This window comes from Erigeron canadensis, chromosome 6 (genome assembly GCF_010389155.1).
Source record: "Erigeron canadensis isolate Cc75 chromosome 6, C_canadensis_v1, whole genome shotgun sequence".
Lineage (NCBI taxonomy): Eukaryota > Viridiplantae > Streptophyta > Magnoliopsida > Asterales > Asteraceae > Erigeron > Erigeron canadensis.
The window spans coordinates 36,825,012-36,934,507 of NC_057766.1; the positions used below are offsets into that span (position 1 = coordinate 36,825,012).

The window sequence follows — 109,496 nt, forward strand, 5'->3', positions numbered from 1 at the left end:
GCAATATTTATTAAATATGAAACTAATGTAAATAGACAACCTTTTAGGACGTACTTACAGGTGGAGTTGATACAACTGTTGTCACCCTAGTGTGGGCAATGTCAAAAATTGTTAGAAGTAGCAGAGTGATGCAAAAGTTGCAATGCGAAATCAGAAATTGTGCAGGAAAAATTCAAAAGGTAAATGAACTGGATATCACAAAAATGACATACTTGAAGATGGTGGTAAAGGAAACACTAAGATTGCACACGCCTGCTCCACTGTTGATCCCTCACGAAAGCTTAAGCCATTGCCAAATTGGTGGTTATGACGTCTTTCCTGGGACGACTGTATTAATCAATGGGTGGGGGATGGGAAGAGATCCAAGCATCTGGGGAGAGAATGCTGCCGAGTTCTACCCAGAGAGGTTTGAACATATTGACGTTGATTTTGGAGGGGGGAATTTTGAGATGGTTCCGTTTGGAGTGGGACGTAGGTCGTGCCCAGCGATGAACAATGCTCTGGCAACGGTGGAGTTCATGATAGCAAATCTTCTTTATTGGTTTGATTGGGAAGTTCCTAGCGGAATGAAGAACCAAGACTTGAACATGGACGAGGCGGGTTCCCTTGTTGTTCGCAAGAAATTACCACTTCATCTTGTGCCCAAAATCAAGCATAATTAATAGGAAAGCCTATATGTATTGAAATATCCACTCTATGTTTACCTCGTTTTCTCAATACTTTGAATAAAACTACTTTCTCTAGGTGAATCAAACTATGAAATAACTATCAGATAAATTGAACTGATTTTTATCTATGGATCGAATTACTTGGGAGCTCAAAGTAATAAGACAGGTTAAATTACATTTGAGGTAGGTGGTCTTTCAGTTAGCTTTTTGACCCTAGAGTTTCTTACCAGGTTCAAGTTCTATTTTAGGGGTTTTTTTTCTTCTATTCAATCCTAAGTATTCGTGTAAAACAAGAATAGGAGAATAATATATATTTTGTCATTAATTTTGGGTTTTGCCTCTTAAATCATAATAAACTCAAAGAATAAGTGTGTATTCCGCACTTCCAAACTACTGAAGTTTAATTATTTATAAAAACTTGGTCAATTAAGTTACGGAGTAACACAATTACATTAGAATATCAAACTATATGTATCAATATTTGAAAGTCAAGTTGAATGTGCCAATATTTGAAACGGCAAACATTAGTGTTTCTTTTGGTTTGAGGAATAAAAGAAAAAATAAATAAAAATGCTATAACACCACTATTTTATCACCGCTATAGCACATATATCGGTAGCCTAGCGTCGATTGAATAGCGGACCGCTCTTTACTGTTATGATAGCCACTATTTTGTTTGTGGACCGCTATAGCACCATAGTTAATACATAGGTCTAAACTTTAATACTTTGTTCATTTCATTTTAAATGCTCAATAGAGACTTATCAAGTCAACTGCTTTCAACTTTGAGTATAAATATATTTGTAAGTATTATATAACAGTTGATGAAATTTATATTAATGAAAATTATACTCGTATCTAAAACTAATTTTGTTTATATATATATATATATATAGTGAAAAGTTATTTTGAGAACCTTTTTTTTGCGAGAACTTTTGAGAATTTTTCAAATCAAGCCCAACCGATGATTGTTCTTTACATGAAAATTGTTTTTTGACTGTTTTCTGAATAACTTATGTGTAATTTTGAAGTTTATAATTGTGTGGAGGCACAGATTGTCATCCGTTATACAATTATGTGGAGATTTGGATTCTTGATCACATGTGCACGAATATTGCTATGATCACATGTATGCAAGTCGATTACATGTAATCATAGCAATATTCGTGCACATGTGATCAAGAATCCAAATCTCTACATAATTGTATAACGGATGATAATCTATGCCTCCACACAATTAAAAACTTTAAAATTACACATAAGTTATTTAGAAAAAATCAAAAAACAATTTTCATGTAAAGAATAATCATCGGTTGAGTTTGATTTGAAAAGTTTTCAAAGGTTATCACAAAAAAAAGGTTATCAAAATAACTTTTCATATATATATATATATATATATATATATTATATGAAGCGTTATATAATATAAACAAAAAATTTACGGTTAAATTTAACATGAAAGTATGAGACTTGATAAGTCAAAATTAGATATTAATATGGAACAAATGGAGTATTGATCGACGTCGTTGGACTGATCAAAAGTATAAACTAAATACCTATAACTCGTATGGGTAAGTCGAGTATCGTATCAGGGAATCATGGGAGAGTGTTAAATAATTTACAAATTTAATTAAACTAGACATAAATGTAAAATCGATTGATTGATTAAAACTGAAATTAGTTGTGAACTTAATACAATAATTCAATAAAATGAAACCAAATCATTCTCATGCTTCCAATTATGTTTTCAAATATGTAATCTAACTTATATTAGTTGGAAATCACATAGACATGATTCGTTATAACGTTTGGATTGAATGAACTAAAGAACTAAATTAATCGGTTGTGATGATTCACGATAACGAAAAACCGGGGAATTGACACAACTAGATTTTCAATTCACTAAAGTAAAATTACAAGTTCATGAGAGATTCATTCAATAATCAATTATTACTTAACAATTTAAGATCAAGTGAAAGATGAATTTCATTCAAGATCATAAACAAGTAATCATTTAAACAATCCAAACAACATAAGATGTTAAAAGACTAATGAGAAATTAAACATCTAATCCAACATGAATATGAGAAAGGTTGAACATAAATGGCTTACATAATTGTTCATATTAGAAGGATCAAAAGAAAACCTAATCTAACATCTTCATCAATGATTCTTCTATGTAGGCTAAGATCTCCATGGAATTGTGAATTGATGATGAAATTGGGGTGTTGGGAAGGTTAGGAATTGCTTCTTGTGTGTGAAAATATGAATGGTTAACTTCCAAATTCGTGTGGGATAATGATATAAACCGAAAAGTAATTAAATCACAGAAATTCGGAATCTTGTTCAGCAACTGGCGTAACCTACGGTGACCCTTGGCGTAAGATATGCTTCCTTGTTTCTTCACTTTTGAGTTTTAAACAAAATGCTGAAATCTTTAAGTCTGGGCCACCGTAAGCTATGGTGGCATCCGGCGTACCTTACAATGCTTTGTTTTGTTCAGTTTTTCTTTACGCCACTCTGAAGCCACATTACGCTCAGGATATTGAACCAGCGTAAGCTACGCTGAACTCCAGCGTAAGCTACGCCTCTCTAGAAATGGAGTTTTCCAGTTTTGATTCTTTGACTTGCTTTCTGATCCGATTAGTTCCATTTCATCACCTAATGACCTGAAACATTTAACAAATATAAACATGTCCTAATTGTCTATTAACAAGCATAAAACATGCCATTTGCACATATTAAGATCAAGTATAAATTTCATTCCATTTGCACATATTAAGATCAAGTATAAATAAAAGGCAGAAAGATGTCATAAACTACAAAACATAAAAGTAGCACGATCCTAAAACTATAACAACTATATATATCAAAATTACAATTGTTAAATTTATAACAATTGAAAGAGAAACCATGATATATATCCAAACACCACAATCCCATAATTACTTAAAGACAATCGCCTGGTAAAAATCATAAAAACGGTTGAATTATTATCAATGGCATAATGTTATATCCATTATCAATGACAATAATGTTATTTCCTACTATTCCTTTTTATCATATTTTGACTATGTTTGACACAAGCTTTTCAAAAGCTTTTCAGGAGCTTTATCTTTTAATTTTAAACTAAAAGCTCATAAAATGTTAAAAGCTTTGTTTGGATTTAACTAGCTTTAGCTTTTATTTGAGAGAAAAAACTACAAAATAAAACGCTACTTTTATCAAATATACCCTTTGTATTTCAATCAAATCACCTGAGAAAATGACACATGAAGTATAATTGTAAATGAAGTAATTAAAATAATCAAGACTTCCTGAACAGAAAAAAAAGTGTTTCAAATATGTACGTATGTCCCAATTCTATTGGTGAATGTTGCCACTTTTATAGCTTACGATTGATACATATAAGATTTTGCTTCGATCTTTATCTAAAATAATTGATCGATAGTTGCAAAATGACAATTTGATAAGTTTTTAAATTGATAATGTAACTCTACACTTCAGTAAGATGTGTATATATCTGATATAGAAAATTAATATGATACATTCATATAAGATTTTGCTTCAATTTTCATGTATATGACGATATTTGCTTAAACTAACGAAAAATGTAGATGTGACTGATTCAATAGGTCTAGAAACATGCATGAAAATCAGGATTTGACACACATAACATGTGCCAAGGTCTATAACATAAAATTAATTTTTTTAATTTATAAAAAACTTATTTATAAAAGTAGCTAATTTGGGTTGTGTTGTGTAGCTGGAAGAGAATCTTTTTTCTAATAAAAGGGCAGGTTGAATTGGGTTGTAACTTGTAAGTGTGAATATATATAGCCTAATCCAGTAATTTGTTGTAGTAAGCATTTTACAGATTAATTTCTTAATTAGAAGAAATCATACATGTTTATTTAATATATGCAGGGGATGCCTGTGTTTCCCTACATGTGAAAAAAAAATGTTAGAAGGCTGTACTGAAATTCATAACTTAAAAAGAAGCATACAAATACATATATGTTTCGATCAGCGCACATGATTTCCTTTTTGTTTTTATTATATGCTCTTCTATATATGAACCACTTGGTCTTAAATCAAATGACCAGCTGGGGCTTTCTTTGAGGAACTGACGGAGGAGGGTGTTGGCTTAGAGATCTGGAATCGAATCTTGATTCCCTATAGTTTCGGACATTTACCTTTTGAGCGTATGGGCCTATGTGTTATCACTCACGTTCTACAGAAATGTACCCTTTCTAACTTCTAGTATACTGCCCGCCTTAGATGTCATTACTGATGTTCAGATCATTAATATCTAACATTTTCCGCTCAAAAAATCATAAACTAAGAAAAGATACGTAGATATATAATAATAAAAAAAGACAGTAGCTCCCTAAATCTACTCTTTGAGCTAATCATTTTCTAATTATCACTTCATTTCCCATGTTGAGAAGAAATCCCAAACATATTGTTTTAGATTTACGGGCGTGGAGCCCACTTTTTGTCGTGGCTAATTTCGTATTAAAATTTTTTTTTTGCTCATATAGGGACGACATGGCTAATTTCGTGGCCAAAATTTTTTGCTCCGACATTTATGCCTTTTGGCCACAACCAGTGGCGATCTTGATAATTCAAACACCCTGATTGAGCAAACAAAATATGCCCCTAACTTCTACTAAATTCAAGTATATAAACTTTTTTTTAATAAATTATAACTAGCATTGTAACGAAAAATTATACGGAGTATATGCATAATAAAATTATAATTGTAGAATTACATACCATAGTAGTTACTTATTTACCCGATGATTTGTGAACTCTCCTAGCATTCTTCATAACAAAATGGTTGATTAGCTATTCACAGTTTATGTTATTTAAGATTTTGTTTTAGATAACTATCATGAAGTCTTTTCTTAAGACCATTGTTGATCGTAAATAAGATTTTAATAACTCCAACTTAAAAAAACTTCTGATTAATTAGCATATTATACATGCATTATAATATATATATATATATAAATTTCAAAAATTTATGCCTCTTTAAAATTATGGCCCAGTCAGGAATCGGGTTTGCACACCCGTGGCCGAATCCTATTTATCTTGTAGTGAATGTATTATATATACCGCTATAAAAAAAAAGACAATATATAGTTCACTAATTATCATTTCCCAATTAAGCCATTCTCTTCTACTAATTACATCTACTTAGACAATTCAATGGCTTCAATCTACATTTCATGTCCGGGTATTGGATTTGCACGTCCTCGATCCCATGAAACAGGCAGGAGAAATATACAAGGGATCCGAAAACAACTGTATTCAACAAACCCAACAACCATGGCCGTAACTACTGATGATACATCCGTTTTGAGACGATCTGCAAACTACCCCCCTTCGTTGTGGTCGTATGATTTTCTGCAGTCACTGACTAACAACTACTATTTGGTAAGATGCCATTGCTCTTTCTGTAACATATTTTATAAAGTGGTGTCCTTGTGTTAAGTTAAAGGTAATTAATATTTAACTCTCTTTTGTGCATATATATATAGAGCGAAAAATATGAGACAAAATTAGATGGTTTAAAGGAACTAGTGAAGACAATGATATCGGAATGCAATGTGATGGAGGACACCTTGAGTACACTTGAATTAGTAGATGATTTGCAGAGACTTGGGATATCTTATCACTTCAAAGATGAAATAAGAAATGTATTGAAATCGGTGTACATGTGTTATTTTGATGGTCATGTTAACTACTGGAACAAATTAGATTTGAACCTCAAAGCTCTTGGCTTTAGACTCTTAAGACAACATGGCTATCGTATCCCTCAAGGTACGTACGGTAGTAGCACTTTAATTTATTACAACCTTTTATCGATTGTCTAGCTTGTTACGCATACGATTAATTGTATGTTTTTATGTTCTGAAGAAATATTTGAGGACATCAAGGATGAGACGGGAAACATCAAAGTCCATGTAGGCGATGACATTGTTGGGGTTCTCAACCTGTACGAGGCTTCTTTTTTTGCGGTAGTTGATGAAAATATATTGGATGAAATAAGAGAGTTCACAATCCAATGTCTCGAAAAGAAGTTAGAGCAGGATGACATCATCAATATTGGTAAACAAAGCAGTATGTCGATGTTGATAAGTCATGCCTTGGAACTTCCGTTGCTATGGAGGCCTCAAAGATTTGAACCAATATGGTTTATAGAAGCATACAAAAGAAGAAATGACATGAACCCATCCTTGTTGGAGCTTGCTGAATTGGACTTCAATATAGTGCAAGGGATTCACAGAGAAGATCTTAAGTACTCATCAAGGTATATATATATATATATTGTTTATATATGCTTATACTGCCTTCTAGCATTAATAACTGCATATATTACTAGTATAATCAAATACAACATTTTTATGTAGGTGGTGGGATAGTTTAGGGTGGCATAAGAAGTTCAGCTTTGCTAGGGACAGGTTGGTGGAGAGTTTCATGTGGGCTGTTGGTGCAAGTTACCAACCATCATTTAGTGTTCTAAGGAGAAACATCACCAAGCTTATTTCCCTAATAAACGTCATTGATGATGTTTATGATGTCTATGGTACTCTGGACGAACTCAAACAATTCACTGACGCTGTGAGAAGGTATACTAGCTAGGTGCTACCTAGCCAATTATGATGTTAATTTGCAAAATGATCAGTAGGAATATCATATATCTAATGATAGACGCTTGTTTAGATGGGATACCAATGCCATTGAAGAACTTCCGGATTACATGAAGATATGCTTCCTTGGATTCTATAATACCATCAATGAGATGGCATACAACACCTTATTGGCCAACCAAGAAATCCTTGTTTTACCATATGTCAAAAAAGTGGTGATGCATCTATACTTCATTACAAGAAAAATATTGATTAGTGACCATTTTGCTTAGTGACAACTAAAATTTAGACATAATAACCTTCTTTAGTTACCATTAAGAAAAAGTGGTCATTAAATTTGGTCACTAAGCAAAATCAGTGGCAAAAAATAACATTTTTTTTCTCTATACAAGATTAGGACGGACCTTTAGTGTCGAAAAGTGACAACTTAAAATTTGGTAACTAACCACAATAGTAGCCAAATTTTGATTGTTAGTGACAAAAATTTGATCACTAAACAAAATTATTGACCAAATATTTTTCGTCACTAATCAACATTTTTCTTGTTTTCTTTCGTGCAAAATAGGTTTTACTATAAGTTACTTTACTTTCTAAGCTTCCTTTTTGTCGGGATCAATGAAGGTTAATTAAACTTGTACATTGAAATTGCAGTGGGCAGATTATTGTGACGCGATCCTTTTGGAAGCACAATGGTTTCATAGTGGATATACCCCATCTCTCGACGAGTACTTGAAAAACTCATGTGTTACTATCTCTGTTCCGGCAATACTCTCAAATATATACCATATCACTTCAAGTGATCTTACAGGAGAGGCCTTGCAGAACATAGTGCACTGCTCGTCCATGATTCTACGTCTTGCTGATGATTTGGGAACATCCACGGTACGTCTATATATATAGATACTTTATCTTTATTTTTTTTTATTTTTTTCGTTTGGAGTGCTTAACGAGCTAGCCAATTGATGATAATATAACTTAGTAATCAATATGATCTTGTTTATTTGCTTAATTAAATTAGGCGGAGCTTGAGAGAGGTGATGTTCCGAAATCAATCCAATGCTACATGCATGAAACCGGTGCTTCTGAAGAAAAAGCCAGGGAGCATATAAAGAAGTTAATCATACAAACATGGAAAAAGTTAAATCAAGAAACAATGTCTGCTGCTGCTAAGTATGATCCGTCAGCTTCCGAAATATTTGTAGAATGTGCAACAAACCTTGGTAGGATGGGGCAGTTCACATACAAAGATACGGATGTATTTGGCACGCCAGATGATTTGTATAAATCTCATCAAATTTCTTTGCTTTTTACTCCTAAATCTTAGAGGCCGGATTAGCTAATATCAGAATGTCTACTTTGGTTCATATATTAATTGCGTGGTTGTATTTTCCAATTATTGTATCTAGCTATCTCTCTCCTACCATTATCACTTTGATCATATGTACGTACGTATTTTGTAATCTTCTTCCATGATGAATGATTTTCCAATCTTTCTTGTTTGTGCTTTTTTTGTGCTCCATCAATTTCAGATCATTATTAATAAATTATTGATTATTAATTACTCGTAGAAGAAATTATCAGAACTTGTCAACGTACAAATATATTACCCGGACCGGATACGACCCCTTAAATGGGCCTATCTATCTTGCTTGGGGCTGGTCTCGACCTGTTCGACTCAGAATAGAACTGACGCCCCTCGTCTAGCCGTCCAGTCGTCCCTGACTTTGAAATAAGAATCACATATCAAACTTTAATTTTAAGCTTGAGAAAATGATTTGAATGATAAAAAAGTTATTATATTTAATTAAGCTTAATGCAATATCATTTGCTAAATTACTAATTTCTCACGCTAGCTAATTAAGCCATATATTCTTTTTCCGAGCCCTGGCATAATTATGCATGAAAAGTGATGGTCCACGAATGCACAACTTATGTTTTAGTTAAGTAGACAAGAAAGGAAGTAAGCAAGTAAATAGTAAGAACAATGTAAAGTTCAATTGTAATATATCAATGCAAGGATAATCATATGTATCATTGATTAAACGATAAATACATAGTTGATCTTACACTTGTCTTACAAGAATACAAAAGAACAAAGATAATTGTTAAGTCTAGACACACAAGAAACACTTAAGCAATTATAAGTGACACACACTTTTGAGGTGGCAAAACGCACCCAATACAATGTGGTTGTGTTGTTTTATATAGAGGAAGACTTGGGGCAACACAGCCTGCTTTGATTGTGATTTGATGGTGGTTGTCGACTTCCTATTGGCTCATGGTACTTGAATCATGTGCCCATTGTCTTCTATACCAAATCGGGTAAGAGAGAGAGAGAACCCTTGCTTTAGTCCCAACATGTACATTTACCATTCAGGGTAAATTACAGTTGGTTAACCACCACGTGACCTTTTTGTCTTCATGTAGTTTGAATATTTCCCGCCAAGACAAACTTAGGTCAGCATGCATCCCGCTGAAGACGTCTCTTCATCTGCTGATGACTTGTTAGAGACTTGCTGATGACGTGTGTCAGTTTTCAAGTCTCCTTCAGCGAATCCCAGACTTAACAAAAAGGATAGGGAAAACAACGTACGTACGTGTAGGAGCCAGTGTCGTCCATTCTGGACATTGGCGTAGCCATAATTCACGTTGGAGGAGAACACGTATATGAATTTTTTTAATCTTATTGTACGTTTTCCAATTTGATTAATTGCGATGGAAAGATGAAATGTAATTGGAAAGCAATGACCTTGTATAATCATGAATTTATGTTTTTTACGTTTGTATACATGAACTAACACACTCATAAATTCACATTCTGGTGTTTAAATCATGTCTAATTGTCCTTTATAAAGTAGAGTTAAGTAGTTGTGAATATAGCCTTATCTCCCTCTATTTGTATTTATCTTTTTTTTCCCCTATCAAACCCATGAAAATGACACATGAAGAATAATTGTAAATAACGTTGATAAAATAATCAAAAACTTCCTGAAGAGGAAAAAAAGTGATCTAAATATGTATGTCCCAATATTATCTTTAAGATTCTGTTCGTGAATCTTGCCATTTTTTTGACGTGTGAGTGATACATATAAGATTTTGCTTCGATCTTTATCTAAAATAATTAATAAAAATAAATTAATTAATGCAAGAAGACAAGTTGAGATATATATATTTTTTAACACCTCATGATTATCCAGACTTTTATTTAATTTTTAAAAATTATGGAAATTTGTAATGTTTTCGCATGTGTCAAATTATATTAAATTAAAGGTATGTAAAATTTTATCCAAACTAACTAAAATGTGTGAAACTTTAAGAATCAATAATTTTAGGACTAGACTTTCATATGTAGTTTATCACAATTTTTTTTTTAACCTATGCATAATTATATGTTATAATAATTATATGTTATTGAATAACATAGACTCATATTCATAATAGGTTTGTTTTGGCTTCATTGTATATGCCATATACAATGATTCAATAGGCTATGGCATATACAATGATTCATTGAAGACCAATAGGCTATGACATATACAATGAAGCCCAAACAAACTTACTGTGAATATGTGTCTATAACACATAAATGTGTATAAGTTAACACTTTTGTCCACATTAATTATAACGAGCATGGTATCCGCGTTAGTGGTGAAACGGCGATGACAGTGGTGGCGGCATCTATTGGTGTAGGTAAAAGTATTTGATTTAAAGGGGTTAGTAAAGATATTTTATAATATAAATGACTAATGGTGTAATTTAATATTAAGAGTTGATGGTGATTTAATTATTAAGGGTATTTTGGTCAATTCGCATGTCCCATTTATGTAAACTTTCAACATAGGGGTTATAATTTTTATATAGTAATATAGAAGTATAGATATGTTGTGTAAACAAAAGTGATGTGAAAATTAAATACTAAGTCTACATCTAAAAGTTAGTTTATGAAAAGTCCACATTAACCATAATATGTAAGTATACGTTAACTATAATATGTAGAATCGCCGATTTCCACGACCAAATCTGGGGAAAAGTCGAATTTTTCATGGACCTCTCACAGATATTGGTCGACTTTAAAAGGCATTGGAAACATTTTCCCATGACCAATTTATAATTCTCACGACTTTAATATTAATAAAACAAAAGTGGTGTGACCTTTCATATTTATTTTTTTCACCACCTTTGTCCATTTTAATTTAGTTTTATACACCTAAGAACATAACAAACTTTTATAAATTGTTCACGCTAATTAAAAATGTAAATAGTTACGGTATGATTATTTGTAGTGTAAGGGTATCCTACCAAAATTTTTAATTTTGATTTTACTAATATACTCGTATTATATAGACATTTTTTTTTTTTTAACATACTATGTATCTTAATATTTCTAGTATAGATGTTCAGGAGTATTATTTGATAAATAATTTAATTCTTCTATAATATGTAACTATGTAAGGAGAGTGTGCGTAAATAAACTACTCGTAGTTCATGTTCGGTTCACTATAAATTGGAACGAATTGACCATTAATACTTTCATCCCCAAAACACAAATTAAGTTAATTAGGTCTAATTAATTTTCAAGAAAAATCCATAAACATGGATATTTTCACAATGCCTTCATGGTTATTTCTTTCAGCCATCCTGATATTGTTCCTTTTCAACATATTTCTATATGCTTTAACATCCATTAAGTCATCTATGAAGCTTAACCTTCCCCCAAGCCCTTTGAAGCTTCCGATAATCGGAAACTTACACCAACTACTTAGCAAACATCGTCATCAAGCCTTATGGCAACTCTCCCATAAATTCGGTCCCGTTATGCTTCTTCATTTCGGTGCCAAACCATACATCATAATATCATCGTCTGTCATGGCCGAAGAAGTCCTCAAGACGAAAGATCTCTTGTTTTGTACTCGGCCGTACTTCAAATCCACTAAAACACTAACTTACAACTATCTGGACATTGCCTTTTCGCCATACGATAATCATTGTAAGGAGATGCGGAAAGTATTTGTATCCGAATTATTGGGTCCTAAGAGAGCTGGATTATTTAATAATGTGACCGAGATGGAGATCGACGATCTTGTTCGTTCTTTATCCTTAAATTCACCTGGTACCGCGATCAACCTAGAGGAGAAGTTGTTAGCTCTTGTTTTTGGAATTGTGTGTAAGATTGCATTTGGTAAGAGCTACAAAAAAGAGTCATCTGGGGGTGTGGCATTAAAAAAGATGCTTGAAGAGGCTAAACATATGTTAGGTGGGTCCATTGGTGATCATTTCCCAATAATTGGGCCAATAGTCGACAAATTAAGCGGATGGAACCATAGGTTGGAGAAGTGTTTCTCAAATCTTGATCGCTATGCCCAAACGATTCTTGAAGAACACCTTGAAACAGGGGAATCGGAAATAAATGAACATGAAAAAGACTTTGTCCATGCATTGATCGACCTATCAACAAACACGAACACCGGTGAATCCCCCCTGACTAAAGACGACATGAAAGCCCTTATTATGGTAAAATCGTTATTATTATCTAATGTAATTTTGCTAACAACAACGCTAAGGCGTACTGTCAATAATATGCTCAAAAACATGGTACTTTACCTATAAAAAGCTTACTCTTAAAGTTTCTGACGAAAATTGAAAAAAACTAAATAAAAAAAATAGTTTTTTAAATAAAGAGAAAAGTATATAACTTGTCTTCAGCTACTATTGTAGGAAAAAAAAACTTTATTTTGGTTCATTATATGTAAGTTTGTCTCAAAACTGAACGAATGGTGTAAGAAATCGGCCGGATACTAACGTGACACCATCAAACATCTGATACGTGGCCCAATGAGAGACCACCACATCACCATTTAGCAGATTATTTACACGATTCGTTCAATTATATACAACGAACCAAAACAAAATTTATTTTCTGCAATAGTAGCTGATCAAAGACAAGTTACATGCACACACATATTTTTTTCCCTTAAATAAATGAAGGATTGCAAGATGTACAGCTGAATACATTTTGGAACATAGATCTGTAGACATTATTAACACTTAATCTGAATGAACTTGTAGGATGTACTTACAGGAGGAACGGACACGATTGTTGGGACGATGGTGTGGGCAATGGCCGAGATCGCTAGAAATCCTAGAGTCATGAACAAGCTACAAAAAGAGATACGAAGTTGCATTGGAATGAAACAAAAGGTCCGCACATCTGACATTACCAAGATGACATACTTGAAAATGGTTGTGAAGGAGACTCTAAGATTGCACCCAACTGCACCATTGTTGATCCCACGAGAATGCTTACAGCGTTGTAAACTTGGAGGTTACGACGTGTTGCCTGGAACGAGAGTCTTGGTCAACGCGTGGGGGATAGGCCGAGATCCTATAACCTGGGGAGATAACTCGTCCGAGTTCTATCCAGAGAGATTTAATGTTAATCTGGAAGGTGATTTTAGAGGTAGTAATTTTGATATGGTGCCCTTTGGAGGGGGGCGGAGAAGTTGCCCAGCGGTTAATCAAGCTACTACAATCACAGAGCTTACAATAGCAAACCTTTTTTACTGGTTTGATTGGGAAGTTCCTAATGGACTGAGAAATGAACAACTGGACATGGAAGAAGAGGGTTCCCTTGTTGTATTAAGAAGAAATGGTCTGTCTCTTGTTCCAAGGAACCACAATTGGCAACAATAATTTATCGATTTCAATAAAATTTACCCGTGTTCTACTATATTTTTTTAACTACAATATGTAATGAAGTAAAAGTCAAGTCGGAATATGAAGTTACTAAACTATGTATGAATATGGTTTCGCATATAGATTTTAAAAAAAAAGGTTATCTTGGATATAATTTAATACAGGGAATGGGAGCATGGGTCATTAATCTATCTATAGTTTATATAAAGATGTAACTATAGTCATATATGTCATGAAACCTGCTGTGATTAATTTATCATAATAAAAGTATAAAGCGTTTTAAGTAGGTTGAACCAAAAAGGGACATATTCAACCCAAAAAATGTGTTTCCCCTTATGCTCATTGATTAAGCACCAGCTAGCTAGATCCCTTTTTGGATAATTAAGATGGTTTTTTGGATGCAATAGAACTGGGTGTAACCGAAACTAACAAGGCGAACCAGGTGGACCGGTGTGAACCCAGGTCAAACAGTCCATTTTTCCTTAATACCCAAAATGGTGTTAATGAAAAAAATAATTACCAAAATGGTGTATTTTTAAAAATATTTATTAAAATAGTGTTTTTTTAAAAAAATATTTCCTAAAATGGTGTTTTATAACTTTTGTATCATTTGTGTATACACTAAATTGTACTTATTTCGTCAACTCTAAGATCATTAAAACTTAATAAAAGTTTGAAACTTTTATTTAACCCTTTTAGTAATATTACTTTAAGACTTATTATATTTTAGAACAAGAATGAAAAATGAAAAATAATCTGAAACCTCATAAGTCCATAAGCACACCCGACTACTTCTTTAATGACTTACATTTATTACTTCCTAGCTTTCCTTTTCTTGTTATAAGAACAACCATCACCCTCAAACTAACACTTTACATTTGATTTCTCAAACTTCAACTAGTTTGTTTATTTATTAATATTTTCATGAAGATGAAATTGATACAATATAATGAATTAAAATATAACTAAAATTATATGTTCAGTTGTTCACTTTTGCTCTAATATATGAACTTATGAAGTACTCGTAGTTGTTATGACTAAGCATGCTAGAATGATTATAAGCTGTCACGGTTATATATATCGTTGGAAGTCGGTTTAGGGGGTGATTAAGCAATGAGATCAAATTTATCACATGACAATATTTCATTTGTAAGGCTACTATTATAATTAAATTTCAACGAGATGGCGAGATGGTAGGGGTGATATGTCATAGAGTGTGATAGCCAAATGTCTTAGCTCTACGGTCTCCGCCCTCGGATTTAAAAGTTCGTCGAAAGTATATCGAAAGTTGTAGGACATTGATATATGATACATCATGCATTATCATGTGTACATTATGTTGAAATTATAAGTTGAAAGTGAAACCTTATTTACTTTATAATATACTACAGATATTGAATGTTATGTTTTGTAGCTAAACAATTTAACAATACTTCCATTTTGATTTTCCATACCCTGCTTAGAATAATATTATATTTATATAAATGTTTTAAACCCCAAATACTAACGGCATAAGTAAATTTATATTCATACGACTTTATTAAGATTGTTTATAATTTTCTAATTTTATTTAAAATATTAGCATATAAATTTTAATATGTTACATAGATAGATATAGTTAATTTGGTTTCAAGCTTTTAAGTTTTAGTGATCTAATGAAAAAAATAAAACAAATACAATTTAGTTTATAGGCAAAATGATACAAAAGTTATAAAAACACCATTTTAGTAAATAATTTTTATAAAAACACCATTTTTTTTGTAAATATTTTTAAGAGTATACCATTTTAGTAATTATTTTTTACATGTACACTATTTTGGGTATTAAGTCTTTTTGTTAATTGACCCCTTTTTTTATCAACTAATAAAAATGTCTTAAAAGGAAAGAAAGAAATGATTCACAATCACAAAATTGAGTTATATATTCCTTAGGTTTTTATCTATATCTATACTTCCTCTATATATAATGACTTTTTCACTTTTAGTTTTTAAGCATTTTTTTCAGTATTCTCATAATACTCCATATACCTCATTCTCTCTAATCAACTAATCATTACACGTTATCATCGACTTTCAATTCTATCACCCTCCTCCGCAGCCCTCTTTCTCCACTACCTTTCTCGATCTCCACCATCGTCTTCTTTTTATATTATTCTCACCTTCTAACCACCGCAACGCACAAATACTATGTTCATTTACAAAAATATCTAATAGCCGCTACTAGCAGAAATTCCTGCCAAACAAACTACTAGCCGACTTAAAATGTTAGTAATTTTAAATTATTAATAGTTTGACATTTTATTCATTTTTTATTTATCTTACACAATATGCAATATGTAACACCAATCGTGTTCTTTATTGATACATAAAACCTATAGTGGGTTTGAGTTGTCATCCCGAAAAAAAGCCTTTTTAGTTGTAGTTGGGTCGATGATAGACGATTACGGTGGCGGTAGCGGTGACGGATGAGGATGTGTATATGTGATAGGTAAAAATGTGTTGTTGGCTTTGTTAATTTAAAACTATGAACGTCGTAATTATATTTTGATGAATAATTGTTTACTGTCATTCGAGTTAAGGTAAGTATGATATAAAACTATGACCGTTAAGAGTACATGAAATAACATATATACTTCTAGTAGCATCTAACTTATATACTACTAAAACAAGTTTGTAAAATAAATTATTCCTTATCCTTCAGTTATTTTACACGTATAATACTGTTTGAAAGTATTAACGGTACTAAAAGGATATAGATTATACCCATATACAATGTCAACTTCATCAAAAGTTATATATGATCGAGATATTTTGAGACCACCTTTTATTTTAGGACCAACTAGGACCATTGATTTTTGTACATCATCATTATCTACTACGATATACAATATTTTTTTGTAAAAACACTAAGACTTTCCGGCGACGGGCTCACCAGAAAATCATGTGTAAGTTAACTTACACATGATTTTTCTGTGGGTCCGTCGTTGGAAAGTCTTAGTGTTTTTACAAAAAAGTCTTGTATATCGTAGTAGATGATGATGGTGGTGTGTAAGTTACGAAAATCAATGGTCTTTTTTGGACTTTTTTTAGTTGGTCTCAAATTATCTTTCCCATATATATATATATATATATATATATATTAAAACAATAGTTATCCTAGCATTTTAAAGTCTTCTACAATTTAAAGCTATTTTTAAAAATTGCCACATAGGTATTTATCCTATGTGACATCTCTATATTTTTTTACAATATATAAATCTACAAATGTATATAAATATTAAAACAATAGTTATCCTAACATCTTAAAGCCTTAAAGCTATTTTTAAAAATTGCCACAGGTATTTATCTTATGTGGCATCTCTATATTTTTTTACAATATATAAATCTACAAAATTATATTATCTAAAACTATTAAATTAAATAAAAATAAAATCTATATATAAACAAAATCTTACAAAAATAAAAGTAAAAAATCACATTCTATATCATAATAGAAATCGTATGAATTTAAAATCTATTTTTAAAATTGGAAAATATTTGGTTTTCAAATTATTTATTTCTTAATTTTACTAATTAATATAACCAATATTATATATCACATTGTAATATAGTTTTTTATCCTTTTCGTGGTGGTAATTCTACGTTTTATAAAAACTATTATCAATTACTAGGTGAATTCAACATAATTTGAATCACAGGTTTGTTCTTTGTAATCTAATTATAATTTGAATTTGGTTTCCAACTATACCTAATTATAGCTTTTCAACTTTTATGAATTTTATTATTTGATGAAGTAAGTTTTATGAAACTATTTTTTTTTTAAAGAGTGTGATGAAATTCTAATAAGTCACATATCACTTTGCAAAAAATAAAAGATTGTTATGATTTTACATTATATTTACATTTTAACTTCATTTTATGTTCATTAGTATTGCATGAAGTATAATATGTGATAGTTAATATGAATATTTGATAAAGTATGTTTTTATATAAATGCAAAGATTTTCATAAATAATAAGATTTATATTTTGAATTTATCTATTTCAATAAATGTAAAAATTTCCATTTAATGATAATATAGATTTATATGTACATGCTTAAATAATGTATAGTTGTTAAAAGTTATTATAAATATTCATATAACTAAAACAACATTTTTAAATAACCGCACATCGTGCGGGTAAAAGAGCTAGTATATATATATATATATATTTACCTAATTACTTGAAAAGTATTGAAACTTGTACAAAATAACTTTATTATTATTGTTCAATCAAAAAATGCATCCTCTAACTTAATATTTCCACCGTATTTACCCTTAATATTTCCACCTCATTTATTAATATCCAACCCCACTAATACCAAATCACTTCAACTCCACTCCCAACACGTTGGCCCTCCTATTTCTCTAAAAGCAAAAAAACAAAAACCCATACAATAAACAAATTACAAAAAAAATAAAAAGTAAAAAAAAACAGATAGCCCAAGAAAAGAAAGGAGTCAAACTAGGGATGCAATTGGGAGTGAAACCGGGATACAATTGGGAGTCAAACTATGGATGCAATTGAGAATCAGACTGGTAATGTTGGGGTTGTGAGTCAAACTAGAGATGCAATTGGTTGTCAAACTGGTAATGTTGGGGTTTTCAACGTCATAATCAAAATGTACCATCTAATTCAACATCCAGGATGGATTGTATGTAGATAGGGTGGTGGGTCCAACATTGAAGAGTGGTAACTTTGTCATTGGATCTTGTACTGCAACATTGCAATCTGGTATGGCGGGTGGTTAGTGTTAGGTGTAATTTCTTGGGTTGAAAGGTAATAAAATTGTTTTATTTACATAATGTAATTCTTTTGTCAGGACATCCTTCTACCATCCTTTTACTTGTATGACCTTATGACCTATCTCCCTCAATGACTTATCACCCCCACTAGCTTTGGTTTATGAATATCATATCCTTAAGGGCGAAGCCCGCTTCGAATCATAATTTTTATTCAACCTACACATGTGTAAGTTATGTGTAAGTACCAAAAAGAAACCAAAAATTAAAAAGTCGTCAAAAGTATATCAAATTGGATCTCTAATGGAACAGGACAAAATTTTAAGACTACCCATGTTTTTTGTTTCGTCTAACGATTTATGGTTTGTGATTTAAAACATTTTGAATGATTTGGATGAATTTCCATATTTAATTGAAGAGAGAGAAAGAATGTGTGGTCAATAATTATTTTTGAGTTTTTTTTTATTAGTTCTCAAAATAACTCATCCCTAATATTATAGATTGATTTTCGATTTTGCTTACAAACACTTCTTAATTTGAAGAAAAAGAATATGGCATTAGCTTAGGTTTATTTCATGGTGGGGTGGGTGGCGTTTGCTTTTTAAGTAACAAATAATAAGTCTTGTAAATTGTTATATAACAAATTTATTCAAGGTGGCAATTGTTTTCTAAGTAACCTAGACCCAGAAAAAACATTTTTGTCAAGTTTATTCTCACAGAGGATTTTTTTTTATTGAACCCAAAAAAACCATTTTGTACATGTTTTAACTAGATTATTTTTCCACGTAATATGCGCGATGAACGTATAGAAAAGACATGTTAAAGTATAACTGAAGCGTGCATGGTTTTATAATATTTTTTCACCTTGTTTTTTTTCCATCTTTTATTTTTAATAAAAAGAAATTTGAAAAAGAAATTAAAAAAAAAACATACATGTTTAGTTATATACATTATACATGTGTAAATTGAATACCTTACATATTTGTAAGATATATACACACATGAAAATAAACAAATGAAATTTATACATGTGTAAGGAATTTATTGGCTTGTAGCTTGTAATTTTTATTGACATGGATGATTTATACGGGTGAAACCTCAGTCGCAAGACAATTAATTAATGAAGGGATTTGGGTCTGGTAACCTCATGTTCGAATCTTGGAGGAGACAAGGGTTACCTCTTTTAGTCTTGTGCCTTCGGGCGGATTAGTGTGAGGTTTTCCTCTCATCAAGTATTCACTATTGGCATTTTTACTACGAAAGAGCTCTCTAACGCGGGCCCAGTTAAATCAACGTATGCTAGACCTTTCGCTGTCGAATCGCGACACAAAATTTCAAGCGAAATTCATTTTTTTTAATAAAGTATGATCTGGACGAAGTATATCATAGTAAATACTTGTTAGTGATATATCTTTTGCTATAATTTTTTTTTTCTATAATACTTCTCCTACTATTCTTATATACAATGAATTATTTATTCATATGGACTATAATTAATGTGATATTTATCATATGTATTTTGATATTTATTTACGTATAATTGATCTGAAAAATAATGTTGTATAATCATTTATTAATTAAAATAATTTATTAAATGAATTAATTTTTAAATTTATTAAATATCTACCAAAAAGTACTACAAGTAAAACTTATCTCTTAATTTAAAATCACATATATAATAAATTAATTAAAGTACCACATATAATATGTAACTTTTATATATGGTATTAATTAATATTTAAAAACATATGTTGATTTTAAATAAGGTACATGATGTCATCCATTTGATCTAAGGTCACAATTCAATATATTTTTTTTCATATAAGGGTTTAGGCTTTTTCAAAAAATATTTACATGCCCTCTTTTATAATTATTGGTAGATGGTAGATACTTCCAAGCAATTAGCCTTTTTATTTTATACAAACAAACCCACATAGAGATTACAATGGACTGGGTTAAGATAGTTATGGACTTGTTTATAAAATTGGATATCAACCCCATCGGTCTACATTTACCATAAACTATCTCCTTCATCGGTTTTTTCACGACGATCGGTAGGGATGAGATTGGTCCTGAACCCGGTCCGAACTGGCCCAGACCGAGAAAGACCGAAGACCAAATATACTAAAACTCAAAACCAAGGCCCGACCCGATTGGCTTCCGTTCCGGTGGGTCCCGGGTTATTCTGGTTTGGTCTTGGGTTATAACCATTGGGCCTGATTTTACACTAATATATATAAGAACAAATTATACAATAATCAAATATTAAAACAAACATATAATACAAGAACAATATACACTTGGCTAAAAATAACAATATACATTCGAACAGTATATATATATATATATATATATATATATTACATACACACATGGTAAGAGAGAAGAAGTAGAAGATAAAATATAACAATATACCGTTGATGACAAATTATTGTAGTAGGATTTTCAAAAAAGAATAAAGAAGATGGTTATTTAGAGTTGGAACTTGGGAGCAATAGGTTTTTTTTTTCTTTAGGCGTGCATACATGTGTGATTAAAAGAGAAAGAATGAACGTTTGGTTTTCCAACAAAATATACAATCTATTTTTTCTTTTATAATTAGAAACCGGTCTAGGTTCATATTTTTTTAATTAGTCTCCAAGTCCATATTAATGAAAAACCCGACTTGGCTGCCCAATAACCCAGTTAAGGCCGAAAGATTGAAGAGGCAAATGTCGGGTCACTTCTGAGTTTCGGGTTTTTTTTAAGTTTAAACCGAACTGATCTGAGAACAGAAAATCTCCATATACTTAACCCCAATACCGGACCAATTGGCATCTGGGCCGGGCTAGATTTGGTCGAGCTTGGGCCGGTTTTCGGGTTTCATGGCCAAAATCTCATCCTTTTAACTATTGGGGATCCCCATTTTGTTATTATATGCAAACACAAATAATCAGGCACACTCAATTAAGATTTGAAGATCTTGCCTTTATATATAAATAATTAACAAAACAGAATGAAAACAATTTTGTATGTATAAACTGGTCAATTGGATAACTATTTTAACATTTTTCTTGATAAGCTCACGTGTTTAAATTAAGCTCATGACAACTATTTTTATTGATAAGCTTTTCCAATTAGCCCTTGACATAAACGAGATTTTGAAGCATTTGGCAACATCCTACTCGAATCTAGTATTCAAAAATATACCAACTAAAATATGTAAAAGTGAAAAAGCAAATATGTTATCTATAATATGACTCGATTAAAGAATTTGTCTTGCACACATTAAATTATTCCAGATGTTTCAATTAACAGAACTTATATTATCTTATTATCATGAAACTAACAGTAATATTTGTGTAGTCATGCATCGCACGCCCAGCCGTAAATTTAAGCAGAAGCAAAAGTTCTCCTAGGGTAATTTCAGGCCAAAATTATGACCTACCATAAATTCACAGCAGGTGACCATATTTTTATCCCCAAAGTAAATTAAAAATATTGAGACTTTTGTTTGGTTTAATGAATTTTGTAACACTTAGACTATTAGGAGTCGAGGCATTTCCTGAGTTCCCACCATACACTACTAGGTTGACAAGGCTTTTTAAGAAAAAACAAAGGGCTACTCCCCCTGATAGTCATAGTTAATTAATACATATGTAGTAGCCTAATTATGTCAAATGGTATACGTATTTGTGTACAACCATGTAATAAAATGGTCGAACATTTAAGGCGTCACAATTTGGTATAGTAAAGTAGATTAGTATATATATAACCAAGTCATTCTTTTGTTAAGTCATCCTTTTGTTCTGCATAATTTACAATAATGGCTTCAATTTTCATTGCAAGTTCAAGTCTTTGCTTTACTACCCCTTATCATTGTACAAGGAGAAGAAATATGGCATGGTTTCAAAATCCGTCATATTCAAGACAAGTAACAAAAATGGCAGCTGTAACTTCAGATGCACCCATTGTTAGACGATCAGCAAACTATCCCCCTTCCGAATGGTCATACGATTTTCTACAGTCACTGGCTGGAAACTATGTGGTTCGTTATTCTTAATTTCGCTAATTAACCTCACTTCACCTATTAGCTCGTTATATCATTTGTTAATAACTTTCTCTACCCTGAATATTGGTTGACTTCACAGAAAATTACATAGGTGTAATTATTTGTTTTCATATATATAGGCTCAAAATACCAAAAGAACATCAGACACCCTAAAAGAAAAAGTGAGGTCAATGATTTCTGTAGACACCGCAGTGAAGAAGCCCTTGAGTGCACTTGAATTAATCGATGATTTGCAAAGGCTTGGAGTATCTTATCATTTCAAGGATGAAATAAGCAGGGTGTTGAACACGATATACACTTGCCACTATGAAGCCCATGAAAAGTGGGAAAAAATGGATCTTAACCTTAGAGCTCTTGGCTTTAGACTCTTGAGACAACATGGCTATCATATACCTCAAGGTTGTTGTTGTTAATTAGTTATTGCTGGATTTTTTACTTTCTTTCCAGAAATTAACTTATACAAATTTGTGAAACTAAACAATGAAATACTATTTTGTGAAGAGATATTCAAGGACATCATGGATGAGGCTGGAAATATCAAGTCACATATACGTGAGGACACTGTGGCAATGCTTAACTTGTATGAAGCTTCATTTTATGCTATAGATGATGAAGATATGTTAGACGAAGCAAGGAAGTTCACAACCAAATGTCTCGAAGAGGCAGTAGAGATGTACGGCGACGTTGCTAATCAAAGTCCGTTGTTGTTGTTGGTCAGTCATGCCTTGGAGCTTCCATTGCTTTGGAGGGTCCCAAGGTTTGAGTCAATCTGGTTTATAGAAGCATATAAGGGGAGAAATGACAAGATACCATTTTTGTCTGTACTTTCTGAACTGGATTACAACATTGTGCAAGGAATTCACCAAGAAGATCTCAAGTCCTTATCAAGGTGTGTTCTTTATGTCTTATTTAGAACAACATAGTATTATGTCTTTTATGGAAATTAATCATTTGTCTAAATTAAATACGGAGTAATACTGAATAAAATATCAGTAGTGTGGACATACAACTATACTAATGAATACATAGCCATCAAGTTGAGACCAAATTTATTTTTATCTCTCTAGCTAGCTAGCTACCTTATTATTCTGATAATTAAAGTCACACACACACACACATAGGGTAAGGTTAATCTGAGAACTATTCACATATGAACATATGTAATTTCAAGTGTGTATATATATATGGTGTAGGTGGTGGGTTGGTCTACAATGGGACAGGAAGCTCACCTTTGCTCGAGACCGGATGGTGGAGAGTTTTATGTGGGCAGTTGGTGGAAACCACGAACCATCATTTGATCTTCTAAGGAGTCACGTCACAAAGAGTATTTCCATGGTAAACGTCATAGACGATATTTATGATGTGTATGGTACACTAGAGGAACTCGAGCAGTTCACTCAAGTTGTGAGAAGGTTGGTGCTATTTATATAGTTTTGGATGGAGTAGGAAAACTTACTTACTAGACATAGATCCAGTTTTAATTTTATTTTTTTGTAACGTTTCTAATATGAAGTTCCAATAAATGGATTATTATTAGTTGGGACATAAATGCAGCTGAAGGACTTCCTGATTACATGAAGACATGTTTTCTAGGATTCTACAACACCATCAATGAGATGGCATACAACACCTTGACAAACAAAGACTCTTTTGTTATACCTTCTGTGAAACAAGCGGTACGACGACATATGATCTACTTTCCCAAGTTTTGTCCAATTGATAAAATTTCGATAACCATATATGATTACGATTTTTCTTGATTCAAAAGAAAAAACTTGAATTTTTAATTTTTACATTGCAGTGGACAGAATACTGTGAGGCAAACCTCAGAGAGGCACAATGGTATAACAGTGGATACACCCCAACACTTGAAGAGTACTTGAACAACTCGCGAATTACTGTTGCGGTTCCCGTAATAGTCTTAGGTGCTTATTTCTTGGATTCAAATAAAATTGTTGGAGAGGCCTTGCAGAATGTAATATGCTGGTCGGCTATTGTTCTACGCCTTGCTGATGACCTGGGTACCTCATCGGTAAGGAGAAGTTATCTCCATTAATTGTTCATATGATTTGTGCACATATATATATATATAACAAAAAAAATATAAACATTATGTATCGTTTATGTTATAACTAGGCGGAGCGTGAAAGAGGTGATGTTCCAAAAGCAGTCGAGTGTTACATGCATGAAACTGGTGTTTCGGAAAAAGAAGCCAGGACACATATAAAGAAGTTGATCATAGAGGCTTATAAGAAGATAAACAGAGAAAGAATGGCTTGCAAATCTCCATCTATGCAGGTATTTATGGAATGTGCATCAAATCTTGGTCGAATGGGGCAATTTACATACGAGCGTGGGGATATATTTGGCACGCCAGATGATTTATATAAACGTCACCAAGTTTCATTACTTTTTGAACCTAAACCTTAGGGGATCATTGTGTTGATCGGTTATCTATATGTTTTTAAACTTGTAATTAACCAAAGAATAAATGATTAAAGTTTCATCATTTATTCGCTTTATTAAGATGTGTTTGGACCTATCTAGGGATATGCACGGGTCAAAACCCGGCCCGAACCGGCATAACCCGTGACCCGAAATTGCAAGAAAAACGGAACCGAAACCCGGCCCGTTAACCTCCCGGGCGGGTCGGTTCGGGTTCGGGTTTTAGCGGGTCGGGTCCGGTTAAACCGGGTAGACCCGTTTTTTCCACCTAAAATTATATAAATAGCACACCAATCAAATTATATATATAGAATCATAGAGGAGAAGGTTTACAAAGAAGCCAAAATGAAGTAGCAGCAGAAGCATGTATCATATCAGTATGTTACATATCGAACAGAGCAATTGATAGAGTGTGATGTTGACTGTAGATGAGCCGCCGGTCGTGTTGCCATGGTGACGAGGTAGTGTTTGTGCTAGTGCTTTGATTCGTGCATCTCTTTTCTTTTCAAGATATAATGAATAATGAGAAAAGGTGTAAGTATATATATTTTATATCTATATGTAAAAGATGGGGTAGTGTAAATCAGATAACTTTCAAAAAGAAAGTGTAAATCAGATACTATTAAAAAATTGTTGTATGGTCATGTCATGTCTATCCAGTGTCCCCACTCACCACTTCTTTAGTTTATTATTTATTTAATTTTATTTAATACAAAATATATAATAAATTACGTATGGAATTTCAAAGCTTGTGTGTGTACACTTTTCAAGACAAAATTGACCACTTCCAATACATGTGCTTTATTGAGTTTTTCACCATTTACCCTCCACCTCCAAAACTCCATTGTTACAGATTATATACGAACGCATATACATACATAATATGAAGTTAACCCACATATATATATATATATATAATTATGAAGTATGTCATGGTTTTGACGGGTTAAACCGGCAACCCGCGGTTTTTGACCCGGACCCACTAAACCACTAATATACTGAACCGTGACCCGACCCGTCTGGTGTCCGGGCTGGTCGGTTCGGATCGAGTACGGGCGGTTTTGTTGCGGGTCACGGGTTTACGGGTTGTTTGCTCACCCCTAGACCTATCTATACTTCTATACTTATTATAGCCCATATTGAAAATTTATAAAAATGGGACATGCAAATTGACCAAAATACCCTTAATTAATTAAATCACCATCAATCCTTAATATTAAATTACATTATTAGTCCATATATTATAAAATATCTCGACTAACCCCCTTTAAATCAAATACCTTACCTACACCAATTGATGCCGCAACCACCGTCACCATCCGTCGCCGCCATCACACAATCGTCATCGCCAGCTCGCCGCCGCATTGCGCGGGTACCATGCATTTGTTTTGAAATCAAGTAATTATACATCTGGTGTTAAATGATATGATATATCGTATGATTATTGTTCTGCTTATTTTTATCTATCAATACTATAACACTACAACACGATAAATGTACATTCTGGTTTCATATCGTTAAAACAGAATATATGGGATAGTGATCACAACAATGTGACTAAATCATGAGCACCCTTTAAATCGATGTGTTGAGCAATGGTTTGGTCATAACAAGGAGAGTGGTCTTTGGAATCACCTGCAACATAGTATCTCATGGGGAACCAATGAGCTCAGTTACAACTCTACAACCTGATGTGGGGAAAACTTTCTACAACGTAAAAATGTAAAATCATACTGAACTAGTTGAGTAACTATAAACAATGGGGATAACAAGTATGCATGCTTCTAGCATGAATTTGTGAAGGGGGATGATTTTGTATTTAGACATGTGATTCACAGGGAGGGAAGATTGTGAGGGAGAATGGAGAAGGATATATGCTTCTAGCAGCATATTTGTTTTTCCCATAAACAATATCGTACAATAGTCAATAGCTATGGAAATTTGAAACATATGTTCACCAACGGATGTTTGACTTCCCACTAAATAAGTATTTAATATTACGAGCATAGTGCCCGTGCGTTGCGGCAACTAGAAGGTGATAGAAAATACAAAAGGAAGGCGGTGGTGGAGATTGAGGGAGGCGGTGAAGGAGGGCAGCGTCGGAGGGTGATAAAAAATCGATGAGAGTGTGTAATGATTAAAGAGAATGGGGAAATGAGGGTATATGAGGGTTTTATGTTTAAGTAGAGGTACTTTGGGAAGAAAAAAAGTGTTGAATTTTAAGACATCCAATACTCGTTATAAGGGAGTATAGAAATTTAATTTGCCTCAATGATTCATGCAAGCTCAGATCTTAATGAGTCACAACTTTAATCATTCAGTATTTACAGATTCATTCAGTTTTTAACAAAAAGCAACTAACTGTGCTTAAAGCATGACAACAAACCCATAAGATCAAACATTCTCCTGGAGATATTCAGCAGCTTATTCATCCCTTGAAACAGATTCTAGTCCAGCTGAAGGGTTATCAGCAAAATACTCCTGATGCTTAACATTTACGCCATACTGCAGACCATAGCCATCATCTTATTATTAGTAAGAAATGAAAGTTCTAGATGGAAGAAAATGTAAATTGCATATAAGTTTCAAGTATCACTACTGTCCCTATAAGGCTATAACAATGCCAAGTGAAGATAATACCAAATACTCCGTAAATATTAACAATTACCTCTTGAAGAGCCTTGGAGAGATCTTCCATGTTCATAATCAGGCGCTTTTCCTGAAACCACCAAAAGTTACCACAATACAAAACTAATAATGATAATATTGAGCACTTCACAATGTATTATCAACAAGTACCCTTTGCTGCTTGTCTTTTTTGTCCCTAACAATAGTTGCCTGTCTAGCCTTGCAATGCCTACAATAAAAAATAGAAAGTTAAACGGCTATGCATATGTAAATAGTAACAAACATGCAAGGAGACTAAAAACAAGATTTTTCATTTCCAAGTTAGTGTTATATTTATTAGTCACTTTAAATTATGTAATATTATAGTAGATTAGTAGTTATATTCAGGTAACTTAGGTAGACTAGGAAGTAAAGGAAAGTTGCTGTAGGTTGGTTATCATATGTAAATATGTAACGTGTATAATTCGGTTCTTCATAAGCTTGAATGTCAACTTTATAATTGTATCAGACTTGTATAACATAACTAGGACTCCCCCACTATATATAGAGGGGGTGGGATAGCCGATTAAATGTATCCCAAACCATTCGAATATACTTGTTATATAAAGTAGCATTCGGCCAATTCCTCGTCTTTCTTTGTTGTTTTTCGTGTTCTTGTGAGGGTTACTTAAGCTGGTTTTAGCTTCAAGGATACTTTAGGCTGGTAATCCACAACTGTTTTTCATGTGTTTCGAGGGTTATTTGCTGCTGTATATTGAAGGCAGTAAAGGGCTGTTTGGGAGGGCGTTGTTTGCAGTAAAATCGCAGCAGCAAAGGTGTGTGTGCAGTCTCATACGGCTGGGTTAAAACCGCCTTATGTGTGCATATTACTTGCTGGTTATTCACAGCAATAAGAGCCATAGCTTTGTATCCAAAAGGGTTGCCAATAGCTTTTGGGGGTGCAAATTCAACAAGAGATTATTCCGCATTCTCACAGGATCACAATCATTTAACAGTAAGCATCTCCAAAGATGTGCAGTTTGAAAAGAATATGTCTAGTAGTATTAAAATGATAGACATGATCCTAATAGCATTCTTCGCACACCCCAACCACAAGTTAAATCACGAGCAACTTGATACTAACCAAGGGTATCAATATAAGCTTTCATTCTAAAACGACATTTTATATCATTCCTATTTCGTACTGTCAAATACATATAGGTTAAAGACAATAGATAAAAAAACATCTGACTGGTAAAAAAACTTACTGAAGAGCATCAGTTGCAACATCCGAAACAAACTTCTGAGCAGCAACAGCTACCAGCCTGGTTCTGAAACGAGATGAGAATCAATGATGTTATCAGATCCAGGAGAGAAGTCAGTAATGTATACTTCTGTTGAGCTGAAAGCTCAAACCAAGTCTAAACACTTAGCCATGTCAGCAGTTTTGGCCCAAGTATATTATATATTTCTATCACTACAAAAAGGGGGGAAATGTAGACGAATGAACTATGGCTTGCTTAATTCAGGGGAGATGAAATCGACACAGTATCAAATCATTACTTACCCATTTACCAATATACACCTAATTCACTTTACTCAAAAAAAAAACAGTTGCATAAACCATGCACGATACTTTTCCTTGTATAACAAATTTCTCATTTCCTATGTATGAAACTGTACCACACATAAATGTCTCCAGAAAAAGAGATCTATAATCTACTAAACACTGTCTGCCCAATGCAAACATCACAGTCAGCCAAATACAGTTGCAAAAAATAAGAGCCGGAAGTTTACTCCTAAAATGAGTTAGCTTGGGAAGATTTTCTAAGCTCTGAATAGATTAGAACGGGCAAAACCTATACTTCTTTCAAATATCCACAGGTCAAACTAGTACAGAGACTGTTTCGTAATTTTGGAGGGTGGCGGTTGAGGAATTTTTTACCACCGGCTATACAAGAAATTTTATCCACCAGAAGACCTCTATACAGGTCACCTGAACGCACCACCGCTTGCACACCACCAACGGCGGAACCACAGAAAAAAAGGACAAAAAAAGTAGACAAAAAGCTGCCACCATGTATTCACCAGTGCAATTTTTCCTGTTGACATTACCAACGTATTAATCCTCACCGGCAGGTCATTTGTTTCCCAACCACCGCTTTGTGCTTGAAAATAGATTCTAGGGGACAAGAGAGTTGTATTAGGGTGATTATAGTCTTCAAGCAAGCACATGGATTTCCAGAACCATTAGGTGAATTAATTTTTGTTATCTTTTTAAATTTCACTTACGTTTTTTCTGACAATTTATAATAATTTGGAAATTGTATTTAGTCTACTCAAATATAAATTGAAAATTAACAGCTTAACCCGACCCAGCGCAACTTGGTTTTAACCCGCTGCATTGCTCATGACCAGGTTTAAACAGCCATCACATAACTTGAGAGAACCATGGATGCTATCAAGACACTTTAAAACTTTTTGCAATCAAAAGTATATGACAAGAAGTTAATGTCATCGTGGATTAGTGTAGCAAAAAGACAGGGAAAGAACATATAAACCCTTGTAAAGCAGAAACCTTTACCTAACCAAGTGAATTGACTAACATAAAAGACCTTAAATCCAACAAAAGCACGCATGTCAAACATTAGAAACAAGAACATGATTAGCAAGAACCTACATTCGAACATCTGGGCATTGAAATCCACTCTTGGCTAAGTAATGTTCCACCAGTTCATCAGGAATCTGTACCAGGTGAATAAAAGGGGTTCACTATTCTTAGCCCGAGTATGTAAACAGAAAGAAATGGACGGTGAGTTTCGTAAACCCTTACAGTAGGAGTGTAGTCCGTTAACGAAGCAAGAAAATCCGAGAGAGCATTTTCGTCATCATGTCTAACTTCATTTCCCTGCTGCTGCTGCTGGTTATGATTCATATTCTCGTCTGCGCAATGTTATTAAGTCGTAAGGGTTCGTTCCTAATACTTAAGGCACCTCTAAAAAGTAATTAGCACATCGACAAGCACACACACATTTCCATGGTGGAGTATTTCCTTACTGCTAAGTAGAACATAACTCTACAATCTGAATTAGGATGCAAGTATCTATCTTTTTAACTGGATATTTAGTTATTATTAATATTCAATTCGGGATTTAAAAATGTAAATTAAATTAAATTAAACAGACTAATGATTGCAATATAGGGTCTACTTAGGGTTTCGTATGTTAGGATTTCATAGATCAGGTTTCAAATAAGAGCGAAATTAAAAGGTTATTAAAAAGTTCGATAAATATAATTTTCAAGTAATATATGTGTAAAGAGAATAGTGATGGTTACCGGATAATTACGCCGTGGTCGAAACAGATGTTGAACAGAGAATTGAGAGTCGTAAATACTATTCCGAAAGAGGGAATTATTACCCTTACAACAAGACTTCAATTATATAGTTAGAAATGGTACACCGTACATAAGATTAACTAATATATTACGAGTAAAATTTTTAACCTCATGTTTAAGGATAAAAAGTAAAATTTTTAACCTCATGTTTAAGAATAAAAAAATTACACAAAATAATGATTTTATAGTTACACCCACGGTCCTTTTTATCTTCTAAAGTTTCTTTATTATCCCCATTAAATCACATTTACATCATTTATTTAAAACACTCGCTGCTGCTACCACCACACCGTCATCATTGTCACCGCCTCGTATTGCACGGTATCATATATTCAATGTTTAAATACACCTCGTATTTAAAAAGAGCGCTAGTAGTATAACTGATGTATACATAACATCGACTTTTTTAAGTTTTGACTTAGAGTCTGTCTTTTTATCTTTGTGACTTTGTCTTCCTGACTTCACAGTTATCCATCATTTAGTTGTTAAAACTTAAAACTATATACCAATTCCGTTAATGTGTATTGATATCATATTCTACCTACAATAGTAGAATACCTCGAATTAAGTGATAGCTAACCGTTACATTCAAAATTTACCGACTAATAGATTAACCAAAACACTATTATAAGGCAACAACGCCTTTGTGGCATATTAATAATGTTTCGTTCACCATTCAAAATTAAGATTAAGATAAGATATAAAAAACTATTTTAAGTAGAACACTCACAACCAAGATAGTCGAATTTCATGTTAGTGATTGCGCAAAGTTAGTTATCCATTGCTATCAAACCTAGAGCCCACAACATTCTCTGCCATCTAATGTAAATTCTAATACGATATATAGCTATGAGCACTTTCAAAATAGCATGGGTTGCAAGCCTTGGTAATGGAAATTAAAACACATTGAAATAAAGAAGGTGGCGTGGCAATGGCATGGCATGGTATGGTATGTTTTCATAAATATGTAGGACATGTGTTTAAATTTGTAACAGATTGGGTACTAAAATGGCATGTTATCCCTTTTCAAGTGATTGGTATGAAGCCATGAACCAAATCCATAACATTGAGATTTTGAAACAGAAACCAAAAATACTTTTGAGTTTTGACACATCACAAAGGCATTGCCCCACAACCAAATTAGTGTTTGGCTTATGGAGGGGTTTATGTGATGATAATGTACGTCTTTCTAAGGCACTTCTAACTTTTAAAACACTTCTAGGCTCCTCTTGACACATGATTATTCTATGTTTTTTTGTTTCTACATTAATACATACAATAGCCTATATAAGTATATATGTATGTAATTATTATTAGTGAGTGTGGGTTGTCATATATCTAACTTAGATGAAAAACTTCTCACATAATGTATTTTAATATTTTTTGTATAATTAATAAATGATGGGGGCCCATGAATTTTATGGGATAAAAAAATAAGATGTGAAAGGTTTTTCACCCAACTTGGATGCGAGACAACTCCCACCTTTACTTTTCCTTTATAATTATAATAACTTGTATAATGTAATTATATTGTTAATGTAGTAATTTTAATACCAAATAATAAGCTAGCTAGAAACTATAAAATGGAAGGTGTCATTATGTTCTATTAACCATAACGTTATGCAATTTACCTCTCTTATTATAATCGCATGACTGGTCCACGAGAGCCATTAGATGGTCAATTACCCGTTTCCTATATGTTTTGGCCCCAAAGAGTATACCGGACCTCTAACTTCAATCACACATATCAATTTGCATTTTCAATCCTTCATTTTAAACCAATTTTATATCCTATCACTTACTCCGTACTTCTTTACTATGAAATAACTCTAAACGATACCCAACATATTAGATCAGATATAGATATAAGTGAGGTAGAATGTATACAGTCGTATATTAACAAAAGTAAAATAAAATTAAAAAAACTGGAAAAAAAAAAAAAACTAACTACGTTTAATGGTCACTAACATGCATATAAACATACAGTATGTTTTTTTCATATAAAAGTTCACATTTTAAATTTTATAATAAAAAGTATTTTAATACAGCTCATAGCAATTAATATATATATATATAGGAAGGGTTATTTGAGAACTCATAAATAAAAAAGAACGCGAGAACAATTCTGGACCACTCATTTTCTTATATTTTCTCTCTCTTCCATTAAATAAGAAAATTCACCCAAATTATTTAAAATGTTTTATTTCACAAACCATAAATCGTTAGACGAAACAAAAAGCATGGGTAGTCTTAAAATTTCGTCCTCTTTCATTAAAGATCCAATTCGATATAATTTTGACGACTTTTTAATTTTCGTTTTTTTTCCCCATCGCGTTCATCCTACACATGTGTAGGTTCATCCTACACATGTGTAAGATCATTGTTTTCACATGTAAATTAGTAAATGAACATATGTACACAACAATGAAGGTCAAGGGCGGAGCCCGTCAATCCATGGCAGAGCCATGGTAGCCAAGGACGGAGCCCGTCAGTCCATGGCGGAGGAATAGAGGCTAAGGGCGGAGCCCGTTAGGTAGATCACCCCTCACTGGTCACCCCCTATGACCTATCACCCTCTATGACCTATCACCCTATGACCTATCACCCTCTATGACCTATCACCCCCACCAGCTTTGGATTATGAATATCCTAAAGGGCGAAGCCCGCTCCGAATCATAATTTTTGTTCAACCTACACATTTGTAAGTTATGTGTAAGTACCAAAAAGAAAATGAAAATTAAAAAGTCGTCAAAAGTATATTGAATTGGATCTCTAACGAAAGATGACAAAAATTTAAGACTACTCATATTTTTTTGTTTCGTCTAACGATTTACGGTTTGTGAGTTAGAACATTTTGAATTATTTGGGTGAATTTTATTATTTAATTGAAGAGAGAGAAAGAGAAAAAAGAACTCAAGAACCATTCTGGATCACACATTTTTTCTCTTTCTCTCTCTTCAACTAAATAATAAAATTCACCCAAATCATTCAAAATGTTCTAACTCACAAACCGTAAATCGTTAGACGAAACACAAAAATATGAGTAGTCTTAAATTTTTGTCATCTTTCGTTAGAGATCCAATTCAATATACTTTTGACGACTTTTTAATTTTCATTTTATTTTTGGTACTTACACATAACTTACAAATGTGTAGGTTGAACAAAAATTATGATTCGAAGCGGGCTTCGCCCTTAAGGATATTCATAATCCAAAGCTGGTACGGGTGATAAGTCATTGAGGGTGATAGCTCATAGTGTGATAGGTCATAGAGGATGATAGGTCATAGGAGGTGACCGGTGATAGGTAATCTACCTAACGGGCTGCGCCCTTGGCTACCATGGCTCCGCCATGGATTGACGGGCTCCGTCTTTAACCTTCATTGTTGTGTATATATGTTCATTACTAATTTACATGTGAAAACAATGATACTGCACATGTATAGGTACACAAGTACATTTTTTGTTTCACAATTATTATAAGATTTATATAGCTTGAGACTACCCGTCCAATGAACGTGTCTGAGCAGTATGATTATTATATATATATAAACTTCCAAATATATCTTGAGGGGTTTATTTATGAATCGTAAGTATTATCATCAAATGTCACACTGACCAAATTGAGTGACATTGGTATAGGTATACAATGGAGGTTAAATGGAACGGTCCATCCTGAAATAAAGGCATATGGTGAAGAATTTGTGAAGTGGTGACAATAAAAGCATACACATTAATGAATACACATACATAGTTACATACATTACATACAGTTAAAAAAAACTTAAAATATCAGCCAAAAGTCTCACAGACACACCGACCCCCTTCACCTCTGTTTCTCATTCAAAACATTCCAACTATACATATATATACTCCGTATATATATATTTATAAATAAATACAGTAATACCCTTTATTTAACTCCTGCAGTTTACTACATACAAAACAAGTTTGTCTTGTTCTTTAGGTCTCACACTTCAAATGTGTGTGTCTGGCACAAAAATCCGTATATTTCTAACTCAAAAGTTTCAAGTGAAACCAAGAAGCAAGACACTATGATGGCTAATGATACATACACAACAAAATGGAAGTGGGTCCCTATCTTTTTTTTTTCATCTAAAGTATCTATATTATTATGTGTCAATTAAGCAAAATGTGATGTGGGTTTTTGTTTTCAGTGAGAAAGGAATGGAAACAAATGAAGGTTTGAGGACTTTAGAGTGTTTAAGAGGCAGATTGCTTGCTGAAAGAGCAGCTTCTAAGGCTGCAAATGATGAATCTGAACAAATTGGCAAAAAGGTTTGTTTTTTTCAATCTTTGTTATACTAATTAAGTGGGTGTTGTTCAAATTTGCTAATTAGTATTATGCTCTGCTTACATAGACAGATAGTCCCTAATGTAAGACCAATGTTTTGTTTTATTTTTTTAACTGGTTAGTATTTGTACGTGTTTAGATTAGTCTTGATTTGGGTTTTATGAATCTTGAAAAATGTAGGTGTTAGAGCTTGAAAAGCAGTTGAAAATGGAGGTTAAATCAAGAAACAAAGCTGAAAAAAGGCTAAACTTTTTAATGAAAAAGCTTGAGTCTTTGAACATATCTTATGTTAATGCTAATTCAGCTGATGATTATGAATCTTGTTCAAGTGTTTCTGAAAAAGGTGAAATTTCATCTGTTTCATCATCTTGTATATCTTCTCAACATCAAATGGAATTGCAATTCCAAAAGGCCCATCTCAAAAACAGTGGTGAAAAAATAAATTGCCATGAGGCAATTGCTCAGAATTCCAATGAGAATGTGATTTTTCCAACAAGTCAAAAAGATGGTGATAAAGATGATTTAGAGAAAGCTGATTACAATGGGTATGTTTCTTGAATTTAGAATTTGATTGAAAACACATTATCACTCGGATATAGTCAATGTGTTAGCACATTTAGTTTAATGTTAAATATATTTAAATTTTATGCTATGATTACTAACTATTTTGAATTATTTATTTTCCTTTTATTTTCAAAAATCAGATGAAGGTTTGTTCCTTTCATTCTGATTATCAATTACGAGTCCTTTTTTTTTAATTTTTATGTATTTTCAATGAATTTGGATCTAAAGTGCCAAAGACAAATCATATGTGTCATAGTTCAATCAAGTTTACATAATAGTGAGGGGGAGAGGAGTGGTCACGGCATGGATGGTGGCATGCCCATGCCGCTGGCTGCACACCGCCGCCATCCCTCCGGCATGAGGACGGCATGGTGGTGAACGGCATTAAAGACCGGCGAGTCATGGCACATTTGAACGTTGGAGAGGAGCGGAGTGGGGGGTGGGGTCCAGCAAATTTGACCGTTGAACACTATTAAAAAAAAAAAAATTCTCTTACATCTTTATCTATAAATACACATCATTTTTAACCAAAAAATCACCAAACAAAAAACATATCTTCACATTTTCACCAAAACAAACACCACATTACTAAAAAAATGGATTCTTCTTCCTCATCTTCTTCATTTTGTGTTCCCTCGGAGTTAGACGAATCGTCTACGGGGAGTACTTTTGAGTTCTTTAACCAAGTGTATGCCGAGCTTGAAGATACCGGCACCTCTACCGACACTCGTAGGTATATCGATCGAGACCGTGAAGAAGCTCACGCCATACTAATGCGTGACTACTTCGTTGAAGACTCAAAGTTTGATGAACCATTTTTTCGTCATCGTTTTCGCATGAGCAAGAGGTTGTTTTTGAAGATTGTTGGTGATATTGAAGCCAACTTTAGTTACTTACAAGAGGGGTACGACGCACGGGGTAAAAAAAGTTGCACCGCTCTTCAAAAGTGCACATCGGCGATCAAGCAAATGTCTACGGGTGAACCTTCAGACGCGTATGACGAGTATTTATGTATGGCTGCTAGAACTTCACGCGAGAGCATGGAGTACTTTTGTGATGCGGTCGTCAATTTGTATCAAAAGGAGTTCTTACGTAGGCCTACATCTCATGACTTGGCTCTCATCACACAAGCTCATGAAAAAAGACACCACATTCCAGGAATGCTTGGTAGTCTTGATTGTACACACATCGAATGGAGGATGTGCCCTAAACACTTAAAGGGGCAATACACGAGGGGTGATCACAAGGTACCTACTATTATGATTGAGTGTGTTGCTTCTTATGACTTGTGGATTTGGCATTCGTTTTTCGGTCCCGCTGGATCGAACAACGATGTCAATGTTTTGCAGCAGTCGTCGTTGTTTCAAAACGAGCGTAATGGATCCGCGCCAGACAGTTCATTTAGCGTAAATGGACATGAGTACAAGCGCGGTTACTACCTTACCGATGGAATCTATCCTAGGTGGGCTGCGTTTGTTAAAGCTTATCCTCATCCAGTGGAACAAGATGAAAAGAAATTTAAAAGACTACAAGAGGCTGCAAGAAAGGATGTTGAGCGAGCCTTTGGTGTTCTCAAGGGAAAATGGAAGATCTTGGAACGTCCCCTCCGGCTATGAACAAAGGAGAAGATCAAAAAAGTCGTCGCTGCGTGTACTATACTTCACAACATGATCATCAAAGACAACGGGCGGGCGATATCACCGGTTCATATTATGGATCCACCGGTGCCAAGAGTTTATAACCCGGAAGCAAACCGGGAGTTAATGGACGAGAACGTGCATCATCGGCTCCGATACGATCTCACGGCGCATGTATCGGCTTTAGACTTATCATTTCTTGACGATCCAGCGATGCAGCCACCATCAGTTGCGAGTTTGATATAGTTGTCTTCATTTTAGAAATTTAGAATTTAAATTTATGTTTATGTAATGTTTAGTTTAATTTGAATGAAATATTTGAAGTTTTTATTAAAAAAGAAAGTGTTTGATTAAATTAAATGAAAAGGAAAAAAAAATTTTGGGAGGGATGGGAAAGTCATGAATGTCATTAAAAATAGTTGGGAGGGATGAAAAGGAAAATTGAGTTGGAGGTATTTGATTGGTGGAATTTGGGAAGGATGAGAATTTGAACCACATGACTCCTCTTCCCCTAATAATACTGTATTATGTAATGATTCTAAAATATTTTTACCTTTACCTGTAAGACAATGTCAATCATAATATAAAAAAATGTTATAATATGGCATAGTTCAGAAGTTCATTTGTCCACAGTAAAGTTTCTGTTTTATCTGTACTTCTATATTACTGTATAAAAAATTATAATCCATGTTGAAAGTTTACAAAAATAAGACATGTGAATTGATCAAAATATACTTTATGAATTAAATCACCATCAACCCTATAATATTAAATTACTCTATTAGTTCATTATATTATAAAATATTTCTACTGACCTTTTAAATCAAATATTCTTACCTACACCAGTAGATGTCGTCACCACCATCATCTTCAACTCGCTGCTGCAATGTGCGGCTAACATATTCGTAGAATGTCATGTATTTATGGACATCGACTTTCCAACATATTAAAAGTGTGTATATTCAAATGTGTGCCATATCTTTTACTTTTCTACTAGATTACTTTATTTGTCCAATAAAAACTCCATTTGACTTTGAAGGACAAGATGATTATTTTGTTACTCTAAAATTATTAACACATATACCAGAGTGTTTAATAATTGAATTGCAAAGTCTTTCTAAACTAGTCTTAAGTAACTGTAAAAGAAACTATTGAGAATGAACTAAAAAGTGGTTTAAAATACACATAATTGATAGTTTCTACATGGTTCTACGTTTTATGTACTATAGGTGTTTGTTGCAAAAGCTTTGATTTATGTTCTTCTCATAATCTAATATTTTGCTGGTTAGGTCAAATTCTCTTGTTACAAAAGACAACATTGGTCACGAAGGAAGCGATCAAGAGGCGGATGATAATGTCGATAATTCGATGGCATTGGTTGAAATCAAAGAGGACACGATCACGACACCAAGGAACGAAGAAGATCACAATGATAGCATTGACAACTCCATGGTGTTAGTTGTGGTCGATTCTATGGTACCAAAAGAAGAGAAACATGATGTTCCTATTTGTAATGGCAATGTGAAAGATGTTCTTGATGCTTTAAGGTATGCTAGAGAAAGTCTTCAAGCTTCAATTGAGATGAGAAGACACATGAATTCAAACATTTCTCAAACTAGACTCAATGGAATCTCTTGTTGAAGTACGTTATATACATAGTTATAAAATCTACTAGTGATTAATTTTAAACTTATACTATTGTTTTTAATATTTGAGAAATAAATTGAAAACATTTATATCTCCCTGTACTTAAATGAATAGGCATGTCACAAGGGACACATGAGTTGTGGTACCAATCTTTTCCCTTCCATACCTGCCTTCGTTAATGTTGTAAATTGTGCAGGTGACACGTGTACTATTTTCGTTTTTCTACAATTCACTGTTCACTAATATGAATTAGAAATTAACCAATCGATCTTTGCTTAAGTGAGACCGACTTTTCTGTTAACCTTAGAAAAATTAATTATATTAACAAGATTTTTTTTCAAATGAACCAAGATGACCAATGCACTAAATAAACATTTTAAAAAATGTATAAAAATTCAAAAACCAGCAAAGACGATCAAAAGTTCAAAACAACAAACATTTTAATTAAAGACTCATATTGTCCGAATAACAAAAAAGTTATTTATTGAATACCGATTACAAAATTTTCTAATATTTGACTTTTACCTAATTAGCTGTAAGAATAAATTGGCCAAACTTGAAGTGGATACATCATACATGTGACTTCCCATTTTGGTCCATGAATAAAGCCAGCATTAAATTAATTTACCAAAAAATATTTACAGTATATAGTTACCTTTATTATTTAATAATAAATCTGACATCAAAGATATACTCTTTGCATGTATGACTTTACCTATATACCAATTATAGCAAACGTCGGTTGCTTAGAAGAAAGAAAGAAAATAAGAAAAATGTGACAAGACATGCATGCAAAAACTAGCATACGGTATGAGATATCCGTTATAATGCTACATCAAGATTCAAGACCAGCAGCATATTAAATATTCGTTTTTCATTTTATTTTTTTTTAAAGATAAATTACGCATAACTTTATGTCGTGATTCGACAACGAGGGGTCTAGTATACGTTGTCTTTGTCGGGTCCACGCTAAAGAGCTCAATCGAAGTAAAACTGTCTATTAAAAATACTCAATGGGGAAAACCCGCTATTAATCCGTACGAAAGCACAACAATTAATAGAGGTAAGTCTTGTCCCTTTCGAACCTGAGACCTATAAGTCACCAAGGAAATACTAAACCACTACACAACTCATTATTAGAGCATACTACACATAGTTCACTTACTTTTGTTTAGTTTATGCAAGGGTGGAAAGGAAAGAGAAAAATTATAAAATACATTCTTAAAATTTTTTTTAAGTGTGAAGAGGATAAAAGAGAGTGTAGTTTTTTGTTTTAAGTTTTCCTCTCATTTTTGAGGTGATTAGAAAAAAAAACTTCTCTTCCCTTTCTTTTCCTTTCCACACTTAAGTTAACTAAACAATAGAGTGATATTTTGAGGATCCTCTTATAACATTTTTTTTCCACCTTTTAATGTACAACAATGTATACGTTTGTTGCATAAAAAAATGTAATTAGAAAAAGGAAGTGACAATAGATACCCAGATTTTTCACCTTTTAACGTACAATAATGTACATGTACAATAATGTATACGGGACTTTGATCAGTGTCAACCCAACACCACTGAAGACTCCGCTGTTATCATCATGCCGCAACTGGATTGTGCAGGTCTCACAACCTCCACGAACATGGGTGCATGTCTCGATCGGTTATCCCAGAGTTTGTTCTCCAAGTACCCTTAACAAATGAAACTTAAGTGTTGTCATATAGGCTCATGATTTTTAGCTTGTGTCAAGGTTAGTGGTTCATGTCATCAGAAGGCTGCCCCTCTCAAATCGGGCCAACTGAGTTGTCAGATCCATCCCATTGTTACTTTCAATTTTCAGATTCTATCAAAAACTCAAAAATCTGATCAAACTTGAATCAAGATTTCAGCACGTCTAACATCAGCTCCAACAGACAATAGCACATTGCCTTACCATCAAGAATAATGCCAGAACTGGAATAAGCACAAGATCATAATAATAAGTCTTAAACAACCTTGTTCATTCCATGATAATTCATAAGTTTTACACCCACCTTCCTATCTACTATTCAGCTTTTCCATTACATAACAAAAAAACAAAAACATAAGGTCCTCTCAGAATAATGCTAGTAGCCCCAACAAAACTAACAACAATCTCCTGCCAGCATGTCACCTATAACTGCTAAACTACAAATAAAAGGATTCAACACAACCTAGCAAATTTTCAGATAACTTCTCTAAGATCAGTTTGTTCTAACTTTATAGTAGAATATCAAATAAAACAAAGTTGACCTCAATATAAGTGATTCTTGAATCATAGAAAAATTCCATTCTAACATCAAATGACCATGATTTTTGGTGTAAATAAGATGCAGCCCAGTTATAAAATTATCATTACCTGAAGACGCGCCAATACATAGAACAGCAAACGATACCTCAATATATAAAATCACATTATCTCAAGATATGTAACCATTTCACCAAATAAATCATGGACATAATGATGCTAGACGGACAATTACGATAGCTTTTTTATATATTAGGATAAAGCTTTTTTGACTCGACTGTACCGAAATTTATAACTAAAATAAAGTAGAAAAACTAAACGGGTGTGAGCATAGCATGGATGATGATGCAAACTAGAAATGAAATGCAACCTAAATACTGCAGGTTCTGGCTTAGTCATATTCTGCTAATCTGCTATCATCTAGCACCATTTTGACTATTTCATAACTAGAATAATAACTTATATTTTGGGTCACATTAGAGAGATTGCTATTAATTAAGTCAGGGCACACCAGCTTTACCATTACTTACTGCACCTAATATGAGAGGAAGCACAAACTACAAAGTCAACAAAACTTCTAGTCAGGAGGACGAATATTATGGGTATCTTTACGAGTTGTTTGAGTATCAAAAGATCAATAGCTTCAACCTGCCAAATAAAAGCGTAGTTAAAGCCTATTACCATTCTTAAACTAATAGTAGATTGCAAGTAAATAACTGAGGTCTTACGAAAAAGCAAAAAACAAGGTGCAGGCCCTCAAGCCTGGCCACCTGCTTTTCCAGCAATCGTTGCCTTCGGTTCAAGTTTTCCATTCACATTAGGTGTTCCTGAAAATCTGCATAGGCACCTCAGGTTACTTGTTTAAACTAAGAATAACATCTCAAGTGTACATTTAAAACTCAAAAAAGAAACTGCAGAAACAACCAATGTTGACGAAGTACATACCTGAGTGCCCTTGCTTTCTTTTTCTCCTCTTCAGCAGGATTAGCACTAGCACTTGAAGCCGATCCGAACCTGGAAAGTCTTGCCTTCTTTTTCTCAGCTTCCTCTGCTGGCGTTGATTTCGTGATACCAAATCTGAGCAAAAAAGTATAAAGTTATCAGTTAACTGATGAAACAGTTATACAAAAAGAAAAATCCCTTTATTTATGATGCAGTGACAAGCTGTATGCGATAACCTACCTCTCTGCTCTAGCCTTCCTTTTCAACTCCTCAGCTTTCTTTGTGGCATCTGATCCTAGTGAGCCAGGTGTGGTACCAAACCTGATGTGCAACAGATAATAGCTTGATAAATTCAGATGATCTGACAACAAAGACACACTATAGCTGACACTAAAATAGTGTGCCAACAAAGAATGGAGATAATCACAAGATTAAGCCTTACAAAAAAGAGAATCACAAGATTACTTAGTGGATTATAATTTTATATACACTAATACATAACATCAGTAACAAGATAGACCCTGGCACCCTGCAGTTTCATTAAGAAACATAACAATATCTACAGTGCACATAAACACAGGGCCAAAAAATAAATGTGTACCAGGAACCTAGTATAATGTTTGGGTGGTGATCTGTACACCACCTAATTTTAACCGAACACCACCAAACATGCTTTACAGTATTGTATAGTACAACACACTAAAGCATATTTGGTGATGTTTCCCTAAGTTATAGCTATAAGTGGAAACCCTAGGGCCTTGTCAACATGATGTAGTATATTCAAGACTCTTCACAGTATTTTAACTTTTAACACTGCAACAAAACATAGTTCTATCTAACTCTTGTGCCACATGACCCGTTCCCAGAAGATGTAACAGGAATAATAAAAAAAAAATACTTTGACAATACGTACACCATAAATTTATCTGTACACCAAAAATGGATGCTTCACATGTTACAATACCATAAGGAAAAACCTGGTGGTCTATGCATATATAAAGTGGTGGTGTTCATATCATCTCCCACGACAAATAGATAAAATTTGGGTTAATATAGAATCAATTATGGATTATGATACTACAATATCAATATACCTTCACTCTTTCCAAACTACTCTTGTACCCAAGTGAAGATATAAAAAAATTGTTACAAGGCTAGCATTCTGTTCAGTGGAAGTGAGGTGATGATTCATGACTTTCTTCTCTCTTGTTTTTTGGAAATAAATACATAAACAGTTCGACCCTATTTGATTGTGCTCACATTTAGGTTTAAATAATATCATTGATGTTCTAAGAAAATGTAGCTGATATGAATAAGGTAGAGCTTGGAAATGAGGTAACTTTCCGTGATTTATTTACTGTATCAGATAAAGAAAATAAAGGTTGCATAAAAACGCAAGACACTATGACTTATGTGATAGTGTCATCTGCATAAGATATTGCATAACTTAAATTTAAAGAGATCTATAACTTTTTTCTTAACTGCTTTAGAAAACAGCGTGGAAAAATAACATGTACTTGTTAAAGGCTTTCTTCTAAAAAGAAGTTCTAAATTCTAATATTGCGTATTGGATACTATAAGTCTATAATACATATGATTGTAAACGAGAGTACGAGACATGACACGAGTTCTAATAGTAAATACATCTTAGCATTTCAACAATCCTATTAAGCGTCTATCAAAATTGCGAGACCCACTATAACCAGGGGTGACGGCCTTTTACCGGAAAAAAAATCGCGGGACCTAAATTCATGTAACAATCAAGAGCACAGCCTAAACTCAACCAAAAAATAGCTTATATATCACTATAAACAATACCTTCCTATTATAAACACTAATCGCAGTAAACCTAGCTCAGATATCTTTTATTATAACAATCACAAACAATTCATATTTATATTATTCAAATATATAGAATCCTAAACCCTAGCTTCGCATATAATATATTATCCATATAAAAATGTATACATATACATAAATATTGTAAGAAGATATAGACCTTTCAGCACGAGAATTGCGTTTTTCTTCTTCAGAAAGCTGAACAGGCATACCGAACCGCTCAGCACGGCGAATCTTCCTCTGAATAATAGAGTCACCGTCTACTTTATTACTGTTATTAGTCGCTGCCGGATCTTCACTTTTCAGATTTGTGTCGCCGTCTTTGACGTCGGTGGATAGAACCGGTGGTTTCTCGGTCGAAACGACGTTTGTTGTTGTAGTTGTTGTCAAGTCTACAGTCTTCGTAGGATGGTCGTCAGTCTGAGTCGCCGTCGCATTGGATGCCGCTGCTGCCGTCGCCATTAAGTTTCAGAGTGATTGAATTTTAAGGGTGTTTCAGAGAGAAAGGTAATGAGTGATGATTTTACGTGCCCTAATTTTGTGCTAACTGGTTTGGTGTTGTATTCTTATCTTGAGGGTGTTTATTTAACATGCTGAAAACTTAAGGTACCAAAATGTAATTTTAAAAGGTCTATTGGTTTCGGATTGAGATCTTCTGAATTTTATAGGTAAAGTTAAGGAATTTTGACCATTAGATTAAAATCAATAGTTAAGATTAAAAAATTAATAGTTAATCTTAACTTTTGATTTTAATCTAAAGATCAATATTCTCCTAACTTTACATATAAAATTACTCTAACTTTAAAAAATAAGCATTAGTGGTTAACATCTCAATTTTAGTTAGTCCACTTTAACAACATCCCTAATGAGGAAATTATCAAAAGCTTTTTTATAATAAAAAGAAAAGTCTATAAAAAGTATTTTAGTTTTTATCATTGAGTTAGATAAATTTTTTTTTCAAAAACCTTAAACTATTATAGAAAATTAAAGGTGTTTTTTATCAATATTAAATTGCAATTTAATAGTTTTTTAAGTTTTTAAAGACTTTTACCGTTGGAATTAAAGGTTTTTCAAAAAAATTTTTGTAAAAAACTTTTAATCAAAAGGTTAACCATTGTGATGCCCTAAGATCAAATCCTAATTACGTTTTAAAAGGTTTGTTTTCATGGTTTTAACAGGCATAATGTAGCTAAGGTTTCTTTACCAAATTTACATTTAACACGATTATCGATACATTTTAACAAGTCGAAAACTAAAGGAAGGGTTTTGCTAAACCAAGCCTTTAGGACTTTCGTTAGTATGCATTTAATAGTTGTATACTTACCATAAAATTCAGGGTGTGAGCTTTAATATGGAAAGGTACAAACTTTTTATGAACAACATTTTCTTCAAGTTTAAGTATATAACCTTTATGGCTTTATTATTATAGATCTAAGATTTATGATCTTATCAATTAATTTGACATGTCATAAACTTACGAACGTATCGACTATTGAGCTATTCACTCTACATGAACATTATAAAGTTTGTGAATTAATGAAGAGGCTCATAAAACATGAACATTTGTAAATCTGGAGAGTGGTGATACGAGTATTAGTTACACCTCACATCTTTATATCTTATTTATATCAAGATTTGATACTATTAGAACACTCTTAATGCCCCCGTTCTTGACTCATTCTTCGCTTGTCCTTCTTCGAAGGACGAGTGCACACTACTAGGTGACTTGTCTTTGACTTGTCCTTCCTCTCACTTGTTCGTCCTCTCAGGGACAGAACTCGTCCTTAAATTTATTTTTTTTTCTTTTTCTTTGGTTAGATAGAAGTGGAAAATGAAATAACTAGTGGATTCTACACTATTCTTGACATTGGAGGTACTGACAGGATCTACTTCTTGAAGGAATCATGGGCGCTGTGAGAGCTTTTATTGTTATTGGTATTGTTTATAAATATGATCATTTCTGAATTATGAAACTATCATAAATAATATATTATTTTATTATGTAAACTTCGTTTATTAATCATTTTAAACTTTGTATAATCTTATAACTTGGTAATGTGAATTCATCAAAATTACAGGCATTGAAGTAAAATAGACATATACTATTTACTCTATAAATATAGATGTTCTTTTATAGATCTGTACAATAAGATGATGAGTAATAATATGGTAAAAAGATGATGGTAGACACTAGACACATCATAAAAAAACAGCTATAAGATTATCAGATACTAAATCCATAAGTTAACAACTATAAACAAGATACACAAGTACATCTACACATAAAGAGCCAAAACCTCATATAAGCCACGATTGAGAATCCGTGGCTAACGCTAACCATGAATAAGATTGTGATCCGAGTAGTTCTAACTTGTACCTACTCTACCTTGACCTGTGTTCAAGTAAACAAAGTTTATAAGTTTTAAAAAGAGAAGCGTAAAGTAGTGCAACTACCATGTTCTAACTTTTAAAAAGACATGCGTAAAGTAATTGAAGAGTGAATTTTTTGTTGACCGTGAAGGCCTCAACTAATACACATAGCATGGTGATTTCTTAAATATTCATACAGCACCCGCTTACCCAGTGTAAGACTTAAACTCAAAACCTTTAAGCTATACACAACCCAACCTAGGTTACTTTTAGTTATTATTAACTTAACAAATGTCAGAAGTGTTCGTTGGAAGCATATTTAGTAGAGGTGACAATTTCAACATTTGGATGCTTCTTACCCCTAATGGATGAAACTGGGAAATATAAAGTATCTAAAAAGAAGACAGGTCCAATGGGATTAAAGATTCAAAAGTCTCCCAAAGTGCATCTTTGCTGCACAAAAGCTTCTAAACCACTTTGTAAAAAATAGACTAATATAGTGATAATCTTGTTTTTGTATCCATATTTAACGCATGAACAAGTTGATAAAAAGAAAAACAGATAAAAAGGTTTTTGCGGGTCAAGTTGTCAACCCAACCTAACCAGCACTAAGAAGGATCTGCTACCCAACCCACCCATAGCGTCAATTTGATCCCCTCAAAGTTATTTAGTTTAAGGATGCATTTGAACTTATACCTCAGCATAGGTGATAACTTAGAGAGATCAGGACCAAAAGACGGCACCAAGGCCATGAAAGTCAGAAAAACCTTTTCGTATAATTTTTCTCAGATCCACTGACACTGCCACTCCCACTGCCACTTCCACTTCCACCATTCTGTCTCTTGTCATTGTCACGTCTTGATCTAGGAGGAGTAGAAGGTGACCAGTGAGGATTTTGAATTGGATGGATTTCGGGGTCATATTTCTGTGAAGCAAGGTAGCTCAAGGCTGTGACCACATCAGCAATAACCGGACGCATGTTAGGTTGTTCCTGCACACACATGGCTGCAACAGCAAGAGCCTGATACAAACCTCTAGCTGGATACTGCCCTTGAAGTGCTGGATCGGCAATCTGGCAGAACTTCCTCCTATCTTTGAACAAAGGTCTTGCCTGTTACCATGTAATTACATTTAGATCATGTGCTTTAAATACATATACAGTCAACAATGTAGCATAAATGAGTGAAAATGACTTACCCATGTAACCAAATTCTGCTCTCCACCAGTTGTAGAATTATCAATGGCTTTCCTACCAGTTATGATTTCCAAAAGCACAACCCCGAAGCTATAGACATCTGATTTTAGAGTCAATTGTCCAGTCATGGCATACTCTGGGGCACAATAACCATAGGTACCCATGACCCGTGTAGAAACATGTGTGTTATCCCCAACAGGCCCGAGTTTGGCTAACCCAAAATCAGAGAGTTTTGGATGATATGATTCGCCAAGCAATATGTTGGAGCATTTTAAATCACGGTATATTACAGGTGGACTTGCTTTGTCATGTAGATACTCCAGCCCTTTAGCAGCTCCAGCAGCAATTTTCATTCTGGTATTCCAATCAAGTGGTTTCTTACCAGGTGAGGGGTCTGCAAGACATGGATATGTATTTAATTCCCAACAAATTAATAATAACAAACTATTGTGGTACAAAATAAAAAGAGGAAAATGACCAATTGCATAAGGGTCATTAAGGAAAGACATGTACCATGAAGATGGTCATCGAGAGATCCCAAAGCCATGTATTCGTAAACGAGTAGCCTTTGATCTCCATCAGCACAATAGCCAATCAAGTTAACAAGATTTGGGTGGTGAAGTAAACCCAACATCAATACTTCCACTAAAAATTCTCGGTTTCCTTGAAGTCCATTGCGGTCCAGTTGCTTAATGGCTACAATCTAAACCAATGGCCAAGTATAACTAATTATTCACAATTCCAACTTTTAAGGGGATGCTTGGTTCAAGTAGAGGAATGGTAAAGGGAAAGACAATGATAATACTAAGGAATGCAATGAACATTATCTTTGTCATTGATGTTGCTTGGTTCACTTCATGAAAATATTATTCTAATTTATAAATTCTTTAATTTTAATAATAAATATTAGTTTTAGTAATATAAACTTTTTTAAAAATTTTATGTTATTATGTAATATATATTTTTCAATAATAATTAGTTGAAATATTATTATTATTATTATTGATTTAATTAAAATTCACTGATAAATCATCTCAATTGTTTCATGAAAGATATTGATTTTCACAAGATGGAATCATGTGATTTTGTTTGTAGCCAGCAACGCTTGAAAGAAGAATTAATAAACTACTCGAAGGTTAACTTAAAGATAGAGACAAAAAATAATAAATATGGCAGTTATCCTATAATGATTCCTATAACCCCCAAATTAGTGGATAATGCTTCATTACCCCATACTCTATAATGATTAACTACATTATATTTAAACAAGCACTTTCAAAGATTATCATTATAATTCCTTACCCCTTAAAACCTCCAACCAAGCACCCCTTTAATGTTTTCTCAGATATAAAAGAAATTTGGATTTTGTTACTTAATGTTTGGCAATTATTCAGATTATAGTGCTCGGTATAATGTTCAATGTATCTATTACTCCCTAGTCCTACACAAGACTTACTTTTTTTAGAACTGCTTTGAAGGAACGTTGTATTGGAAGTGTTAGAAATCTTTAGTTAGTTTCTTCACTAAAAAGCTCATGCATAAACAAACTGAACTAACCTGATTCGAACTATCAAGTCGCCCTTTATATACTCTGCCAAAACCTCCCTCTCCAAGAAGACAATCACCTCTAAAATTTTTAGTTGCAGCTGCCATTTCACGAAATGTGAATGTTTGGGCCGCAAGATGGTTTGATCCTCCATCTTTGGTCCCTTCCTTGGCTTTAAATAACGGATTTGACCTAATACTTTCTAAAATATGCATATATGTATGCAACAGCAACAACAATAAAAAAAAAAAGCAAATTTAGTTACACTCAAAAAATCCATATTAGAAATGAAGCTACTCGTTTCATCATAATAGCACACGGAGTCACTGGTTAATCAAAGGAACATTAGAAGCAGGTTAAGAGGCTGCAATACAATTTAGACTATCAAAATGATATACTTAGTAAGGAAACATCCAAAAGGTTGCACTTGAAAACAAAAAGGTTTGGTTTATTGGTAGTTTACTAAAAGTTGGTCTCTCATTAAGCATTCATTCACACATTTCCAATCCCGCTAGATGCTAGCATAACATATAGAGTCCTTTATGGAAGACCTAAAACTTACCAGACAAATGACATGCTTCTGAAGAAAAAAGAAGACGTGAATTGATTAACAAAATATAATGCACATATAAATCAAGAAGATAAACAATCCACCCCTATACAATTCAGAGTAACGATTGAATTCGCATCTAATATATTGGGCAAAAAGCATTAAGATAAACAGACACAGGAATACCAGGATTGGACAGCGATGACTATCCATGGGCAAGAACCAACTAATCCATGGCGTATGAAACCATATGTTTGCCAGAATTAATATAAACCTGTATCTTATAACGAAATTGATGGATGCTCATACACAAATAAAGAGCTAATAATCCACCTCAGCATATATTGAGAAATTCAAGTGACCTACTTACCTCAGCTTAAACAGATTTTGGTGGGATCAAATGGCATAGGCCGTTTTTGTTAAAAACCCGTTTTGGCATTGAATTTAAGATAACCTGATACAAAATTAGTTGTAGGAAATATGGAAGCCGTAATCGATACTAGGGATAAGAAGCTTAACCACCCAGTTTTTCGTATACTCATGTGCCTGAATTAATCTTTTGACTGTTAACGATGATGATATAGAGATAGGTGCTGCCGTGCTGGTATTAGGCTCTCGGAACTTTAGAAATTACTAAAAGGAATTTAAGTATGTGAAAGAATTTAAGCAGGCTCATGAGGACAATATTGCGCTTATGAATGCTGGAATGCATGTTCATCTTGAAAAAACAAATCAAGATTGAATCATTTTGTGATGCAAAAATTGTGTACAGAGGTGTTGCTCTTGTTTCATTATCAGCAATAAAAACAAATGACTATGTAAATATGTAATCGATGATGTATGGAATAACGAATAAGGAACTCTTGCAGGATAGTTTGGAAATTTTGAGGCAGGAGGTTGTGATCTCAGAAGGTGCACCTGGTGGCATGGTGGAGTTTCGTAAATCTTTGACTTTAGGTTTCTTATTCAAATTCTTTTTTGTTGTATTACATGCAACCGTAACTACCATATCTATAAACATAAAGCCTCATATACTATTACGTGGTCCTATACATATAAACCCCCCAAAGTTTTCATCCATTGTGCACGGCTCGAACTCAGCCTACTTATCCCAGGTCTGGGCATCATCACCAATACCGGCCTGAGGTCATAAATCCATTTTTCCCCCCAAAAGTGAACTATATACTAACACAGTCCAAATATGTACATCACAACTTATTAGTCAACTGTACATGCCAAGTGTACTAAGAAATGACCTTCATTTCCGATATGCTTCAGCTACATTAGTAGTTTTATAAACCTTCAGCCCCATGTTCTCAACTCAGTTTAGTGACTCAATTAAACTAAGGCTCATGGGGCTGAAGGTTTATAAAACTACAAATGTAGTTGAAGCGTATTGGAAATAGGGAATCCAAGTCACACTATAACAATATATAGTGGCAGGTTTTTCTGGTTATCAATTATTTGCGTCTAAAAATAACAGCCTTTATGAAAAAATATAGCAAAAGCTACTCAAAAAAAAATTCAGTTGCATTATATCATTATTTGATCAAATACACAATTGTATTACTACAAAAGTAGCAGAATGAAATCTAACATAAAAATGCACACATCTAAAATAGCAATATAAAATTCAAGATTAGATCACCTAGACAATTTATATCTGAAGAAAAGAAAAGAAAAAGACAGAGATATAAAAATATGTATATTAATAAAAATAGATAAGAAACAAAAAAGAAACAAAAATAAAAAAAATAAAAAAATGAAGGAAGGAAGGAAGGAAGGAAAATAGGACCTGAAGAAGTAGAGTGAATTGGATCAAGAGAGTGATTCTTCTTTCTTCGCTTTTTCTTCTTTGAAGATGACGATGAAGATGATGATGATGTTCCAGAACACGGAAACCACCCCATTCTCTCTCTCTCTCTTCTTCTCCGACAGTTGTAAAACAGTCAACGCCCTTTATATATACAGTAGTTGATTTATATCTAGATTATAGATATAGATTTTATTGGTACAGCCCAAATTAACAAACTTTGATTATGGTTATTGACCTATTGTAGTTTTTCTATGCTTCAGTTATGATTTATTAAACCATAATTAATTAATTGTTTTAGGGAGTGTTTGGTATTGACAATTACAAAACAAATAAACATATTTTGCGTTTGAAAAAACATTTAAAATTGCGTTTTCATATCAAATATTCATAATCATTTTTTCATATAAACACTTTTTTAGATTATCTATGTTTTACAAACATAATAATTAGATTACCACTTTATAACGTAATTCCAAATACCTTAAAAAGTAAATAATTTAAAAATGGTCAAGAAAATAACTAAAATCAACAGAAAAAAAAACACTTAACACACAGTAAATATTTTTATGAAATTAGTAAACAATTTTTTCAAAATACTACTGTAATGTATGTATAATAATTTATATCTTTTAATTTATAGAAGCAGATGCTTTTAAGTGTATAAAGTTGCTAGTTACTAAAATAGTAACACTTGGTGGAAGTGGAACCAAAAAGTTGTAAGGTGTAACCAACTAATTATCAACATGATTATTTATAATACTAAGTATTGTAGTTAGAAAAAATTTATCGAAGTTATTATTAAGTTTTGACGTTAAACGTAACCATATAATCTTATCATCAAAAGGAAATTGTATCATGAATTATGACTGATCATAAGTAATATCTAGGCACAAAATTAATCATTTTCTGTATGATTCATATATATATTTTATATAAAATTATAAAATGTTTTACAATGAAACTTTTGAAATAATGTACATTTACGATATATGGTGTAACATACACGACCTTTATGCGAGTCACTAACATATATTGTAACTTTGGTTAGATCACGATTCACGAGTTTGCTAAAGTACACTTGCTTTAGATAAATGTGTGTTACAATATAAAGTTTTGTTTAACTAGTAAGAAGTAATACTACTTAATACTCCGTATTAATTATGATGGTTAATGTTAAGTCCAATATAAACTTAAGCCCGTGTTATGTTAATTACTACGGGGTATTTGCTTTTAAAAAAACTGCAAAGGTAACTTCTTAATTTTTTTTATAATTATTATTTTTGTATAAAATTGTTTTATTTTTTAATGTACAAAACAAAATCACTTGATACAGTACTTTATTACTCGTAAATCTTATCAAAATTGGCTTGTAAAACCGTTTACCTAATGTAATCTTATCAAAATTGGCTTGTTAATTACTATTTGCTTTATAAAACTGCAAAGGTAATCAAAAAGTAACCTGGTTACTGGTTCTTCTATTTTTACTTTGCATATTAATATTAATTATGTGTCGGCCTTCATTCATTTTTGTATTTATATCTTAGAAAATTAACTGGAAAGAAAATGAGAGAAAAGAATCGTCAAGTTTCGGTTAAGTAACAGTCAAATTAGTCAATCAAAGGGAATCAGTTGACCAAGGAAAATGATTTATGTGGTAGTGTGACATTTAGCTCACATTTGTCGGCACCTCCATATCATTATCAAAAATTAAAGAAAGAAAGAATAAAACTGTTTGAGTTTTGCTTTACGTGGGTTTTAAGCCTTAATATTTCAACGGTGTATGGATAATATTAAGATCTAGGCAGACTTTACCTTTAATTAAAGAGAGAAACTGCTTTCATTTTCAACCTAAATGGTAGAAAAGACCATCCAACCTTTGCATAGGATACGGATTGAACTCATAACATTTGTCTCCAAAAGCCAAGATATTTACCACTGATCATTCTATTAATATTTTAATTATGGATTTTTTAGTTTCTATTTTAAGAAAAAGAAAATGTTAAAAGAAAATGAAGTTAACAGATTGTTTTTTATTAAAATATTTCTTTTCAAAGATAGGATGATTTAAAAGTAAATTACACAATTGCCATTTATATTTTTTTTTCCTTTTATTTTATTTTTGTATCATTTTATTTAATCATTTCATTTAAATTTAAGATTTTTTTTAATGACAACGTTGTCATTAACATGCATAAAACAATTTGTACCTTTCATATTAAAATTTCACTTTCTAAATCTTATAGAAAAAGTACAATTAGTTATGCACGTTAATTAATGAGAGGGCATTAACAAAACCCTTAAACTTAACTTTGAGAACATAGTGTAAATATATATATATACTAGATCATTATCCCGCGTAATACGCGGGATGAGTATATCCAACTAATGACATTTTAATGTGTTATAATGTACTATATAAATACATAACTATCACTAATTAATGTATCAGATATTTATATGATTATCTATGAACCAATAACTCTTTAGGTCATCCCCAATGCTAAGTACGTCCTTAGGCGTCCTTGAGTTGTCACATCATATCCTTATACATCCTTATAAATCATTTAGATCCTATAATTTTATCTCCAGCCATACAAACATCCTTATGTATTCTTTTACCCCAACTAAAAAAAATATATGTATATTAGGTAAAGACAAGTAATAGCATGCCCTTAGGTTATGACATCCCTAAAAAAAAAATCCTTAGTTTTGGACAAACTTTAACAACAAAGGATATCTAAGGACACCTAAGGTCACCCAAAGACACCCTATTGGAGATAGCCTTACATATATATGATACTAAAAATTTAATTACATTCTTTATTGAAAAGATGTAAAAGTAGATGTGTATTGTTACTCCATTCTCGCATTGAAAGCGATTGTAAAATATTTCAACCAAGTGAAATAAAAAACAAATATGTGGAGTTAAATGTGACGAATTAATAGTTAGTGTAGTAAAAGTTGTGTGATAAATTTAATATGAAAATACAAACCTAAAACTATAGAAATTTAAAACTTTACACTTCTTAATGTGGATAAATTTTACACACTTTTAAGTATGTAAACTATTATAGTTTATCATACCTATAAACTATTATAGTTTATCATACCTATAGCAATACACTTAAAAGTGTGAATTTTTAATTTAATATAGTTTTGCACACTTATCAGTGTAAAAAAACTTAAATAATTTCTTTACGCCAACTAATGACGTGAAAAATTGTTAATTTTTTGTAATATATACACAATAAGTGTCTAGTCATATAAATACATGCAATGACCATAAATTTAATAAAATGTAAGAGACAATCTTTATATTACAGATGCTTGTAAAAGGTTGACCAATTACTTATAAATCTACTTATTGGTATTAATCTATAATCTTTTATCATTTATTAAAAATGTACATGTTTATAAATTTTTTAAGATTCAAAATATTTTTTTAATCCCTACTTACTAATCTATTACATCTATCTATTAAGCCGATGTTTTTTTTCTTTCAAGTGATGGAACTTAAACTCTTAAAAGAAATACTATAAACTTTAAGAAATTAACATAGTCGTTATGTATTTTTCTTTTGTCTATTTCTTATCTATAATAATACTACAGTTAATAGGCTAAAATAAACATCAAGATCCAATTAAATTATAATTTCTAAACACATCATTTTTTTTGTTATTTTTTTAAGGTTTTACCTTGGTTAATTTGATTTTTTTATAAACTTCCAAATAAGTCATACTTACAAATATAAAAAGTAAGATTCAAACCCTAATGTAATATCTAATTACCAATGGGTCACCGTATACATCAAAAATTTGACATATACTTGTACAACAATAGCATGTTATGTTCTTTTATATGTATGTCAAAATCTAATATTAGATAAATAAAATAAGAAATCATAAGCTAATTATCTAAAGGTATTCAAATTACTTAAGATAAGATAATTATTTATTTTTTTAAAATATAGTAAGAAGAATTATCACATTTAAGCACCCAAAGAAACAATAAATATATAAATGAATGACTACCTAAGTTTCCTTTAGCTAGCTACATTCAATTAATCGGCAGCTTATATAGTACATTCATTACAGTTTCATATCAAATTAATGTTAAATGGTTTATATGGTATGTAATTTAGGATTTAATAAGTTAGTGCATTAAGGGAATAAATTTTAAAAAGTAGGTGATGTAAGCATAATAATCCAAGGGATATAATTCAATCTTGATTTTCATCTAAGGGTTATAATTTTTTTAAAAATTAATGAATTTAGGAGGTTGTTTTATAATTATTAGAAGATATATAACCTTGCAATTTATATATAGTATATACCAATAAACTAAAACAGGATTGAGGTATAACATGTGAAATCATATTTGATCGCCACATGTCCTTTTTGACTTAATAAAATTGTTATTACTTTATTAATCTATATATATATCCAGTTTCCTATTTAATATCGAACACAATTTACTATATGTATATCTATGAATAAACTTTGATAGAATAGTTATGTTAGCCTATATCTATAAACTTCCTATTAACTTTCCTACGTAGTTTTTTGACCAAGTTTTATATTTTTTTGCTTTTGGCATCGACAAACAAAACTACGGTAGATTAACAAAGTAAAACTCATATATTTTATTCATTTATTTTAGGTTTTAATACTTGAAAAGATTAACATTCTATTAACATTGTTCGAAGTATATTGTAATTGTAAATTACTAAAAAGACAATCACATATTGGTTGTTGTTTCTTCTTTCCTTCAAATTTAGTGATCAACAAAACTATGATTTTCCATCTCATATTTAATTTTATTTATCTACCAATATACTAAATCAAGATTAAAGGGTGATTTAAATGACACATAGTGTAATTTTTTATCGGCACATGTCTTTTTATTTAATCTATTTAATAACTAAAATATTTTCTTGAGTTTTAGATATGTAATAATCTTTAGTTAATATAATTATGATATAATATTTTTAAAATATATTTATATAAGTCCTAATCAAATTATGTTTCTCATTGTTATTGATTTAATTAAATCTAACAAAATATCCAACTTAAATATTATGATAATGTAATTATATGTATGGATACCATACCAATGGGGTGAAACTTTAGTGGTACCGCCCCCTGACAAAGAGTCTTAGGCAGCTAAAAGGCGTGTGTTCGAATTCTTGCTAAGCAAATTCCCTCCCACCTATTTCTCTGAGGAGTCATCGGGCTGTAGTCTATGCAGTAGTGACTCAGGGTACCTATTCGGTACATGCGACCAGAGGGTTCTAAGATTTTTTTTTTTTTACAGCTTATATCGCATTATTCCACCATACTATCGTATGGGCATTAATCCTAGTTAGTGTATATAATTAACCCCTCACTTTCTTTTTTTTTTTTTTTTTTTTCTTTTTTGGTCTTTAAATTTTCAAACTCACACTTCTCCGTTAAAAATTTACCATTCCATATGTTGTGAGACATATTTCCACCATGAAAGAACTTTCCTACACGCCAAAAACATACATTTAAGTAACACAACACGCTTCAAACTAACACCGACACCGTCAAACCGGCGACACACGAACCTGCTAGTTATCAATGAATAGTTACCGAGTAATTATGAATCTGCATTCATTAGCATATCTCCCTAACTATCTCATCTTCATGAAACTTGGATTGAGAAATTTTGCGAAAGTGAAATCTTGCGTAACATTGAAAATACGCAAAGAGATGAATGAAACAAGGTGTTGATTTACTAGACAATTTGTGACAGCTAAATCAACCCAATGACCCATGCCTTAAAATCATCTACCCAAAAACTACAAGAGCTGCTCAGTGAATCTAAAAGGCCACTGATTCTCGGAGAAATTTTCTTCGGGTACACGAAACTAACGTCTATGTCTGTATATCTTATCTGAAGGTTGATAAAATCTCCAGTACGTTTAGCAATTAGTTTGCTTTCTTGATCGGCATTTCATGGTTATGTTTACCTTCATAGGTTGTGATGAAAACACCTGGATCATCTGATGCTCTTTCGACATGTTTCCTCACATTGCACTTAACTCCCGTGCATCTGTAGTAACTTCTGCAGTTAATTAAACACAACATTTTGTTATAGCTAATATCCAAGGATCATATATGCATACACATATGCATTCTTAATTATATATAAACCGCAACATTTTGTAAATTCGACTATAATTAATTAGTAGCCTCTTTTGACCATTAATTAAGTTTTAGAATTTGACCTGGGATAAGGATTTCCTTTCACAACTTTCTGCCCATACTTTCTCCAATGAAAACCGTCTGAGATTGCCTCTGAATCAGTCCCATCATGAACTACAACACGAGGCTCTTGTAAGCCTTCACCACATGTTTCATTGAGCCGACTCAAACTTTTCCTGCAAGATGAACAAAACCAACAATTAATCAGCCTTGATCTCAAATCAAAACATGACAATTTAAGCCTAGAACAACATATAGCACACCTTCTTTTACTTGAGGGTACATCATCTGCAGTCTCCCTTATAGCCGTCATGCCATCTTGAGCCCGAGCATCACCACAGAAAGAGTCAAGATTTGAGATACCGGCATCAAATGCTTCACTTGAAACGTGATTACAAGATTCTTTTAACTTGATGAAATTGTTCAAATGTGAAGATGATCCAATAACATTATCATCATTGGGCTGAATGTTTGGCAATTGGGGGTTTGAATCTTGACTAGTACCATCAAAAGCATGACGCCTAGGAAGCCGAGGCTTTAAATGATTATGCTCACCCTTATACACGATTTCAGCTATCTCCCCATCTAATGTTCTTTCCACTTTCTTTTTCACTAGGCAATTCGAGTGGGTGCATTTGTAGTAACTTCTTGGGTATTCACTTCCTTTCACTTGTTTTTGTCCGTATTTCCTCCAATTATATCCGTCATAAGAAGGCCGATCACTGTTATTTGTGTATAACTGCAGTCTTTTGTCATTGCCAGACTTGGCAGCTATCACTTTCGGAGGATCAATTGCTCTCACCATCTCTGATTGAGACGGGAGATCCTGAGCTGGTGCTTGTTCGTTCCTTGCGTTAATCGTTCCCTAAGACATTACAAAACGCGATAACTTTATACTTCCTCTGCCCCATTTTAAATGTCTTAATTTGACTTTTTGAGTCTTTTTCTTTCAACTTTGACCGCATATATATTTGTTTGTGTTATATAACACTTGATATAAAATGTATGAATGGAATGAGCTTTAAATGTATTTTTGATTGATACAATTTTCGTTAAGTATTATATACCACACACACAAAAAATTAAGGTCAAAGTTGAAGGAAAAAGACTCACTATAAGTACTTTAGTTTTCTTTCTAGCGACTATGTCGTTTGAGAATCTAGGCGACATTCTAGAGAAAAAAAAAAATCGGGACAGCAAAATCCATGTAATTATGAAGGAAATGTGTTGATTCAAAATACTGACCATGTTTGCCAACAGACTCACAGTTGTTCTTGATACTGTCTTTGCAAGAGGTTTATATAGCAAAGAAGACGTGTTGGTTGATTTCAGGATCTTATCAGCTAATAAATGAGAGGCTTGAGTTGCGCCTAACTCATCTGCCTGCAATGAGCTTAATAAGTTGTCAAAAAGCTATAACATAGTATCCATTTACCATATATCGCATCTTTTGTGTTAGAATGACTGTGGCCTTACCCTGTATTGGGTTTGACTGAAAACAGAAAGAAAATGAAAGACAGACCTGAGAAGAATCAACAAACATCTCAACAGGTGGAGGAGAGCTGATTTTGAGAGGCTGCTTGAACCTCACAGTCTTTGGTCTGATAGCATTGACTGATGAATAAGCCGAGACGTTTACGGCCACATCCGGAACTATCTCAGCTGAAAATGATCTGAAGTTGGAAACAGTAGGCCTTGAAGCAACTGGTTTTGATATTACTGGCCTTATTAATTCAGCCTCCTCTTCAACATCCATTTTTTTACTTTTGTGCGTGTGGAAAAATCAAAGTTACTTTTTCTCGTAGTTAATAAAACTTTTAAGGTTTGGAAATCTACAGAGAATGAAGATATGTTTTGTTTTTGTTGTCGTGAGGTTTTGGACTGAAGAAAGAGAGACCGGTTGTTGTAGTTTTTTTTTTTGGCAGTTGTTGTGAATGGAAGTGCGTGCTCAACTAACCGTCGTTGCAGCTAACTGTCTTCGTGTTTCTACTTTTATTTTTTAGTTACGAATGGATGTGAACATATTATTGATGTTAATGTTAATCCGTACACTTTTTTTTCCTTTTCAAAATCGATCAAATATATTTTAAGATATGTTTTGATGATGTATTACCAAAAAAAAATGATGTATGAATCAATGTTTCATTAGTAGGAACTAGGAAGTGATATTCGCATAACTCTTAATTTTTTTACACAAACATATTTTGCTACAATATACTGTGTGGTAAATATATTACTCGTAATTTATATGGTATGAATATCGCTTTTCATTAATCCATTATTAGTACATAATCTACGTCATGTGTGTACAATAATTATTCAAGTTTTGTATTAATTACTTATAGCGCCTTTTTGCTTTGAATTTTAGTGAATGAGTTGGAAGAATAATTTAATATACTATCAGATAAATTGGGTTATTTCAGTCGTTATCGATTTGGACGTTTCTAAGTGATATCACTCAAGCCTTCAAGGTGAAATAAAATACTAATGGGATTGATCTATTAATATACCCTGCTTGTATAATTTATATATAATTCACCAGAGTACTTTATACCCTACCGTTTGAACGTCAGATCCATAAAGTTGGATTGAAAAGGTCATTTCATATGATAAATATTTCAATCATCAAAGATCACAATTACAGTAATTAAGAACCTTCCACAAAGTTAAGGATAAGTGTATCGAATACTAAAATTTACAGAAGTTAAGATAGCTAAATTGAGAAACGAGTAGACTATAAAAATCAACCATGTGTTTTTTTCATTTTTGCATGAATCATCACTCTCTGTGGTTATTACCAAGAAACGTTCTTGTTATGTGGCCATGCTTTTTAGCCGTTAACCTTTAGCACGTTTAAGTCACGTGAAGATATTTTTGTCAATTTAACCCTACCTCGATCCCAATTTAACCCTTTCGGTAGGGATGATCTTCGCAAAATTAGAATAACATAGAACACAGGAACGAGTATTGTAATTTACTCAAAGAAAATGCACTCCTATAACATTATGCCAAAAGTCAATTATATCAACTTTTTAATCAATGAATGTGACCGACATTTTCCCAACCACCCCATCGTGGCATACCTATAGGCGAGACGTTTTTAGAATGTGAAGCGGGGAGATGATTCAAACATGTGGCTAACGTGTTTTTAATATGTCAAAGAAATTCATACGTTTTTTCAGAAATAAAAACAAATCAAATAACGTAAAATATATATATATATATATATATTAGCCACCAATTCTTTTCAAAGGGATAATCAACGTTAAATGTAAAACTGGAAATTTGTAGGTCCAAAGTAGAAACCTTCAATAGTGAAAAAAATAAAAATGAAATGACAGACATTTTTGACTCGGTCTTCATGAATTAGCCTCCTCAACGGTCAGGCACCCCAATTACGCAAAGAAAATACCAAATGGTCATACTCTGTACAGATATTTAGTTATTGGATCGAAATAAGGGTGTGACGCCAAATTCATTAACAGATAAGGCAGTTAAAAAAACAAGGTTTAAAACTTTCAACCTGAGAGATTTAAGTATTTGATCACGTTGAGAATGGACAGTATATGCAACCATGTAAGTGATTGACACTTGACAGTAATGTAATACCAAAACATTGCATTAAGTCGTATAAATAGCTAGAATTTGGCCAATAAGTCCGCAAACCAGAGTATAAAGTTTTAAATATGTTATTGCAAAGTTTATAGCAAATGAATTATCGTTTCATAAGTATTTAAAATGTTCTTCACATCACACAGACGATATAAACACTAATCAACCTAAGACCTCCTGTAAAGAGACTAGCACATACAGCTCATGTTCATGCTAAACTAGCTATCTCCAGCATTGACTGAACTGTCGCGACTTTTGCCCTTCACAAATTGTCCTCGAACACGTGGTCTTTGTTCTGCCAGTTTCTTTCTGTTTTGATATCGCACCTGTGAAAGAAAGATAAACAAGGAGTGTCTCTTTCATGTTCGTAGATTTCTAGTGACCTTAAGAACAAACATGCCAATGCTTTGGTATCACTAGAAATCTTGTAGGTGTATAAAGATTGATAATTCCGTGAAAAGGTAGTAACAATTCTAGGTGATCTAGTAAAGTTGTGCTTCTATCGCATTAATCACAAAATAACATATGATACAATAGTACCAATACTATGCTCATTCCATCTAAACATTAATGGAATGAAATGGTTATTATCAAAAAAGCTGCTCAGATAGAAATGTGTCAAACAAATCAGAAGTCATCCAAAGCGTAGCTTTGATGCAAAAATCCTCCTAAATTATTTAATTTAAAAACTAAATTACCATTTAAGTAATATAGTTTTCAGACTTTCAGTCATTGTATTTACATTTATAATACCACTTAAAGCTTTGGAAGGACCTGAGCATATCAACCAAAAGCTACCCATATTGACCTGTTACCCAACCCACCCAGTCCACCCAATTTGTCACTTCTGTATTTCAGAAAGAAAAATAAGTCAATAAGAAAATCAAGAAATACATGTTAGCATCATAGTACGGAAAGTGAAAGTAACCTTCTTTTGGAAGCATCGCACTTCTCTCTTCTGCCGGAACTTGGTCAAGGCTGCTTCTCTCAGTGCAGATTTGGTGAGATCTGCGTTACCACTGCAACTAGCCTTACCACTACCACTACAGCTTTCCTCAGCTATACCAACATTACTTTCTACATTTGTAACTTCGTAATTCAAAGCTGTATTGCTCCCATTCTGCACATTGCTTCCATGCTTGCTGCCTGATCCATTTCTGTTCAAGCTATAATTTTCAATGTTTCCTTCAACAGGCCCACCCTTGATATTTGACGACCCACAATGTGAAGCACCTGCAGCCAGCTTGTTTAAACCGATATCATCTGGATTGGACAATGGCTGCTCTGTATCTATGTTATGGTAATGATGAACATGGTGATGATGATGAATGTGTTGAATGTGGAGCTCTTGATGTGGAACGTCAGCAGGAGCAATGCCATCAGCCTTCTTTGGTATGACTTGCTGAAAGAATGATTCAATATTAGCTTTTGTAAATATAAATACATGGTGAGAGCAAACTTCTAAGTTTATGACATCTCTTTGCATTAAAGGGTAGGAACTAGAGGATGTAACATGGGCCACTTGCATGAGCTGGGTAACTGTTATAACAGGTTTCATTCATATGACCAAAAGCACATTTTCCTAAACTTGACATCTATCATTAGCGTGCCAAGTCTGTTTACAAAACTTAAATTACTACAATAATTCTCTAACTTAAAGAAAAAGATGATCTTAAAGGTTTTAGGCACTAAGAAGAAACTTCAAGTGACATGTGTGACGTTCCACTGCTTCGACCCATTTGACAGTTTTCTACTTTGCTGTTATTTTATTTTACCCATTAGAGATAATATATAGCCAAATTGACCCCGTAATTAGCAATTTGGCAAAAAATTGAAATTGCCACTTCAAGTTGGCATAATACACAACTTTGTCATTACCAACCTCACTTGAGCCTTGATAAATCAGATATCCATCTGAACGAGCGTTACGCTTGGATTCTTTCATCACAATGTTAGATTCATTATCAGGTACGAAGCAACTAGCAGTGATTCCAGGTGTACCCTTTACAGCATTTGAGTTTGTTTTGTACCTGCGGGGTATTCATCACTTGATTAGTTTCTAAATATTCAAATAATAGCAATTTATAAAAATCAGGGCAGAAAAGTGTTGCCCTTCACTATGTTTCATACCTAGTGAAGGCTGAAAGCTCTGAATGTCTCAAAAAATTGCAGCCATTCTGAACTTCTCTCCCATCATTTTCGGCTGCGCGGGGCCTTTTTAAGCCAACCTCGCCAACCATAACTCCATTAGAGTCGTCAATAATCTTAATCTTTGCATCCTTCATTGTTTCGGGTTCTCCTTGACCCTCAATTTCCCTATTTTCCATGCAAGGGTCCAGCATTTTAATACTTTTAGTTTTTTGTATATTCAATGGGGACTCCCTTTGGACATCTGAAACCTCTATCTCCTTACATTTGACATTAGAAGTTAGGTCAAATACTTGATCAGTAACCTCATTTGGAAACTCAATCTGCATATCTGAGTTTTTAGATCTGCCTCTTGCAATCTCTTTAGCCATTCCACCATTATCTAAGACTCAAGATACTTTACATAAATAGATGAAAAAAAGCGAAAGAAAAGTTTCAAATAACATGTGTATCTACATACCTGTAGAAAAATGTCTTTCCTCATCATAGAAGTCCTTCGTTGGGCGGATAACAAGGCCACAAGTGCTGTCAGGATGCTCAACTATTTGAATGCATGGAGATGCTGGGCTCTCGGGATTGACACCTTGTTTTGTCCAAGAACTCTGCATACCATGGCTAAATCAGAATTTTCTGTCTTTCAATTTATTGTTGTTAGAAGACATCACTCATCACACAATTTTTCACACATTTGCGTGCAACGGGGCTCAAACTCACAATTTCTTGGTTATTGGGCTTCCTCAGATACCGCTAGGCCAAATGTCTTTGACACCCAACTCACCCCAAAATATAAATATAATCATGGTAATAATGTCAAATAAATACGTCATATGGCATAAAGTAGTCATTCCGGATAAGAAACACATATAGCTCTTTACGTATTCAAAACGTTGATGTGGACTGTGTGAAAAAACTAGGGTTCCATTCGGAGACGTATTTGTGAACATATACGAAAGCTTTGAGTTTTTAATTATTCAAATGATGTGCTCATACCTGAGTGCCACTACCATCATCGCTACCACCATCAGTGCTCCCACTGTCATCCACATCTTTTCCGTCACTGTTATCATACCTTAACTTACTTTTCGAATTAACGGATTTCTGGGCCTGTGTGCCACTTTCGCTCCCACTACCGCTAGACTGATAAAAGCAGAATATCAATTATGCAGGATAAATAGAGAAGTAAATAACTCATTACGAAATAGAGACTAATATATGACTTACACTGTGACACCTCCTCCAGACGTGTTGCCAAAGGTTTTTAAGCTCATTTTTCCGAATTGGTTTTACTAAGAAGTCTACAGCACCTTTTGATAAACATTTAAATACTAAACCCATTGAATCATGAGAAGACATCACTGCACACAATCTCATCAGACATGGTGGTTAATAGTGTCAATTTGGTAAGCTTTTGCAAGATGGCTACATTTGGTGCTAATTTGTTCATATAGACAAATACTGTAAGGCACTTACTAATCACAGGAACATTCTTGCGTGTCTTGTGGTTCATAATCTTGCACAAAAGGCCAACTCCTGAAAGACAAGGCATGACTACTTCGGTTAAAACAATGTCAATTTGATTGGATAAATTTTCCAAAATCTTCCATGCATGAAACCCGTTAGCTGCTTCAATAACTGACAGAAAACAAAAGAGCAGGAAAAATAAAAAGTATTAGATGTTAGCTACAATCTATCCTGATTATAAAGCAATAATATTGGGCATGTTTGCAGGTATTCAACCAATAGAACAATTAAGCAAGTACAGACTTGTATAGCTGTATTGATGAGAGTACATGACCTCAAAAGCTTACACTTGATAAAGGCAAGTCAACATAACAATCGGAAATTAAAAAGTATATTATATATTGGCTATGACAGGCATTGGTGGAGCAGTGAAACTTATATGTAGCTAAACAAGGGCTCGTAAAAACAACTAACAGTTGTTACTCATTATTTTTATATACAATCTATACAAAAAAAATATTAGTATAGCTGACTGGTTTCTAGCATAAGATAATATTTTCAAGTTCGAATTCATGTCTGTAATAATCATGCACATGAGGTGCCTACTTTCGATCTTTTTTATCGGTTCCTAACTGATGCAGGTATCACTTCTCCAGCTACTTCAGCATTATAGCAACATACGGCTGTCTCAAAGTCTACTCTAGAACTTAAATTTACAATCAAAGGAATGTTACATATCTAAAACCTTAACGTATAAAGTAAAGGTACTACTAAAACTGCCTTACATATAAAGTAAAGTTATTTTGTCGGAAACACAAACAGGCCATGGTCATATAATCATATAAAGTCAAGAAAGGGGGGAAGCTAGAAAAGTTTTAACTAGTGCATACATTTTACAGTCATACCTACTTCCATTACACCCCAAAGTTGAGATGCAAAGTTGGACACCGACTCGAAACCATGGACAAAAACCAATAAATAAACATGATAACCACAGGATGTGAGAAGCGTGTCAAGCTAAAAATGGGAACGATGTATATCTATATATTAAGCAGAACATATACATCAATGCTCTGACTAACCTTCATAATTACAGTTGCGAAGCAAAGCAGTGACAATATGACGTGTACAATCATCATTTTCAACCAACAAGACTTTAATGGATCTAACATGCAGAAACTTCTCCCAGTGGACTAGCGACCCCTGTGGCAGTTGCGGAGGTGCTTGAGGAGGAGCATTCCCATGCAATGCCACCTGGTTGAATCCATTTTGCTCTTTTGAATCTACTTTACTAGATCTCAACTCATTATCTTCTTGTAAACCGGGTCCATTACCAACAAATCCATTCACATCTCTTTGACACTCAGATTTTACACGATCGTCCACCTGTTGAACTCCCTTACTCCCTCCTCCGCTAGTGGTCATCGAAACACTTCCTGCTAACAGTATTAAAATACATCAACATAAGAAACATTGAAAAGCCATCTTAATAATTGTCCAACCTTCTTAATGCAATTATATAAGCGGGAAACACATTGCAGCCGCATCACATCAAACGTATCCAATCTCTTCAAATCTCAAATACAAAACCTTCCGCCCTAAAAGCATAAGCCAATATCCAAACAACAAAAATCAATGTAAAACCACCATGAACACGTGTTAGGGATGTTAGCAAGTCAACCAATGAACAAGCTACCTGGGCCGTTAATATTGACTCAAGTTTGATATTTTTCAAGCTCAAGTTGCACTCGAAGAAAAGTTACATCTCAATTACTTTCCCCAACCCAATTTTAAAATCAATATTCTGGCTTTAAATTTAAATATTTCAAAAAACGAGGCTAGTAAAAATGAACTTTACAAGCTTTTGACCTCTTAATTCTTAGCTCAAGCTCGAGCTACGAGATGAGTTTCTCGATTTCAGGCTCGTAAATGAACCGCTCGAGCTTGAAAACTAGCTATCAAAATTACAAATAACCAAACAAACATCAAGTTCAAACTCGAAAACTACGAAATATCACAGTTCAAAATTATAAAAAGTAACTCAAGCTCGAGTGGAGTTCAATCCGATCCAAAATACCCTGCTATTCGACTCAGTTGGGCTTGTTAACACCCCTAACAACTTTATATATATATATATATATAAATCAATATATATACCTGCACAACTCAGTTCCTGGACTCACTATTAATACCTGTTAAAATACACAAATTAAAGCTAATGTTTAACTAAAAACATACAGTAATAATAAATAAAATTACACAATTAATAACGCCAAAAACTGAACATAATCCATATGAATATTTCATAATAAAAACCATCAATACATTTAAAAATCGGACATGTAATTAAACTATACTAACTAATTGTTTAATATACTTCTATAATCATCTCAAATTAATGACAAAATTAACTTCAACACTGAAAGCAAAAAACAAAAAAAAAAAAATTTAACAAAAAATTAATCTAAATTAATACGTTTAAGATAAGAAATTACCGTGATTATTTTACGTAATGGAATCTAATCGCAAGGAATCTGTAATTAGATGAAACAATGTTAAGATAATACTGAATAAAATTAGAGAAATGATTAATTAGCGTTTGGAAATAAAAACAATAAAAACCAGAGGAAATGAGATTGACTGGTTTAGAAAAGAGAGGGACTGATATTGAACTGTTGGAGAAGATTTTTTAATTTTAAGAAATCCTACGTGTCAGATCACGTGGAAGAAGTTTTGGCTGACATGATGACACGTAATACATTGTGCAGAGTATGTGATGATGTGGATGTGACGTGGATGGTGATGTGGACAAAATCTAAATCCGAAAATGGAGCGGTGTAAATGGATTCGGACCAAATCAATTAAAGGGTGGGTAGTGGAGAGACACGTAAGTGTTTGTTGGGCACAAAAAATATCTTCTTTGGGTTGGAAAGTTTGGGATAATTGTGTAGATTATACCCTTAATTTTGAATTTTTGTCACAATAATGCCTATCTTGATCCTTGCGGGTTTGTCGTATTAAATAATAAAAAACTAAAAGATCGCGTATGAAAAAAAGTAAAAATAAAGTAATTACACTAATAAAATAATCGACACCTCAACACCCCCATCATATAAGTCGGTGACCAAATGATACTTTTATCACATATCTCATGTTCAAAATAAACTAATCACACTATTAAAATAAACTATATTCGTTTATTTTATAAGAATGTTAATTGGATCGTTTTTTATCTTAAACTTTGATATGTTTTTAATCAAATGGGTAAATATGGGTAAACTTTTAATTTTATGACGTGTAATAAAAAACCGTGGCCCTATATATATAGTTAAAGTTAATGTACTTTAATCGTTAGCTTCTTGCTTTTACTGGCAGTTAAAAAAAATTATGTAAATATAATTTTTGCAACCATGAAAATAACAATCAAGATGTCTACATCATTATCACATACAACAATGACATTGTATAGCGGTATAGTCCATTCAATTGAATAAGTGTACATGCATGAGTTTAAGATCACATACGAAAAATTTAATGAATTGGAGGCTTAATTTATCGTCGTACACTCGTACCTATTAAAATTTTATGGAGGGTAAAATATTTTTCCATCGTTTTATTTCCATATGTTTTAATTACCCCGAAACCCGTCTTCTACCCGTTAAAGTTACGACTCATCTCAAAAGTTTTTTTTAAATGTTAAATTAATCATGTTGTTAACAATATTACTTTTATAACAGCTTATGTTGTTTTTTAAATCCCAAAATCTATAACTATATGACTACATTATTAAAAAGTTGACTAGTGTCAAACTTAAACTATTAGTAACAGTTTACGTTGTTATTTCAAACCCAAAATTTAACTACGAGTATATGACTACATTATTAAAAAATTGACTAGTGTCAAACTTAAACTATATAGGATGAAAAAGCACTACATCACCTTTTTACCTTACTATTCATATATTTATACAATTTCTATTCAATCTAATCATTTTAACAGTTAAAATAGGATACTGAAAAAATAACAACTATGATTTGTATATACCTATATATTAGGCAATCTAAAAGAGGCCATATCCTCTCCTTGTCCTTCAAAAGATTAGTTTTGAATATGATTTACTCAATTAAAGGAAATTTTGAACTCTAATAATTAATGTTTTTATTACATTAAAAAAAAAAAGTTATTCATCATCATGTATTGTGTAGACAATATATTTTAATGACTTATGATGAACAATTATATGAAAATTAATGTATGGTTCAGAAACCCATCTATACAAAAATCAAATCCCAACATATCATAGTCTTAAACATTATAAGGAACATTAGATAGTTATGTACCTGCAAATTTGCAATAACCTTTTTTTCTTAAAATTTTATACAATAACCATATCTTATAAGTTTTAACCTTATATTATAACGTAGCATGTGGTTTTTACCATTTGTATTATTATTAACGAGCATGGTACCCGCGCAATGCGGCGACGATAATGTATAAGACGATCTAGTGGTGGCGGTGTCAAGTGGTGTAGGTTGATGTAATTGTGATAGTGAAAAGTTTTAGAAGATAAAGGCTTAAAGTGTCAAGTATTAAAATAAAGGGTTTATGGTGTAAATTAATTCATTAAGGGCAAAGTTGGTAATTTATAAAACTCTTTCCATAGTGGGTTTTTATTAAAGGGCAATTTGATAATTTCGCATATGACATATGAGTAACTATTTCTATTTTGAGGGGTGCATAATCTTTAATAAAGAGTATAGATATTAATAATAATGATTTTTTCTTTCCCTAAAAGAATTGGAACTACAAAATATGAAACAAAAATAGACAACTTATAAATAATCTACGTCGACATAAACGTAAGCCGTTCTAGCTCAGTTGGTAGAGCGCGTGGCTTTTAACCACGTGGTCGTGGGTTCGAGTCCCACGGATGGCGAAAATATATTTTTCTAATTTTGTTTCTAATTCAGAACTGCTTAAAGTTACTCTTAAGTTAACATTTAACAATGTATGATTGACTGCTGGGCTCTGTTCCCCGATCAATTTCCTTTGCTATTTAGTTTAGAAAAAGATAAAAAGTGTAAGGTCAAGGACAGATTTAGTCCAGTTACCAAAACATTTTGGTGGGGGAAACTGGAAGCGTAATCTGGCTTCGGCAGAGGAATGGGGGGATATCAGATATGGTCAGAGTTATGGGGGGTTTGGCGATCAAGAATGACTCTGATAGATGGCTGTGGATGGGCGGGAAAGACAGAGTTCTCGGTTAAAAGTGTCAAAGAATTCCTTTGAAGTGGGGAGGACTATAGTGATCGGTTCGTGTTCAAATGACCTAAATGGGTAACCAGGAAGTGCAACATCTTCATGTGGCGTGTACCAACTATGGATGCGCTAAAGATCAGGAAATGTGCCTTCAACAATCTGGAATGCGTCCTATGTGATGGCAGGGAGGAAACAATTGAACACATTCTATGTTAATGTGATGTAGCAATGTCAATCTGGTACAAGGTTAGCATATGGTGTAAGGTGCGTCCACTTTTCTTCTTCTCTACCAAAGATCTTTTCGAGATTGAGAAGCACGTTGGCTTAGGAAAGAAAGTAAGAAAGATTTTTAAGGGCATTATTTTTGTTTCGTGCTGGTTATTGTGGAATACAAGAAACGAGAAAAGATTTGAAGACAAGACCGTTTGCATTGAGAAGGTGTTCCAAGACATTAAAGCCACGAGTTACTTGTGGTTCAAGAACAGAGACAAGTCTGTTTCCTTGAGTTGGCAAGAGTGGAATAGTTTTACTTTTAATATCTCAATGTAAATATATAGGCGTGATTTGTATTATACCGGCCGATTCACCTAGTTTTTGGGGTGTGTCGGTGATTTATTGTGAATAAAAGTTAATTTTCAAAAAAAAAAAAAAATTGTATATGTATAGAACTGCTCCTTTCTGTAAAAGTCTAAAAGACAATGGAATTGGCATTAATACATGAAGTTATCTTTCTATATTTATAGACTGTTTAATTGATACATTCCACAAATATCTCTGATCTATAATTTCTAGTAATCTCTACAGCATAAATTGAATCTTGTACTCCAACAAGGCAGCAGCTATCATCGAATCTTTGAGACAGCCTGATGGTTCCTTGTCATGTCTTATTTATGAAGAATAGCAAGAATCCGAAACTTTGCAAATAACGATAATGGTTTATAGACAGAAGATAAGGTCAGACTATGCCACTGCTAAATTTTTATGATCGTATTCGTTAAGCCTGAGGGCTTCCAGCAACTTTGGCCATGTTTCTGGGATTCCTCCAGGGAGATCAAACTCCATTAACTTCCCTTGCTTTCTGTAATAATCTTCTACAGGTTGACTCTGCGCATCCAAACACACATAAATATCGTTCTATCATACCCATCGTTTGTATACTTGTATTTGAAATAATCAGATAATATGTTTAATTGCATTGCAAGCCATTTTGAGCCTTTTCTGCTTTATTTAAGTATAATGTTTACGGACATTTTCCTTTCTAGAAGAAAAAAAGACATCGGTACTTTGTTTCAATAAAGAGTATAGAGACATTCAACAACGATGTCATAATCAACCCGACCCATACAATAACATAAGCAGTTTAATCCAACAAACCAACCCACCCATTTTGCCACCTCTAGTGTTTAGATATTCCACTTTGACAAATCCGTAAAAGTTTATACCATTTCCTTATAGACACGAAGTCTCTCTAAGATAACAGGTTTGGTGTCGTCTGCGCGAGTAGTGAGCTTTGATTCGCAGTGCGGAGGTGGAAGAAGTGGAGGCATTTTCATTTCAGGAAGCCCATTCTCAGCATTTACATGAATAGAGGCCACATTGAAACCTTTACCACATTCACTACATATCCTTCTTCCCAAACATTTCTCAATCAATACATCTTCCCTTAACTTAAGATTCACCACCAAATCGATTTCCGTCACCTCATCAAGAATTTCCTGTATGAAAATACATTTGTTTATAACAGATTCTTTAAACAATATATAGCATAGTTGCAAAATGAGTATCATAAGAAATTAAGATATACCGACAACTTACAGCTTGTCTTATGGTTCGTGGAAAACCATCAAGGATGAATCCTGATTCACCTCTTGATTCTCCTTCTTCGAGTCTCTTTGACAGCAAATTGAATATGATTTCATCTGAAACCAACTTCCCTTGATTTACTACTTCATCGACCTGGAGAATGTATAGAAATCTTTGAATCCGGGCAAATTATATAAAACTTGAAAGCTCATGTAACAAAATTTCAATAACTAAATCTTAAAACAAGTATTAATTCACACATTTTGTGGGACTCGAAACCACAACCTTTTGTTTGATGGGCCAATAAACATACATACATGATACACAATATTGGATGGATAATTATTTAATATTGAGAGAAAAAAAGATAAAATAAAGAATTAACCTGAGGGGTAAGAGGTCCAGAAGAAGACAAGTGATGACGAAGGAGATCACCGGTGGCGATGTGAGGGATACCAAGAAGCTTAGAAAGGCGGGAAGCGTAGGTTCCCTTTCCAACGCCGGGACAGCCAAGAAACACCCACTGGAAATTCCTATTATTAGGATCATCGTCTTTTGTCACTGCCAGGTGTGGAGAGTGTATCTTGGAAACAGAGCCGGCGTTGTTGTTTGTAGAAAGTGATCTGATTGTTGTTACAAATGATGATGACGAGAATTGGGGTTTGAAGATGCGGGGTACGACCGCCATTAATTGGACGACAGACAGACAGACAGAAATTGAGGAAGGGAAGGAGGGAGTCAGTCGTCGGCAGGCACACACGCACGCAAGTCTTAAACAAATATTCGTATGGAAAACTTCATTTATTTTTTCCGATTTACACCATATACTTTTGTTCGTATTAATACTAAACACTCGCACGGGCTATAGTTATTTTAAAAGGTTAAGACATAAATATTATAAATTAATTTTATTAAGGATATTCAGGCATTAAATAGACTTATATATGAAAAATGATATCGATAAGACAATTTTTTGAACACACTATAGAAATTACTAAAACATTTTTGTGGTAGATTAATTAAAATATGTGATTTGAATATCACTTCCTATTGGTTATATTAATATAAAAAAATATTTTAGATACCTAAAAGATAAAAGTTGAAAAAGAAGAAGATGAATTGAGTAATGATCTTTATACAATAATAATATAAGAAAAAGAAAGAAAGAATATATTTATAAAAAAGTTGATATATAATGAGAATATCATATTTAACACATGTTTTTAAAGTTAACTGCTTGAATGATTGATATATTGATCACAATATTGAAAAGATAGTCCACGTTATTAAATCATATGGGTATTTATGGTATAGGAACAAGATAATGTATAGTTTTAATGATTCAAGTTGTTTCAATTTTATTAATGTATAGTTTTATAAGTTGGGAAGATTGATATAGATATTTTTTAATGCAATACAAGAAATTATGTGATTTATGTCTTATCGTTTCTTTTTTGTCACCTTTAGTTAATTAAAGGTATGCACTTGTGAATAATGTTAAACTTTTTCTTCCGATATATCTTGTAATTTAGAAGGTTTTTTCGACCTACAATTTTTAAAATATAAAAAGTGAGCAGTGAATTCAAGTAAGAAAGTAAAAGTTCAAAATCTGATTAAAAAAAAACACCTTTCATAGAAAATATTGGTTTGGACGTTAGTTATCAGAATCATTTCTGTTTGCAACTCGAGAGTTCAAATTTAAGAGACGGCTGCCCGTTTGAATGAATTTCCTAGTATTAAAACCTATTACCAACTAACTAACCATTAAATAAAAGCATCTAATTTTGATTAGTGCATCTCACTTTTAGTTCATTTCGAGTTAGAAAACTAATCATTAAACTCATTTTAAAACAAGCATTTCTATTAAATATCTTAGTTTAAACTTACTTTAAGAAAACTTCACATCGAATAATCTGAGAGATGAATGCATTTTATTAAGGAAAAGAAAGAAAGCAAAAGCTACCGAAATAATAAAAGGGCATCTCCAATGAGAAAAAATTTTTAAAAGCTTTTTATTTTGGCAACTAACGAATCTATTAATTAAAAAATAGAAAAAGTTATCCACTCCAATGCAAAAGCTTTTTCTAAAGCTTTTTTGTGTGTGAATTGAAAAAAAGCTTTTCATCAAAAGGTTAGCATCTTCAACCTTTTGATAAAAAAAAATCTTTGTACCCAATGATATCAAGCTTTGCAAAGACTTTTTTTTCCTTAAAAAAAAAACTTTTCATCCAATTTAATTGGATGTGCTCTAGTAGGTCGAAGTATCTAGCTTATAGACGCAAGGCAACGTGTAATAATATTTGCCACCAAAAGCTCAACCAACTTTCTAACGGCTACAATCAACTCTCATTTCCGTTCTTCCGGTGCCAACAAATAATTCAGACAGCCAAAAATGGCGATTTCGATAATATCTCCCATCAATCGGACCTACTTTTCTCCCGCCAGTAATTCCCCCCAAATTTCTACTAGTAGTAGCAGTTATAATCTCAGCCTTTCTTCTTCCTCTACCAACAAAACCGTCCTCACTTCCTCGTCACATGTCCGCCGCAGTGTCTCAAGTTCCGCCGGTATGTTCTATCAATCACAATCATATTCACATATTTACCTAAAGATGATGTTTTAAATTATGATATCTGATTAGGAACTTCTCAAGCTTCTGTTGAAATTAATAATTTGTTGGAGAGAGTGGAAGTGCTTGATGTGGATGGGAATTCGATATTGATTTCTGACTTATGGAAGGATCGGAAAGCTGTTGTTGCATTCGCTCGTCATTTTGGGTATTTTGGAGACAGACACATTCAATGTTGACCTTTCATATGCTTTTCAAGTTAACATTTTGGATATTGAACTGTAGGTGTGTCCTTTGTCGCAAACGGGCTGATATGCTTGCTGCTAAAAAGGTACAGTATATACTTTTCTAGGTGGGTTGGTATTGTAGAACAGCATTTATATTAAACAAATACTCCAGAAAGATCGAGCCCGTGACCCATGACCCTATCACAGCTGTGTATCAAACAGATGTCCATAAACTGTCACATGTTCTCAGTTATCTTCTCATTTTTTTCTATAAGTCTATAACGGTTTAATTTGAAAGAATTAAACCCTGCTATGAATCTGGAATATTGAACAATGTATGAAAAATCAAAAGGCAACATCGTTAGACTGTTTAGGAAGTTAGACAAAATATCAGATTGTGTTAACTCTGCTGTTGTCAGTTTCTACTTTGAGAATTTGAGTATCAATTTTGTTGGGCGTTGTATCAGGATCGAATGGATGCTTCAGGTGTGGCTCTTGTCCTGATTGGACCGGGAAACGTTGATCAGGTATAGATTATCATCTTAATTTTCTATAGATATAATCCAATGTCTATAAGAACAGGAACTTGCATGATAAATAATAGAGTTAATTACTGAAATGGTACCTAATGTTTGCGTCATATTACTGGTTTCATACCTTTCCTTTCGAAATTACGCTGATCATACCCAACGTATGCAAATTTCCACTCGGACCATACTGAAGGCTAACGCCGTCACGTGTCCGTTAAAAACTCCCCCATGTGACTTGCACATAAGGGGTAAAGATGTAATTTCACGTTTCTTAATTATTAAATAGTACATAACACTTGCACGATATTTCTGATTTCATACCTAATGTTTTTTTTAATTACTTAAATGGTACCTAATGTTTAGTTGTTAAGTTTTTTTATTTTTTATTTTTTTTTCTTTTGAAAGGTGAATTCCGTTTTAAGTCAATGTCTTAAAAACTGGTATTTTAGTCATACTGGTGTGGAAATTTTTTTGGTATTAGCGGTATTACTGAAAATACTGGCCGGTACGACTATTTTTTAATTTGTTTTATTATTCTTTTATGAAAATTTTCCAAAACTTGTTACAATTTAACGAAAATAGTCAAAATACACTTATAATCCAGTAAAAAATAATACCAAATAAGTTTTTCATAACAAAATATAAGTTTAAAGTTCACAAATAACCAAAAATAGCATTAAAGTATCATAAAAATAATTTTATAAAAAATTCAAATTTTCTTTTTCGAAAATATTGGAAATACCGCAACGGTAATACTAAAAATATCCAGGAATACCAGAAATATCGGCCGGTATTTACCGGTTTTTAAAACATTGCTTTAAGCTTCGTATCGTAGTAAATATTGACCAGTATTTCTGGTATTACTGGAATATTCCGGTATTACCATTGCGGTATTTCCAGTATTTTCAAAAAAGAAAATTTGAATTTTTCTAAAAATTGTTTTTATGATACTTTATTGCTATTTTTGGTTATTGGTGAGCTTTAAACTTATATTTTGTTATGAAAAATCTATTTTGTATTATTTTTTACTGGATTATTAGTACATTTTGACTATTTTCGTTAAATATAAACAAGTTTTGGAAAATTTTCATTAAAAAAAAATAAAACAAATTAAAAAATAGTCGTACCGGCCAGTATTTTCGGTAATACCGATAAGACCAAAAAATTTTCCACACCATTATGACTAAAATACCAGTTTTTAACACATTGGTTTAAAATGGAATTCACCCTTTAAAAGAAAAAAAAAATTAATAACTAAACATTAGATATCATTTAAGTAATTAAGAAAAACATTAGGTATGAAATCAGCAATATCGTGCAAACGTTAGGTACCATTTAAGTAATTAATAAATGCGATATTACATATTTACCCCTCACGTGCAAGTCACGTGAGAGGGTTTTTAACGGCCACGTGACAGCGTTAACCTCCGGTATGGTCCGAGTGGAAATTTGCATACGTTGGGTATGATCAGCGTAATTTCGAAAGGAAGGGTATGAAACCAGTAATATGGCGCAAACGTTAGGTACCATTTCAGTAATTAACTCTAATGACACGATTTAATGACAATTCCAATGAGATACATGTTACTAACAGACATTCATGTCTTATTTTCGTTACATTGTTTTGTTGATTGTCATTTGCTTTATTTATAGGGATTGCTTCTGCTTGTTTTACTATTTGCAGGCTAGGGCATTCTCTGAGCAAACAAAGTTCAAAGGAGGTATGTTTTCGTCTTATGAATAATGAGCCTGTTGTAGAGAAAAACCCTCATAAGTTGGACAAGGTAACAAGATTAACCAGTTAGTGTTTTAATCATCCAACTCTGTGCATTATATAAGGGTTTTAACTTTTAACATAATTAAAAAAGGAGGTTTTTGTGATCAGAATTTCAAGGAATTTAGTACCTTCAGCAAAACCTAAAGCAGGATAACATCTCTCTATTGCTGTGTGTCACAGAAGTATATGCAGATCCTAGTTATGCATCATACAAGGCACTGAACTTCGTTTCAGGAGTTACAACTACATTCACACCTGGGGTATGTTTTGCTTATGTTGACCACTCATCAAGTTTTTCCAGTTTAAAATTTTCATCTTTGTGAATTGTGTGAGATATATGCAGGCAGCTTTGAAGATTATAGAAGCGTATATGAAAGGGTATCGACAGGATTGGGAGCTTTCTTTTGAAAAAGATACCCGTACTAAAGGTGGCTGGTATGTATCTTATTATCACTAATCATTCACAAAAGAGGCCTGCATACTGGGTTTTCAGAGCTAACAGACTTTTCTAAAACTCAAAAAACCGTTACAAGTGATTTTAACATCTACCAAAAAAAATATATAATAATCTATTTTGGCACTTTTTTCCTTACTTTTTCAGTTTGTCCATCTGAATTGCAGCAATGGAACCTATATGTATATTAATAAAAGCTTTATAGTTTTTGACCTAAAAGTTTAGAAAAATTCACCAGAAAACCAGAGTGTTGCTAGTCATGATGTGATGGGAGTAGAGTCAGTAGACCCTGAGCTTAACAAGCATCAGCGGTTTTGGACAAAAAGTGTCAAGTATGATGATGTCTTTTTGCATAGTTTAAGTTTACAACAAAGTATCATTAGATACTACCTACCTTAAACTTTAGTGAGAAAAAACGAACGTTGCAATGAATCTGTACATTATAACAGGCAACAAGGGGGAATTATGGTTGCAGGCCCAGGGATAAGCAACATCTCATACATTCACAAGGTGAGTCTCCCCATGCTCTGCAGTTTTTGGTCTCTAGTTCTTGAAGCTATTTTCATGTTTCTTGACATAATATTTTTGTGTTTCTATGACTGAAACAGGACAAAGAAGCAGGAGATGATCCCGAAGTAGAAGAGGTACTAACTGCGTGTTGCTCATGAGGCTACTTACATATTCTCTGATACTAGAGGATATGAAGTGATTTTGGGAAGCCCCATGGCACAAAGATTATTACTGTGCGCATAGGAAATGGCATTCAGTTTCATCCTATATGAGCATCCACTTTTTCAAACAATTGAGTTGCATAAAGGGAACTGCTACAGTTTTATGATGGGTCATGTGTAAAAACTAGAAATTTAGATAAATCATGAAGATATACATGCAAAGAAAGTATAATTGGTAGGGATTTTTTTTGTGCCAGAAACAACTTACTCTTAGAATATTGATGTTTTTTTTTTGTTTTCTCTTATCTCGGGGGAAATACAATCGGGAGGGGCTAATACTCGATATCCAAGTAGGCTTATAAAAAAAAATCGTGATATGAGCAAATTGATTTTCAAGGGAAAACTACAGTACTGTTGGATGATAACAAAATAGAAGTGATTTATATTTATTATTCATCAGATGATAACAACGCAGAAAATCATACATGATGATCTAGAAAGAATCAGTCATTCAATTACACATGTAAGTTGATAAAAATATAGAAGTGATTTTTATTTATATTCATTAGAGTGAATGATAGAGTAGTGCTACAAGCCTACAACTTATTGCAATATCATCAATGTTGAAAGAAAATGCGAAAACCTATCTACAAAATGTCAATTGTTGGTACAAAAGTATTAAATACTTGCCTTCTATTTACTGACTTCCTCTGTTACCATTGGTACACGGACTTTCTTGTCACCTTCACCCTCTGCAAAACCACTGGCCTTCTAGTGGGTGATGCTGGTGGTGATCTCATTCTTTTTAGGTCCTAATGAGAAAACCTTGAGGCCTAGGGTATCATGTAGAAGTTTAATTATAGTCTCTTTTACAGCAAATTGACTTTTATCTGCAGCTGCACCAACTTCTTGGACACCCAAGATTATAAACATGTCATCACTTATCAACTCTCCTGAAACAAAAAATGTTTTGGTATTAAAAATCATAGTCTAATGTCTATATGTGTATGAAGTAGAGAATTTAACTGTTACCTAGACGGTAGTTCTCTTTATCATCCGTTAAACTGCAAGGACGACAATTTGTGCTTCAACCTGTTAACAAGTTGTGTTGAATATTAATTATCTGCACTTCAGTTTATACAAAAACCAAGAACTTAATTCATAATTAGCATATTCCAGTATATCTATAATTAGTAATTACCTTACCTTAGTGTGGCCTCAAAGATCAACAGCTATTAAGTTGTAATGAGTTCTTTTTAATAACAGATTGCAAAAGTATAATACTATGTCAATGGAGTACAAATAACTTTTAAATAAAATTACTCTTTGGACAATTATCAAGGTTCCCCTGTTAGCTACAAAAGTTACTCGTCAGGGATAAACAATACTCCAAATTGACTCTTTCCTAATAGAATGGATCATAAATGGTACATCTAACCTCACTATGGCTCTTACATGTAGAGCATTCTTTACATCCCCGGAGCCTCCATAAACACCAATCAAAGTTGACCAGTTATATGATTAGGGCTAAGGCCAACTGTCTCCATTTCATCCATTAACGATTGTGCAAAAGAATTAATCAATGCCACAAGCCTTCGTGAGTACCAACTACATTATATGTCGAAATCGTAGGTTTGAAAGGCACTTTCATAGGAGCTAGCGAGCTTTCTTGTATCAAATTTTGTCTATTGCCTTTCCAGGACTGAATTAGACGGAAAGTCTTAACACAGCATAAAGGAGAATATTGCAACACTGTGCATTTGGCATGTAACCAGCCAAAAACATCTCTTCAAATAATACATATGCTTGATCCACCAGACCTGCTTTCACCATGCATTTATTAATGATGTCATGATGACCATGTAAAAGTATTTGCAGTAACACCAGCTTCAAGCATTCTCTCTTTCATTCCCAATGCCATCTGCCACATTCTTGCGTCGGAGAATACCTGAGATAGTGAGATTTATGGATAATATAGAAACAACACATATCACAATGCTTCTACAAGAGTGGTTTAGGGCTTGGGCCAAATCAAGTCTAGAAGCTAGGCAGCACGTCTTTAGAAGGATATTATATGATGCTATATCCAGAGCAACACCTCATTCAGTAGAGGTGAGATGAATTAATAAAAAAGTATTTTAACAATGTAGATGCAGGCATTGTTTTTAAAAGTCATGCCTTTAATTGGAAGAAACAAAGAATATTTTTAAATAAGTAATGCCACGGATAAGACAAGATAGATTTAAACAATTAGAATTGCGCAAGTGAGCAGGGAAGAGAATATTAATTGCATATGCTCGTAGATATTCATTGTGTAGGTCAAGTCAAAGGCATTTACATTCTTAAGTCCGTTGAATACATACAGATTAGGGATGTTTTACTGAGCACTTAACTCCTACACCAAAACAAACAAACAAATATGATCAAGCAAGAACATTTTAGAAACATAAGCAACAGAAACACTACAGAAATCAAAGATAATATTTCCAATGTAAAGCCCTACTAAATTAGGAAATTGTACCTCCTATAATAGTACTCGTTAATAGAAGCTTATCAATCAAGTGTACTCAAACCACATGCTTGGTAGTAAGCAGAAACTTTTACATCCCTCAACTCAACCATAGCTAAGTGGAACAGCATTCATTAAAATCATATATAGTCAACAAATAATCCTCGATCTTTATCTATAATTTAAATTCTCAGAATTTCAAGGAAACTATCACTGTACCTTATAAATAAACCTAGATTGCATATGGTCACGACAAACACCACATACATCAATGATCGTGGGGTAAGCATACATATTCACACAGCCAAAATTATGTTTGGAAACTTCTAAAACTATCAGTGAAGATGCCATATCTCCTCTATCCAATTTCAAGAATCGTATTCAAGTACGTGAAGCAGGGAGAAGAACAGAAAAAACATATTCAATAAAGTTTGAAATAAACTGTAATTATCAAAAGTAGGAAGGTTCATAAAGTATCTACCATCTAGCTCAATGAATTACGTGGTAGGTGCCTCTGATTTAGCCAGCAAGGCAGACTAACTTTAATGATACACCAGCTTTTCCTCAGTTAATGTAAAGAAAGAAAACCAACCTAATGGCGGCATCTGGATTACTTTTGGTGATACAGCTTGGTTCCACAATCCACTCTATCTTCAATATATAAACAAAACCCTGAACCACATTGACAGGTAGAAGAGAAATGAGTTACATATCACAAACCTACTAATGTTGTTAACCAATTATTCGTACAATAAGTTTGGTAGTCGAATGTCACCACTATCTACAATAAGATTACACCTCTTTAATAAAAACAACCAATAGGAATGCTTACTTTAAGTCTACAACAGTTCAACTCTGAGTAACTTAATCACATAGTCGCTATCAAGATTCTACAATAATTACACCTAATGAAATCTTAAAAAGAAATAACCTGATAACCTGATATATTTGTGTTTTGTTCTTAATAGAAAATATAACTGGAACCAATATTAAAGGGTCAAGTGATCTAAAATGGATCCAACTTGTTCTACATATTATTGCAGGTATTCAACTTCCAAGCGGTCTATCATGTGTGTCGAACTTCCTATCCATTGTTACCATATATATCGACTACTACCTCATAATGTGACAAGCTGAATACATGTTGAAGCATTTTATTGACACACTTAAACTTCAAACATTCATACAAGACAAAAGGTAAACATATACCAGAAAGCATTTCCGTGAAATCAACAACCTCATCCACACCACTACCACCACCACATCTCAAAACTTTGTTACATTCCTGGCCAATTGCCTCAACTAAATTTGGCTCCGCCACCAACACATCCACCACTTTACAAACCCCTAACTTGCAAACAAAGGATCTTCCTTTCAGCTTCCTCCTAGGCTTGCCAGCCCTCTTCTCAACTCCCTAAACTTCACCACCAACACCAGCTTCCTTCTTCCTTCCAATTCTCGGTCCTACAAGCTTATGAGGCAAAGCTTCAGTCAGTCTCGTTCTTTACAACAGCTTCAAACGGTCAAAAAAAGTATCATACACTGACCTTTACTCCGAGTTATTTGGTCTAGCACTCCTCTTCTTCTCGGTCTGATGTTTTTTTTTTCTTTTCAAAAAACACCAATTTTCACCCTCTGTTAATAGAATCCTTCTGTTTTCAGTCAATTCTTTTTTCGGTCTTCTGTTGCCAATACTTCCTTCTCCTGCCTCGGTCTCTAATTCTCTGCCTCGGTCTGCTTCTCCACTCTTGCTTCTTGCTCCTCAAACTGTGATAAATACATGACAGTCCCTTCAAATAAAAACCGGTTATGCGTTTGCCTTGCAACCAAGGGCCACACCCTTTCTTGCCACCGACTCTCAAAACGGAAGCCTTTCTTAACTTGCTCTGATACCAAATGTAGAATTCAGGGCCCTACTTTCGGGTTTCAATCACCACACAATAAACATATACGTGAAGTAGCAGAGAGCAAAATGAAGAAATAAACTTTCACTATTAACAATGAGAATAGGTACCGTATTTTATCAAAAAGGGGTAAAACATTTTTTAGAGCGTTGATTATTTAAATCATTGATTTCAACAAGTACAGAGCGGAATACAAATACATAGATCAGGCAGATGATGTGTTTACAAACTCATAGCTCTTGATGTAATCTCCGATTCTCCATCCGAGGCATGCTTGTTGAGTTCACTTGCTTCTTCCACTGGATTTGTTGAATTTAGATTATTGAGGTATCTTTCTAGTGCATCATTTCCATAAAGAATCTTTGCACCAGTTCCCGGCTTGTCTACTGATCCTATGGCCTCTTCATCAACCACCACTGCATCAACTGAATCAGCTCCTTTTTGTGGAGGGTTTGGAACCTCAAACATCGAATCCACAAGAACATTTTCTAATATCGCTCTTAGACCCCGTGCACCAGTGTTCTTGGCAATGGCTTTCTTTGCAATCAATCTTAGTGCGGTATCAGTGAAATGTAGCCTCACATTATTCATCGCAAACATCCTTCTGTACTGCTTTCCAAGAGCATTTTTGGGCTCAGTTAGAACCTGAAGGAGTTGGCCCTCATCTAGAGCAGATGAACTCACTAGAACAGGAAATCTGCCAATAAACTCGGGTATCAAGCCATACGCAACAAGATCTGCACTTTCTACAGATTCTAACAGTGAAGATGTAACCACGGAGTTAGTTAATCCACCACCTCTCATATTAGCCCTCACTGGTGCACAAAACCCAATAGACGAATCTTGACGTCTCTCAGAAATGGTTTTCTCCAGATCAACAAAGGCACCGCCACATATAAACAGGATATCCTTTGTATTCACCAGAATAGCATCACCTTGAGGTTGCTTCCGAGATCGATTATCAGGAACGCTCACAACAGTTCCTTCAAGCATTTTAAGCAAGGCTTGTTGAACACCCTCTCCAGATACATCTCTGCCCGTGTTTAGACTTTCAGCCCTTTTAGTTATCTTATCAACTTCATCTATGTACACAATCCCTTGTTGAGCGGCTTCAACGTTGAAGTCAGCAGCCACAAGAAGCTTATACAAAATCGACTCCACATCTTCTCCAACATAACCTGCCTGTGTCAATGTAGTAGCATCAGCAATGACAAAAGGCACATTCACAACTCGAGCTAAGGTCTTTGCAAGTAACGTCTTCCCTGAGCCCGTTGGACCCATTAACAAAACATTGCTCTTGTCTAGTTCTACGTGATCAACATCGTCATTTTCACTTCCAAGACAACCTGAACTGGTATCCGAGTTTCTATGCATAGAGGAATGATAGATTCGCTTGTAGTGGTTGTAAACAGCAACCGAAAGCACCTTTTTAGCATGGTCTTGGCCAATAACAAACTGATCAAGACCTCTACATATCTCTTTAGGAGTGGGCAAACAAATTCCTAAATTCGAACCACCCGACCAACTACTACTCTTCTTAATATCTTGATCATCATCATCATCTACAACAGTATCCCCCACAGAACCGCCATAAGACCGTAACTTTTCCCACATTTTAACCCCCCCTTTGACAGCATTAGCATTATTATAATTAGTACTATTATTATTATCATCAACTTTAACCCGACCAATTTCGATAAAACTACCTTGAAGGATAGGGTCTAACTTAAAAGGCCTAAAATAGTAAGCAGTTCTACAATTAGGACACATATTAAGAGCATGATAAATACCGATATCGGAGGTTATCGATAAGGGGCGGTTTGTAAAAAGTAAGGTCATGAGATGATTACATCTAGGGCAATTAACCTGGGCTTTTATATGATCATATTTGTCTGAACTTCCTTCCCATTTCTGACGAAACCCTAAAAACCCTAACCTTTTTAAAGCCTTTGATGATTGATGAACATGAAACTGTGACGTAAGCAGGTAATTATTTGAAGCTGCTGCTGATGATGATGAAATTGATCTGACAGAAGAAGATAATAATAAAAGTATGTTGTTGCTCTTGTAAGTAAGAATCTTAGATTTCCACCTTAACATTCTCTTCTCTGTTTTACCGTTCCTTTCACTGTGTGTGTGAGAGTGTGTGTGTTTTTTTTTGTTTATATTTCTTTTTGTTTTTTGTTTAGCAGGTACGAACGAATGCAAGCAGGAAAGAAAGCGTGAATAAACACTGATAAAGCAAGGGGATGAATGCTGGACTGTTGGGTTAACCGAAACGGGTCAAGTCGGGTCATGGTATCCAAAAGACGGGTGGGTAATGGAGCTAAGATCGTGGGTGGGTGGGTTCTATTAATCAACTATCGTATTCACATATCTATATATGTATTTAACAAAAGATAATGTTTTGATTTTGATGAGTGATAATGAAATTCTCAAGTCTTGTGTTAAAAACCGACTAAAAGGGAATACGCACAAAGCGGTGGCGGTGGAAGTGGCGGTACGGTGGTGGTGCTGAAGACTAGTGGAAGTGGCGGTACAATGATGGTGGTGAAGACTAGCGGAAGCGGGAGGGCGGGTGGTGGAGGCGATAGTGGTGACGAGTAGCATATGTTATTCATATAAGGGTAATTGACTATTTGATGAAAAAATTTGATAATTTTAAGGGTCAAGGATTTTGTAAATTAAGAATAGTTTTGACACATTTGTCTTATTCGTGTTAAAAGGGAGGCAGAGGATATGCATTATAAAGAAATAAAGATAATTTGTCGGAGAGGTAGAAAGTCTTTGATATGAATAGGAATTCAATATTGATTTATGATTTATGGAAGGATCAGAAAGTTGTTAGTTGTTAATTTTATCCGCTTGTCACTTTAGTTATATTTATTTGATTTATTATGTTGACAAACACAATCAATGTTGAAGTTTACTATGTTTTTTTTATGTTTTGCATATTTAACTATAGGTGTATATTTTGTCACAAACGAGCTGATATTCTTGCTGCTAGAAAGGTATATATGTATCTACACACATGGACCAGTTATTGTAAAACAACATTCATGTTAAAACAAATAACCTTTAAAAAAATGATTGTTGTAGAATTTAAAGTTTAGGAGGGTCTTTGAAGACCTTGAGTCAATGGCTTTTTTGACACATAAAATATTGTGTCGAATCAGGTTTACACAACTTGAACATAGTTGTTTACCCAATAAATAACTAACACGTGAACAATCCAAAAAAAATTATTATTACTGTATTATTTTCTCATTAGTCACCATTCTTTTTTTCAAAAGAGTTCCTCTATATTTTTCAAGAAGAGTCTTTAAAATTTATACACTATACTTTTTAAATATTTTATTTACACATAATATGGAACTGCCAATGCCCAAAAGATCGAGTGTGTGACATATGAGGCGAAAGGGAGTAAGACTCGGTGTGCTTGTGGTTTGGACGAAACCAAAATTGAACAACATTTTCCTCGCTTGTGGTTTGGACTTGGTTTGGGGAGTTCGCTTTCACAAACCGAACGTGACCATACACACATTTGACCATTAAATGCCTTAATAATTTATATTAAATAGTGGTGTGGGTTGATGTATCATGACATCGTGTAACAAATAATGAGTTTTTGATTTGATAGGTTGAAATGACTTAACAATATGTTATTGATGGTTGACGTGGTTTGGTGTATCATGACGGTACACGGCATCACTTTAAGGATACACAGATGTCCAAGACTGTCTCGACTAACAACTACTTTATTTGAAAGAATTAACCTTGCTTTGAGTCTGGAATTTGAATATCAGGAAGGCAACATTTTTCCGATGTTTCTAAAGTGGGACAAATATCGATTGTGTTAACTCTGCTGTTGAAGTTTAGCTGGTCATCCTACTTTACAAATTTGAGTATCAATGTTGTTGGACGTTGTATCAGGATCGAATGGATGCTTCAGGTCAGGTGTGGCTCTTGTGTTGATTGGGCCGGGCAGTGTTGATAACAAGATAGAAGTGATTTTTATTTATATTCATTAGAGTGAATGATAGAGTAGTTTTACAACTTACAAGTATATTATTGCAATATCATCAGTGTTGAAAGAAGATGAAAAAAATCTATCTACACAATGTCAATTGTTGGTATAAAATACTTGCCTTCTATTTGCATTTGACTTTCTTTGTAACCATTGGTACAAGGACCTTCTTGTCACCTTCAGCCTCTGCAAAACTACTGGTCTTCTAGTGGGTGATGTTGGTGGTGATCTCATTCTTTTTAGGGTTTCATCTAAGTCGGGACGTGGATTGAAGGGATTCTCCACATTGATTCTTATATCAGTTGGGATTTTAGGTCCTAATGAGAGAACCTCAAGGCTAAGAGTATCTTGCAGAAGTTTAATTATAGTCTCTTTTACATCAAATTGATTTTTATCTGCAGCTGCACCAACTTCCTGGACACCCAAGATTATGAACATGTCATCACTTATCAATTCTCCTGCAACAAAAAATATTTTGGTATTAAAAATCATAGTCCAATGTCTATACGTGTATGAAGTAGAGAATTTAACTGTTACCTGGACGGTAGTTTTCTTTTATCATCCGTAAAACTGCTAGGACAACAATTCGTGCTTCAACCTGTTAATAAATTGTGTTGAATATAAAATAATCTGCATCACTTAGGATTATAACTAGTTATAATTAGCATATTCCAGTATATCTATAATTAGTTAATTACCTTAGTGAGGCCTCGAAGATCAACAGCTATTGACTGGGCTTCTGCATTCCCCTTTTGCAAATGTGATGCAACTTTCTCAAGAAGCAAACCGTGAGGTTCCCCTATATCTCTTTTGTTACTAGAGTTTAGCTGTCCTTGCGGCAGATGGTTGTCTTGTATTATCCCTTCACACCATTCCTCTATCAGTTCCTTGAGATAGTAATCATTGGGTTTGAACCTAAACAATCATTAAACTATTTCAGTAGAGCAACACAAAGAATGGCTCAAAATGGGCCATCTAATCACCCCCCAGGGATTTGACATTTGCATATTGTATGTTATTTGAATCAACACATACCCTGATTTACGCATGTCCTGATATATAGATAGGCATTGTTGCACTTCTATTAGGGAACCATATCTGGTACGCGCTCTGAGAAGTGTGTTGTATGTCACCTGAATTTCAAATGGAGTGTAGATTGATTTAACATCTTGTTTTAATATAACCGGTGTAATAATTCCATAATATTTCCAGCAGGTTCTGTTCCTTAGAGTTATGTTTGGTTCAGAATTCTTACCATATTTGGTTGTATTTGATATCTCTTCATCTCCGCGAATAATGAAAATGCCAGATTCAATTCCCTTCGTTTTACACAAACCTGTAGATGAAAGCATTAGTAGTTAGATGAATGATGTAAGCATTCCTTTAACAAACATGATCATAGAAGTTGCTACTTTTTCACATAACCAAAGGCCTATAAAGTAAGAAAGAATTAAACCTTGATAGCTGCTGTGTATGCAACAACATCAGGTGGGACACCAGACTCGCGCATGGTTTTCAAAACCTGCACTGGAGGAACAATAGTTATTAGAGGTAATATAAAGTATTCCTGCCTATAATATTGATTCAAGTTGATAAAGCATGTTCTTTTCATTCCAAGATAACTTGAACCTGGAGGTGGCAGTTAAAGGGTTGGAGAAACAGGTCAAAACAGGTACCTGTTGTAATGAGTTGTTTTGATAACAGATACCAAAAGTATTATATTTAGTTAATTTAAAACACTATATCCAAAGGCGGTATTAAATGGGGGGAAAGGGGGGCCAATGCCCCATTTAGATATTGTCATGTATTTTTAAATTTTTTTTTTCTAAAAAAATTTCTAGGAATTTAACATTTTACCCCCTATTAGATTTATTTTTTATGGATTTTTTATTTTGCCCCCTCTATGATTTTTTCCTGATACCATATATCAATGGGAAACATATAATATTAAAATATAATATGCTTCAGGTTGTAAGTTTTGAAAACACACTTAGGTCGATTTTCAAGATTCCCCTGTTTAGTTACAAAAATTACTCTTCAGGGATAAACCATAACCCAAATCGACTCTTTCCTAACAAATGGGTCATAAATTCATAATTGGTACATCTAATTTCACTATGGCTCTTACCTGTACGGCATTCCTCACATCTCCGGAGCCTCCATAAACACCAATCAGAGTTGACCAGCTTATATGATTAGGGGTAAGGCCAACTGTCTCCATCTCATCCATTAACGATTTTGCAAGGAAGTGATCAGTGCCACAAGCCTTCATGAGTACATTATATGTCGAAATGGTAGGTTTGAAAGGAACTTGCATAGGAACTTGTGTGCTTTCTTGTGTCAAATCTAGTCTATTGCCAATCTGGAATGAATTGCCTTTCCAGGACTGAAATAGACGGAAGGCTCTGTCGTATTGGAAAGCCTTAACACAGGCATAAAGGAGAATATTGCAACACTGTGCATTTGGCATGCAACCAGCCAGAAGCATCTCTTCAAATAATACAAATGCTTGATCCACCAGACCTGCTTTCGCACATGCATTTATTAATGATGACCATGTTACAGTATTTGGAGTAACACCGGCTTCAAGCATTTTGTCTTTCATTCCCAATGCCATCTGCCACATTCTTGCGTCGGAGAATACCTGAGATTTATGGAAAAACAAAACATATCACAATGCTTATACAAGAGCAATTTAGGTCTCGGGATCACCATATATCTCTTAATGTTAACGCTGAATTTTGACTCTTTTTTGGGGACACTGTAGTATGTGAATTGGAATACAACATTGGGAATTTGGTAGTAACTTAGGGTGAAAAAAGGGACCATGATGTATTGGGTAACTTGTTCGATTCAAAAGGGTTAGTTCAATTATGGGTCAGAATGATCTGAACTTTTAATTATATTTGTAAAAAGGTGATTTAAGTGGCTTTTTGCAAGCAGCTCGACCAGTTTAACCTGCTCAACTCTTTCGGCCTGTTTCTTTTAGTAAACCCAAATTGAGCAGTTTGTATGTAAATGAGTTAGAGATTAAAAATAACCCAATTTGACACATTACTACGTTAGTGGGTCAAAATTGCCGTCTGCTCGCCTCTGGTGATAATATTCTCATTTCAAGTAAAGCAAAGATTAATGGGGTACCTTAACCATTGTACTATATGTAAACAGTAAACACATCTGACTTCAGTGATGTTAAAGATTAAAAATAACCCACTTTGGCCCATTTCTACGTTAATGGGTCGAAATTGCCCTCTGCCCACCTCTGGTGATAATATTCTCGTTTGAAGTAAAGCAAAGGTTAATGGGGTACCTTAACCATTGTACTATATGTAAACACATCCAACTTCAGTGATCCTCTTGCTTCCAAATACTCTACCTCCCTGTAAATTTCCTGGGCCAAATCAAGTCTAGTAGCTAGGCAGCATGTCTTTAGAAGGATATTATATGATGCTATATCCGGAGCAACACCTAGATCCTGTAGAGGCGAGATGAGTAGATACAGTCTATAAAACCTTGTAGGTTATTCTATTTTGATTGTAATAAATAGGATTACAAGAGGCTATATTTATAGAGTATCCTAAATCAATACATGGAAACTAATACTATGGAAAGTAGATATATGGAAACTAATATATGTCTAATAGTACTAATACAGTCATTGCTTCTAAAAGTCGTACCTTATATCGGACGAAACAAAGGATATTCTAAAAAAGTAATGCCAATAAAAGACAAGAAAACTAAAAGAATAAGAATTGTACATGGGAGCAAGGAAGAGAATATTACTTGCATATGCTCGTAGATATTCATCGTGTAAGTAAAGTCGAAGGCATTTACATTCATAAGACTGTTGAATACATACAGATTTGGGTTGATTTTCTGAGCACTTAATCCCTACACCATTACAAGCAAACGAATATGATCAAGCAAGAACACTTCAGATAAAAAAATAAACGAAACAGTACAGAAATGAAAGATAATATTTTTAAATTAGGAAAATGTATCTCCTATAGCAGTACTCATTAACAGAAGCCTGGCAATTAAGTGTGTACTTAAACCACATGCTTGGTAGTAAGCGGAAACTTATACATGCCTCAACTCAACCAAAGCTAAGTGGAACAGCATCCATTAAAATCATGAATAGTCAATGCATAATCTTTGACCTTCATGGCTTTATCTATAACTTACATACTCAGGATTACAAGGAAACTATCACCATACCTCATAAATAGACCTAGATCGCAAATGGTCACGACAAAGACCACATACATCAATGATCGTGCGGTAAGCATACATATTCACACAACCCAAATTATGTTTGGAAGCTTCAAATACTGTCAGTGCAGATGCCATATCTCCTCTCTTTCCAAATTCAAGAATCATTGTACAGAAAATTTCATCAGAATGGTTACAAAGACCTGCATACCTGCAAAACAAACAAATTGACATTGAAGAATCGTGAAGATGAAGAACAGAACAAAGGGATTTTCAACAAATTCTGGAATAAAGTCTCTAAAGCCTGCTATAACTAATAGAGAATAAAAACACTGTAATTCTCAAAAGTAGGAAGGTTCACCAATGGGTTAAAACCCCAGTGGTACTGTACCCCTAAAAATGGGGGCTTGGGGGCTATGCGGCCCGGGTTTGAATCTCGTCCCAAACCAAGTCTTCAGGGGTTTTCACCGGGGCATGCGTATATGCGGTAAACGCGCTGGGTACCAATAGGTACATGGCTCCAGAGGGTGGCCACCCACTTACCCTTTTAAAAGTAGGAAGGTTCATAAAGTATCTACTATCTAGTTCAATAAAGATTAATTACGGAGTGGTTTCATCTGAAATAGCCAACAAGACAGACTAACTTTAATGGCACACAAAAAAGAAAGCATACCTAATGGATGCAGCTGGATTACTTTTGGTGACACAGCTTCTAATAACCTCAATTGGTTCCACTATATCTTCAATAGATAAACGAAACCCTGAACCACATCGACAGGTAGTAGAGAAATGAGTTACATACAACAACAAAAACCTACTAATGTTATAAACAAATTTTTTGTGCAATAAGTTTGGCAGTCGAATGGCACCATTCTCTACGGTAAAATTACACCGCTTTGACAAACAGCGGTAATAGGAATGCTTACTTTAAGTCTACAACAGTTCAACTCTGGAGTAAATCGCATAATTCTCTATCAAGATTTTACAATACGACACCTAACGAAATCCTAAAAAGAGATAACTTAATAACCTGACATATTTGCATTTAAAGGGTCAAGTGATCTAAGATGGATCCAGCTTGTGCTACATTACTATTGTAGGTATTCAAAATCCAAACGGTCTAGTATGTGTTTCGAACTTTCTATTCATTGCTATCACATGTATTTGTTTGATTACTACCTAATAATGCGGCAAGCCAAATACACTTTGGAGCATTTTAAATTGACATATTTAAACTTCAAAAATTCATACAAGACAAAAGGTAAAAATACAAATTAACTTTAGATACAAAAAATATGTATATATATATACCAGAAAGCATTTCCATGAAATCAACAACGTCATCCACACCACCACATTTCAAACCGTTCCTACATTGCCGACCAATCGCCTCAACAAAATTTCGCTCCGCCACCAACGCATCCACCACTTTACAAACCCCTAACCTACGAAAACCATTCAAAACAGCGAAAACCTTCCGTAAACCGTCATCGGTTTCAATAACTCTCAAAATCCCTTTCGAAACAAGTTCCAGATTCAGCAAAGCCACAAATTCTTCAACCACGTTACTGCCATTGCTAGTAACTGTTTCAACAATCATGAAAAAATCGTCAAACCGTGCGTCTTGAGCTAGCTTAGAAGCTAAATCGGCGTAGTAGGTGGTTCGATTGTGGCTATTGCGGTGTGGCTTTCCCCATTGGAAGGTTGAGACTAGTGGTGGACGGTGAGAGTGGTGGATACTAGAAGAGGATGGTTTAGGGGGGTGTTTGGGATTAGGGTTAGTGAGAGTGTGTTTGGATACTGATGAGCTAAGTATGATAAGTTTGGTGCATGTAGTGGTTGTTGTTATGGTTTTCATTTCCCGGATAACCGGCGGTTTATGGTGGTGGTGCTGGTTTTGGAAAGTGGAATGTCTAAGATTGTATTTGAAAGGCTGTTGGAAAACGGATAAAATAATAATAATAATAATAATACTCGTAATAATATAACTGGATAAGTATCTCACTTTTTCTTATTATCTCTACTATATTTTAAAAAAATAATAATAATAAAAATAAAAATAAAAACTATGATGGTTTAACTATTGAATATTTTTCAGGACTTACTGGTCTAGTGAAAGTTATTTTGCCCATGGTTTACATTTATTTCAAATTAGAAGTATGGGTCAAAACCCGGCCTGACCATGTAAATCTGAAACCCAACAGTGTAACAAAATACCGGACCATTATCCTATCAAGAGGGCCACTTTAGGTCCGGTTCGGTTTTTGGGTGCAGATCTTGGGTTTAAAGGAGTGCAACAAAAACAAACCTGTGACCAAGCCTGTTATCTTATTGGTCAGGTCGGGGTCAGACGGACCTGGGCCGGGTCTCATGTTTTTGAATCATATGCTCATACCTAGAGCTGATTACTATATATATCGTTCTCTAACTTCAGATACACCATTTACAAACACTTTTAATACAGGTCATAAAAGTGTGGTTTGAATGATTGTTAACTTTTATGTAGTGCCATTTGATGACACTTAAACAAGCTCTGCGTCATATATCTGAGTACGTAGTAGAATTGTAGGCTTGTAGCTAGAGGTTGCAAAGCCAAAACAAGTTACGAGTATTTAAGTACGTGACCCTAAATCATGTATCAACTGTTGTATAGATATAGTTAGCAATGTGAAGATGTAATGCATTTGATACACTTTTAATTGTTTTCGACAATTTTTTGACACGTTCTATCCATCCTTTTTAGTTAATCGTTTAGCTTACATAAACGATTAAAATGTCGCCGATCGTAAAACACATACCAATATGTCACAACCAGTGAAAGAGAAGATTAGTTACATATATATTGCATGAACTTGCAACTTTAGACATTCCAGTAGTAATTTCCATGATACTATTACTAATAGACATGAATTATTACGCATATATAGTAATAGACATGAATTATGTACAACACCAGTCGATCACCAGACCTTTCTCCTATGAAACTAGATCCGAGTGTCTTTACTTGAGGGGAAAAAGAATGGTGTAAACAAGAAGAAAGGTTACAATGACAATTGCACCCCCAAGAGTGAAACTCGGGCTGGTCCATAAACTTAAGTTTGATCTTTCTGCCCTTTTGATGGGATCTACCTCTTCGGATAATGGAAAGTTGGATCTTCTAGGGTTCCAGCTTACATACTTATTTGGGGTAAACTGTGAAAACAGGCTCTTTTTCCCTTGCTTCTTGAAACTTGACCATGCCTTGTCCCAATCTGTCGAAAACTTATCTGTACCGAATATAAAGAAAACACATATTGAACACATGTCAATGAAATAGAAGGTTTGTCTTTACGAGTTACGACTGACACAAACAATAACTAACGACCAAGAACAGGTCACAAGAAATAGGTAGGATATATACATAACAACATGTGATGAATCGGATATTTGAACTCTGACATGACACATATTTATGTCCTCAGATGATAAGAGAATTTGTGAACATATATCAAATAAAATTAAATGCTGGCTAAACTAAAATGTATCCGTTATTGAAGGTATATAGGCGGTAAATTTGGATCCCTATGACTTAAACTCTTAACAGTCAGCCAAAAGAAGGCTAGTAAATTCTGAATATATAGATGAACAATATATAAACTGATCATGATAAGCACTGCAGAATAAACTAAAACTCATCTGACACCCTATCATAATATCCTCAGGCCTCGCTACTAAATTTGTGAATGAAGGCAACAGGTTGTAAGAATATAAGTAAAAAATAGTAAAACTTATCTCTTCTAAGTAAAGCCATATATCCTAATGATGTGAGGTCATGAACTCAAATTCAATAAAATGCAATCACAAAATCGCTACGATACTGAGGCATGGTGTCCCCTGCTTTTTTTAAAGATTAGAATCACTACAATCATCACCCATAATGTTTTCCTTACTACCAAAGTCACCATAAATCTCTTGTTAACAAGCAATAGTTTATATATCAGCATTGGGCTCAATGATGTACAACCATCACTAGTGGAAAGTAAAGTAGTATTGTTTCCACACAAAAGCTCCTAAGTGCAAATCCTGCATTAGGCAGATAAATTGGGGGTAGCCACTACACAGAAATAGCTAGAATCGGCCACGGGCAATGAAAACTCGATTATGCAGTTAAATCCGAGTAAAAATGTGGGTTGCGGTAAAGAAGGACCTTCTCCAAGGCCGGAGTTGAGTAATCTAGGAATACTATTTATACCAAACTCCATGTGTCTTTGTATGAACGCCTAAACAACACTAGTTATCATCAATGTATGTAAAACACTCTCACTCATTCATATATGCAATCAATTAATTACGAGTAAATGTTTTGAATGTATCTATATATAAATGTATACCTTTGTTGTTGTTCTTGTTGTTACGATCATCACCGTTTTGTGGAGAAGGTGGCTTTGGATCTCTGGTAGAACAGTAGTAACTGTGTTTTTGATTCCGCCATGATGACGTTATCATGCTCATCCCTCGAATATCCATTTTTCCCCCCAGATTCTCAATTTTCAACCACACAACGCCCCCAACCTTCTTTTTTTTATTAGTATTATTATTTCATTATTAATATTTTATATCATAGTTTTATTTCATTTTGTAATTTCTTTCAAATTTTTTCTACACTTTTTGTAATGGGCTAACTAGTTTTGAGCCCGGTTTTGTTATTTGGAAACCCCATAACTAAGAAAGCGTATCAATGCTTTCGAGTTCGATAATCAAAGCATTGTAGTTGACACGACTAGAAGTCTAGAATACATATAAAAGACAAAGAGTAATGATAAATCCATTCTCTTAAAAATATGCAGCAAGGTTGGATCAAATGGTTAAGACGCTTGCCTCTGGAAACAGAGATCATGGGTTCTATCCTCATCCCTTGCAAGACCAGAGGTCCTTTTTTATCTTTAGATAGAACCTGGAAGCAACCTCTCTACACCGTCGTGGTAGGGGTAAGGCTGTCTACATCTTAACCTCCCTCATACACCGTCGAGATATTGGGACCCAAAATCATGGAAGACGGCATTGGGTGTTACTTACCATTCTCTTAAAAATCCTCTTAAGTATGTAATGATGACACTTGGTAGGATCAAATGATGAGATTAAGAGAGAACGAATGGATTACACTTTTTCATATTTTAAAGTTTTTAAGAAAATTATTAGGTTAAGAATGATATTTCTCATAAAAATATAGTTACTAATTAAACTTGATTGGAAAATTATAAAACTGAGAGGGGAAATGAAAATTATATACATTATTAGAGTAATAGCATGTGAATAGTAAAAGGTCGGCGAGTTACTATTCGTCCACGTCATAACTCACAACCCGTATCACTATTCGGATTATGCCACATCACATCTCATTCGGGTTTTTTTTTATTACGAGTTACTTCTTGGTTTTCTTCACACATATTTTCTTTTGTTTCATCCAACCTTTTGTGGTCACAAACCGTACTACTATTCGCATTTTGTTATATTACATCTCGCTTGAATTCTCAACTATTTAAGACAAATTAATTTTATATTAAGCGGATTATGGTCCAACGCAATTACAGTAGAATAACGTAATCGTTTCAATAATGCAATTGAGGCTCCGCAACTCGGAGGCCTGAAATTGGCTAGTTTTAATTTAAAAAGAAAGGGAAACAATACAAAATTTTAGAAGTAATTAAACTTTAGGGTTAAATGCAAATTTCGTCCCTGTGGTTATTCGAAAATGAGTCTTTCATCCCTCTGTTAGTTTTTAATTTTTTTCATCCCCGTGGTGTGACTTCATCCCTGTCTTTGTTAACTCCCCTCCACGTGCAAGTCACGTGAGGGGTATTTTCGCCCTTTTACTTCCTTTCTTCCCAATAGCTCAGAAACCCTTTCATACATATACATATGACTTTCATCTTACAGTACATATTTATAATCAAGTTTCCATCCTCAAATCAAGATATACATCGAATCAAAACAAAAATCTAGATACACCTTTTCCAGATTTCATTTTCACAAACTAACAATATCATTATAATCTTTGGCTTCTCCCATCTATTCCCACTTTTTCAAAGATCTAAAGCAAACACAAACACACAATAAATATATATATATATATATATATATAGGAAAAAGGGAATATAAGGCTGTCTGACACCTAAGCTTAGGTGTGGAACCCTCACATACTAATATTTTACTATTTATTGTTTAATGAATAAATGCATGGGCCCCCATGATTTTTATGGATTAAAAAAACAATATGTGAGTGTTCCACACCTAAGCTTAGATACCCGATAGCCTTATATTACCATCCCCCATATATATATATATATATAGGGAAAAGTGAGTATGAGGCTGTTATGCACCCAACTTGGGTGAAAAACCTCTCACATACTAATATTTTAAATAAATACCTGGCCCCCCATGATTTTTACCTTTTAAAAAAAGGTATGTGAGGGGTTTTCCACCCAACTTAGGTGCCTAACAACCTCATATTCCATTCCCCCATATATATATATATATATATATAAATTAACCACCGAAAAAAACCAACTCAACAGCCATGGATTTGGATTTGGAATCATCATTGAAAGATAATTAAATTAATAATCAAAACCCTAATTCGTTCGCCTATGAATAGTCAGAAAAGTTTAATTCTTTCAAAAAGCAAAGCAAAGCATCATTGAAAAAAACTTACGATTGCCAAAGATTCACTCCATGGATTTCATTTTTAGAAGCGAGAAACGAGGTGTTTGTCGATGGTGTTGAGATCTGAGTGGTTGCCGACGGTGGTGGTTCGATGCTCTCGGTGGCTGGATGTAGGCTGGTAGAGTGGTGGTCGGACTTGCGGTTGGTGTTGCCAATCTTTCCTTTTTATACAAACCCCAGTTTTTTTTTCTAATTTTGACTAGTATTTTGAGTTTTGAGAGTGATTTGTACATATATGCAAAGAATAGATCTTGATAGCACAATAGGATGCTTTGTGACTAATATTTTTCCATTTGTTTTTTTTTTTAATGAATTTGATGATTCAAGACTATTTTGATTATGTGTATATATTTAGCATTAGATTTATGATTTTTCTTTTTTAGTTTATTGATTTAATTGGGAGATTAATAATGAAAAAGGGAATAATATTTTGATTATGTACTTATATTTAGTGAAAATGAAATTTGAAAAACTAAACTTTTGTTTTTAGATCCATTCAATGTATGATGTTGGTAGATAATTTATGAGTTGTGTTTGAAGAGTGACAAAGAACAGGGATGAAGATGGGTAAAATGACAGAAATGCCTTCATGTTGAGAGATTTAACAACAGGGACGAACGATTTTTAACGGAAGTTAGACCACAGGGATGAAAAAAACTCAAAAACTAACGGAGGGATGAAAAGCCGTTTTTCGAATAACCACAGGGACGAAATTTGCATTTAACCCTAAACTTTATCATCATGGAAAAATAATTTACAAAATAACTAAGAAATTTTTTTTATTTTTTTTAACAGTCAACTATTACATTTACAATAAATTATTCTACTTCTAAATTACCTAAGTATTACAAAGTGACTACACGACTTGATGATAATGCTTTCAATAGCAAAACTTTTCATCAAAAACTATTTTACATGATGTATTCAATAAGTTTTAGCACCAATGCAAAAAGAGAAGTGGTAATCGTAACACATTTTTTTATTCATTTATCACACTGTACAATTTTTATAACATATTATATAAAATTAATCAAATTTTATGGTATAAATATCACTTTCCATACAAAAACGACCTTTAAACACCCCAAAAGGCTTGCAAATTAAACTATCATGTAAGAATAATATTTTGTTCAAAGATTTGGTATGCTAAAATATTTTTTCTTTTTAATTTGTAGGGAAATAAGTAATCTTCTTAAAAAAAAAATAGCCTAAAAATCCTTATAATTATTAGATGAAGACGTGTGACAAAATTATGAAAAAGAATTAGTGGATAATACATGTCGTCTTTTTATCATTTTAGGATGAATTTTGAGGTAATATTCAAAAGAATTAATCATTTTCTTAATTTGTAATATAGAAATCATTTATATAATTTTTCTGAAATAAAACAGTAATTCCTATCATGGAAACTTTGTACTTTTTTAACTACTAAATATGTTTGTGCTCAGGAGTCAAGAGAAGCGTGTATGAAGTGATGGGCTTACTGATGGACAAAACAAACTATGTCAAGAAAACTGAAAACTTGAACGAGTATAGCTAACAAACAAATTATACACAGTAATAGGGATGTCGACAGAAAACGTTAAAACTTTTTAATAATAATAATAATCATCAATCAATAATAATAATAATAAAAGCAAAGCTATTTTCGCTTTCAAGTTCTTTCTAGCTGGTTCATACATGGTGGGGTTGAAAGCCTCTTTATATAAAAAAATATTTATATATTTCTTTTAACGACATAAATAGAAATATATTAAATAATAAAGTCGACTAGTAAGGTGCAAGTAATCAATTACAACAATTCAGAGATGCAACAATTCCACAATCTAAATTCATCTCGAAACTTTAACTGCAAAGGTTGCAAAAGGGTTGAAAAAAAACTCTCGCCAGTTAAGGAAAAACAACACAAGAGAAAAAACCCCATCAACGAAGACCGAGCCACCGGTTTATACTTCGTATTTTGATACCACCCCAGAAAAGTTTCGAGATCAAATAAATACTCGAAAAACTAAGTTACTTCACCATTGATTTCTTGATCCATTCTTCCCAAGTCAAAGTGTTCTTCCTGTCTCGATTTGCTATTCAAAGATATAAAAAAATATTTATATTAGCTATTATTATTTCTAATTAATTATGTTAAATGGTAAAGAACTTATGACTAAATAAGGAGTGATATATCTACATAACTTTTTATCCCGTTCACAACAGCTATACATATTTTACAGCACAGAGTATAATTGTTCAATGCATATGTTGATGTAGATGGCAAAATGTAGTTGTAAATATATCACTTCCCATAACTAAATAGGTAAAAAAAACTATAAGTGTCTAAAATTGAATACACATCTTTAAATATGACTATTTAAATAATTTTCCATATAAAATAAATGTGTCATGTGGAGATATGAAAAATGTAAAGACATGGGTCATGTGGAGATATGAAAAATGTAAAGATATATAAGGATATTTTTATGGTTTAATATAAATATATAAGTTTTTATGAATTTATATAAACTTCAAAAAAATTTATGTGAAAATATTATTATGATAGATGATGTGATATTGTGATAGTTACGAATGCAAAAGCTAAAATTACCATTGAAAACGGTCTAATGATTAAAAAAAACAACATGTTGAAATTTTTTACCTTGTTCTTATCTATAGAAAGCAAGGACCCTCACATATATAGTCACATGAACAATTTCCACTAAATGCTGTCATTCGCTTGAATCCTCTCCATATCTAGATTGCTAGGCTGTGATAGCTTCCCATGTTTCGTGGTTATAACTTCTGCCACGTGTCAAATCCTTATAAAACGCAAAATTGCATAAAAATCATCCACCACAACTCCACAAGTTTCACAAACATTAAATCTTCACTAGTCTAACGGCCCCATCAAAAATTGCCACGTAGTCCCAATCCCTAAACTCGTGGTTAGGAAAGGCTAAAGGTTTCAAGTAGCAGGGTCCCACTTCACACAATTTGACCAAAAATATGTTTACATCCGCCGATAATTTTCCGAGGTCCTCAACTAACACGCCCGTTTCAATTTTAAAAATGCTACGTAATTCTATTATCAATGTTTCACGTTGTATGTTTTATCTATCTTCTAACTATATATTAATATCGAAATTTAAGTTTAAAGTTAATTATATTCAGTTAAATTAAAAAGTAATAATCACCCTACTATACGTCAACGCGGAACATACAATGGTGTTCATGTAAAAAATAACGCCTTAACGGCTTAACCGATAGAGAAGTCTAAAGACAAGATGAATACCTATCTTTGTGTATTATTGTGTAAATTAAGTGAAAAAACAAAGATTCGAGTTCATGACATATTTTTGATAAAGTTCTTAATAGTACCCAATTAAACAATTTTTATATTTAATTTAGATAAGTTATATATTGAGGAGAAAAACGCATTCGAGTTGTTACTTGGGGTGATAATCCTTGTAAACTGAAAAAGTCCATTTGTACGTGTCGGTAAGATTGGTGAAATATTGAGACGCGTTTGACATCACAAACAAAGGCTAGCATTGTTTCGGATATTTACAAAGTACACCCTTAAATTTTGTATATTAAGATGATGAACTAGTTTTTAATAAATTGAATATGAACGGGTAAAAAAGTTACGAAGTACTAATAGATAAAGCTTATACGTACAGATAATCTAAAAATCACACAGCATAATCAAATATCCAATACGTACGTGCCACATGAAAATCAAACTTGTGCAGGAGTTGGTGTGAGCTAGTGAGATGTACATACAAATTAACGTGCTTAGAACATTTGTAGTACGATAACTTTTAAAAATTTATAATCATAACATGTTTATTTCTTTGTGCATGTCATGATGTCAGTTTTGTTTAACTACCATTGTACGTTCTTAATTTATTACAACACTTCTATAAAACTTCACAAAGAATACAGCTGGCCGGGTTCCAACTCCTTTGTAAGGGGTTATGAGTATGAACGTAAGTAGATGGTTACACTGTTTATTCAAATATTATTAATTACCATGTCTAAAGCATTTTAAAGACATGGTTGGCCGGTATTTATTTATACTTTTTAAGTGCTTCTTGAAGTATTGATGTTTAATTATGTTCGGTTTTTGTCTCTCGAAAAGTGATGGTTACTTAATTTTGTGCTTCTTGGCCACCAAACCATACACGAAAAAAGTGGTTAAGCCATGCTCATATCCTGGTACTTTGGTAGATATTATTAGTTTAGGCTTTTATAATAATAGAAATAAAATCATATAAGTTTAGCCAATCTTAATTATGATGATAAGTTATGATTCATCTCTAATGTTAGGCTAACACACGAAGTCCACCCATATGCTTGAAATTGAGATTTCGGGCCACCAAACTATCAAGGTGCTCATTAACAATAGTGCGTTTTGATATATAGCTAAACACAATTTTAAGAAGGACTGTAGTTAAGATATATTAAATATTTGTATATTTATAATAAAATTCAAAATTTGACTTTTAATATAAAAGGTATATCACACAAACAGTTTTTAAAGTTGAAAAAAAATAAGAGAATAATTCCTCAACAAGGAATGATTAATCTAATTAACTTATTATCTTAAAAATCTTCGTAATTTATTGAATAGCGATATTTGAAAATTTTTCACTTATCAAATTTATAAGATTTTAAAAAGATTTTTTAACTAATATTTAAGAGCTATCAATATTTTCCTTCCTCAAAATATAACAATCTACATTAAAAAACCATTGAATATACAAATTGCAAAGATATGAAAATTAAATGATGGTAGTATAAAGGGGGAGTAAAGTTAATGTACTTAGAATTGACATTTGGCGGCTTTTCGTATAGCAGACTAGTCAATCAAGCACATATAAAATACGGAGTAGTAAAATATTAAAATATATGGTGGATATTATGTCAACCGATCAAAAATAAAAGGGCCAAAGTTCAAAAAGTGGAAAACAAACATTAAACAAGTGGTGGTTTGTGTTTGATCAAAAAGCGAACGAAAGACCCAAAAATAACCTGAGCCACAAATCACACGCACGCAAATAAAAGTATTACTCCACAAAACACACTGCAGCTGCCAGAAAGAAAAGAATTCTTGGCTACAATTCGTTTGCTGCTATTATTATGCATTCAGAAGAAGAAAATAATAAGAACTCGTTGCCAATAATGGCGACTACTACTACTACTACGGCTGTTAATACAAACAATAACAACAACAACAACAATAATAATAGCAATGATAGTTCTGGAAAAAAGGTAAGGAAACCTTATACAATTACCAAGTCCAGAGAAAGCTGGACTGATGAAGAACATGATAAGTTCCTAGAAGCTCTTCAACTGTAAGTTTCTTTATTATTATTATTTTAATTATTTTTATATTTATAATAAGGGAAACATACTATAAAAATTTCATCATGTATACTACTACCGTATAACATTGCAAGTTGTGGTTGCAGTCTGATCCATCCTTCTATTATTTTAATATATAAGTTTGTGGTTGTAGAATATACTAGATTATTTTATTTTTTTATTAGTACGAGTAGTTATTATTGTATTTTGGTGCAACATTTCAAGAACTGGAATATGACAGCATGAGAATTAATTATTGCTTTCTTGTTACTTACGAAATTTAAAGAGTATCGAATTATCGATGAGGTTTTTTAGTCCAGGCTTAGCTAAGTATTTTGTTGGAAATAATATACGGAGTGGCATTTTTTTTTTTATTGTATATATATTGTAATCGCTGCTACAATATTTAGTTAACATTAATGATCTTAAGTAATTTAGAAATGTTCTATGCGTATGAATCATACTAAAAATAAAACTAAAAAATTTAAAACACCCAATGAAAATTTGATCGAGTTGGATGAAAGGAATTAGAATTTACGAAAACATACTAATTAGAAAGTATAAATTAATACGCGTTCATGTTATTTATCCAACTAAAAACAGAAGCCAAATTCTGTCTAGATCATTATTAGTGTCTGTTTGGCAGCAGCATTTGCTTAATTGCCAATAGCTTATGATGGATCTTGATCCTTTCTTTACACACAGGTTTGATCGTGACTGGAAGAAAATCGAAGACTTTGTCGGTTCTAAAACAGTCATTCAGGTGCATATTATATGGCTTGGTTATTGCTCATTTGTGCTTGTACACTTGTCCGTTTACAAATAGTGAAGAATAAGAATATAAGATCCCTTATAAGAGTGTGCTAATGAATCAAGATTTGTTGAAGCTTCCTAATTTATTTATTTAGCGTATGATTTGAAACTAACTAAAAGTGAAAAGAAGTACATTTGGGCTTAACAAACTAATGTGAAATCTCGTTAATTTTCAATTGAAGGGAGTAATTCTGTTTGCAGATACGGAGTCACGCTCAGAAATACTTTCTAAAAGTTCAAAAGAACGGATCAATAGCACATGTACCACCACCTCGTCCTAAGCGCAAGGCCACACATCCTTATCCCCAAAAGGCTCCCAAAAATGGTTTGTATATGATATGAATATGTTCGACGTTAGTTGTCAAGATTTGTTAGCTTCTAATTACCCTCGCTTATTGGTAATATAAGTTAAGATCTAAGACCATTTCATTTGAATTTATGCCAGTTTTATTGCCGCTTCAAGCATCCATGGCTTATCCTTCCTCACTGAGCGCCCTTGCGCCTGGATACTCTCCGTGGGATGATACTTCTCTGCTAATTAGTTCTGGTGGACTAATGGCATCACAAGATGAATACGAGCTCCACGGATTTGAAGGCATGCATGCCTGTCTTTGATATATAATTGCTTGGTCTTGTATGCCAAGTCATTTTATATGGAGAACCTGCTCAATAATAACTATGAACTTATTGTCCTTTTTTCAGCTGATACTGGATCAAATGGGACAGGAAAGATTGGTAATACCAGCAGTAGTGGCATAGGGAGCTCAAGTAGAGAAATGCCTAGTTCTGAATTATCAAAGCAAGGGGATGACGGTGCTGCAGTCCATGGTAAACGTCTTGTCATATACATTGTCCGTTTAACTTTGCTTTTGATTCCTTTTGTTTTTGTAAAAAAAAAAGGTTTTTGTACACATAAGCTTACATGTATCTCATGATAATCATAAGTTTATTCTTTTAATGCTGCATGCTACTTATTTATCCTGTAGTAATCAAACAGTCATAATATTTTTATCGTCTACCTTTCTTCAGGTATACCAGATTTCTCTGAAGTGTATAGCTTCATTGGAAGTGTTTTTGACCCAGAGACTAAAGGGCATGTGCAGAAACTAAAGGAGATGGATCCTATAAACTTTGAAACAGTGAGTCATTTTGATAATATACTCATCTTGTAAAATTATAATGAGAATAAATCCTCAAGTTTTTCTTATTTTGGATATGCAGGTCGTATTATTAATGAGAAATCTCACAGTCAACTTGTCAAACCCAGAGTTTGAGCCGATGGTAATTATTTTTTCATGAGCCTATATCTACTTCTAATAATTGGTAGAACCTCATAGCTTAGTTCTTACTGGTTTGTGTTCGATTCTCCTTGGAAAGTCGGTAAAAGTTACCTGCTAATATGGCATACTCATTTGGCCCATGGACATCATAAATAGTACAAAGATAACTTTTAATTACCTCTGTTTTGTATTTAGAGGTTTGATCTTTTATTATATGGAGATTTATTGACAGATTTTGTTGCAATGAACAGGTTTTAAAAAACCGTGTATCATTTAAAACTGGAAATTGCTACATATTGTGTGAGTCATCTTACTAATTAGCATACTTGTTCAAGGTAAAACTATTTCCTTGACTTCTTAAAGAGCAGTCACTTTGTATATATGATTATAAATCATAGATCATTTTGCACTACTAAGTTTGATGGAAAATTCGACAAATGGTTTCCGTTTTGTGGTTATAATTTTATATCAAGGACAGGAATATACATGTAAGCTATCCTTAGTTATTTTAGTTTGTTATTATGATCAATATCCGAGGCTTAACGTTATTATTCTTTAAAAAAGAATGGACTCCCTCAAATGATTTATGAAGGAAAATCATAAACTGTTAACATCCTAGATGAATCGGCCCGTGACATTGAGAACCACTTTGGTCTGACTAGTCTAAGGGTTCAATGCAAAGTTCACCATTGATGTGAGCAATGAAAATTTCATACATCAAGTGCCATTAGGGCAGGCATAAATTTGTGCTGTAATTATATCATGTCACATGATATCCATATTGTAAGTTTTAGCGATTCTTGTAGCCTTGACCACTAGATAATGTTGATGGGTGCAGAGAAAGGTTCTGTCATCATATGACATCACTTCTACCAAAACTATAGGAGTTTCTGCAGGCAATGTTTACGAACAACCAGAGCAATGAGATTATTGTGTCGAACCATAGGGGCGCCCTCGTAATTATTATGTAGTATGTCTTTCCTTTAATCCCAACTGTTATTTTTCTATTCATTATCATGCATGTTATCTTCATTCCTTGTACTATGAATTATGAAACTATTCTTTTTATGAATCAATTCCTCTCACAACACCCGGCAAAGTTATCTCTAAAACGATTTTCCTCTTGATTTTTCAGAACTATAAATGAGAACCGTGTAGTGAAGCTTCTAATAGCATGTTCTATGGATTGTGGAAACCATCCAAAGGAAGGTTGAAGCAAGCTATGATCAAATATCCAAAAGAAGTCCCATCTGATTTGGAGGCCAAATATTGAATAAGAAGATGGTCACACGGTTTTGGGGCTTGTAGCCAGATATGGGGTGAATTTCTTGCAGGGTCTGCCCATCTTGGCAAGTCCTGTTGTAATTTATTCTTCTCCATTTTGATGTTTTTAGCTGCGTGCATAGTATATTGTAAGAGTGTTGCGGTACATGTAAAAGATGGAAAGTAATAATGCATACAAAGAGGTTTTGCAGATCAATTTGTGCTGTATGTAACATTAGTTTGAACATGAATAGTGATCTACTTCTGTGCTTCAATTTGTTGCTTAATTTTGACGCTTTGTGTTATTGCAGCTTAAAGCTTTTGTGGGTAGTCATCGACGAATATCAATTAGTACATAGGCACTGGTACATATGGGGTAGCTTAGTTTTAAAGGAGCAAACATATAAAACTTATTAGGTTGAACTTTCGTACCCGCCTAGTAATGTTAGTGGTTTATAAATTGAGGATATCATTTGAATTGTATATCGTTTTCTATTAAAGATGGCATGGCATATTCTTGTCTAATACATCCATGCATGAATATACATATCAAATTATCAACTATTAAAACATGGCAATTGAGTGCCGTCTTAGAACATGACTACAAATCGTTCAACATAATATCATAACAAACAATACGATAAAGTTCAAAAATATGTTTTGTTATTTTTTACTTTGCGTATATTTCTACAATTCTACTAATCTTTATTGGAATTGATGTTGATAATTTAAATTACTTATATTGTTTAAAAAAAGGAAGAAAGATGAGGAGGAAGTTGAGCCTATTGAAAGTCTGAAACAACAAAGATCCGAATACAAGTCGATTGGAACTAACAAAAAAGTTTTAAAGTAGAGAGCATTCGTATTGGGGTTTCAATGTTTCATATGAGTTGTTAAGATTAAGAGTGAAATTATTTGTACTAGGCCAAAACCATAATATTTACATTGAAAGTTAAGACTTTTTAAATTTTGTGTCAACACGGGCCAGCTAAATCATTTAGAGCACTTATAATGGTAATGTTACCACCCCAAAGTGGTAGCGCCATGTCATCACCACACCATAACGACACAACAACCATACCACATCCTTAACAATAATCACACCATATCATATTTTAAAATTTAAATATAACACATTTGATTTATCAATAAAAATATTAACAAATTAACTCAAACCCAATTCAGACTTAAACCAACTACACACTAAAAACCAAAACTTTACTAGAAAAGAAAATATATTTCTAACTTGAAGAAGGATTCTTGAGCCAATAGTAAACAAAAGCTGTGTAACATTCACAGATATAGTAGAACTCAAAACAATGAGTTGATTGTAAGCCCAACTTTAACATGAAAAGTAAACATAAAAATATGTTGATGATAGAATTATAGAAAGTGGATACGTGATGATTCCCATAATTAACAGAAGTCAAAAAGTGAGTGGGTTATAACTTATAACCCCGACGACCCAATTCTTTTTCAGCGTCTATTGATCCACGTCGAGAGTATCCACCCCACAACCACACGACAATTGTATTAATCCACCCCGACGACCCCGTGTGGAGACATCACCACCTCGTCCACCCCTTACCCGTTACAAATGCTCTTAGATCCATGAGTGATCTAAAGGTCAAGGGTTAATCATAAAAGAGTTATTGTAAATATAAACTAGATCACGAAATCATAATATGTGTGAGTGTGAGTGTGAGAAATGAGAGAAAATTGGTATTTGTAAAAGAAAAGGATTAGATTATGGGAATTATAGGGTTTTCAATTTCGACCAAACCCGAAACCCAACTCGATAAAAATCAGGTTAGGGTTGTGAAATCTCAACCCGTTAATCCGCTAACCCGCTAACCAGTTTTTTTTTCGGGCTGGTTCGGGTCGTCCCGCCAACCTGATAAGAATTTAAATTTATATGATTTTTTTTAATAGGTCGACCCACCAACTCGCCAACCCGATTTTTTTCAAGTTGATGGGTTGGGTCTGGGTTGACAAGTCATGGGTCAGAGTTGAAATTTCTGACCTGAAATTTTTATTGGGTTGGGTTAGGGTCAGAGATTTTTTGACCCACCAACCCGTGAATCCGAACCCGTCAACCTGGACCCATTGACACCCCTAACAGGAAAGGTTAGTTTACAAAAGGTGGTGGAAGGGTGTTTATATACATAAGAGAACTTACACTTAGCTCTCTTACATAATTAACTAAATACATACAAAACTTAAGCATTATTATAAAACTAGCACTAACTATTATTAATTTAACAGTTATTGCTTTTGGCTCGTTTGCAAAAAAAACTCGCCAGATTTTCAGTTAAAATCTAATTGACCTGATGACCCATCCCAATTTACCTTGGATCTATATAAATTTTTATAAAATGATAAAATAAAAAGGTTTTTTTTTATTTTAATTATAAGATTTTTTTAAGTTAAATTAAATAGTTGTACATTTGCATTTAGCTTTTTCCAAATAAACAACCTACTTTTTATAGGATCTTTATATAATATATCAAAGAGTTGTGGTTTGTTGTTTGACTATTGCATTCTTTCGTCTTACTTTAATTTTAAAATTTATGTTCTTGTTGGATTATAAGGTATTTGATAATTTTAGGATTGGATTGTAAGGCTATCAGGATGAGGAGTCTTTGCCTCATTGGGTGTCTATAACGCGACAAAACGCCCTTTCACATTGCCCTTAGGGGCGTTCTTGGTCAAGAAAATGACTT

At 33.4% G+C, this 109,496-nt stretch overlaps 16 protein-coding genes, 2 long non-coding RNA genes and 1 other non-coding gene across 23 annotated transcripts in view; 8 read left to right on the plus strand and 11 right to left on the minus strand.

Moving 5' to 3' along the window:
• LOC122606285 (parthenolide synthase-like) overlaps positions 1 to 662 on the plus strand; it is a 1,682-nt gene extending 1,020 nt beyond the window's left edge. Inside the window, exon 2 of the mRNA XM_043779246.1 lies at positions 48 to 662. Within this exon, the coding sequence (XP_043635181.1) occupies positions 48 to 662 (615 nt within the window). The remainder of the gene's footprint in view (positions 1 to 47) is intronic.
• A 5,220-nt stretch (positions 663 to 5,882) lies between these two features.
• LOC122606020 (R-linalool synthase QH1, chloroplastic-like) lies at positions 5,883 to 8,651 on the plus strand. Its single transcript, XM_043778989.1, has 7 exons — positions 5,883 to 6,110; positions 6,215 to 6,497; positions 6,594 to 6,987; positions 7,088 to 7,306; positions 7,401 to 7,542; positions 7,979 to 8,209; positions 8,346 to 8,651. The coding sequence occupies exons 1-7, from the start codon at positions 5,883 to 5,885 to the stop codon at positions 8,649 to 8,651; spliced, it is 1,803 nt and encodes a 600-aa protein (XP_043634924.1).
• A 3,269-nt stretch (positions 8,652 to 11,920) lies between these two features.
• On the plus strand, positions 11,921 to 14,021 carry LOC122606205 (parthenolide synthase-like). Its single transcript, XM_043779164.1, has 2 exons — positions 11,921 to 12,838; positions 13,394 to 14,021. The coding sequence occupies exons 1-2, from the start codon at positions 11,921 to 11,923 to the stop codon at positions 14,015 to 14,017; spliced, it is 1,542 nt and encodes a 513-aa protein (XP_043635099.1). The 3' UTR covers positions 14,018 to 14,021.
• Positions 14,022 to 22,724: 8,703 nt separating this feature from the next.
• On the plus strand, positions 22,725 to 25,283 carry LOC122604807 ((-)-beta-pinene synthase, chloroplastic-like). Its single transcript, XM_043777672.1, has 7 exons — positions 22,725 to 22,829; positions 22,973 to 23,252; positions 23,355 to 23,742; positions 24,047 to 24,265; positions 24,391 to 24,529; positions 24,655 to 24,885; positions 24,990 to 25,283. The coding sequence occupies exons 1-7, from the start codon at positions 22,725 to 22,727 to the stop codon at positions 25,281 to 25,283; spliced, it is 1,656 nt and encodes a 551-aa protein (XP_043633607.1).
• Positions 25,284 to 27,573: 2,290 nt separating this feature from the next.
• Positions 27,574 to 31,339, minus strand: LOC122605066 (transcription initiation factor TFIID subunit 10). Its single transcript, XM_043777940.1, has 7 exons — positions 31,242 to 31,339; positions 30,739 to 30,848; positions 30,586 to 30,650; positions 29,174 to 29,236; positions 28,098 to 28,155; positions 27,967 to 28,017; positions 27,574 to 27,803 (listed from the first exon to the last, which is right to left on the minus strand). The coding sequence occupies exons 2-7, from the start codon at positions 30,838 to 30,840 to the stop codon at positions 27,723 to 27,725; spliced, it is 420 nt and encodes a 139-aa protein (XP_043633875.1). The 5' UTR covers positions 30,841 to 30,848; positions 31,242 to 31,339; the 3' UTR covers positions 27,574 to 27,722.
• Positions 31,340 to 35,191: 3,852 nt separating this feature from the next.
• LOC122605895 lies at positions 35,192 to 39,688 on the plus strand. Its single transcript, XM_043778852.1, has 4 exons — positions 35,192 to 35,388; positions 35,477 to 35,597; positions 35,794 to 36,158; positions 39,104 to 39,688. Exons 1-4 carry the CDS (start codon positions 35,354 to 35,356, stop codon positions 39,453 to 39,455), a joined length of 873 nt encoding a protein of 290 aa, XP_043634787.1. The 5' UTR covers positions 35,192 to 35,353; the 3' UTR covers positions 39,456 to 39,688.
• Positions 39,689 to 41,419: 1,731 nt separating this feature from the next.
• Positions 41,420 to 45,030, minus strand: LOC122603979 (protein MODIFIER OF SNC1 11). The gene is made up of 5 exons (XM_043776852.1): positions 44,654 to 45,030; positions 42,895 to 42,975; positions 42,658 to 42,789; positions 42,441 to 42,547; positions 41,420 to 42,360 (listed from the first exon to the last, which is right to left on the minus strand). The coding sequence occupies exons 1-4, from the start codon at positions 44,953 to 44,955 to the stop codon at positions 42,469 to 42,471; spliced, it is 594 nt and encodes a 197-aa protein (XP_043632787.1). The 5' UTR covers positions 44,956 to 45,030; the 3' UTR covers positions 41,420 to 42,360; positions 42,441 to 42,468.
• Positions 45,031 to 46,690: 1,660 nt separating this feature from the next.
• Positions 46,691 to 52,121, minus strand: LOC122603978 (probable serine/threonine-protein kinase PBL7). The gene is made up of 6 exons (XM_043776851.1): positions 51,950 to 52,121; positions 49,616 to 49,806; positions 48,572 to 48,761; positions 48,061 to 48,452; positions 47,560 to 47,974; positions 46,691 to 46,885 (listed from the first exon to the last, which is right to left on the minus strand). The coding sequence occupies exons 1-5, from the start codon at positions 52,062 to 52,064 to the stop codon at positions 47,621 to 47,623; spliced, it is 1,242 nt and encodes a 413-aa protein (XP_043632786.1). The 5' UTR covers positions 52,065 to 52,121; the 3' UTR covers positions 46,691 to 46,885; positions 47,560 to 47,620.
• Positions 52,122 to 57,467: 5,346 nt separating this feature from the next.
• On the minus strand, positions 57,468 to 60,094 carry LOC122603977 (WRKY transcription factor 44). Its single transcript, XM_043776850.1, has 5 exons — positions 59,720 to 60,094; positions 59,443 to 59,580; positions 58,461 to 59,062; positions 58,221 to 58,373; positions 57,468 to 58,057 (listed from the first exon to the last, which is right to left on the minus strand). The coding sequence occupies exons 1-5, from the start codon at positions 59,951 to 59,953 to the stop codon at positions 57,922 to 57,924; spliced, it is 1,263 nt and encodes a 420-aa protein (XP_043632785.1). The 5' UTR covers positions 59,954 to 60,094; the 3' UTR covers positions 57,468 to 57,921.
• A 1,771-nt stretch (positions 60,095 to 61,865) lies between these two features.
• LOC122603119 (two-component response regulator-like APRR7) lies at positions 61,866 to 68,045 on the minus strand. 2 transcript variants are annotated; one of them, XM_043775737.1, is made up of 12 exons: positions 67,914 to 68,045; positions 67,576 to 67,610; positions 66,921 to 67,016; positions 66,501 to 66,854; positions 65,428 to 65,589; positions 65,179 to 65,312; positions 64,948 to 65,094; positions 64,418 to 64,559; positions 63,940 to 64,339; positions 63,692 to 63,839; positions 62,738 to 63,211; positions 61,866 to 62,135 (listed from the first exon to the last, which is right to left on the minus strand). In XM_043775737.1, exons 4-12 carry the CDS (start codon positions 66,841 to 66,843, stop codon positions 62,028 to 62,030), a joined length of 2,058 nt encoding a protein of 685 aa, XP_043631672.1. In that variant the 5' UTR covers positions 66,844 to 66,854; positions 66,921 to 67,016; positions 67,576 to 67,610; positions 67,914 to 68,045; the 3' UTR covers positions 61,866 to 62,027. The 2 variants fall into 2 exon arrangements, with proteins under 2 accessions (XP_043631672.1, XP_043631673.1); XM_043775738.1 differs by having other exon boundaries at positions 65,428 to 65,487; positions 67,914 to 68,044.
• A 2,236-nt stretch (positions 68,046 to 70,281) lies between these two features.
• On the plus strand, positions 70,282 to 70,354 carry TRNAK-UUU. Its single transcript has one exon. It is a non-coding gene; the product is annotated as a tRNA-Lys (tRNA).
• Positions 70,355 to 71,387: 1,033 nt separating this feature from the next.
• LOC122605115 (adenylate kinase 1, chloroplastic-like) lies at positions 71,388 to 73,350 on the minus strand. Its single transcript, XM_043777996.1, has 4 exons — positions 72,866 to 73,350; positions 72,493 to 72,633; positions 72,120 to 72,392; positions 71,388 to 71,781 (listed from the first exon to the last, which is right to left on the minus strand). The coding sequence occupies exons 1-4, from the start codon at positions 73,166 to 73,168 to the stop codon at positions 71,638 to 71,640; spliced, it is 861 nt and encodes a 286-aa protein (XP_043633931.1). The 5' UTR covers positions 73,169 to 73,350; the 3' UTR covers positions 71,388 to 71,637.
• Positions 73,351 to 74,740: 1,390 nt separating this feature from the next.
• On the plus strand, positions 74,741 to 79,006 carry LOC122603637 (thioredoxin-like protein AAED1, chloroplastic). The gene is made up of 9 exons (XM_043776401.1): positions 74,741 to 75,047; positions 75,122 to 75,257; positions 75,335 to 75,380; positions 75,744 to 75,803; positions 77,491 to 77,527; positions 77,764 to 77,843; positions 77,927 to 78,018; positions 78,487 to 78,547; positions 78,646 to 79,006. Exons 1-9 carry the CDS (start codon positions 74,873 to 74,875, stop codon positions 78,703 to 78,705), a joined length of 747 nt encoding a protein of 248 aa, XP_043632336.1. The 5' UTR covers positions 74,741 to 74,872; the 3' UTR covers positions 78,706 to 79,006.
• Positions 79,007 to 79,236: 230 nt separating this feature from the next.
• Positions 79,237 to 82,756, minus strand: LOC122603284. Its single transcript, XR_006324440.1, has 5 exons — positions 82,427 to 82,756; positions 81,810 to 81,889; positions 80,147 to 80,656; positions 79,741 to 79,800; positions 79,237 to 79,661 (listed from the first exon to the last, which is right to left on the minus strand). It is a non-coding gene; the product is annotated as an uncharacterized LOC122603284 (long non-coding RNA).
• A 479-nt stretch (positions 82,757 to 83,235) lies between these two features.
• LOC122603283 (CLP protease regulatory subunit CLPX2, mitochondrial-like) lies at positions 83,236 to 85,316 on the minus strand. Its single transcript, XM_043775952.1, has one exon. The coding sequence runs from the start codon at positions 85,219 to 85,221 to the stop codon at positions 83,344 to 83,346; it is 1,878 nt and encodes a 625-aa protein (XP_043631887.1). The 5' UTR covers positions 85,222 to 85,316; the 3' UTR covers positions 83,236 to 83,343.
• A 1,795-nt stretch (positions 85,317 to 87,111) lies between these two features.
• LOC122603486 (pentatricopeptide repeat-containing protein At5g02830, chloroplastic) lies at positions 87,112 to 93,306 on the minus strand. Its single transcript, XM_043776199.1, has 12 exons — positions 92,672 to 93,306; positions 92,034 to 92,121; positions 91,367 to 91,571; positions 90,932 to 91,039; positions 90,459 to 90,623; positions 89,277 to 89,792; positions 88,605 to 88,670; positions 88,404 to 88,484; positions 88,184 to 88,281; positions 87,847 to 88,063; positions 87,686 to 87,746; positions 87,112 to 87,606 (listed from the first exon to the last, which is right to left on the minus strand). Exons 1-12 carry the CDS (start codon positions 93,216 to 93,218, stop codon positions 87,245 to 87,247), a joined length of 2,514 nt encoding a protein of 837 aa, XP_043632134.1. The 5' UTR covers positions 93,219 to 93,306; the 3' UTR covers positions 87,112 to 87,244.
• An 869-nt stretch (positions 93,307 to 94,175) lies between these two features.
• LOC122605181 lies at positions 94,176 to 95,922 on the minus strand. Its single transcript, XM_043778078.1, has 2 exons — positions 95,731 to 95,922; positions 94,176 to 94,626 (listed from the first exon to the last, which is right to left on the minus strand). The coding sequence occupies exons 1-2, from the start codon at positions 95,864 to 95,866 to the stop codon at positions 94,361 to 94,363; spliced, it is 402 nt and encodes a 133-aa protein (XP_043634013.1). The 5' UTR covers positions 95,867 to 95,922; the 3' UTR covers positions 94,176 to 94,360.
• Positions 95,923 to 99,815: 3,893 nt separating this feature from the next.
• LOC122602515 lies at positions 99,816 to 100,703 on the minus strand. Its single transcript, XR_006324289.1, has 2 exons — positions 100,659 to 100,703; positions 99,816 to 100,140 (listed from the first exon to the last, which is right to left on the minus strand). It is a non-coding gene; the product is annotated as an uncharacterized LOC122602515 (long non-coding RNA).
• A 2,374-nt stretch (positions 100,704 to 103,077) lies between these two features.
• Positions 103,078 to 107,048, plus strand: LOC122603868 (protein REVEILLE 8). Of its 4 annotated transcripts, none has more exons than XM_043776702.1 (9): positions 103,078 to 103,407; positions 104,123 to 104,180; positions 104,432 to 104,555; positions 104,676 to 104,825; positions 104,933 to 105,058; positions 105,260 to 105,369; positions 105,452 to 105,511; positions 105,762 to 105,845; positions 106,349 to 106,478. In XM_043776702.1, the coding sequence occupies exons 1-8, from the start codon at positions 103,193 to 103,195 to the stop codon at positions 105,825 to 105,827; spliced, it is 909 nt and encodes a 302-aa protein (XP_043632637.1). In that variant the 5' UTR covers positions 103,078 to 103,192; the 3' UTR covers positions 105,828 to 105,845; positions 106,349 to 106,478. The 4 variants fall into 4 exon arrangements, with proteins under 4 accessions (XP_043632637.1, XP_043632638.1, XP_043632636.1 ...); XM_043776701.1 differs by lacking the exon at positions 105,762 to 105,845 and adding an exon at positions 106,646 to 107,048 and having other exon boundaries at positions 103,081 to 103,407; positions 106,349 to 106,477; XM_043776700.1 differs by lacking the exon at positions 105,762 to 105,845 and adding an exon at positions 106,646 to 107,048 and having other exon boundaries at positions 103,083 to 103,407; positions 106,349 to 106,480.
• The last annotated feature ends 2,448 nt before the right edge of the window (positions 107,049 to 109,496 follow it).

Bases quoted from the DNA above. Each gene is read 5' to 3' on its own strand.
- LOC122606020 (XM_043778989.1), top strand. From the start codon at position 5,883: ATGGCTTCAATCTACATTTCATGTCCGGGTATTGGATTTGCACGTCCT. The intron at 6,111-6,214 runs GTAAGATGCCAT...ATATATATATAG, and splicing joins TGACTAACAACTACTATTTG to AGCGAAAAATATGAGACAAA. The intron at 7,307-7,400 runs GTATACTAGCTA...ACGCTTGTTTAG, and splicing joins TTCACTGACGCTGTGAGAAG to ATGGGATACCAATGCCATTG.
- LOC122606205 (XM_043779164.1), top strand. From the start codon at position 11,921: ATGGATATTTTCACAATGCCTTCATGGTTATTTCTTTCAGCCATCCTG. The intron at 12,839-13,393 runs GTAAAATCGTTA...ATGAACTTGTAG, and splicing joins ACATGAAAGCCCTTATTATG to GATGTACTTACAGGAGGAAC.
- LOC122604807 (XM_043777672.1), top strand. From the start codon at position 22,725: ATGGCAGCTGTAACTTCAGATGCACCCATTGTTAGACGATCAGCAAAC. The intron at 24,266-24,390 runs GTTGGTGCTATT...GATTATTATTAG, and splicing joins TTCACTCAAGTTGTGAGAAG to TTGGGACATAAATGCAGCTG. The intron at 24,886-24,989 runs GTAAGGAGAAGT...TGTTATAACTAG, and splicing joins ATGACCTGGGTACCTCATCG to GCGGAGCGTGAAAGAGGTGA.
- LOC122605066 (XM_043777940.1), bottom strand. From the start codon at position 30,840: ATGAATCATAACCAGCAGCAGCAGCAGGGAAATGAAGTTAGACATGAT. The intron at 28,156-29,173 runs GTAAGTTTTTTT...TTTTTATTGTAG, and splicing joins GTTGCAACTGATGCTCTTCA to GCATTGCAAGGCTAGACAGG. The intron at 28,018-28,097 runs GTACTTGTTGAT...TGGTGGTTTCAG, and splicing joins AAAAAGACAAGCAGCAAAGG to GAAAAGCGCCTGATTATGAA.
- LOC122605895 (XM_043778852.1), top strand. From the start codon at position 35,354: ATGATGGCTAATGATACATACACAACAAAATGGAA. The intron at 35,598-35,793 runs GTTTGTTTTTTT...TGAAAAATGTAG, and splicing joins CTGAACAAATTGGCAAAAAG to GTGTTAGAGCTTGAAAAGCA. The intron at 36,159-39,103 runs GTATGTTTCTTG...TTTGCTGGTTAG, and splicing joins GAGAAAGCTGATTACAATGG to GTCAAATTCTCTTGTTACAA.
- LOC122603979 (XM_043776852.1), bottom strand. From the start codon at position 44,955: ATGGCGACGGCAGCAGCGGCATCCAATGCGACGGCGACTCAGACTGAC. The intron at 42,976-44,653 runs GTCTATATCTTC...GTTGCACATCAG, and splicing joins CGCAATTCTCGTGCTGAAAG to GTTTGGTACCACACCTGGCT. The intron at 42,548-42,657 runs GTATGTACTTCG...GTGCCTATGCAG, and splicing joins AAGAAAGCAAGGGCACTCAG to ATTTTCAGGAACACCTAATG.
- LOC122603978 (XM_043776851.1), bottom strand. From the start codon at position 52,064: ATGGGGTGGTTTCCGTGTTCTGGAACATCATCATCATCTTCATCGTCA. The intron at 49,807-51,949 runs GTCCTATTTTCC...TGCATATTTTAG, and splicing joins AATTCACTCTACTTCTTCAG to AAAGTATTAGGTCAAATCCG. The intron at 47,975-48,060 runs GTAAGTCATTTT...ACATGGTAACAG, and splicing joins AGCAGAATTTGGTTACATGG to GCAAGACCTTTGTTCAAAGA.
- LOC122603977 (XM_043776850.1), bottom strand. From the start codon at position 59,953: ATGGATGTTGAAGAGGAGGCTGAATTAATAAGGCCAGTAATATCAAAA. The intron at 59,063-59,442 runs GTCAGTATTTTG...GTAATGTCTTAG, and splicing joins TGAGTCTGTTGGCAAACATG to GGAACGATTAACGCAAGGAA. The intron at 58,374-58,460 runs GTGTGCTATATG...TTCATCTTGCAG, and splicing joins GTACCCTCAAGTAAAAGAAG to GAAAAGTTTGAGTCGGCTCA.
- LOC122603119 (XM_043775737.1), bottom strand. From the start codon at position 66,843: ATGACCACTAGCGGAGGAGGGAGTAAGGGAGTTCAACAGGTGGACGAT. The intron at 64,560-64,947 runs GTATGAGCACAT...CATGGTATGCAG, and splicing joins ATGATGGTAGTGGCACTCAG to AGTTCTTGGACAAAACAAGG. The intron at 63,212-63,691 runs GTTGGTAATGAC...TCATTCTTTCAG, and splicing joins TTTATCAAGGCTCAAGTGAG to CAAGTCATACCAAAGAAGGC.
- LOC122605115 (XM_043777996.1), bottom strand. From the start codon at position 73,168: ATGGCGGTCGTACCCCGCATCTTCAAACCCCAATTCTCGTCATCATCA. The intron at 72,393-72,492 runs GTAAGTTGTCGG...ATTTTCATACAG, and splicing joins CACGAACCATAAGACAAGCT to GAAATTCTTGATGAGGTGAC. The intron at 71,782-72,119 runs GTATAAACTTTT...TTGGATGCGCAG, and splicing joins TTCGTGTCTATAAGGAAATG to AGTCAACCTGTAGAAGATTA.
- LOC122603637 (XM_043776401.1), top strand. From the start codon at position 74,873: ATGGCGATTTCGATAATATCTCCCATCAATCGGACCTACTTTTCTCCC. The intron at 75,381-75,743 runs GTACAGTATATA...GCGTTGTATCAG, and splicing joins ATATGCTTGCTGCTAAAAAG to GATCGAATGGATGCTTCAGG. The intron at 78,019-78,486 runs GTATGTATCTTA...ACATTATAACAG, and splicing joins ACCCGTACTAAAGGTGGCTG to GCAACAAGGGGGAATTATGG.
- LOC122603283 (XM_043775952.1), bottom strand. From the start codon at position 85,221: ATGTTAAGGTGGAAATCTAAGATTCTTACTTACAAGAGCAACAACATA.
- LOC122603486 (XM_043776199.1), bottom strand. From the start codon at position 93,218: ATGAAAACCATAACAACAACCACTACATGCACCAAACTTATCATACTT. The intron at 89,793-90,458 runs GTACCCCATTAA...CATAAATCTCAG, and splicing joins CATATAGTACAATGGTTAAG to GTATTCTCCGACGCAAGAAT. The intron at 88,282-88,403 runs GTAAGAATTCTG...TTTGAAATTCAG, and splicing joins ATCAAATACAACCAAATATG to GTGACATACAACACACTTCT.
- LOC122605181 (XM_043778078.1), bottom strand. From the start codon at position 95,866: ATGGATATTCGAGGGATGAGCATGATAACGTCATCATGGCGGAATCAA. The intron at 94,627-95,730 runs GTATACATTTAT...TATTCGGTACAG, and splicing joins CAACAAGAACAACAACAAAG to ATAAGTTTTCGACAGATTGG.
- LOC122603868 (XM_043776701.1), top strand. From the start codon at position 103,193: ATGCATTCAGAAGAAGAAAATAATAAGAACTCGTTGCCAATAATGGCG. The intron at 103,408-104,122 runs GTAAGTTTCTTT...CTTTACACACAG, and splicing joins TTCCTAGAAGCTCTTCAACT to GTTTGATCGTGACTGGAAGA. The intron at 104,826-104,932 runs GCATGCATGCCT...TCCTTTTTTCAG, and splicing joins CGAGCTCCACGGATTTGAAG to CTGATACTGGATCAAATGGG.